Genomic DNA, 120,426 nt, shown 5'->3' with positions numbered 1-120,426 from the left:
GCAATATTCATTTTTAACATATTTGTCGAAATTTATTCTTGGCTTTTTTAGGTCAGTTTTTATAACTATCCCAAATGTGCTTAAAAAGAATTTATGTTCTCTTGTTATCAAGTGCTTTCTTTTGTCCGATCCCATAGGTCAAGCTTTTAAATTGTTAATCAAATGTTGTATATGCTTGCTATTTATTTTTTGTATCCAGAATCTTCATTTCTAAAAACACGTGCTAGAATCTTTTCACTATGATAGGGGATTTGTTGGTTTCCCCGGCGTGTTTCACGTGCATTTGGGCCACGTATGCCTCCCATCCGTGTGTTCGTGTGCCCAGATCCAAGATCAAGTTGGCCTCTGGCCCTTGCTTTGTCTCTGCAGTGGGTGGTTCTCTTGCTTTTTGTAATTTTTTTGCTTTTTTAAATGAATGCCGGGCATTGTGGTGGGGGGGGGTGTGGAGATCTCTGCTCCCCTGTTGCTGTGCGTGGGGCTTGGAGGCTGGAGGTTGGTCTCTGCAAGACCGGTTGGGAGGGGACAGGGCTGGCATTTCCTGTTGCTCTGGTTACGGTCTGGCCGTGGCCTCGCTCCATGCCTCAGGTGGGCTGCTCACTGTTCCCGCCGTGACTTTCTCCCTGTGCTGATGCTCGGCTTGTTCCTCGATGCTGCTTGGGCTGGTGGTCGAGGGCCCTGCATCCTTGGGTGGAGGGGCTGGGACCTTGTCAGGGCTGCTGCGCCTCCCCCTGGAGTAGGAGCCTAGAACACATGCCTGTTCCCTTCCCACTGGGGAAGGGAGCTGTCAGGAGCTGGAGGTCTCACTTGTGCTCTGGGAGCAACAGGTTTTGTTGCCCTTCCCTTGGCGCAGTTTAAGGTTTCGTTCCTCAGAAGTTTCTGGAATGATGGGGCTTCCCCGTGTTTCCCACAATGGCAGCCACTATGCTCCTCCAGACCTTCGCTACCCAGGGAGTCTCTCTGCCCAGCCCTAAGCCTTCTCCTGAGCCCCCCGCAGAGGGCTGCGTCCCAGATGACCCCACACCCGGTGATTTAAAGCAACACCCACTGTCACCTCGCAGCTCTGTCCAGTCCAGAGGGACGGAACTGTCTGCGACTCCGTTCAGGTTTCCCAAGGCCAGAATCAAAGCGTGGGACGGTGGGCCTCTTCCCCGGGGCGCTCAGGGCACAGTCTGTTCCAGGCTCACGGGGGTCGGCAGAAGTCAGCGTCCGGTGGTTTGAGGCCCGGGGCCCCTGATTCCTGGCTTGCTCTCAGCCGAGGTTTCTCTCGGCTCTTCACACGGGGTGGCTTGGGGTCCTCCTTGTGTTTCCACTTCTCCACCCCCGGTCAGAGGCAGATGTCCTGCCGATGTTCTCCCATGAGTCTCACCATACTGTCTGTCTATTTGCAGGTGTTCTTAGCAAGTCTTGGCAAAGGCTAAGGATCCGGCTGGGACCGGGTGGCTCAGTCTGCATATTCCAGCTCCTTTCTACCTCCAGACCGCCTGGAAGCAGGAGCTGAGCCTCCGCCCCACGGTAAGTTCTCAGCAGGAGAGCAGAGCTTTGCCAGTCCTCAAGCCCCGGGCACCCCACCAATAGGATAATTCTTGTAAAGGTGACCTGGGGAGCAGCAATCTACTTTGGAAGCAGGGCACCCTCTCTGAGCTCCCCCTTAGAGCTTAGGGCTGAAGCTGGAGGTCCATGCAGTACAGGGCAGCCCCAAGGAAAGCGTCCCTAAAACAGCCGAGGACCCGCTTGCTGACCGTGAATTTGGGGGATGCCATCGTATCAGGGGATCATCTAGGATTTGGTTTAGGGGAAGGTTTGCTAGGAGGAGAGGGATCCCCTGCTTTAGGGTATGAGAGACAGGAGCAAGGGAAGGGATCCCCGCGACTCTCTGAGGATGCCCCCCCCCGCCCCGCCCCATTTCTCTACACTCAGGTGCATTCACTGTCCCTCTGTCCTGCCCACCTCCCCACCCCGGTCCCCACTGCCCTGCACTCCACTTGTGAGACGTAGACCCTCCTCGTATAGTCAAGGCATAGAAGTTGTTTTCTTAACCTAAGAGTATTTCATTTTTCCTTCTCATGTTAAAGACGAAAGAAAATGCGCGTGAGAGCGGTGTTCAGAGCCGCCCAGCTCTCTAGAGGCCGAGCCAGCTCTAGCGCCCAGGGCTCCCGTCCGCCAGGCGGCGGCTTCCTCCCGTGCGCCTCGGGTCATCGCTAAAACCCGCCCCTTCCCACCTTTCACCCCTTCAGACCCTCCCACGGATTTCCTCTCCTCCAGGGGAAGGACTCTGATAGGCGGTCATGGAGAGAAAACCCAGTAAGATGATATATTTTTATGAAATATTGAAATATTGAACAGTGAGCATATGTCGATTGTCTTAAAAAAAAAATTAGTTAAATGCCACGGTTTCGAAACGGAGCCTACCATGCGAAGGTCACTGTTGTTAACATTGTGTGTGTTTTGTGCAGAATTTTTTTCTTTATATGTTTTTACAAAAACCCACTCCACAGGCTGAAATTGGATGTACACAAACAGGAAAGAGAGTAGAGTGTCCCGTCTGACCAGGGTGTTGGACCCACGCTGTTGGGTCTGCCTTCCTGTCCTCATCTCCCCGGGGGCGCCAGGACAAAGTACTACAGACTGGGGCTGGCTTGAAGCTCAGGGTGGGATCTGTCTCAGCTCAGGTTGGGGTGGGGCTGGTTCCTTCTGAGGCTGTGCTGGAGCACCTGCTCCGGGCCTCTCCCCTGCTTCTGGGGGCTTGCCAGCAGTCCTTGGCATTCCTTCCTTCCATCTTCCCTCATGTTCTCCCTGTGCCCAGTTCCCCCTTTTCACAAGCATGCCAGTCCCACTGGGTTGGGACACGCTCCATCATCATCTGCAAAGACTCTCTCTCTAAATTAGGTCACATTCGGAGACACCGAGGGCTAGGATCCCCAGCATATCTTCTTGGGGGACAGAATTCAACTCAGAACACGTCTCTGCCAGGAGGAGCTCTCTAGTAACCCAGAGTGGTTCAGTCACTTGAAGTTGTGATGAAGACCAATCAGTCTCTCTTTGGCTGGCTGCTGGTGGTCTAGTGCACAGCTCACTCTCCCGTCCAGTTCTGAGCTTCTCCTGCTCCCCGCTGCGGGGCTGCAGGTCTTCATTCCCAGATGGAAGGCCTGTGATCGCTTCTGTCTCTGCTCTTCCTTAACCCTTCCTTCTCCTCATCGCACTGCTTCTTTCTCCACCAGGGGCGGGGTAGGAGGAGGGGAAAGTAGCACAGATGTCTCCTTGCTTGGTTCTTTTGGTAGCTTCACTTGCCTAGCTGGCTGCCCTCTGTCATGCCGGAGGCCACCTGATGGCCTTTTGGGGTTGCAGAGCATGTGATACCGGCCCGGGCTGTCTGGCAGACCTCGGTGCCCAGCCCCAGCTCCTGGCTCAGTGGTCCTTCTTCTCTGTGTCCTTGCTGTAGAGTTCACGCCCACCTACCTTCCCACCCTCCAGGTGCCACCAGGAACTCTCGCATCCTGGTTCCAACACATGCAGGCTGTGCAGGGGGCTCCCGGTCCTTCCCCCTCTCCTCACCTGGTCACCGTGGTGGCCCTTGCTGTCCTCTAACTTCTGAGTTCCTTGGTTGCAAGGCTCACTCTCGTTGCTGGGCTCCTGCGTGCACAAAGCTGTCCTCGGAGAGCTCGTGCCCTCATCTGCTGAACCACCATGTGCCCCAGAGTTCTGCAGCTGGGCACACATCCAGCCCATGGGGGGCGAGTTTACCCCGCTACTTTTTGCAGCCTCCCTCTGGTTCTCTTGTAACCACTCCCCTTGGCATGGGAAGGAAGCAAAACCCCGCGTACACCTTCAGTAGACACCTCTCCTTCTGCCATTCCTTCTCCAAAGGGAGGTGTCTGTCAGGTTGTGTCTAGCAGCTCCTCTGGAGAATTTGGGGTGTTCTGGAATTTAGCTAAAACTCCAGGGACCTGGGAAAATCCCATCCATCTACCTGATACCCATCTATGAATCGCGTGCTTATGGATTACGTATCCTCCTTTTTTTTTCGTTCCCCCACTTACTGGTCTAGCCAGAAGCGATTTCCATGTCTGATAATTTCTTGTATGATAGTTTAAATTGATTCGTAGCATGGCATGCTTGAATTGTATCAAACTTGACTGACTAATGTCTTATTTTTAAAAATGGAGGTCCTCTCCAATTAAAACCAAAACACCCTCAGAATTCTTTATGGAGTTTCTATAACTCTAGAGTTTTAGTGTCTCTGCAGACTTCTCGGACCCAACTCCCGTGTGTCTCTGTCCCGAGTAGGAACATACGTAAGATCAACCTCATGTGTGTTCAGGAGAGAGATAGGTGTGGGGTCCGGTTGACGCTTCCAGCCACAGTAAATTTGCTCCTGAACCTTCATGTTCCTGTTTCCTGCAAAATGAGGAAAGGAGGAGGAGGGCTCAGGAGAAGCCATCAGATCTTGTCCCATATTTGGTAAGTGGCAGAGCCAGACCGGGACTGCTTCCCGGGCAGAAGTCAGCGCAGATGAGCCAGGGCGGTTGTGGTGAGCAGTGACAGCGGACAGACCACCGGTGCGGGAGGAGGAGGAGCGCACGGAGCCCCACAGGTCCGGGGAGGGGCCGCAGGGCCGCGGCTCCTCGCCCCCCCCCACCCCCCCCCCCCCGACCTGCCCTAGCTGAATTCCGTTAAATGGACTCTGCCTTCAGGAACCCGTTTTTATATTTTCCTGGGAGTGGTCCTCAATGCCTGCCAGGGGCAGGCCTGGTGACGAGCTTTGGGTTAGACGCTTAGTAGACGACAAATGTTTTAAAAATAACGTTTCTATACGAAGCGCCTGTTAGTCATAGAAAAAGTTAGGAAATTCATCTAAGGACAAAGAAAGTATTTTATAAAGTGGTCGTGACCCAACGGCCCAGAGCTAACCACTAGCTGTTTTGTCTTACATCGTTTCAGAGATTGTTCTGCGTGAGCATGTGTGTGCGCATGTGTCTGTGTGTGTGGGAGCCAGTAGTTTCCGGCCACCTTTTTTTTTTTTTCAGTGATGAGTATGCTGTCGCTTAAATAGTTTTCCATGATTTTATTTTCGTAAGTTACATAGTGGGTTCATTTCCCTTGGGAGGTGGTGTGTTTACTCATCCTCCGTTGGTTGTTATTTTCTCTTTTATTTCGGAGTTTTAACAAAATATACTAAATATCTTGGCACCTAACTCTTTGCCTAAACTCGTGACTGTTTCTTCAGAATAACTTTTTATGAATTAATTTCTGGGGAACGAGGGGAAAGGGGCTAGTAAATGGCACACTGATGGCTGAAACACAGATACATTTGTGGATCGAGTAGAAAAGTCGAGAGTGGACCCTCACAAGGTGGGGTCCCCCATCACACGCCAAGGCGAGGGCGTTGTGTGGTGGCGGGGTCCTTGGGGGGGAAGCCTGTCCTCCCCCTGTGCCTGCAGCGAGCTTGGCCTCTCACGTGCTCTCCTCTCCCCACCCCGTCTCTGCTTCCACAGGTGTCTGCTTTTCCCGGCCCATCAGGGAAGGACCATGTACCAGGTGAGCAGGGCATGTCTTTTATTTATTTGTTTTAGATTTATTTATTTGATAGAGTGAGAGCACGAGCAGGAGGAAGGGCAGAGGGAGAGGGAGAAGCAGACTCCCTGCTGAGTGGGGAGCCTGACATGGGGCTCGATCCCACGACCCTGAGATCACGACCTGAGCTGGAATCAGGAGTCAGAGGCTTAACTGACCGTGCCAACCCCCAGGTGCCCCGTGGCATTTCTTTATACTCTACTCTGCTTTACTGGGTGGGTTCGGGGATGCTTCTAAGAATGCATCCAGTAAAAACAATGCAAACAGGACCCAGGGTCACTGAAGATGGGAAATGTGTGGAAGGAGGTGGCCCTGGGAAAGGCCGGGCGGATAGAGTTAGGAGCTGCCCTATAAACTTGTGTTGACGTTGCTGGCACTTGGAAAAGACAGATTCCATCCAACGTATGACTTGTGTTGTCTGCTTGGGACTGGCATGTCAACTTCTTAGAGGAAATAAAGCTGTTTTCGGTACTGAGGAGTTCACATGACGGGCCTTGGCATGAGCAGGCTGGGTCCTCAGTAATGACAACACTGCGGCAGACGCACCGGCAAATCTTCGGCGACTTTTTCCCCAACGAAACAGTGGGTCTTACATCAGTGTGGAAATCCGTGATGGCAGTTGCTTAAGGAATCAAAATTCGCACTTCTACGTAAACGGCCTTGTGCTGTCAGACTGACCCCGGGGAGACACCGCATTGCGCAGAGGCAGGAACGAGGCCTGTGTTCTGCCAATTCTTTCTCATAGTAAGTTTTGACACAGATGGAGAGTGAACAGCTCAGTTTCAGTCTTTGGCAGGAGCGTGGAGGGAAGATGGTCAGAGCACTCCTGGCCTTTTCTCCGGGGGTCCGAGGTTCCTCTTTTCATGACTTAGACCTCATGCATCTGCCCTTGGCCCCCCTTTCTTACGGGGTCACTGTGATCTTCAGATGTCAGTGACCGTGTCTGCTCCCAGCCTGTCTGTGTTCTCAAATTAGTCATGACAGGTCCCTCTCTTTACCTCGGGTGCAGGAACTTGTGAACAGGAAGTGTGCTGGCCAGAATGCACGTTTCAAGGGCCCGAAACCCAGCTAGAACTAGTCTAGAACTAGGTAATACCTAGACCATGGGCAGAGCAGGTGTGCAGCTGGGACTCAGAGACCGTCCCATCAAGGAACGCAGGTGTCGCCTGGAGTCTTTCTTGCCTCTGCGTCTGTGACTTCCTTCTCATACACCAGCATCATCCGTGAGGCCGGAAGTAGGCATGGCCCACCCCCCACCCCCGGGAGTTCTGCCAGAAATAGGGACCGAGTCCCCTCACAGAGCCAGTTTGCGTGGTCTTTGGGAGAGACTCAGACTGGCCCAGCTTAGCCCATGTCTAGGGCCGAGAGGCTGGGTCAGCGGTGGGGTGCCCCCAGGAGCACCACCTGCTCGGCGTGGGCACAAAGGGAGCCTGCTAGCCCAAGAGGGAACTGAGGCCTCGTGGACGAGGATACAATGCAGGATGGTTAACTACAGAGCCTTGGCCATAGAGTAGATCTTCAGATCTTATTCATCTTTCGTAACAAACACTGAACCCTTAACCAGCACCTCCCCGTTTCCCTGCCCCTCCCAGCCCCTGGTACCCTCCATGCTACTCTCTAGTTCTAGGAATTTGACCATTCTAGAGCCCTCATTAAAGTAGGATCGTGCAGTGTCTGTCCTCCTGTGTCTGGCCTATTTCGTTCCGCATAATGTCCTCCAGGTTCATCCGTGTTGTCCAAAATGAAGGGATGTCCTTCTCTCTCATGGCCAATATTCCGTAGTATGTGTACACCCTATGGTTCATTCATCCGCTGATGGACACTTAGGCGGTTTCCATCTCTAAGCTACTGTGAACGATGCTGCAGGAGTCATGAGAATGCAGGTATCTCCTTGAGACCCACATTCCATAAGATCACATCCTCTTCGAGCACAGAAACATTCACTTCTTCCTTCCTGATTTGGATGCCTTTTATTTCTTTTTCTTGTCCGATTGCTCTGGCCAGACTTCTAATACTGGGTTGAACAGGAGAGGTGAGAACGGGCCTCTTTGCCTTGTTCCAGGTCTTAGATGGAAAGCTTTCACCACTGAATGTGATATTAGCTGGGGGATTTTCATAAATGGCCTTTATTGTGTTGAGGTGAGTCCTTCCTATTCTTAGTTTGCTGAGAGCTTTTAATCATGAAGGATGTTGAAGTTTGCGAAATGCTTTTTTTGCAGCTGTTGAGCGGATTTTTTGATCTTTATTCTCTGTTCTGTGAATGTGGTGTCTCGATTGGATTTTCATGGGTTGAACCATCCTTGCATCCCAGGGATTAAATCCTACTTGGTCATGGTGTCTGATCCTTTTACTGGGCTGTTGAATTTGATGCGCTGATATTTTGGTGAGGGTTTTTACATCTATATTTATCAGGGTTATTGGCCTGTAGTTTTCTTTTTGTGTGAGGTCTTTAGTTTTGATATCAGAGTAATGCTGGCCTTGTAGAAGGAATTTGGAAGTATTCCCTCTTTTTCTGTTGTTTTTTTTTTTAAGAATTTAAGAATTTTAAATTTAATTTAATTTAAGAATTTTTTTTTAAGAATTTAAGAAGGATTGGTATTAATTATATTTTAAATTTTTGGCAGAATTCACTCATGAAGTCCTGGGCTTTTCTTTGTTAGGAGTGTTTTGGTTACTTCTTCATTCTTTTTATGTGTTTCTGGTATGGCCAGGCTTTCTGTATCTTCTTGATTTTTTTTTTTTTTTTAGAATTGTGTTAATTTTTTTTCTAGGTTGTCCTGTTTGTAGGCATAGAATTGTGTATCATAGTTTTTCAGGATCTTTTTATTTCTCTGGCATCAACTGTAATGTCTCCTCTTTCATTTCTGATTTTATTTATTCCAGTCTTCTCTTTTTTTTTTCTTAGTCTAGCCTAAGGGTTTGTCAACTTATCATTTCAAAAAACCAACTCTTAGTTTTATTTTGTTTCTTTTATTTTCTCTTCCCTATTTCATTTATTTCTTTTCTAATCTTTATTATTTCCTTCTGCCAATTGAGGGCTTAGTTCTTCTTTTTCTAGAGGTGCAAATTTAGATTGTTTATTTGAGATTTTTTTTCTCTTTTTTAAGGTAGGTGTTCATTTCTGCAAAATTCCCTCTTACTACTGCTTTTGCTGCATCCCTTAAGTTTTGGTCTGTTGTGTTTTCATCAGTCTTAAGATATTTTATAATTTCCTCTTTGATTTTTTGTGTGACCCAATGGTGTTTAAGAATGTGTTGTTTAATTTCCAATAATTTTGAATTTTTTCTATTACTGATTTCTATTTCATTTCATTGTGATTAGAAAAGATACTTGGGGGGCGCTTGGGTGGCTCAGTGGGTTAAAGCCTCTGCCTTCGGCTCAGGTCATGATCCCAGGGTCCTGGGATCGAGCCCCGCATCGGGCTCTCTGCTCAGCGGGGAGCCTGCTTCCTCCTCTCTCTCTGCCTGCTTCTCTGCCTATTTGTGATCTCCGTCTGTCAAATAAATAAATAAAATCTTAAAAAAAAAAGAAAGAAAAGATACTTGGAACAATTTTGGTCTTCTTAACTTTTTTAAGACTTGTTTTGTGATCTAGCCAGTGATCCATCCTGGAGAAAATTCTGTGTGCTCTTGACAAGAATGAGTAGTCTGTTGCTGCTGAGTAGAATGTTCTGTAGATATCTCTTAGAGCTACTTGGTCTATAGTGTTGTTCATGTCTGCTGTTTTCTTGTTGATGTTCTGTCTAGACGACCTACCCATTATTGAGAGTGGACTAGTTAAGCCCCTTACTAGTATTGTGATGCTTTCTGTTTCTCTCTTGTGATTTGTCAATGTTTGCTTTATATATTTAGGTCCTTTGATGTTGGGTGCATATGTATTTAAAATTGTTATAGCTTCCTGTGGCATGGACCCTTTTATAATCATAAAAGGACTTTCTTTGTTTCTTGTGACAGTATTTGACTTAAAGGCTATCTTGTCTGATACAAGTATAACCAGACCAGCTCTCTTTTGGTTACTACTGCGTGGCATGGGACATCTTTCTTCATCCCTTCACTCTTACCCAATATGTGTCCTGAAGTCTATAGTGGTCTCTTGCAGACGGCATATACTTGGGTCTTGTTTTTTTAACCCATTCAGCCACTCTATGTGTTTTAATTTGGGGAGTTGAGTTTATTTACATTTAAAGTGATTACTGGTAGGTAAGGATTTACTACTGCCACTTTGTTCATTGTCTTCTGTTCTGTAGTTTCTTTGGTCCCCTCTTCCTCTCTTGTCTTTATTGTGGTTTGAGAATTTCTTAGAGTGACATGTTTTGATTCTTTCTTCTTTGTTTTTGTGTATCTATTATAGGTTTTTTTGGTGTGGTTTCCATGAGGCTTGCACTGAATATTTTAGACTTTTAGCCGTCTCTTTTAGCCTCATAACAACTTAACTTCAATCACGTATGGCAACTCTACACTTTACTTCCTCACACATTCGTGCTTTGTGACTTATGTCAGATTTTACTTCCTTTTATATTGTGTTTCCATTAGTCAATCTGATTATAGTTATTCTTACGTTTTTGCCTTTTAACTTCCATATTTGTGTTAAACATGATTTACATGTGGTTGCCGTGTTACCACATTCAGTATAAAATAATTTATTGTTTTGGTCCTTAATTCATCCAGAGAGAGAAGATGAAGGAGAAGAGAAAAGACAACCCAAGCCCTCTTCTGCATGTGGGGAATCCTTTTGCCCTTTTCCTCTTGTTGCCACCTTAATTTTGACAATATCTCATGTCATTGATTGTAATTGTGCCCTAATTTTATTTACTCATTCTCTCCCAGTGATTCCCTACCTTTTTCTACATCCCATCATCTCTTGTAGCTCCGCTCCTTAAATACCGTGATGGGAGTCCCCATTGTCTTGTAGGAGAAAAACCCTTTGTCTTGTGATGTGTGTGCGCACGCGCTCTCTCTCTCTCTCACACACACAGACACACACACACACACACACAGATTCGACATTGACATTCCCAAATATTTGCAATTCCTACCAGATTTTTTTGTGATGCCTTGCTTTTGCTCGTGCCATGCCTCTTGTTAGGAAATACCCTTCAGGGGTAGCACATCAGGACGTGCTGTTGATCTTTCATGGTTCTGCACAAAGGCACCCTCCAGTGAAGCTTAACTTGACATCAGACATTTGACTGCTGTCTTTGTTCTGTCCTTAATATACTTCCATCATAGCCATATGGAAGTCTTACGTTTATCTCACTTCACCAGACTCCAGAAGCCGTCAGAGCAAGAATAATGCTGCGTTCAGCTTTCCACCCCAAGCACCAAGCAGAATGCCATTCACCTACCAAATCCTCTACAGATGCTCACGCACTGAATGAATGAATGCATGAATAGAGATCCAGAAGTGAGATGTTTTCTAATGAGCTTTTTCTTCTCTTCCACAAAATGTAGTACAGAGTTAGGGGCATGTTAAGTTCCCAAATCACTTAACATGGGGAAACCTGACATCAAAGGTGTTAACACCCATCACCGCTACACCTTTGCCGTGGTGCTCTGTGCCGAGCTTTCCAGATTAATCAGGAACGTGTTGTTCCAGGGGTCATTGTCATTCAGAGACGTGGCCGTGGGCTTCACCCGGAAGGAATGGCAGCAGTTGGACCCCACACAGAGGACGCTGTACCGGGATGTGATGCTGGAGAACTATAGCCACCTGGTCTCAGTGGGTGAGGCGAGCTTCCCGTGTTTCCCAATTCTATCCGAGCTCCTTTCTTTTCTCGCTTACGCAAAACTTCTCAAGGACTAAGCATGTTTGGCCTTGGGTTTCAGTTCAACAAGGCTCTGGCTCTCATCTCGCCCGCGTTATTTGTGAATTTACCTCCCAAGTGAGAAACCCATTCTTCAGCCGAGATGGAAGTGTTTGTTGAGCCCCCTGAACCTTCTGCCTCCTTAGATGGCCCACGTGGCTTGGCATGGATCCTCATAACCAGGATTATTTCTCCTCAACAGGGTATCAAGTCACCAAACCAGCTGTGATCTCCAGGTTGGAGCAAGGGCAGGAACCATGGATGGAGGAGGAAGAAATCCTCAGATGGAGCTTTCCAGGTGAGAAAGGATCAGCTTGCAAGGCGGGGTAGGGCGAGTGGACATCTGGTTGGTCACAGAGCCGAACTTCAGGTGGGTTTCAGGCTTCTTAAAAAGCCTTAGATCTTTGCAAGCAGTTGTGGAAGTCTTGGCCCGAGACCTTGAGTTGCCCCAAATGACTTCCGCTACCTGCACACACCCCATGACGATACAGGATCACACTCCTTTCCCTGGGTTTTCGAGAAAGACCTATTCTATTTTTATTCTTTTATTTTGACCCTACTGTCCCCATCTGAGACCTTGCTTGCTCAGTTCTTCTCTAGAATCTTCAGTCTGACCCTTTCTCCCGTGGTTGTGGAACAGATTTCCTCATGTTTTCAGGGATCTGTAGATTGCCCCTATTTTAAAATGACTTATTTTTCGCCACTCATTTTTATTTCGTTGTCTTTTCTTTTACTGCAAAATGCCTCAGAAACTTAATTTCTCCCTTTTATGTGACTTGAAATGACTCTTCTTTCAAAACTAGGTAACATGGCTCCATTTTGCTTAATGGGTCATAAATGAAACTCCTTTCTCCCTGTCCCAGTATAATCCCAAGGGGAGAAGAGTGTTTATCTTATTTGCCCTTATTTTGTGGGACACACATGGTGGTCACTGACTCTTCCTTCCCTCTTCCTTCTAGGACCTTTTATCCTTCCAGGGTCTTTTATCAAGCATTTGTTTCAGGGACGTTGTTATGAATCAGGGATGCACACCAGAATCACCTGGGGAGCTTTAAAAACACCCCCTGGCTGGGTCTCAACTCGGAACACCCTGATGTAGGCAGGGCGGAAGATCAGTAGGCATTGATTTTGTCCGTTAGGAGTTCGGCGGTGGGACTCGAGGAACTGCAACATTTCTAAACAAACCAAGGAGCTCCTTGGCTGCTCTGGGTCTGGGTGTGAGAGGTGAACCAGCGGGTACAGTTTGTGGTTTAAAATGTAAACGAAGCTAAAAGCAAATGAGGATACAAGCGCGGGATGCAGAATCCCACATTTAAGCACCTCCGCCTGGTTGCCACAGGGACGGGGATGCCAACATGCCCCCTTTCTCTCATTCCCTTTTACTTGCGTGTCCTCACCTTCTTCCCAGTTGACTGTGTCAAACTCATTAATAGCAAAGCTGCATATATTTACTGTCCACAGTAAATCCCTCTTTCCAGTATCCCACTTTTTCCTTTCAAAAGCCAAGGGATACGGCGCCTGGGTGGCTCATCGGTCAGGCATCTGACTCTTGATTTCAGCTTGGGTTGTGAGATCGAGCCCCGTGTGGGGCCCTGTGCTTGGCACAGAGTCTGCTTGGGACTCTCTCTCCCTCTCCCTCGGGCCCTCCCACTCAGGCTCACTTTAAGATAAGTAAATCTTAAAAAGAAAAAAAAAAAGCCAAGAGACTAGGATGTGTTTGTAGTAGGTTTATGATTGTGATGATTGAATCTCGGCAATGAGGTGTGAAACCACAAAGTTAATCTTCCTCCCAAGTGTTTGTGAAATCATTTAGTTCTGTGACGTGACCCTGGAAAGATTAATGAGTTTGTGTCATTATTTTTTTCCCCTAGAAGAAATTTTGCAAGTTGGCCACCCAGTAGGAAGACCACAGGAACACCAAGACCAGCTTCTGAGGCACGTTGCATTCCTAGACAAGCAAGAAGCGATAAAGAAAGGGCGCCACGAGTGTAACCCGATTGAAAAGACAGTCTGTCGGGACACTAACCTTGCTCCTTCAAAACAGCAGGTCCATACATGTGACTCGTGTGGAAGGAGGCTACCGTGCAATGTAGACGTGAGCCCCAACGCCTACCTTGCAAGAAGACGATTTGAGTGTGATGGACAGGGGAACCTGTTTCTCTACTCCAAGCTCGAAACACCCCCTTCTGGAGGGCGGCCACGTGAGTGTGACCAGTGTCGGAAAGCCCTCCGCAGGGACCAGACCCAGAGTGCCCACTGGGGAGCTGGCGGTGCCGAGAGAGCCCACAGGTGCCCGCGTTGTGGGAAAGGCTTCTCCTACGAATCAGAACTCAGGACACACCTGGATGTGCATGGGGGTGAGCAGCCCCCTGCCCATGGGGCCCAGGGGCTAGGCTGCAGGGTTAGCCGGGGAGGTCACCCCAGAGAGAAACCCGGGGGGGATGGCAGTGGCAGGACGATGCCATCACAGAAGACGAGCCTGTCATTGCCCGCCGCGGCTCTTGCAGGAGGGAAACCGTACAAGTGCTCCGAGTGCGAGAAGACCTTCTCCCACAAGTCCCGCCTCATCGAGCACCACCGGTCCCACACCGGGGAGAAGCCCTACGGCTGCAAAGAGTGCGGGAAGTCGTTCTCGCGCAAGTCGTGCCTCATCATCCACTTCCGGACCCACACCGGGGAGAAGCCCTACGGCTGCGGCGAGTGTGGGAAAGCCTTCTTCCAGAAGTCCCACCTCATCCTGCACCAGAGGACTCACACGGGCGAGAAGCCCTACAAGTGCAGCGAGTGTGGGAAAGCCTTCTCGCAGAACTCCTGCCTCATCATACACAAGCGAACTCACATGGGCAAGAAGCCCTACGAGTGCTCCGAGTGTGGGAAGACCTTCTCCCAGAAGGCCAACCTCATCCGCCACCACAGAATCCACACCCGGGAGAAGCTGTACGGGTGAGGGGAGAGTGGGGGCTTCAGCTCCCGAGTCCCGGCGTGTCGGTGGCGGTCGCACCTCTGGAGGTTGTGAGTGTGGGAAACCCTTCAGCAGGAAGTCCAGTGCTGCGGGTGTGCGGAGATGCGAACCCAGGGGAGACTGGACCAGTCGGGAGAATCAGGAAGGGCCTGTCTCTTTAAACCAATGAATGATGCTCTAGAGTGATATATTTTTACAGGGTATATACCTCATTATAAAGTCTATCTGCGTTAACTGTGGCTATAGGGCTTTGAAATCTGTGACTAAATTAAATCATTAAGACAACAGGTCTAATAAACATCAGAGCAATCCCAGGGGGCACGTGGTGGGGGGGTCTCGTTCCTGAGGACGCAGCCTAGAAAGAATCCGATTTATTTTTAAGCCACGTCGGTAATTGACTGTAAGGGTGAGCTTGTCAGGCAGACACACCGGAGTGTATGGAATGACCTGTACCAGGACGTCCCCCACGAAATCATGCCCCTTTGTCTCTGTGACGCACTCCGTACCCAGAGCAGCAGGAGCTTCTTAGACCAGGACTCCAGACCCCAGACCAACATCCCATCCCATTTTTTGTTTGCTCGCTGGATCTGAACACCAGCCATTTGCTGACCTCTCCTGACGATCTCTCCGCCGACTGGTTCATAATCAGGTTTCGTATCGTGTAAGGTTAGAACTCCCTTTCCTGGCAAAACGGTGGGCCACCTGAGGCGAAAGCCATTCCACCATAAGTGACCAGAAATGATGGCGGGTAACAGATAAGGTTCTTTGAAATGCATAGCTGGGCTGGCAAGAAGACCAGCGGAGTGTCCAGGTGTCTGCAAGGCAAGCGGAGCCGAGAGCCAAAGCTGCCGTTGGGGGGCGGAAGCTGGAGCTGTCCCGAGGGTTTAACTTCGTTTACCCCAAAGCTCGGGTGTTCAAGACCCAAGGAGGATACAAGGCCCTGGGGCACACGAGGTGAAGAGTGGGTCCTGAAGTAACTTACAGAGTCAGAAATTTCAGAAGTTTGTACACGCAGGGGAAGGGGGTGGGCTAGCGAAAACTCCCCCTTGCTCCAGAACCTTGTCTGCCTCTTCTTTGGGCTCTGATGGGGAAAGGTTTACCCCGATGATTCAGGAGCTCTGACCAGCATCCTGCGTGAGTCAGAATTTGGAATTCCTCTTATTACTGTCCCAGCCTTAAAACTAACCAGTCAATAGAGAAATTTGCCCCGTTTTGAAACATGACAGAAGCAAACAACATACATTTTGGAGGGAAACACCCTCAACCCACATCTGTCAGCGTTTTGACATACAAAACCCCACATGACTTCATAATCCCCAGCTACAAAACACGAAGAACCAAGCTACAGCGAGATGGTTAACAGACACTTAAAATAAGGTCCAGTATTTTAGGGTCATAGAAACACAAAATTCTAGAAAAATAACTACCTTCACAAATGACCGAAAGCAAAGACTTAAAACCACGTGAAAGCAAGGCACAAAGCCAGAGAGCTGGTCTCTGGACAGGGGAGCTCACAGAGTGTCTAGAAATGAGAAATACGGGCTTTGCAACGTGAACACCAAAATGTTGAGTGGAAAGCCCAGCGGGAGGCAATACTCAGCTCCAGAGAAAGGGAACAGAGTCGAGCAAAGCAGATTCCTAGGAGCCCATCTACAGAGAAGCATCTAGATTAAAACGCTACAAGCAAGAAGGAGTTCCTAAGAGGCAGACTACAGGAAGATGAGAAAACATGGCTCGGATTTGACAAGATGTGAGCTCACAGGCTCAGGCAGCCTGTGCCCAGGCGGGTGAACAGTAAATTCGCATCTTAGACACCTACCTGTACCTGTCGACAGCCGGCTAAACTGCTCCGCGGTATCACAGCTCCGGACCCGAAACATCTGGCCAAGCGGTCTGCGGGGACCCGACACTGATGCTGGCCCCCGGATCGCAGCCGCAAAGCCACCAGCAAATGTGAGGTCCCCGCATGCCTGCCTCCCACATCCTTGCGAGCTGCAGACTCCCCTGCTCGCCAGCGCTTGTCTGCCTTATGCGCCCCTTAGCCAAGACCCCCGTGGCTCTTACCTAAACCCAGCCTCTCTGCTTTGAATGGACCAGTGTGGTCCCAGCCTATGGGCCCTAATAAAGTTGCGTGCCCCGGGTCCAGTCTCTTTCTGCTTTCTGCCTTGATGTCCCCGTGTGGCCCCTCCAGGCCTGCTGTGTACTTCTTGCCCCGCCCCCAGGGCCCCGTGAATAATAAATGTCTCTGTTTCCCGTTCCCCTGTGGCCTGCCGTTGAACCCACCGACCACCAGTGCTTCTCTTAACAAGTGTCAGTTCAACAAAGTCCTAACAACTGGCCCCAGGAACAGGCTGGGAGGGTCCTCGGGGAATGACTTTTCCTGCTCGTGGCTGGCTAACTGGCTCTGCCGGGTGGGCCGGTCTGTCTGGGGTCCCGAGCTTGCTGGCCTCAGCCGGGCACTGCTTTGCCCCGAGGCTGCTGATCATGCAGAGTCCTTCCCATCCCAAAGGGCAAGCTGGGAAAGAAGCAACCGGAGTCCTCCTGGACCTGGGAGGCCTGAGGCGGGGGCGGGTTTGAGATGCTGTGGGTCTGTCTTCCACCTGTTGATGCCCCAACAAGTTCCCCCAGCGGGTGCTGGGCTTCGAGTGAGCGAGCTTCCCCACTGGGAGCACCTGCCTGACCGAGGCTCTGAGGACCTGTTGCCTGGGGTAATGGCCAGGACAGGAGTGTGGGCTACGAGAGAGGGGCTCCGTGTGGCTTTAGAGGACAGAGAGACTCCCCTTCCCCACCAGCTGTGCTCCCAGGTGGCCCCGGGACACCTAGTCTTGCCTGGTGCCATAGGGGCCCTTGCGCTCAGGGGCCTGTGTGCCCTCTGTTGCTGTACACCTCGGCCCTCGACCCTGTGGGTTATTGTGGATCCCACCCCGAGCACATGGTGGCAAGGGATCTAGTGGCCTGATGCCAATGGTCCAAGCGCCCCCTAAGCGCCCCCTGCAAGGCCCAAGCAAGTTAGCAAGCTCCTCGCTAAAGTCAAAACCCACAGATGTGGCCCTGGGCTGGGCAGCTTGCAGGGCGCCGACACGCCAGGCCTGGGGGTCCTCCCGGGACCTCTCACTGTCACGTTGCTGCAAGTTCCTCATATCCTGGGGAGGCTGACGGGGACACCCCGGAGAGGGAAGGGGCCATGGGGGGACAGCCACTGCAGACCTTTCCAGTAAGAGTCTGTAAGGTCAGATCGGTGAGGGATGGTGGAGAATCCGAAACTGGAAAGTGTTGCATGTCTGAAAGCTGCTAAGAGAGTAAATCTTCAACGTTCTCATTGCAAGGGGGAAAATGCAGGGAATGTGAGATGATGTTAACTGCGCTTGTGATCATGTTACGCTATACGCATCTATCAAATTGTGCTGCACAACTGAGATTACTGTCATTACGTATCACTGATATCGCCAACATCAATAAATAAAGGAAAAAAGAACCCATAACTCGAAACTTGATGCGTCTCGAGACTCGCCATATTCTAAAGGACCTTGTGCAGCAGAAGGGGTTCGGACAGCTCCCGGCTGCTCGGTGGTGCACACTCAGTGGGGCGCCCCTCCTCTAAGCCCAGCCCCGGAGCCAAGCCAAACCAGACCCATGCACAACCACAGACGGCTGCGCACCGGCCCTTCAGGATACAAGATCTTCTCCTACCTGGTGGTTTCAGGGGGCAGGGGTGGGGGTTGCCTCTGGTGCCTGGAGCCAGAACTCCTGTGTGCATTGGAACATCCCGTTCTCCTCCTAGCACCAGCCTGAGGGAGACACGGAAGGTGAGAAAGCAGGTGGCGTGGGTGGGCGGATAGCCAGCCAGACAGAGACACCATCACGAGCCCATCTGAAGCAGTTGGAAGCCCTGTGTGGCCTCATATATTCCCTTCTTCCCGAGCTCCGAGGCAGCCCCTATAGGTGGGCCATTTCCCCAGCCTCCCAGACTTCCAGTGTCTGAATGGGACTCTAGGGGAGGGAGAGTGTTTCTCGGAAGAGTTCCCTCCCGCACGATCTGGACCTCTGGCCCTGGTACAATCAGGTCTGCCGAGTTTTCTGGATGCAGTTAGGACACCAAGTTACAAGCCCGCTGCTCCCGAGGCTCCTTGCATCGATTGGTAAGTTGGGCCCCAGAATTGGCCAGCTGAGGTTTTCAGCCAGTTCTGACACTCTGACAACAGACCCCAGAGGAGGACTCCATTGGACAGATTCTTGCCCTTGGTAGGACTCCAGAGCATTGCCCCTGGGCCTGTAGTCCGTATGTGAGACCCCCAGAGAACCCCAGGAGCTCGTCCATGGTTTGATCCTCCCATCACATATTTATTAAGAACCACCAAGTTCACGGATCGGGAACTAGAAGGACAGGGTCTGAGGTCTGGCTTTAGGGAGCTCACCGTGTAGCTGCGTGGGGGGCGTGGGTAGGTGAGCGGGAGGTGAAGCACATGCTGACATTCTATTTTGGCATCGCAGCTGCTGTCCTTGAGAGGAGGAAGGCATGTTCATAGGTGGAAGGAGAGGAAGAAAGTGTACTAGGGGTATAAAGCAGCACGAGCAAAGTCACGGCAATCCCGAAGTCTTGCCTTACCTGGCGAACAGTTGAACCAGCTGTGGTTTACTTTATAGATGGCAAAGTGCACAGACCTGATGTAAGCATCTTGATGGGGATTTGTACACATGTATGCCCACGTCATGACCAACCAGGTCAGAATACGGAACTCCTCCGGTGCCTGTGCCAACCCAGACCCTTCTCCCAGGTAACCCCTGTTACGGTATCAGCCACCGCTGATGAGTCTGTTGTTGGCCTTATGAGCAGGGAGGCATTTGGTGTGTACTCGCTGAGTCTCGCCTCTCGTATTCAGTGTCATGTCTGTGTCTGCCAACAGGAACACGTGACTCTTATTGTTGTGTACAATTCTGTCACGTCAATATGGCACAAAGTTGTTGGTGTCTATTTTTCTTTCTTTTCTTAAGAGGAGGAGAGAGAGTGGGGCGGGGGGAGGGCAGAGGCAGAAGGAGGGAGAGAATCTTCAGTGAACTCCACGCCCAGCACGGAGCCCAGTGTGGGGCTTGAACTCGCGATGCTGAGATCATGATCTGAGCCGAGATCAAGTGTCAGATGCTTCACTGACTGAGCCACCCAAGTGCCCCATCTTTGTGTCTATTCCATGTTCATGAACACTTGGCTTGTTTTCGTTTTTTGTCTATTATCAATAACGCAGCTGTAAACCTCATGCGCATGCACTCATTTCTCTTCAGTAGATACTGTGTGGCCAGATGTCAGAGCTGCTGTTCTCAGCCAGCGCTGACCTCGCCCCTTGGGTGATGTTTGGCCACATCTGGTGACAGTTTGGGGCATCTCAAGTGTGGGGGAGCAGTGGTGTGTTCCTGGCATCTACTGGGTAGAGACAAGGGCTGTGGAACATCCCACAGTGCATGGCCACCAGCAGGAACTGTTCAGCTTGAAATGTCCATGGATGCCAAAGAACCAGCTTGCGGTCTGGTTTTGGAGTCCTCATATACTGTACACCGTGTTTCCATCCAGCCCATCCTGGGGAGCCACAGATGGCTCTGGAGCAGTGAGGTTCCCCTCAATGAAGGAGATTTCAGGACAGACACCCCCTGGCTCGCACCGTTAGTTGATGTCAGCCTGGTGGACCGTCCCTGGTGTCCTGCCGCTGACTGCCCGCTGCAGGGCGCCCTGCACATCCCGATTCCGCAGCGTGTAGATGGCGGGGTAGAGCAGCGGCGTGAGGCTGATGTAGATGAGCGAGACCAGCTTGTCCTCCTCGAGGTCACGGCTGCTCAGGGGTCTGGCGTACATGGCCGTGGCACAGCCATAGTGGAGCACGGCCACCGTGAGGTGTGACGCCACCGTGTTGAAGGCCTTGCGGCGGCCTGCAGGCCCCCCCACGCCCAGGATGACCACCAGCACCCTGGTGTAGGACAGCAGGATCAGGGCCAGGGGCAGCACCAGCAGCAGCAGGCAAGCCGCCAGCAGGACCCGCTCCTGCAGCTGGCGGTTGCCGCACGCCAGCACCAACACTGCCGGGAGGTCACAGAAGACGTGGTTGATGAGGCCACCCCGGCAGAAGGGCAGCTGGAAAATGGCTGTGGTGAGCCCCAAGGCCAGGATAGAGCCCCCAGCACAGCAGGAGGCGAGGAGGCACCAGCAGAGTCCCGTGGTCATGAGCTGAGGGTAGGAGAGGGGGCGGCAGATGGCCAGGTAGCGGTCCAGGGCCATGGCAGCCAGCAGCAGGCACTCGGAGCCTCCCAGCGCCACAAAGAGGCCCATCTGGGCAGCGCAGGTGGCTCGGGCCACCGCCTGGCCCCCCGGCGGCAGCAGGAAGCCGGCGAGCATGCGCGGGGTCAGCACCAGCGTGTAGGCCACCTCCACAGCGGACAGTGCCCCCAGAAAGAAGTACATGGGGGTGTGCAGGGCAGGCTCCACGATGGCCAGGCCCAGGATGAGCAGGTTTCCCGCCAGCGTGGCCAGATAGAGCGGCAGGAGGAAGGTGAAGAGCAGCAGTCGCAGCCCCTGGGGCCACCCGGAGAAACCCAGGATCACAAACTCCTGAGCCGCAGTCCAGTTGGATTCTGGCCAAGGGCTCATGTCGGGACCTGCAGGGGGACAGGCGAGCGGGCCGGAGAGGAGGGTCGCGGGGACGCATCCCTCCCAGAAAACACACGGACGGCCCCCACGTCCCTTCCACCGGTGACACCGGGCTTCGTCCCCAAGCTGGCACTTCCTGCCCCTTGCTGCCCTCAGCCCAGCGTCCCCCAGGAATCCAGATGTCTGGAGCCACCGTCCGCTCTTCCACTGGCCTCCGTGTCCTGGGAACCCAGGGGTCTCTGCACAGGTCCCGTACCTGACAGGCCAGCCTTATAGGGAGGAAGGTGGGGATGGGGGACAGTGGCCTGAGGGGTCCGATTTCTTTCTTTTTTTTTTTTTTTAAGATTTATTTATTTATTTATTTGTCAGAGAGAGAGAGAGAGAGAGAGAGAGCGAGCGCACAGGCAGACAGAATGGCAGGCAGAGGCAGAGGGAGAAGCAGGCTCCCTGCTGAGCAAGGAGCCCGATGTGGGTCTCGATCCCAGGACGCTGGGATCATGACCTGAGCCGAAGGCAGCTGCTTAACCAACTGAGCCACCCAGGCGTCCCAGGGGTCCGATTTCTGAAGGGATGCGCTCTTTTCCGAGCAGCTGGTTCTGGGGTATGGACATGGTCGCTCCTGGGACAAAGCCCGGGGTGAGGGGCTGGAGCAGCACCAGAGTCTCCTGTCCCCAGAGGCTCATCCTACCACCCGCACGCGCCCATCCCGGGGAGGTCACACCCCAGGCTCTCCGAGGACAGACCGCACACCCTCCTGTTCTCACCTGCCCTGGCCATTGCCTTTCGTCTTATTTATGTCTTCTGGCCCTCCCCTTAGGGGGACTCAGGACACCCCCCATGGTCATCCCCGTCCATTCTGACTCCATCCCGGGGAAGACGCGCACCTGCTCCGTGTTACGGCGGACAGCAGCCTTCGTGAGCGGAATCGCCCGTGCCCACGGCCCCAGCTCTGATGTGCAGCCCGAGCCCCCGCAGACCCTCTCCCTTCTCTGAGCCGAAGACCATCAGTAATACTGCCCACACCCCCCGCCTGCACTTCCAACGCAACCTGTCCTGAACTACTCACTGCGTCATTTCTCGAGGAAACTTCCTCGACCTTATGTGAAAGGCTCAGTTCGGAAGTCAGAAGTCACTGCGGTTGGGCACCCCTCCCCACCCCCGCAGGACAGCTGGGCAGGAGCTCCTCTGTTCTCTCCCCTCTCAGGCTTCCTCTCCCCCAGGGATCACAGCGGACCCCTGCCGGCCCTCCTGCCTGTAGCACCGCCCACCTGAAGGACCCTCCAAAGACAGATGACAATTCCTCGCTTAACTTTCCCTTCTTTGCCCTTCCGTGCGACTTCCGACTTTGTCTCACGGACACCACGGGCTCCGTGTGGAGTGCATGACACGCCTGTCCTGAGCAGACCTGTCCCTGCACACGGGGGCCTGGTGGGGGGGGGGCTTCCTGGAACACCCTGCGGTCCCCACATTACTTACAGGGAAGAGCTGGGCTGACGTCACACGTGACACGTGGGTGAGGACCCCTGTCTCCCAGGTGTCACCCTCTTGTCCCACAGTTGTCATGGCAACTGCGCTAAACTCAGGCTCCTGGATTGGAAAGTCCGAGTCGTGTCTGCTGATTGCTGAATTACTGGGAGCGAGGGAATTCAAAAATGTCTGTGTCCCGGTCTGCGGGCCTGCCGTCCCCTTCCTTCAGTCGACTAAGAGGCATATTCTGCTTCTCACCTTTCTCTTCCTACACCCCCATCCTTAAAACTGCGCCCCTCAGAAGCCTCACGCAAGCTCACCGGAGGAGCCTCAGCTGGCCGGAACAAACGGCTGCGGCCCGGTCCTCACTGCGAAACCACACGGTGGCCGTCCCTCAGGCGCCCTCAGGCCCCTGTGGACCACCGGCCCGGGCCTCCCTCCCACCCGACCCCCTCCTGCTGCTCCTTCCTGTTTCACCGCTGCTCCCTCTCCTCATGGGTGCCTCAAGGTAGGTGGCAGACCAGTGTCACCCGGCCTCTCCGGCCCGAGGTCAAGCCCCCGAAGCCTGCAAGTACCCAGCCTCGGTTTCTCTTCCCCAAACCCTCCCCGAACCTCTTCCACCAAGACCTTCTGGAAAGTTTCCCAGGGACACTGACAGGGCCTCCAACTTCCCTTTGTTGGCAACAGTCCCATATTCCCTCCCAACACCGAGGGGCATGGGTGGGGGGGTGGCGCTGAACCACAGTGACAACCCCGCTGTGACAGTCACTGCCACACGTCCAGCCCTAACGGTGTGCTCTAAATGCACCCCATGCACGGTAATACTGGGTCTTTGCGAGGCTGCTGGGAGGCAGACATGTCACCATCACTGTTAATTCACAGATGGGGAAGCTGAGACTTAGGGCAGTCACACAGCATCTCCCTTAGTTAGAGGTCCCCAGGTTGGTCTGATTTTGAAGTCTGAGCTCTTCTCTGTGTCTGCCTTGTCTGTGGGTCCCTCCCCAGCCAGGTGTGGGGGAAAGAGAAAGGGGCCTGGAGGAGGGAGAAAGAAGCAGATTCTGAGGGGGAGAAACAGAACAAGGCACATGACGAGGGACAGGAAGAGGCGGCTGCTGAGGGCAGTGGCGACTGCTGAGGGCAGCAGCCGGCAGAGCAGGAGGGAAGCTACGCGGCCTTTGGAAGACCATCCCCACCACAAGAGGTTCATCAGGCTCTGGGCTAACAGAGACCCAGAGAGAGACGGAGACAGGGAGAAAGAGAAAGACAGAAAGGGACAGAGACAGAGATGAGACACAGAGAGCGGAGGAGAGTCTTCTATGTCCCCCAGGCTTCTGGACCTGAGACACCCCAGCCCACCACCACGGGATTTCTGCTCCACTGCAAACAGGGGTTTAAAGCTGGCGAATTCCAGCAGGGGCTTTGCTCTTAGTCCCTGGCACCCACACCCCATCTTCCATGGCATCCCTGGAGAAAAAAGACCAAAATTTGAAAACTCATTCATTCAAGCCAGACTCCGGGTCACCAGACCCCAAACTGCTGCTTGAATTAAAGCCTCAGCATTTCAGGGGCACCTGGGTGGCTCAGTGGGTTAAAGCCTCTGCCTTCGGCTCAGGTCACGATCCCAGGGTCCTGGGATCGAGCCCCACATCTGGCTCTCTGCTCAGCAGAGGGCCTGCTTCCTCCTTTCTCTCTGCCTGCCTCTCTGCCTACTTGTGATCTCTGTCTGTCAAATAAATCAATAAAATCTTAAAAAAAAAAAAAAAAGCCTCAGCATTTCAGCTGGCCGGGCACCTTGCTCACTGAACTACCCCAGAGGGAGAGCGGGATATGCCCAGCAGGGGAGATCTAGTCCGGGCTGAGCGGGGGACCCAGATCCTGGTGGAAAAAGGGCAAGTTCTGGCCATCGCAACATGGAACCCACGGGCCTTGTTGGTCCCCCCCCCTCCCCCCGTCTCCTGCCCATGCCTTCCCCACAAGTCACGCCGCAGCCTGCACGTGCCACCGTCTCCCGCCTCTCCCTGACCAAGCACACCTTCTCCACATCGGAGTGTCCTTCCCCACCTGGAAAGCTACTCACTCCACACAGCCCAGGTCAAGCAACAGTTCCTCTGTGGACACAAATCATAAAGTAGCAGCGGACTACAGGAGGACTCTGCAGAAAACGGGGCGAGGCCTGGCTGCCCCACATGGTTCCCCCTCTTCTCCCATGATCTCCGCCTCTGTTCCCGGGGTCGCTCGCAGTAAGCGAAGAGGGACTTAATAGGTTTCCCAGGGCCCACTTAGGGGTCTGGCTTCATCCAAAGCCCCAGGGTCTCGTTAGTGATCTTGGCCCCACGGCATTGCAGTCTCAGAAGGCTGGTGGCTGAGGGATGAGCGGGGAGGATGACTTGGGAAATCTGAACTGGGGTGTCCTGGGAGAGTCGGAAACTTCTGGGCCAGGGGGACGGAGGCCACCACCTCCCTGCAGTGATGGAGGGAGTGCAGCGGGAGCTGGGGGTAAACTGGGATGGAGAACATGCCTGCTCGCTCCACATTGCCCCGAAGTTTGAACTAAGGGGTGGTCAGCAGCCTGGATCTCAGAATGGGGTGGCTGGTGGCGGGGGTGGGGGTGGGCACCTTCACCATCACCGCCACCGTCACCGGAAAATACCCCAAGGTGCAGAGCCACGAAACTCAGCATGACTTCTCACGTCTCACTGCCCCGTTGCAGAGACGACCACAGACCTGCGGAAATGGACGGTTCTGTAGCGCACTGTTCCCATTTCCATTGAATTACACCTCATTTTCCAATTGCTCCGTCATCTTCTTAACCATTTTAGGCATTCATTTTGTTTCCTTTTTAAAATAGAAATTCAAAGGGTGTAGAACCTTGCCTCTAAATCAGAGGAAAGAGCCTTTATCAGACCCGCTTCTCCTCATAGAGATGGTCTGAGTACACGTGGGATAGCGTGCACAGGTGTGGGTTGTTTGCTATTTAAAAAAAAAAAAAAGATTTGTTTATTTAATTTAGAGAGAGAGCACTCGAGTAGGGTGGGACAAGGGAGGATGGAGGGAGAGAGAGAATCTCCAAGCAGACTCTTGGCGGAGCACAGAGTCTGACACGGGGCTCGATCCCAAGGACCCTGAGATGGTGACCTGAGTGGAAACCAAGGGTCAGACACTTAACTGACGGAGCCACCCAGGTGCCACTAGATGCCGTCACCTATTGAACAAGTCCGTGCTGAAGGACATTCAGAGGGTTTCTGATCTTTGGCCGTTACTACCAATACCGAAATAAATATCCTTCCTCATCTACATGGTATTTGGCAAGTGTGCAATTAGGGTCAACGGGTTTGTGCTTTTTCTTTTCTCTCTTTAAGATTTATTTACTTGAGAGAGAGCCCACAAGCAGGGGGAGGAGCAGAGGGACAAGCGGGCTCCCCGCTGAGTGGGGAGCCTGGTGCGGGACTGGATTCCAGGACCCTGGGATCATGACATGAGCCAAAGGCAAATGCTTAACGACTGAGCCACCCAGACGCCTTGGGTTTTAAATCATATTTAAAACCATTTTATTTTTATTTGTTTTTAAAGATTTTATTTATTTATTTGACACACAGAGAGAGATCACATGTAGGCAGAGAGGCAGGCAGAGAGAGAGGGGGAAGCAAGCTCCCTGCTGAGCAGAGAGCCTGATGCGGGAATCGATCCCAGGACCCTGAGACCATGAGCCGAGCCGAAGGTAGAGGCTTAACCCACTGAGCCACCCAGGCACCCCTAAAACCATTTTAAATTGTCTTAGTTATTTTGTTAGTTATTCACATGTTACTTTCCGTCTTTATTATAGCACTAACGGCTCCTGTCTGGAATATATGAAAACACCAGCTCGTCCTCCACCTTGACCAACGCGATGCTGTTGGACTGTCCTCGATTTGGTAGAAATGTGCTGTCTCAGCATAATTATAATTTGCACTTCTCTGTGAGTGAAGTTGACCTCCTTTTCCTACTTTAAAAGACATTTCTATTTTTTGCACTGTTCACTCGTGTCCCTTTCCTTCCCCATTTTTTCTATTTGCCTGTGGCTCTTAGCTTCTTATTGATTACAAGCCATTCTAATATACATATTAAAGGAATTCAACTTGTCTGTAGGAGGAATTACAAATCTTTTTCCTGGCTCGCTATGTGTCTTCTGATGTTGTTTATGGTGGGTTTTGCCGCGGAGAATTGCTTGATTTCAATGTAGTCAGATACATCGACATTTTCTTTTGTAGCTTCTGGGATGCACATCACGCTCGAAACACTCTTGAAATAAAAATTATGTCTCCACCCTTTCTTCTCAAACATTTGTGGTTTGATTCTTTTTTAACAATTAAGTGCTTAATCGACATGCAATTTACCCCGTAAGATGTGGAGTAGGAATCCAATGTTATTTTTACCAGATTTTGGTCATCATTTTAAAAATAAGCATTACAGGGGCGCCTGGGTGGCTCAGTGAGTTAAAGCCTCCGCCTTCGGCTCGGGTCATGGTCTCAGGGTCCTGGGATCGAGCCCCGCATCGGGCTCTCCGCTCAGCAGGGAGCCTGCTTCCCTTCCTCTCTCTCTGCCTGCTTCTCTGCCTACTTGTGATCTCTGTCTGTCAAATAAATAAATAAAAATCTTTAAAAAAAAATAAGCAGTACAACTGACAAGTGATAGACTTACAGAAAATGTGGTAGGCTACCCAGAATAATGAATGATACAACTGAATTTTCACAAAGTGAAAAAACAGAACATTGCCAGAATTCCAGAGACCCTCCTCATTCCCTGCCCCACTGTTCTCTTCCCTCTTCCCTAAGGGAAAATAACGTGTTTTGTTTTTTTTTTTAGCTTTAGCACCTTATATAATTTGTTTGTGAACCCTAAAATACGTATTCTTTTGTATTTGGTGTCAAAGAAAAACGCAAAGCCATATAGTTAACCATTAGCATGCTGTTTGTGTACAGTGGAGATCGAAACCATGGACTGAGTCCTAAATAAGCAAAAGAAGGGGGAGGAAGGGGGAGATTTAAATTTTAAAAAAGAGGGAAAGGGAAAAGTAAACACTGCAGATAGCCTGGGGACGGTGAATCTTGTTTGAACATTTTGAACAGGGCTAGTAACTAGCAAGGGGGTCAGAACAATCTGTCTTAATGCAGGCTGATGAACAGTATCAGAGAAAACAATTTCACTTGTTTGTAGGTTCACCAGGAAACCTGACAGATCAGCTATGGAGAATAACAAACGATCTCTGTAATGTGTGACCTGTCATTTAAAAAAATTACCTGGAATGCATAGAAGCAAGAAAACGTGACCCATAATGAAGTGAAAAATCAATCAGAACCAATCCAGGAACGACAGAGATGACAGATTTAGTAGACAAGGACACTGGGAGGGTTATCACAACTGTATTCCATATGTTCTGGAAGCTAGAAGAAAGATTGGTCACGCCAAGGAGAGACGGGGAGTATTTAAAAGGGGGACAGTCAAACTTCTTCTAGAGGAGAAAACAGCTGGGTCCAAATGAAACATAAACCATGTGGCGACAATGCAGGAGAGATTGGTGACCTTGAAGACACCGCAATGGAAACTAACCAAAATTAAATAAAGACAAGAAGAAAAAGAATCAGCAAGTTGTGGGACAAAGTCAAGCAATGTAATAAATGTGTGATTGGAATCTAAAAAGGAGAAAAGTAGAGGAAGGTGCAGAAAAATATTTGAAGAAATAGTGACCCCTGAAATCCCAAATTTAATGAAAACCACCAAATCCATAAACCCAAGAAGCTCCACAAACTCTGAGCACAAGAAACATGAAGAAAACAATGAAACAGCTTAAAATCAAGGGCAAAAAGAAAATTTTAAAAAATCTAAATTAAAAAAAGATGCATTCTATACAGAGGAATAAATGTAAGAGTAATCGCCAACTTCTTGTCAGCAAGCCTGAGGACAGTGGAGGAATAGCTATAAAGAACCAAAAAGGAAAAAAAAAATATCTGTACCTAGTGAAAATATCTTTCAAGAAAGGAGACATTTAAAAATTTCTGGATGTACAAAAGCTGAAAAAATTCATCAAGCCGTGAATCTTCCACAATGCGTGGCAATTGATGTTGGCGAAAATATCTATAGGGCCGGAGGAGACCTCGTTTGATTGAATGTACAAAGCCTGAGAAGACAGAAGGCATTTAGAGTCTGTGGTAATTAACTGCCTTCTTTATCAGCAGGTACTTTTGGAAAGCTATTCCAACCTCTCGTGTGTTATCACTAGCATCGACTGTGAGCCTCATTTGCTCTTTTGAACTTGATCTTTGAAAATGTTCTCACCCATGGTTGTTTCTTGATATCTGTCGAGGCTTTTCTTCAATCACGTCAAGCTTGGCATTGGCTTCTCAAACAAATGAACAACCTTCGAGGTATCAGTAACAGATGTCGACTCACTGAGAGACAAGGAAAACCACTCAGAGTCACTTGCTTTGTTTTGAAATTGACTATTGATGTTGTTCTCAATGTCCTTGACTCGTCTTCTCACCTACAGGCCAGACATCTCAGAATACTTTTATCTTCTCTGTACACATTTTTCCCCCCAGCTGTCTCCCTCACGATTTAATTGACTCACCATTAGGTAGATAGCTTTCCTTGCTTGGCTAATAAATGGGTCACTCAGAAACTCAGTTTCATTTCAGCTTCATCTTTAAAAAGGACATATTTATTTGAAACAGAGAGTTCAGGAGGAGGGGCAGAGGGAGAGGGAAAGAGAGAATCCTGAAGCAGACTCCCCACTGAGCTCGGAGCCCGACTTGGGGTTTGATCCTATGACCTGAGTGGAAATTAAGAGTCGGATGCTTATCTGGCTGAGACACCCAGGCATTCCAAACCTCGTTTTTACTTTTGTGAAGAAATTCTGATGCGATGAGATCATCTCTTGTAAGCTTTCTAATGTTTCTGACTGTTGCTCTCCTGCGAGCTGGAAAGATGATGATAAGTGTTAGCCTGGTAATGTCAATGTCTATTGTACTCTCTAGCACAGTTATGGTTTGCTATGGTGAACACAATGCTTTGCCATCTAAATCAGTAACAAAATAATCTTACTCCACCAGGTCTTAAAAGTATAGTATTTGAAGTCACTTTTCCTCTTTTACAGAATGGATATACACCATCTCTGTTGCAACTGATGTTCTTTGTTGCACCTGGTTGAGTCTGCCATTGTGGTGCCAATGGAGCCATATGGGAGTGAGGGATCATGGTTACGTTCCAGTAACACTTTATTTACGGACATTGAAATTTGCACTTGGTAGAATTTTCATGTGTCATGAAATATTATTTTTCTTTTGATTTTTTTCAACCATTTAAAAACATAAAGGCATTCTTAGGTCAGGAGCGGAAGAAAACCATGTGGTAGGCTGGGTTTGTTGAATGGCCCATGGTTTTCCAACCACTGGGTTAAAGAGAAAATTACAGTGCCAAGTTCCTATGTTAGAAAGAAGATCTCGAATCAAACCCAGCTTCCACCTTAAGACACTGGAAAAAGAATACGGAATTAAATACAAACTAGGAACAAGAAAGGATCAGAATAAATAAAGATCAGAACAAAAATCACCAAAAATGGGAAAACTAAAACAATAGAGAAGATGAATAAAACCACAATTGTGGAGGGTGGGAGAGCAAGAAGATTGATAAGTCTCCAGTGAGACTGATCAGGAAAAAAGGAAGAAATAAATTCCCAAAATCAGGTAAAATGTGGAGGCAACAGAGCCATAGGCTCATCTCAATAGATGCAGGAAAAGCATTTGGCTAAAATCTGCATCTACCCCTGATAAAAATTTTCGGCAAACCAGAGAGTGAAAGGAACCTCCTCTGTTTAATGAATGGTAAACAAGCTCAAGTGAATTTGTGTCTTTTGAGTAATTTATGCAGTGTATCTGAATTTCTGGATCTACTGGCATAAAATCGTTCACATATTTAAGTATCTGTAGGATCTGTGGGCAGTGGTCATTTGTGCTTCTCTCTTTTTTCCTAATTAACCTGGCGAGGCTATTTTTATCAGTCTTCTCAAAGGATAAAGTTTTTTTTTAATTTTAATTTTTTTTCTTAGTTTTTATTTATTTTCTTTCTTTCTTTATTTTTTTTAAATTAAACAAACCCTTGTGTCGAGGGCTGACTTTCAATAGATCGCAGCGAGGGAGCTGCTCTGCTACGTACAAAACCCTGATCAAAGGATCAAGTTTTAATTCATCAACTTTCTCCTCTATTTTTTTCTCTGTTCTATTATTCTTTGTTATATATTCTATTTGATTGATTTCTCCTCATGTATTCGTTCATTTCTTCTTCTTCCTTGTGGTGAATCTGAGTCGCTTTCCAGTATGATGAGGAGGAAGTGGATGCCATTAGACCTTTGTTCTTTCCCAAGGTAGACATTTATTGCTCTTCCCCTCTAAACACTGTTTCAACCATGTCCCACAAAATTTTATACATTGTTTGTTAAAATTGTTTCATTTGACTCAAAATACTTATTTCCTTTTTGATTTCTTCTTCTCTTTTTTTTAAAAATTTATTTATTTATTTGACAGAGATCACAAGTAGGCAGAGAGGCAGGCAGAGAGAGAGGAGGAAGCAGGCTCCCCACTGAGCCCGATGTGGGGCTCGATCCCAGGACCCTGGGACCATGATCTGAGCCGAAGGCAGAGGCTTAACCCACTGAGCCACCCAGGTGCCCCTTGATTTCTTCTTTGACCAGTTTTTCCCCAGGTATTTCAAGGCTCTGTTGTTAGGTGTAAGTATGTTTATAATTGTAGGCATTCCTGATGGATTAATCCTTTTATCATTGTAAAATATTCTTCTTCACCTCTACTAACAATTTTTTGTCACAAAACCCTATTTGTTTGCTATCGGTCTAGTCACTCCACTTATCTTTTATTATTGTTTGCGTGGTACATCTTTTTTCATTCTTTCAAGCAATTCTTGTCTTTCCATCTAAAGTGATAATCTTCGGACGCCTGGGTGACTCAGTTGGTTAAGGGTCTGCCTTCGGCTCAGGTTGTGATCCCAGAGTCCTGGGATCGAGTCCCACATTGGGCTCCCTGCTCAGCGAGGATCCTGCTTCTCCCAGTGAGGTCCCTCCACCCCCCTCCACATTCCCCCAGTCATGTTTTCTTTCACTCTGCTCTCTCAAATAAAATATTAAAAAAAAATAAAGTGATAATCTTGTAGATGGCATACAGTCGGATCATTCTTTTAAAAGATTCATTCATCTGAAAGTGAGTGAGTGAGCAGGGGGAGGGGCAGAGGGGTAGGGAGACAAAGAATCTTAAGCAGGCTCCTCGCCCACATGGAGCCCAACATGGAGCTCGATCTCGTGACCCTGAGATCATAACCTATGCCTAAATCAAGAGTCGGACTCTTAACTGACTGAGCCACCCAGGCACCCCTGGATCATTTTTAATCCATTCTGCCAGTCTCCACCTTGTGATCAGAGGGTTTAATCTATTTATATTTAGAGTAATTACTGATAAGGAGGAGACTTAGTTCTAGAGTTTTCCTGTTTGCTTTCTGTATACCTTGTCTTTTTTATTCCTTTATTTCTCCATTGCCCTCTTTTGTATTAATAGATGTTTTCCAGTGTACCATTTTAATTCTCTTGTTGCCTTTACTACATATTTTTGGGGTTTACCTTTTTTTTTTTTAAGATTTATTTATTTTGAGAGAGGGAGGGAGGGTGAGTGAGCACAAGCAGGAGGAGGGGGGAGGGGCAGACGGAGAGGGAGAAGCAGACTCCCCACTGAGCGGAGAGCCCAGTGTGGGGCTCCTGGGATCAGGAGCTGAGCCAAAGGCAGATGCTTGACTGACTGAACCACCCAGGTGCCTCAAGATAAATGTCCTCTTAATCCCCTTTACCTATTTCCTACTCTCCTACCCATGTCTCCTCTGGCAACCACCAGTTTGTTTTCTGTTATTTAAGAGTCTGGTTTTGTCATTTTTCATTGCTTGTTCATTTGTTTTGTTTCTTAAATTCCACATATGAGTGAAATCATAGGGTGTTTGCTTTCCTCTGACTTATTTCACTTAGCATTATGCCCTCTAGGTCCACCCATGTTGCCAGATTCAAGATCCATGAAATCCTGCCATTTGCGATCTTGCCATTTGCAAGATTTCATCATCTTTATTCATTCATCTGAAGATGGACACTTGAGTGTCCATATCTTGGCTATTGTAAATAATGTTGCAATAAACAGAAGTGTGCATATATCTTTTCAAATTAGTGTTTTCATATTCTTTGGACAAATACTTAGTAGTGGGAATACTGGATCATATATTTCTGTTCTTAAGTTTTTGAGGAATCTTCATACTCTTTTCCACAGTGGCTGCACCAATTTGTATTTCCACCAATAATACATGAGGGTTCCTTTTTCTCTGCATTCTCACCAATGCTTGTTATTTCTTGTCTTCTGATTTAACATCTTATTTTTTTCTTTTAGATTTTATTTTACTTGTGTGAGAGAGAGAGAGAGAGAGAACGAACACAAGCAGGGGAGGCAGAGGGAGAAGCAGGCTCCCCACTAAGCAGGGCTGGATCCCAGGACCTTGGGATCATGACCTGAGCCAAAGGCAGATGCTTAACCAACTGAGCCACCCAGGCATCCCCTGATTTAACATCTTAATTTAAAACAATCTAGCTTGGATTAATACCAACCTAACTTAAATAGTATATAAAAACACTCCTCCAATATACCTGTTTTTTCTCTCCCCATGTTTGTATGTGCTATTATCATCATACAAATTATATCTCATAAACCCATCGACATAGATTTTATAATTTACTTGAACATATTTAAAATAGCTTCTTTGAAGTCTTTGTCTAGTAACTCCAACATCTGGGATTTCTCACGGCCAGTATTTATTGACTGCTTTTTTATGTGTATAGGCCACACTTTCCTGTTTCTTTGCATGTCTCTCTCTTTTACATAAAACTGGCTATTTTTTTTAAGTTTTTTTTTTTAAAGATTTTATTTATTTTTTTGTCAGAGAGAGTGAGCACAGGCAGACAGAGAGGCAGGCAGAGGCAGAGGGAGAAGCAGGCTCCCCGCTGAACAAGGAACCTGACGTGGGACTCGATCCCAGGACTCTGGGATCATGACCTGAGCCAAAGGCAGCCGCTTAACCAACTGAGCCACCCAGGCGTCCCCAAGCTGGCTATTTTAAATAACTGTGGCAATGGGATTGCCTTCCCCCTCCTCTGAGTTTTGGCTCTTTGTGGTTGTGTTATTTGGTGATTTTCTTTGACTAATTCTGTAAAGTCTGTATTGTATGAAGCATTTGCTCAGTTATCCTAGTTTTCAGCTAATGATTGTACAGAGCTTTCCATACATGCCTTAAACTGGTAAGTCTTCCAGGCTTTGTCAAGGGGCCCCTTGTGTGTTGGGGCTACCCTCATTCTGCACTAGCCTTTACTTTCTGCTTGCTCAGAGGCTCAAGGCCAAGCAGATGTGAGACTAACGCTGTCCATGGTACTTCCTGAGCGTGTGCATGGCCTCCTAGGCAAGGGGCAGTTAAGTCAGAGCTTCTCTTCCTCCAAGTTTTCCTTTGAAGTTCTTGGCCAGCCTCTTGTTTGCCTCAACTGGTATCATCGCCCCAGAGAGCTACAATGTGATTAAAAGGCCACTAATTGGTTTTGACAAATGCTCCGGGAATAGGGCTTTACTCCCACAGTGAGCTCGCAATCAGGGGAAATAAAGATGGTTCCTGTAGATGAGGCTTTTCTGGGGTGCTGCCACACAGGCCGAGTTTTGACAGTTCCCTGGGGATGGAGCTTCTGGGGAGTTTCAGCCCATCTGGTCCCTCCAGTGGCGGCTAGGCTGCTGCTTTTCACTGCTCCTGTGTTTCAGAGCCAGGCAGTTTTCAAGGTGACCCCAGAGATGGGGAGAGGGGCATGGAAATAGGGCAAATTCAAATGCCCGAAGTTCATTGTTCTTATATTCAGCCATTTTTCTTGAATAAAGTCTCTGCAAATCGTTGCAAGCCTTTAATCAATTTCCAAAGTTCTGGAAAAGTTGATTATGACCATTATGTTCATCAATGTTTTGTTGTTTTTACGGAACAGAAGATTTTCAGAGGTCCTTATTCCTCCATTATGGAAGTGCCTGTCCCCTCAGATTTACTCTTGATTCAATAAATGGAAAAAAATAATGAAGTGCGATATTTTACTTTTGCAAAAATATTGGCCAAAAAGTGTTTAAGGTTTCTGAATCCAGAGCTGACAAGGATGAGAGGAAACAGGCTTTCTCACACAGTTGGTGTGAGTGTAACTCGCTGGAAAGGAAATTTGGTACTTGTCCCTATAAATTGGAATTTCAAAAAATTTCATGTTTTCCTGTGGAGTCCCTTGTGTCAGAGAGATTCTGTCAGGTTCAAGAGGGAGCACCATCCTCCCAGGTGAGAGCAGGAGGGGATTGGCTGAAAGGATGAGGATGGGGAGCTCCCCCAAAACAGAGGCACATTGTGCCAAGCAGCTGACCCCCAGAAGCCTTAACACAGGCAGGAACGGGGAAAGAGGGAGAGAGAGGAAGTGGGACCAAACATTCTTTCCTAGTGTGGTAGGGAGAAAGCAGGAGACGTTTTTCACAGGACAAGAAGGATACACAGACTTTAAGGTGTGTGAACAGACGGTTTGCTGCACGATCTTTGTGTGCCTTCGAGAGCCAGACAACAGAGGAGTCGTAAACAACTTTAGCCAATAGTTTGAACCTGTGATCAATAAATGCCAAGCCTTCGATGACAAATTCGTTTAGAACACCTTTTCATAAGCCCACTCCTGACCAAAAGGGACACCCTAAGAGGATGGGAGTCCCCTTTTGTGGGAGGCGCTACTGTTGTTCTCATGTTACAGCTAAGGAAATAGAGATCCCCTGCTTCCCCTTCCTCTTGAAAGCATGCACACATGGGCACACACACACAGCTCATGGCCAGAAACTCATGGCTGAGCTTTTTCTACCTAATTAAGTCACCATTTCCACACTTGTCTTAGGATGGTGATTCATTCTAATACCTTAAAATCTTTGCATCTGTGTTTTTGAGAGATACATTGTTCCTTTCTCAAAATTTACCTTTCAGGTTTTGCAACAAGGCTATTCTGGTTTCCTAACACACATTTTCTATTCTCTAGAGACATTTATGTAAGATTGTCATCAATATTTTTCTAAAGCATTAAGGAGGATTTGCTGGTGAGCTGAGTCTGTAGACTTTTTGATGGGAGGATTGTAAACTATAGATTCCATATCTTGTGTTAGTTTTAATAAGCTGTGTTTTCTAGAAAGTTATCTGTTTTAACCAGATTTTCTAACTTACTGGCATAGGATGCTCATAATATCTTCTGTGAGCTCTGTAATGATGTCTCACGCTTTCCCATCCTAATGGCTGAGGGGAGGAGAACAGAGATGGCATTCCAGGCAGTGGAAAAGCATGAGCAAAGCCCTGGCAGAGACTGAACCAGCAGCTGGATGCACCTGTCTGGAGATTTGAGGCACAGGCCCCAAGGATATAGAAGGTCCCGATATCACATCCTGTTGGTCCTGGATAGGAATTTGTTAGTAGAAGCAGCTGCCATCTGACTGGATGGTTCCATCGGCCTGGGGGTCCCAGAGACAAACCAAAGAGTAAACTAAGTCACACTGTGGCTTGAAAACAGGGCACAGCAACCACCTGCCAGGCTCCCCCTGCGCCAGTAGGGTGTCATTTCTTGCTGGTTGATATCTCCATCAGGTATGCTTACTTGGGTCCTTGGTGCAGCTGCTCCTCCACCAGCTCTGCACCCCGAGCCCTGCCTGAGCCCAGTTTTTTGTTTTGCTTTTTTAAGTAGGCTCTGTGTCCAGCATGGAGGCCAATGTGGGGCTTGAACTCAAAACTCTGAGATCAAGACCTGAGCTGAGATCAAGAGTCAGATGCTTAACTGACTGAGCCACCCAGGTGCCCCTGAGCCCAGTTTACAACTGCAGTCTGGTCCATCCATCTGGCCTTATGCCAGGCCCACTCTATCAGCATGGTCCTAACCTCTCTGGCTTCAGCTCAGCTCCCTACCCCCTTTCTTGATGCCCCCATATCCACCTGGCTTCCCCATCTGCTAAAGGCAGATGTCATTGTGGGCCAGCTCCTCTGGCTCGGATCAAGCAGGGACCTATACAGACAATGGCCAGGACCCTCACAGGCTGGAGTACAGCTGGCCATGCCCATGTTGCCATATGGCCCAGACACACCCACAGTCACCAGAACACAGAACCAAAGAGGAATATGTCATCATGTTAACCTTGAGACATAACTGAAAAGTGCTTCTTTGCCTCTGAAAGGAGGTAGAGGCCCCCCACTATGAATGACCCATTTCTTTCACCAACTCATCAAAGTGTGTTTTAACTGTCAATTTCAGCATTAGGACAATAGGACTTCAATGCTTTTAAACAGTCCAATGTGATCACCCTTCTAGGCAATATTGAAGTGGGAGCTTACGGCTGGAGCTCCAGTGAGGTGGTGGTGGTGGGGGTCCCTCCAGACAGCACTCAGTGGACTCAACTACATCTATTCTTATCGACAAAATGTTTTTGAGAACTAACACAAGCCACACTCTCTGGTAAGCATCGCGCACTATCTTGCTACAGGGGCTTGTAAGTTATGTAGAAGAAATTATTTTTAGTTGGCCAGATGTTGGGGACTGGCCCTGAAAGGAAAGCGCACAGCTGACTGTAAGAAAGGACTTTATTTCTAAATGGAGCTGGGGTCTGGTGAGGGTACATGTCTGTGCCCTGCCAGTGCCCTGGTGCCCACCCCCAGAACCAACAGCTGCTGATGAGCCTCAAGTGGGTCTTGGGGGTGGGCTGTTGGATCTGAGGGAGGCCCCACGTCTCCCTTTGGGGCAGGCCCCCTTTAAGAAGACTGGGGCAGATGGCCTATAGCCGTGGAGGTTTCCCACAGAGCCGCAGGCCAGCCTCTGGGACTTTGGGGCTCATACCCCAGGAGGACAGCCGGAGTGAGTCACTTGATCTGCTGTTGCCCATGTCCCTCTGTCTCTTGCAGCTTGAGAACCTGGTGAAGGAGAACAGGTTGGGCTCCAGGAGGGGCTGTCTGGTGCTAGCTGGAAAGGGGGCTGCTCCCCGCTCCTCTGTGCAGTGGCAGCTCCTGAAGAGGCACTTAGGTCCATGGGGCAGAGGGGAAGTTCTCCATGTCCCACAGCAAGTCCCCTCCAGCCTGGGCTCCTTATCTCTCCACCCTCTTCCCTGTCCACCCTTTGACCAGGAGGGTCAAACCAGTCCACTCCCACTACCACCATTTTGTTCCCTTTTTTTTTTTTTTTTAATCTCGGCCCCTTGTCTATTCTGTCCCACATTCTCCTTATTCTTGACCTTCGTCTGTCATGTTGTATCTGTTTCTGTCCCTAAGGGCCCTTCCCTTTATCTGTCTCTCCCTTGCTCTGTGTCCCTCTGACTTCTCTTGCCATCTGCCCCGCCCCTCCTCTCTGTCATCTTCCCCTCCCCAAACCCCAGCGAGAGAGGGTTGCAACCTTGGAGAAGGCCCTGCAGGCTGTCCTGGGCTTTGGCATCCGGGATGGGAGCAGCTGTGGCGCCGGGAATGGGGTCGACAGGGAGCAGCAGCAGCATCAAGACCACAGGGCGCCACATGGCCGGGCAGGCAAGGCAGCTGGCAAGGCGGCGAGGGCTGGGTGGTCAGAGGCCCTGCCCTTTGTCCAGGCACTGCCTCCTATTCCACCAACACCCCCATTTGACCCCTTCTGTCCCCTCCCCCTTCCAGGTGCTAGGCCCACCACCCCCGAGGCACGGCCCTGAAGCCCCAGCCTCAATAACTGCTCACGGGCCCATAGGCCTGACCATCTTCCCGCTGCTCTCCTGTCCGCCCACAGCCCTGTCACTGGCCTTCCGCTCACCAAGGGCTATTAGTTCCAGACGGTTCTCTCCTGAGCTGTTCCTAGAGCTTTGGACTCCTCCTGCAACGGGAGCCACGCCCCGTCCGAAGCTACTCCCCACTCTGACCACGCCCCCAGGACATCGCCACGCCCCACTTATTGTTACACTCGACCCTTCACACAAAGATCACGCCTCCACGGCAGCCATGCCCCACCCACTGTTACGCACTACCCAAGACCTACTATGGCCACTCCCCCAAGACATAACCACGCCCATGCCCATTAGCCACGCCCCCTAGAGTCAAGACAAGCCTCCGCCCCCTGGCCACGCCCCAGGCCAGAGCCACGCCTCTACTTGAAGAGCAAGGGCCCTGCGAGCCCTGGTGTTTGGGGGCTCTCCTCTGTTCCACTCTCGAAGCCCACCCAAATGACTTGGGGCGCCCTTTCCCGCACTGTGGCCTGGAAAGTCTATCCAGGCAGCATGCCGGGCACCCAGGGGAATCGCTGTCTGCCCACTGTCCCAACGCTGTGACTTTATTTTGTCCAAGTTTTCAGTTTAGCCAGAAGGGTAAATCGGGTTCCTGTTATTTCAGTGACCGAAAATGGAAGATCAGAAATTATTCTTTGGAGTGACTGCCTCTTTAAAGAAACTTGCAAAACTTTATCTGCAATAGCCTTACATTTCACTTGATGAGGTCTTTTCTGTTTGGAGCCCTGGTTTTTTGAGGTCATTTTGTTTTTTTCCAAGTATGTGAAATTAAGTACTCTCCCCACCAAGCAGTTTCTCCTCTGCACTGCTGGAGCCTCCCCCACTTCAGAGACTCCTGTTACCTTGCAGGAACCTCCACTTCTACCTTTTTCCCTTGCACATTTTTTCTTGCCACACAGTATCTCCCAGCCCATCAGTCACCCGCTCATCTGAACTCCTGAATCTTTACTGTTCATACTCAACATTTCACCTCTTTTTCACTTATTCCTACCTCACATTAGCAATACACTCTCAGTTCTTTGAGGATGTTTGTTTCGCCATGGTGGTTCAGGCTGTTCGTGGTGGTCCGGTTTTCCTGAGCTGCTTTTTTTCCAGGAGTTCCTGGAATCTTGTCCACAGGAAAAGCTGTAGGGGCCTGGTCAGCCAGAGGGAGCCCTTTGGTTGTAAACTTAGATTGACCCCGCCCCTCCCAGAGGAACTTACTTGCAAACCCCGGATATAGGGGCGGGCCAGGCTGGATGGAGACATCTAATCAGTGGGGCGCGCGTATATTTACTGTGGTGAATTGAAATTCAATTGGTCGCCCGTATTGCCAACTGAGCACGACTGTGCAGTTTTCCCTGTGTGTTGCAATCTCATTGGCCACCTGCGTGTGGGCCGGGCTCAACCACCTCTATAAAGTTTAGTCTGTGAGGCTGGGTGGGGGGAGTAGTAGTCGGAGTAATAGTCGTTGGGAGCAGCGCCAATGCGAGCGGTGTCATCTGTCGTTAGGGTCGTAGTCGTTAGCATAGTAGTCCGGGATCGGCGTCGTCGTCGCCTCTTCGTAAGAGATGGCCCCGACTAGTCGGTTTGATTTTTGATGCTTGGTGCGAAATAAAGCTTTGGTTGACTTTCGCTTTGCATCAGTCTCATTCCTTTGATCACGGACCCTAACAAAGCCACTCACACTCCTGTTTCCCAGTGAGGGTTTATGAAGAACCTGTGTACCCCAAAGCTGGGAAACCTGGTGTGGATTTCCTTTGTCCACCCACCAGACAACCATGCTACAAAAGGATTCCCTTTCCTTGTTTTTAACCACTAAAACCCGCCAATTTTCTTCTGTTGCTGTGAAAGCTGAGCTTTGGGTGGTATGGGGTGGGGGAGGGCTGAACACCTGCCTGTGTGTTCCATCTACTCCCTAGTCCTGTCAGGCTTGTGGGTAGTCCGGTGGTCATGAGCTAAGTACTTGGTTTCCTCTTCCATGGTCATCAAGTCGGCTGACTGTGTGGAGAAAATAATACGGTTGTGGAGCTGTGCTCGGCAGATGCCGGGATATTTGCACCTGTTTCTTTGCCGTCTCCAGAGGCTACATGTTCCTCCACTGAGACCACCGTCCTGCTTCCCCTGGAGGATCCTGGAACGTTATTTTCACTCCATACTCTGCTCGCAAGTCAACAATTCAACTAGTTCCCCAGTCTAACAGGTACTATAGCAATCTGATTTCTTAAATAGGAAAGGGAAACTTTTTTGTCATGATTATGACGGTGGTAATCTTTGTGGCCTTTGTATAATTTAATTTGGGTAATACTGTAACGTTCTTGTAAAATGGGGCACACATTTCCCCTCTTTAAAGGGCTTAGCTGGACGGATCAGAGAACTGGGCACAATTTGGGATGGAGTAAGGAGCACGGGGTGAGGTTCTGCCTTTAAGTACAAGTGGTCTCATATCCATGTCTTTGGCATAGTTGAGACTTGAGGATAAAAATCTGAAAAGTTAACTGACCCCAAGTTGAGCAGTAGTAGATATGGGGATGGAGGGGGCAATCCCATGATGAACGAGGCAGGCTCTGTCTGGGATGAAAGGGAGGCCATGGCCATGCTTGACCACATGCTTCTCGGTTAAGCCCAGCGGACTGAAGGAGCAAACAGGCAGCTGGCAGCCAGGAGAGCACAGCGCCAAGCCCCAGCTCCTGGATCACTGCCCTTTTAGCCAGTATACACTTCAAGTGTTGATTAGTATGAGGTAGGGGAAATCAAGTCAAGTGCACACTGCCCATTCCATCCCACGCTGAAACATCCTCCTTGCTGGGCCGCTGAGCTCAGCCAACCCTCTTCCCTCCCCAACCCACCAAGCACTCTTACTTTTCATGTCACAGAGTTTTCACACACATCTGTGCCGGTAACAACTAAGTGGAAAGCATCTGAGTACAACTTCCCACCAAATCAAAGTCACCGTTATATGGATTTACGTCCCAGCAAGGTCATCTCTAGGACGGTAATGCAGAAGACGCATCCCAAATTCAGAATGTGAAGAATTATTTGAGAAAATTATGAAATGTTTACGCACGTTCGTTCTTTATTGGAAGAGGTGGTTCAGACCCATTTATATATGCAAAAGGGTAGGATGACAAAATATGTAATGGACCTGGCACCTTTTCAAATATTTTACTCAAAATATACTTTATATTAAGCTTTAAGGTCACAGTGTAGGAAATCTCTGTAGTTGCCATTAAAACTACTCTAAAGAATATTTCCTGCACAGAATGATGCAGGATTTTAACACAATATACATGCAGAGAAAGACACATATCTTAAGTGCAGAGAACACTCAGATATTCAGCACCCAGGCTTAGAAACAGTATTACTAGCACCAGATAAATTCCGTTTTCAGTCTTGCCCAAGGCCAGCCGCTGTCCTGATTCCTAACCGCATAAAGCTTTTCTGCTCGTATGCTTTACAGATGGTCACACAGTGTGTGTGCCTCTGTGTCTGGTTTCCGTCATTCAGCTCTGTGAACCCAAGCTACCACTGCAAATACTTATGGTTCACTCGTCAGAAAGTCTTCTGCAGTGAAATATGCCCCTAGGTTCATTCATTCTACTGCATGCCTGCCTTCAGAGAATTCTGGTTTGTGCAGTTTAATGCAATAAGTATTTGAGTATGTCCTTTGGTTGACATAAACGCGCCTATCTGCCAGGTTCGGGTTAAAAGGGTATACGCATGTTCGAAGTGCCAGCTTTCCAAAATGGTCATACTAGTTGGCAACACCTCAAGCAGGGTAGGATTCCTGTTGCTTACCTCCTTGCCAAAACCTGATTCTTTTTCATGCTTTTCGTTTTAACCATCTCAGTGGGGGGCTGGTGTTCTAATTTTGCATTTCCCTGACTACTAATAAAAATAACATACCTTTTCGTGTTTACTGGCCATCTGGATATTCTCTTTCGTTAAGTGGATGTCCCAATCTCTTGCCCATTTTTCTATTTTTTTCTTGCTGATTTGTATTCTTTTTCAATTTTAGATCCAGGGCTGGAAAGTGTGGCCTTTGGGCCAAATCCAGACTGTTGCCTGTGTTTGTGAATAAAGTTTTATTGAGACAGACATGTTCACAGAGACTGTCTAGCCCACAGAGCCCCACGTGTTTACCAAGTGGCGCCTTCCAAAAACCATCACCACCCCCTCCTCTACACTCAATTCTGCTGTCACATACATAAGCTGCAAGTATTTTCTCCCCTGTTTCTTGCCTATTTGCTTTCTTAATGGGGGTCCTTTTAATAAACATAAGTTTCAGAAAGTTAATATCTCCAAATTAACTGGCTTTTTATAGTTTAGTGACTTAGGGGTCTTATGAAAAATTTTCTCATTATAAGGTTACATACAGTCTGCTAAGTTCTCTTCTTAAAGCTTTATGATTTTACATTTCATACTGAGATCTGTAATCCATTCTAACACACTTTTCTACTTTCTATTAAATTATTAAATTTAACTGGCAAAGCATTTATTAGAAAGAATATCCTCTCCCCACTGCATTATCATCTTCAGCAAAAACCAAGTGACTATATTACATAGGGGTGTTTCTGGAATCTTTCTTCTGTCCCAATGGTCAATTTGTTTATCTCTGCACCAATTATAATAATTTCAGTGGCTTTATGACAGCTCTTCTTTGATACCTGGTAATATAAGTTCTTTCACACTGCCTATTCCAGAAGACAGCCTTGACTATTATTGGCCTTCTGAATTTTCATTTGAATTTGAGTTTGTTCAATTTCAATTAAAGAACTTAGTAGGACTTTTAAGATTGCACTGAATATATGAAATTAATTTGGGGGAAAACTGAGATCTTTTAAAAACTGTCCTGGAATCCATGAACTAGATATGGCCCTCTCAAGTTTCGTGATTTTTTTTTTTTTTTCCTAGAAACAGTTCTTGAAAATATGGTGTTAGGTAATTTTCCCTCGAGGCACTTGAGGAATTTTGATGCTATTTTAAGTAGTATTGCTTTTTAAGTTTTTCATTTTTTATGTTCACTGCTGGTATATTAAAAACCTATTTCTGCATAATGAGCTTAATATGCAGGGAGCTTGCTAAACTTAGTCATTCATTTCAATTATCTGTGCATTCCTCAGAACTTTCAAAGTACAATTGCAGATAAAAGTTTTACTTCCTTCTAATCCTTATGCTCTTTAATTATTTTTCTTCCCTTATTCTTCTAGCTACGTCCTTCTGCAGAATACTGAATACAATTACTAACAGTGGATAGCCTTTTTTTTTTTTTTTCATCCTGGAGACAACTTTCAATATTTCGGTATTAGGTATGCTGGTGGTTGTAGTTTTAGATACTTTTCATCCAAGTAGGGAAGTTCCCTTCAAATCCATAGCTTATGGAGAACATTAACGGATGCTGATTGTACCAAAAGACTTTTCTGCATTCTAGATTACTTGTTTCTGTGATGCAGTCCAGTGACTAATTTTTGATTAAATGACCCCTGCATTCCTTGGCCCAGTGAACTGGGTTGTGTGACCACTATAAAGAGGTTACTCACAATTGGAATGGAATTATCATGATTGGTTTAGACGAATCAGGATCCACTCTCTGTGTCTTGTGAAGAAACGGTGAACAAACTCTTCCAGCAAGGAATTGGGGGGAAAAGGACACTGAGTTAATCAACTAAAACGCTGCTAGAAACCTGTATTTGTTCCAAAATACTGGGAATGAGGGGCAGTGCACAAAATGCCATAGTATTCATGTCAAACAAAAGAAGAGATGACGTATCTGAATTACGTAATATCAGCACACTGCGCTCTCTAACCTAACAATTAGACAAGCAGAGTGGCACGAGAGCTGTGTGTATTCTACAGATAGACTGTGTGGATGCCCTCTTTTACTGACACAGAATTAACTTCAAATCATCTATGTGTAGTTTATGAAAAGAGTGTCTTAAAATCCTTTTTGCTCAAATGTAGTTGAAAATGCTACAAAAGCCACCAGCTTAGCCTTTATAGATGGGGCATTTGCTAAAAATCCATTTGTCAATGCCTCCCAACAAACAGAAAAGCATTTAAATACCTGGTACGTAGCAAACGTCTCACCAACAACACATATCCTGTGTTAGTACATTTTGCCACCTTAATACTCAAAATACTGCATTTTCCAGATAATTCAAATCCCAATTTGCATAGAATTACTATTGGACTGCATTTGTAAAACATGATAGAACTGCCATATATATGTTTAATGTTACCGTCCTCATTATAAACTCCTGGTGATTCCAAAACTTCATTTGATATAATGGTTTATTCAGAGCTGATAGCTTCTGATAGCTTTCCTATAAGCACTGGAATTTATGTCAGAAATATGGCTTTTAGTATAACAATTTCCAAGACAATATGTTTTCCCACATTCGTCCCTCTGACAGATCTCGCCTTGGTATGATTCCCTGATATGTAAATACAATTCAAATTCCAAAATAAATATTAAATATGCACCAAGTTTCACTCCTGTATAAATTATCTCATGCCCAACGGGTTGCAGTATTTTGCTGAAGGCTTTGCTGCTTCTTTCATTCCCAGGGATCCTTCTCTGTGAGAAATCAGGTGGAAATAAATTTAATTCCTAAATGGCTTTCCCCATTCAGAAACATGAACTCTTAGACAGTGACCTCTGACTCCCTATTACATTTCGGTCTACTCAGAGGGTTCTGACTTCAAAGGAGATTCTCCACGTCCAGTACATTCACATTCCCTCTCCTATGAATCCTCTGATGGCTATTGAAGGCTGACCTGTGGTGGAATTTTTTCCCACACTCGTTACATTCGTAGGGTTTCTCTCCTGAATGAGTCCTATAGTGTACAGTGAGGTATGACTTCTGAGAAAAGACTTTTCCACATTCATTACATTCGTAGGGCTTCTCTCCTGAATGGCTTCTATAGTGAACGGTGAGGTTTGACATCCGAGAGAAGACTTTCCCACATTTACTACATTCATAGGGCTTCTCTCCTGAATGGATCCGGTGGTGGATGGTGAGATAGGATTTCTGAGAGAAGAACTTCCCACACTCGTAACACTCATAGGGCTTCTCTCCTGTGTGCACTCTTTGATGTCTAAAGAGGGATGAGTTATGGGAGAAGGTTTTCCCACATTCACTGCATCCATAGGGCTTCTCTTCAGAATGACTCCTGTAATGGATAGTGTAGTATGATAATTCAGAGAACAATTTTCCACAGATGTTACATTCATAGGATTTCTCCCCTTTCGGGAGTGACTGGTGCCCACTGAAGGCCGAACTGTCAAGAAAGATTTTCCCACATTCATTACATTCATAGGGCTTATCTCCTAAAGGAGCCGTAGGATGGTCGGTGACATAGGAGAACTGAGAGAGTTTTCCGCATTCACTACATTCGTGGGGTTTCTCATCTGTGTGTACTTTCCGATGCCTAATGAAGGCTGAATTTAAATTGAAGGTTTTCCCACACTCGTTACATTCATAGGGTTTCTCTTCTAAGTGACTTCTATAATGTATAGTGAGGTACGACACCCGAGAGAAGAACTTCCCACACTCACTGCACTGATAGGGTTTCTCTCCCGTGTGGGTCCTCTGATGTGTAATGAGGGTAGATTTTCGGTAGTAGGATTTCCCACATTCATTACATTTGTAAAGTTTCTCTCCCGTATGCGTTCTCTGGTGGTCACTGAGGGCAGACTTGCGTGAAAAGGATTTTCCACATTCATTACAGGGATAGGGTCTCTCTCCTGAATGATTCCTCTGGTGTAGGGTGAGATGGGTCTTCTGGCAGAAGGTTTTCCCACACTCATTACATTCATAGGGCTTCTCACCTGAATGAGTTCTCAGGTGCTGGGTGAGATGTAACTTCTGACAAAAGGTTTTCCCACATTCGTTACATTTATAGGGCTTCTCCTCTAAGTGGGATCTCCGATGGACGGTGAGGGTCCCCTTTTGGCTGAAGGATTTCCCACATACATTACATTCGTAGGGTTTCTCTCCTGTGTGGGCCCTCTGATGGATGATTAACTTTGACTTTTTACAGAAGGATTTCCCACACTCGCTGCATTCAAAAGGCTTCAATTCCATCTGTGATCTCTGGTATACATTAAAATTTGACATCTGGATGAAGTCTGACCCAGAGTCATTCCACTCGTAGGGCTTTTCCCCCATATAAGCTCTCTTATGAGCAAGAAAAACAGCATCATTGTCTAAGGCTTCCATGCATTCATTATATTCAAAGGGTTTCTCCAAAATATTAATTTTCTCAAGAATACTCTCTTCATTTTGAGAATAGCCTTCCCCATTTTGATTACATTCATAGGGTTTCCCTCCGTGGTACATCTTCCCACATTCACTACACTCATCAGGTTTCTTTCTCGCATAGCTTCCATCACTAATAATTAATTCTGAAGTAGATTCTAAATTCTTTCCACAGGAGACACACGTATGAGCTGTTACGTTTGAAGGAACAAGGCTTGTTTCCACATTACATGTTTTATCAAATGCATTCTCTCTCTCTTCAACCGGGGTTTTGCTGTTGATAGAAATAGCTTGCCTTGAATGTTCATCTTCACGTCCTGGGATTCTCTCTATCGGGTCATCCGCCTTCCAGACTTCTTCTAAAAAGGAATAAAATTAAACAAACTTTGTGAATCTGAACACACCGGGTATCAAATGGGAGTGGTACTCAGGAGCCCTACTGAGGAACTGACTCTGGCTTTATAGCCAATCTCCGCAAATAAAAATAATCACAAGCGTATAGTCTTCATTTCCCTTTGATGTGTCATATAAGACAGACAGACAGACACACACACACAGGAGTAGGGTGGGGGTAGGCACAGGGAAGGGATGAGTGTGGGACAGGACCCAGTACTAGAGAAAGAAGGGAGAGTAAATTCACACCAAACACAAGTACCTTTGTTACCTCCCAAATATGTTCAAAACTTTGGTAGAAAAGGTGAAAAAAACCCAAGAAATGATGAACAGAGGCACTGTGACTGGAAAAGCACTAGGTTAAGGAGGACTCGTGAGCACAGCGGTCGGGTGGGAGAACAAGAGCAATCACTGCATGAACATTTAAAGAAAACATCCAAGTACGGATTTCACTGGGAGTAAGAGATCACAATTTATATTAAATTGTAAGACAGTGCTGCACACAAAGATTACCATAACGACATCCTCACTAGCCCAGACGCTTCCAAAATCTTTGCCTTTCTATTCTGCACGTAAACCAAATAAACATTCTAAAAATCCCAATCTCCTCATCTTTAGAGACATCTTCACCACCAGGGCTCCAACTCCCCAGCCCTGGTTCACATTCACCTGGAGGGAGAGTTCCAGGCACCTCAATATCCAAAAGAAGTGTAAGATGGGACCAGATGGCAAGAGACCAAGCCACGAACATCGGCTCTTGGAAGTGTTCCGACAGTTACTGAACCCTAGCTGCATTTGGGTGTACAACAGAGCGTGGCGGCTGAAAGCGTAGAGATGAGGCTACCTCGATTCAAATCCACTTCTAACACGCTGCTGGCCAGGTCTTGAGCAAGTTACTGAACTGTGATGCAGCTTCGCACGGCTACAATGTGCCCAGATCACTGGGAAAAGACCAACTTAGTGCATGCAAATCGCTCAGAACAGTATATGATATGAAACAACGGTTCATCGGTTTTCTTTCAATCTGCCGACTTAAATTTCACAAAACCAGTCATGTCCCTGACGTAACACTGATGGGAGTCCTGAAAACAAACAAGAGTTCCCGTATGTTCAGGTTTCATTTAGTTTTAGTAGAAAACCTTAAAGGTCAGATTTCAAAAACTGCCCCTGCAGTATTGACTTCTTATTTATTTCTATGCTTCTTACACATTTCGGGGGTCCTGGGATCAAGCCCCGCCTAGGGCTCTCTGCTCAGCAGGGAGCCTGCTTCCCCCTCTCTCTGCCTGCCTCTCTGCCTACTTGTGATTTCTCTCTCTGTCAAATACATAAACAAATAAAATCTTAAAAAATAAATAAATAAAGCTCTTCTTCTTTTAATTCTTAAAATAGCTTTAACACAAAGTTGTAAATAACATGTAAGTGCTCTGTGTGAAAGCGAAATCCAAACTAGTCCATGCAGCTATGTTCTCCTTTCCTAACTAAACCGTGTGCCTGTCGGGAGTGTGGAAACATTTCCTAGTTTTCCTGGAATCTCTCTGTGGTTAGAAACTAAAGTAGTCCCTAATCTGATCAAATGGGGTGCTTTCACCTGTTTTATCAAATCTATAGTTGAGGATAAATTATGTCTCAATGGATATACATAATAAAGGTCTTTCTTCCCTAGGTCCTCAGTCCATGAAAAATCTACAGAATGCCTTCTACACATTACATATCAAAACAGAACGAAAAGATCCTTCCCCTTTGGAGGATTACAATTCAGGTAGAGAAAGAGGCTGAAGTACCAAATATATAATCATATCTAACTTTCGTGGTAACTGTGGAACGGGTATCAAGAGAAGGGAGAAACAAGTGTGGTGAGCCAGTAATTATGGAAAGCGTAAATAAGAGGTGAACTTTTAAGGACAAGGCTCCAGAATATAGTTAATATCAATGAACTGTATGTCTAAAAATGTTAAAATGGTAAATTCTGTTATGTGTTTCTGTTTTTTTGAGCCCTGGTATTTCTCTTGGGGTAGGTTTTTTAAAAAATGTTTACTTATTTCTAAAATTCAGTCACCATACCGTGTTATATTAGTTTCAGGCATATATCGTTATCTTTTTATAACTACAATTTTAAGAGGAAGGAAGGAAAACATTTAATTTGGGTAAGAGAAGCACACACAAAGAAGAGCTAGGACAGTCTGGAGATCTAGACCAAACGGAATTTAACAAGAGTCTGGGGAAATGGGACATGAATTTTGACAGGCGCCATGACACACCATACTGAACGGGACCCGAGGAGAGGAGAACGTAACATCTATTTCAGAAGAAACACAATAGTTATGGGCTCATCTGTCAGCCTCGTGTTAAATCAACTGGATGTCTCCGATGAACAGACTTTGCAATTTCCAAATAGGTTTCACTGTAATCCAGGTATGAGAAAGTATCTTTTAGGCTGATGTCAGACGAAATGAAGACTATACAGGAAAATTTAAAGCATTTCACAGGAGATAAGAAACAGGAACCAGGGGAGAGAAGACCAGTCTGATGTATTAAACAACAGAAGTGGGGAGGACGTGCAGGGTGGTTTGGAGAAGTCTGCAGCCGACTGTCAGCCATTCTGAGGAAGAAGGGACTGGAGTCCCCTTTGGCACCGGCCTCTGTCAGGTAAGAGTCCACAGGTTACAGGCATTAAACATCAATTTGGAAGAGGAGCATATATACAAAGAAAAAGGCCTGAAAGTCGAGACAAGATAAACCTTTTTAAGGGACACAAAGAAAACAAAAGAATGGAAAACAGGCTCTTTTCCTCCCCAGCTGCTCGAAGCTGGGCCGTCATCATGAACAACGTGGTAATTATCCTGACCAGGAGGTTCACAAGCAAGCAACCACGTCAGAGGAAAGAAATGATCCCTGACGGTCTTCACCCCAAGAAGGCTCTGGTAGTTCGGGAACAACTAGCTACAACCTACAAGACCACACCAGATGTCACCTTCGTATTTGAATTCGGAACCATTTTTGGCGGGAGCAACAAAAGTGGTTTGGCATGATTTAGGATTCCTTGGATCATGCAGGAAAAAAAAAAAAAAGAACCCAAACACAGACTCACAAGAGGTGGCCTGTTTGAGAAGAAAAAGACCTCCAGGAGACAGTGAAAGGAGCGCCGGAGCAGAATGAAGAAAAGTCAGGGGGATGCCAAAAGCCAGTGCTGGTGCTGGCGACAGTGAGCGGGAGACCGGACAACAGGAGTAGAGATTCTGCAGTGACTATCAGCGGTGGTTGTGCAGGTTTTTCATGAGGATTAATAAACTAAGAACTTTAAAAAAAAATTATTTTTGCGAGAGAGAGAACATGAGCGCGTAAGTTGGGGGGAAGGGTCAGAGGGAGAAGCAGACTCCCCATGGAGCAGGGAGCCCTGGGATCATGACCTGAGCGGAAGGCAGACGCTTAACCGGCTGAGCCACCCAGATGCCCCGAGAAGCTCTATTTTAAAGATTTTGGGTTTTGGTTTTTTTTTTAAGTTTGTTGTTTTTTCTTTTTTAAATTTATTTGACAGACAGAGACCACAAGCAGGCAGAGAGGCAGGCGGAGAGAGAGGGGGAAGCAGGCCCTCCGCCGAGTGGAGAGCCCAATGCAGGGTTTGATCCCAGGACCCCGACCTGAGCCGAAGACAGAGGTTTTGTTTTTTTTTTTAAAGATTTTATTTATTTATTTGACAGAGAGGTCACAAGCAGGCAGAGAGGCAGGCAGAGAGAGAGGGGGAAGCAGGCTCCCTACTGAGCAGAAAACCTGATGTGGGCCTTGATCCCAGGACTCTGAGACCATGACCTGAGCCGAATGCAAAGGCTTAACCCACTGAGCCACCCAGGCACCCCGAAGCTTGATTTTAAAATAACTTTTTCCCTCTCTTCCGCAAACCTTCCTCACTGCCCCTCTTAGCCTGTGGTCTCAGGAATCCGGCACCACCCGGAAAACAATTAACTAGGCTGGCAGCATCCACACAATTCCTGCCGAACTGGCCAGATCCTGGCTTTCCCTAGAAACCCCCTTCCTTGCCATTTGTGAAGGCCACAGCCCGCGGTGGCCTCCTTTGCCCGGCAAAGCAACAAAACTCTTGTTGCTCTGTACCCCGAGCTGTCTGAGTTGTGTTTGGGCTCTGAAGCACAGCGGTCAGTATCCCACAGTATCACGTGGTGACCAATTTCAGGCTTGTGCTCATTGCTGCCAAGCGGAGCACAGATGCACTGACTGGAGGTGGCAGCCCGGCCTCACCCGCTCAGGGAGGGGGCAGATTTTGGTGTCTGACTACACAAAGGAAGGGGTGAAACAGGCAGGAGACCAGCCCGAAGCACTTCATGGCAAGGAAGGAAGGAAAACGGAAGACAGAAAGAACGAACGGGAAAGTCTCAAGTTCATTTTTCTCTGAGACTTCCAAATGCCTGCAAAGAAAGGAATTCTGTGGGTGCCTAGGTGGCTCAGTGGGTTAAGCCACTGCCTTTGGCTCAGGTCGTGATCTCAGGGTCCTGGGATCGAGTCCCGCATCGGGCTCTCTGCTTCGGCAGGGAGCCTGCTTCCCCCTCTCTCTCTCTGCCTGCCTCTCTGCCTACTAATGCTGTCTGTCAAATAAATTAAAAAAAAAAAAATATATATATATATAAAAAGAAAGGAATTCTGTGCTATGGGGGGCAGGTGAGCTCCTGGGGACACAGTAAGAGGAAGTGACCGGAGCCTCAGCACCGGCCTTCGTGGATAACGCCCGCAAGTGTAAACCAAATGTCAAATCCGAAAAGCAGCATGCATGCGGCGCTGGAGGGAGCATGCTGTCTACGGCCTCGAGGTGTGGCCGGGGCACCAGTGGCTCGGGGCTGCCCTCAGTCCCTCCCGAAGCAGGGCGACCATGTCCTAACCTACCTGGCTGACTCTGACATGGCACTTCGCCATCGGCTACCCACGGCTCCTCTCCCTGCTCCAACTTGAGGATCACTTTGGGCTTGATGCTGTCGTAGCCTGTGAGGGAGACACGGAGGCAGACTTGGACCGGCTGCTCCGCTCTCAGATCTCTGAGTCCAAGGTGCTGCCTCAGAGGCTGCAGGGTAAAACGTGGCTGGTTTTGCACCTTCACAAAATCCGAACGTTTCGATGGAGAGGCCGACATATGAATACCCAGCCTGGTGCCCGAGGGGAGTTAGATGGTCCTACCACTTGTTTCTTCAAACTTGAGGAAAAATCACGACATGGGCAGTCCCTCCACTCCCCCCCGCCCCCGAGGCAGTGACCCACAAAGCAAGCTCTCCTCACCCACGGAGACGAGATGGCTGTAGTTCTCTAGCATCACATCCCGGTACGTGGTCTTCTCATCGGGCTCCAGCTGCTGCCACTCCTCCTGGGTGAAGTCCACGGCCACGTCCCTGAATGACACTGGCCCCTGCAATGGCACCAGATCGGACGGAACTGGTCAGGCGGAGGAGGCGTGCGGGCTCAGGAGCTTATCGAGCTCACAGAGAAAGTAAACTGGGAACACTGAAAACCTGACCGGGTGTTACAGGCTACCGAACAAAATCAAACCCGAGGGGAAACACACGGCCTTTGGGTTCTTTCGCATGCTCCCTAAAATAACCAAACCCTGAAACCAGAAAACCAACTGAGGTCCTGTGTTGCAACGGAACCGAGTTCCGGGGTATGTGAGATGAGTAAGACACCACTCCTGCTCTCAGAAAGCTTCCAGCCCGGCAGGGCAACACCACGGAAATTAACACGCACTCTGTCTCTCAGCCTCCACCCCACCGCGGCTTGGGGGCGCCCATGGCGCTCAGTCCCTGGTCTCTGTCTTCCCGTTCAGCTATTTCATCTTGGACTTTTACCTACAGTGAACCACATGACTAAGGGTTCTACCTCCTCCAAGTTTTCAGCCAAACACTGTATCTCAAACATCTCACTCTCGCAGCAATAACTTGCACTGATGGACGCCCAAGAGGTCAGAGCACCCGCACGGAGAGCAGTTTAACAGACTCTGAATCTTATGTCACCAGGTTAGGCTTCACAGATGCAGCTGGTAGGCCACAGGATTAAGGGGGAGAGAGGATGCAGAGGTCTGAAAAAGACACTGTCCGTGGAAGAAAAAGGCAAGCTACAGGATGAGGAAAGTATCTACCAATCATGTCTCTGGTAAAAGCCTCATACCAGAATACAGAGAGAGCTCTTCAAACCCAACCACAGAAACCAACATGATTCAAAATGGGCCAAGGACTGGAACAGACATTTCTCAAAGACGACACACGTGTCCAAGGAGCACGTGGGAAGAGGATCAACGTCACCAGCCATTAGGGAAATCAAATCAAAGCCATAGTGAGTCACCACCTCCCGTCCCTTAGCATGGCTACTACCAAAATGCCTGGAAATAACACGTGTTGGAGAAATCAGAACCCTCGTGCACTGTCGCTGGAATGCAAACTGCGGCAGCCACTGCAGCCAGAACTCCTCAAAAATTAAAAATAAATTTGGCATTAATTTCCCATATTTCCCATCCAGCAAGTCCACTTTTGGGGACACACTTAAAAGAACTGAGAGTAGGGTCTTAGAGAGGAATTTATGCACCCACGCTCATAGCTACATCATTCCCAATAGTGAAAATGCAAAAGTAACCCAAGTGTCCATCGACAGATAAGGAAACAAGCAGAATGCAGGCCACACGTACAATGGGAGCAATATTCAGCCTTAAAAAGAAGATCCTGGCATCTGTTCCAACATGGATGGACTCTGAAGACACGAACCTCAGCAAAACCAACCAGTGACAAAAAGACGAACACAGGATGAGTTAGGTGCTGAGAACAGTCACAATCAGAGCGACAGAGAGGACAACACTTGCAGGGGCAGGGGGAGGGGAGGCATTACTCTGTAATGGGGACAGAGCTTCGGTTTTACAAGATGAGAAGTGTTCTTGAGACGGATGGTGGTGGTGGTTGCACAACCACGTGAACGTACTTAATGCCCGTGAGCTATACGTTTTAAAAGTTAAAATGATAAATTCCATGTTATGTGTAATTTATCACAACAAGAAAAAACTGAAGTGGTGTCTACTTCCATTTCCCTAATCCAGTAACTTCTAGAGCTCTGCAGTCATCCCCTCTGTAAAGAAAAAAGTGAAATGGGATCATTAGTTAAGTATATTCACACTAGCTAGCAGGAATTCCTCTCTCAAAAACTGAAATTTAAAAAAATCAAGAATCATCAGCTAATTGAGAAAAACGGTGTAAATTAAAGATAAGCATCACGGTGAGCAGCTAAACTATGACAGAATCAATTTCATAAAGGAAACAACTTCTACTGATTTGTATTTTTCAATACATTTAGCAGGAACGCTGTTTCCAAAAAATGAGAACATTCTCCCAAAACTAGCCAGCAGAGATTACTTAGAAATTAAAGATCAAATTGTTGAATTTTTTTAAAAACCCCCCAAGTAAGAGGCTTTAGTAACAAATGGGACACAGAACATACAACTTAGGAACCGTCTCCGATAACGAGAAATTGAAATGATGAAATAAAGTTTGAGATACAAAAGCCAGATTGGACAGATTCCATTTTCAGAAAGAGAAAACAAGAAGGACGAACACAAAGAATCAAAGGCAGAACAAAAAATGATACATGGGCTGAAGAATCACATAAGCCTTCATGTCACAAGGGGCCATTCAATTTGCAAACAAGAATACTGGGGGGGAAATACAGATCTAGAAATTTCCCAATAAAATGCCCCACACCAAAAAAATGGAAGAAAAAAAAAGCCTAAAAAGTTACAGGTGAGGGGCGCCTGGGTGGCTCAGTGGGTTAAAGCCTCTGCCTTTGGCTCAGGTCAGGATCCCAGGGTCCTGGGATCGAGCCCCACATGGGGCTCTCTGCTTAGCAGGGAGGCTGCTTCCTCCTCTCTCTCTCTCTGCCTGCCTCTCTGCCTACTTGTGATCCCTGTCTGTCAAATAAATAAATAAAATCTTTAAAAAAAAAAAAAGTTACAGGTGGGGGAAAAAACACCACTGACCCTGGAACCTGCTGCCAGTCTACTTCTCACCTGAGAAAAACCCTTGGACAACTGTCCACGGCTTGTGAAAGAAAAAGAATTTCGAACCCAGAACTGTACACCAAACCAAGCTATTATTTCAGCTCCAGACATTAGATTCTTGCAGGAAAGTGTTCAAGATATCCTCTGCTGGAAGCAAGTGAGAGGGCCACCCCAGAGGGCCACGGGGATGCCAGAGTCCCCTGAAACAGCAACAAGGTGGGGTCTCCGATGCCATTGCTGCGAGCAGTGGTGCTCGGGACTACCGACACGCAACTCCTGTTTCAGAAGAGAAGTGCTCAGCAGACGCATCCCATCACCCTGTTTACAAAACGTATCAACACAGGATTTTCTACCCATGACGTAGGTGCCACAGCCGAGATTGCCCGAGACTGCAGGAGTTGGTCTGACAGAGAATCCAGAGCAGGACACTGTAGTCAATCCGGGCCAAGTGAGCTGATGAACTGGCATGGAGAGTCACAACTCTCTGGGTTCAGTGAGTCCACAAGGCAAGGAGAGGAGGTGTCAGAAGACTGACCAAGCGATCAGTACGATGGCTCGATACCACTTGTATCAACACCAACATCCAAAATGAGATGTTAGCAAACAGAATCCAACACCAGAATGAAAAAAATAATATATGATCTGTAAGTGGTGCTTATTCCAAGAATACAGACTCGTTCAATCTTTGGAAATCCATTAATGTAATAGGCTTTTCTAAAACAGCTAAGAAAACACTTTTATCGGCGCTAAGATGCTGAAAAATATTTGAAATACATACCTGATTTTAAAAACCCTCAAGAAAATAGGAGTGGATACTTCACTAGCATGAATGTGTGCATTTGCACACACTCTAATACCCTAATACACAGAGTATGGGTGACACATGTATAAAATGAATCACGGGCAAGAACACATGTGCGTTTTAAGTTATACAGATGCAGCTGCACAGACACAGGCATGTTTACGCAGTCCTCTCAGTTCTCAAGTCAGGGCTTTACTTAATGGACAAACACGAGAGGCAATCCCAGTAAGATCAGGAACGAGGCAAAATGTTCACTACCTCCAGCTGGAGAAAACTAGCGAATCAACAGAGTAAATCTATTTATATTTACAAGGGATATGCTATACCCCAAAACTCAAGAGAATCAACAAAACCAACTCAATGAAAGAACAGTGTTACATAAAATCAGGACATACAAAGCAACAGCCCTGGGGGAGCCTGGCTGGCTCAGTTGAAAGAATGTGCAACTCTTTTTTTTTTTTTTTTTTTAAGATTTTATTTATCTGTCTGACAGAGATCACAAGTAGGCAGAGAGACAGGCAGTGAGAGACGAAGGGAAGCAGGCTCCCTGCCGAGCAGAGAGCCCGATGCGGGGCTCGATCCCAGGATCCTGGGATCATGACCTGAGCCGAAGGCAGAGGCTTTAACCCACTGAGCCACCCAGGCACCCCAAGAACGTGCTACTCTTGATCCTAGGGTCGTGAGTTTGAGCCCCACGTTGGGTGTAGACTTAAATAAACTTACAAAAAAGAAAGGAAGAAAGAAAGAAAAAGAAAATTATTTTTAAAAAACTCAAACAAACCCAACAGCCCTTGTTACATTAACAGACCAAGAAGATATAATTCAAGCATATACACAGTTTATGGAGTAACAGAAAAGATAAAACGGTTAACAAGAAATGTACAAAATCTATACTAGGAAAAGTTTAAAACACTCCTGAAAAGCATGGAAGCGTCCCTGAACAAAAGGAATGATGCTCTTTGTTCCTGGATGGGTCAACTCAGGAACACTAAGATTATTATAAATCGGTCTGCCCTCGATTACTTAACAGATATGTGATCCTGACAAAAATACCAAAAGCTTTCTTCCTGGAACTATGTGAGCGGGCACTAAAGTTCATATGAGGGTGGAAAAAATCAAGAACTAGGAAAATCTCAAAAAAAAAAAAAAAAAAAGCTGTTTAGGGGGCCTAATCCCTACCAGATTTAAAACACAACCTTTATGATTAAAAGGGTTTGGTGTCAGCATACGGACGGAGATAGGTCAGTGGAATAGAGCACAAAGCCTAGAAATAGACTTGTATGATTACATGACACATCATGAGGGCCTGTGATATTATAATACAATACAACAATCCACTGATTTTTAATGAACAGTGTTAGAGGAACTATAGTCATTTGGGCATGGATGAAACTACATCCATACTCCACACCATGAACGAAAAAAGTCCAACTGGATCAGTGATCTAAATATAAAATATTAAACCACACAGAAAAAAAAAATGGGTGAATTTCCCTATAACCCAAATGTGGGGAAAGGTTTCTAACTATGATTCAAAATACAGGCAGGCATTAGGACTGCTTTCAGCAAAGACAGACAAGAATCAGATTTACCCTGCCTCCTGAAAGGACACCAAAAAAGAGAATATACAAAGCAGTGGCTTTTTTTTTTTTTTAAGATTTTATTTATTTATTTGACAGACAAAGATCACAAGTAGGCAGAGAGGCAGGCAGAGAGAGAGAGGGAAGCAGGCTCCCTGCTGAGCAGGGGGCCCGATGTGGGGCTCAATCCCAGGACCCTGAGATCATGACCTGAACCGAAGGCAGAGGCTTTAACCACTGAGCCACCCAGGTGCCCCCAAAGCAGTGGCTTTTAAGACATGGATCTTGAAGCAATAAAGGGCAGCAACGAAGGACAGGAATCAGAGACAGGATATCAGCCAGGGAAGGCCTCTGGTTACTCCCTGAGAGTTTCCAGCCCTGGAGCAGGGAGGGAGAACCGAGAGGAGGTAAGGAGGGTTGACAAACTGGGGGAAACATGCAGGGAAGGACGAGCCACCACAGAAAATCACACGTCTACTGAAATGGGCCTAGAACTGACCCAGATGTTACAAGTGGCACTGAAATTAAAACAGTTTATTATCACATCCCTTATGTTCAAAACATTTGAGTAGGAACAGGGAAGACATTTAAGAAGACTCCAACTGAACGTCTACAGATAAATACTACAATGTCTGAGAAAGTTACACCCGACCAGATTAACACAGTGAACACAGAGGACAGCAACAGAAGCTTATATAAAATGAAACACACGGAGAAAAAGGAATTGAAAGAGAACAAAGAGTATCAGTGAGTTGTGGGACAACGTCAAGCTGCGTAACACACAGGTAAAAGGAGTCGCTGAAGGACAGATGGAGGGAGCTGGGGGGAATGTTTGAAAGAATACGGTCAGAAATTTCCCAAAGTTGATGAAAATCACAAATACACAGATCCAAGAAGGTCAACGATCCACCAAGCACAGAGACAGAAGGAAAGCAATACCAAGACAGAGCATGACCAAATTGCTCAAAACCAGGGATAAAGAGAAAAGTTCAAAAGCATCTAGAAGAAAAACCAAAAACCACAGGACAAACATAGGAATGAGGGAGAGGGTGACATCACATTTCTCTTGGGAACAATGGAAGTGGGAAGACAGTAGGGGAACACATCTGAAGTACAAGAGAAAACCCAGCAAAGCTCCCCTGAAATTATAAGATTTTTAAAAAAGATTTTATTTATTTATTTGACAGACAGAGATCACAAGTAGGCAGAGAAGCAGGCAGAGAGAGAGGAAGGGAAGCAGGCTCCCTACTGAGCAAAGAGCCCGATGCGGGGCTCGATCCCAGGATCCTGGGATCATGACCTGAGCCGAAGGCAGAGGCTTTAACCCACTGAGCCATGCAGGCACCCCGCTCCCCTGAAATTAAAGCTAAGGCAAAAATAAAGGACTTTTCTGACATACAAGAGCTGAAGGATTCAGCAGCAGCTTGAAGTGTCCCAAAATCCAGAAAGAACTTATCAAACTCAACACCCCAAAACCAAATAATCCAGTCAAGAAATGGGCAGAGGACATGAACAGACACTTTCCCAAAGACAAACCTAGGGCCAAATGCATGTGCCTTATGTGCAAAGATGCGCAAAGTCACACTCATCATGAGGGAAACACAAATCAAAACCACAGTGAGATCCCACCACACAGCTGTCTCAATGGCTAAACTCAACGACACAAGAAGCAACAGGGGTTGGCGAGGATGCGGAGAAAGGGGAACCTCGTGCGCTGCTGGGGGGAATGCAAGCTGGTGCAGCCGCTCTGGAAAACAGTATGGCAGTTCCTCAGAAAGTTGAAAATACAAACACCCTACAATCCAGCAATGACACTCTAGGTTAGGTATTTACCCAAAGGATACAAAAATACAGACTCGAAGGAGAACCTTCGATGTTTATGGAACCCCGATGTTTAGAGCAGCATTATCCACAAGAGCCAAAACTACAGCGAGAGCCCAAATGTCCACCGACTGAGGAACAAAGACGATGTGGTGTATATACACAATGGATTACTACTCAGCCATCAAAAAGAATGACATCTTACCATTTGCAACGACCTGGATAGAACTAGAGAGTATTATGCTAAGCAAAGTAAATCAGTCAGAAAACGACAAATTTCATACGATTTCACTCACATGATTCACAAATATGGGATTTAAGAAACAAGACAGATGGACATATGGGAAGGAACAAAAGAGGAGAGGGGAATCAAACCATAAGAGAACACAGTGAGGGGTGATGGAGGGAGGTGGGTGGGGGATGGGCTAGATGGGGGATGGGCATTAAGGAGGGTACTTGAGATGAGCACCAGATGTCCTATGTAAGTGATGATTCACTGACTTCTACTCTTGAAACCAATATTGCACTATACATTCACTAATTAAAATTTAAATAAAAAATTGAAAAAGAAAAAAAAAACTAGAAGTGTTGAAGGAAGTCCTTCAGGCAGAAGGAAAGTAACAGCAGATAAAAATCTGTATCTACAAAAAGAAATGAAGAGTACCAGAAACAGTATCTATGTTATTTTCTTATTCCTTAAAAAATAACTATTTACTTAAAAATCACTAGTCCTGTGGGCTTGATTCTACCTGTAAGAGTAAAATGACACAACAGTGTGATGACCCAGCAGGGAGAAATGGAAGTGACAAACTGCCTACATTCTAAGCAATAAATGGTACCTTACCTGAAGATAAACTGTGATGAATTAAAGCTGCATACTATGAACTCCAAAGCAATCACAAATAACAGTGTTAGAGCTAACAGCCCCACACAAGACGTAAAATAGAATCATAAAAAATACACAATCGAAAGGAAGACAAAAGCAGGAAAAAGAAACAAAGTCAACGGTAGATGTCCGATGGATCTGACTGTAATTAGGTCACCGCTCATCTTTACAGAAACATTCAGGAGAGGGGTGAGGACAAAACCGGGATGCTGAGAATTGAAATGGGAATGAGAGTGAGAATATATTTACTAAAGAATACTTTGCTGGGGCACCGGGGTGGCTCAGTGGATTAAAGCCTCTGCCTTCGGCTCAGGTCATGATCCCAGGATCCTGGGATCGAGCCCCACATAGGGCTCTCTGCTCAGTGGGGAGCCTGCACGCCCCCCCCCCCCCGGGCCTACTTGTGATCTCTGTCAAATAAATAAATAAAATCTTTTAAAAAAAAAAAAGAATACTTTGCTTTATTACTTACTGCACAACCCAAAGGAACAGTAACAGAAGCATCTGAAGGATGGGCAGGCCATTCCCTCAGCCTTAGCTTTTATCCCTGCATCAAACAGTAACAATGAAAACAGGTCTTCTTGGATCACTGCATTTTGCTGCCTGGAAAAATTATACCCAGCAGGCCCTCGGTTTAGATAAGCAACATGCATAAGCCGTACGTTGCAATGATTTAATGGTTGTTATTAGAAAAGCTACCCTTAACTACATCAATTCCCACAAAGACGTTTTCTCAAATCCCAGGAAATCTTGAAAACCCACAAGTAACGAAACAGTCAATTCATATCATGTAACGGGCGGTACTCTTCTTTTCCGAGACTTTCAGGAACATCAGTCATGTGTGTAGCTCTACCCTCACAGCCCCGAGGTAACCTACTATCTGCACACATGAACTCAGAAAAAGACTCTGGGTGCTGATATGACCCCCTAATAATTGTACTTTACAGGATAATGTCTCTTATTTCCACATTCCTGTTTTAAAATCTGAATCCAGGGGTGCCTGGTTAAGCCTCTGCCTTCAGCTCGTGTCATGGTCTCAGGGTCCTGGGATTGAGCCCCGCATCGGGCTCTCTGCTCAGCAGGGAGCCTACTTCCCCCTTTCTCTCTGCCTACTTGTGATCTCTCTCCCTCTGTCAAATAAATAAAATCTGAATCCATATAAGCCTTCTGAAATGCATTACAAAGCCAAGCAAGGGAACATATACAAAGACAGGAAAACTCACCTGGGATTCATTCATTCTCCGCTGCTCTTGGAAAAGCATACAGACCGTTAAGGGCTGACCTAGGGAAGCAGAAGAAATAATAGAAATCACGGGTAATGCAGCTTGCCAAGGTGGGAACATCCTGTGTGAGAACCACCAAAGAAAGCTCCTACCCTGTGAACACTCAGAAGGGTCTAAAAATGTGAGAAAAGGAGAAACATCAGAGTAGAGCTGTTGTCACTCCCACATATCAGGAGGTGATTAGCAGGTTTCTCTCATTGGTTAATATAAACATCCACTAATTTTTCAAATAGATTGCCTTCATTAAATTAATGTTGAAAAGAAAACCCTCTTATTAACACTGTTCATGCATTTTCTTTGTGATTCTTCAAACTGCTTAAAATCACAGTATCCACAGGAACAGAAAACACAAGCTCTCTAAAATGCGATTAACATGCATCAACGCATACTTTTGTCTTTAAATGAGATCACTTAACTCCGTTATCGCTGCACTTAAGAATCTTTTGCTAAAAAAACCGTTAACACAGAGGACAGAACCCCGGCCCAGGAGCTGAGTCCTGCGAGCAAGCCCACCCACAGACGCCATCACCCTGAACAAGCCCCCTCCCTTCTCAGGCCCAGTCTCCTCCTGTCAACTCCTCCACGCACGCTGGTCCTGCCCTACACCGGGGGATGCCCCAGGGCACAACCCAGCGGGGTCAGCACACGCTCCTGCGCGCTTACAGACGCGACTGGAAGCTGGACAGGGAACCGGGGGAGCAAGGGATGGGGGGCAGGGGAAGGCGGGAACCCCCTGCGCCCCCGGGAAACCTGAGTCCCACGAGTCCCCAGCCCCGGGGGAGCGCCCATCCCTCCAGGTCCAGCCTCTCGCGCTCTCTCGCCGCCCCGCTGCCCGCAAGACCTACCCCGCTGGGACACGCCGAGCTGCCCCGAGGCTCCCGAGGACTCCGGGGCGGGGGCTGCTCCTCCTCCGCCTCCCGGGGCCGCCGTTCCCGGGGACAAACTCACTTCAGGCCGACGACCTTCCCGGGGCCCGAATCGGTCTCCAGGGGCCTCCTCGTCCCGCGGGCACAGACCGGCGGAGCCCGGGCCTCGCCGCCCTGCGCTGTCGCCGCCGCCACCGCCCGGCCCCTCCGGCCCAGCCCGCGGGCTCCGGGGCTCGAGCTCAAGGGTCCCCGCTCGAGCCTCCGTCCGGCCTGCGCGGAGCCGCGCCCGCACAGCCCTGTGCCCGCCGGATGCCGGCCCGACCGGACAGCGTGCAGCCCCGCAGGCCCCGGGACCCTTGCCCGCCGGAGGCCAAAGCCTGGGAACCACGGCGAGCGGTGACCTGGGCTCGGGCAGGAAACGAGAGCAGCGCGCCGGCACTACGCGTGCGTGAACACGCACACAGGCCGAGCTGCACATGCGCAGGACGACGGCGGCGGTGCGCCTGCTGGAGCCCACTCGGGAGCCCGACAAATACCCGACCTCTGTTTCCCGTGAGTCCAAGCGCCCACATGTTAGGGGACGTCTCGAAAGTCTCCACCCTGTCTGGTGGTTAAGAGGCGCTACGCTGAGAATTGACCTCCGGGACCAGGGTCCGGATTTCCCACTTGCCTTTGCTCCTGTTGGGGATCAAGGAAAGGTGTCACCTCGAGTAGTGGGCTGTGTTTGCGTCCTGGATCCCTGGTCCTTTGCTTGCCCTGAGATCTACCGGGTTGGCACTGAGATTCCCCACGAGCAGGAGAGGACAAGGAAAGGGTGTATAGTATGCATGTCACTGAAATATTACAAGTTTCACTAAAACACTGGTCTACAATTAATATCCAGTCATGACATTAGATATTATCATCCATGGGCACATGGTTTCTCCAAGGAAGGGGAAGGAAATAGAAAACTTAGCTTGTCCAGATTATACAACGAAAGCATGAAAACTGTAGAATGATCAGAAATCACACACAAACCAACCAAACAAACCCAGATACCTGAGATCTTGCGCATCAAAGAGAATTATGTGTATGTCAGCTTAAAATGTCATTTTCCAAAAATGGGACCATAAAGACGATGCTTTATCAGTATTTTTTGGTGAGATGATGTAATCCTTTTCTTAGCCAATTGCTTCTTTTTTTTTTTTAAGTGGGCGTCCTAATTTTTTTTTTAAAAGATTTTATTTGTTTATCTATTTGTCAGAGAGAGGGAGCACGCACAAGCAGGCAGAGAGGCAGGCAGAGGCAGAGAGAGAAGCAGGCTCCCCGCTGAGCCTGGAGCCGGATGCGGGACTCGATCCCAGCACTCTGGGATCATGACCTGAGCCGAAGGCAGCAGCTTAACCCACTGAGCCACCCAGCTGTCCCAGCCAATTGCTTCTTAACCAGTAGCAGGTGGTGAGGATTAAAAGTAAAATCTCCTGCCATCCAAGAAATCCTCTCCGCAACTATAGAAATAAGGACAACCATTCTATTGGTTTTGGTTTTTTTTTTTTTTAAGATTTATTTTAGAGAGAAAGAGAGAGCAGGGGGAGGGGCAGAGGGAGAGGTAGAGAGTGAATCCCCAGCCGAGGCTGTGCAGAGTGTGGAGCCCCATGCAGGACTCGATCCCATAACCCTGAGATCAGGACCTGAGCTGAAAACAAGAGTCCCCCCACTTTAACTGACTGAGCCACCCAGGCGCCCTTGTTCTATTATTAAATAACCATTAAACTAGACTGTGTTGCACGTCACAGGCGAACTGCTAACAAGACTGCAAGGAGAAAAATGAACCTCGCCTTTTCAATCAGCTCAGCAGATACAATCCATTACATAGAAGTTCTCCGGCGAAACAATACACCTGTTTCAGGGTCACAGGACTTGCCAGTGGCATTTGCTATAAGTTTTTTCATTGTTCATTCTAAATTCACCTTGTCGTCTTGGTGCCCATCCATGCCAGTTGTCTCTGTCCAAAGGAAAAAGAAAACTACTTACCTGTTTCTGACAAACAGGTCGTTACAGCTCAGAGCTAGGTGCTAGGGCTCACCCTTAACTCTCCTGGTGACAGAGAGACACTACCTTCCTTGAGGTTTACATTTCAAACAGATGGCTCCCAGGCCCTTAAGAACAACCTTCCCCTGTTATAATGCTAGCAAGAAAATTATCTAGCTTCTAGGAGGTTTAGATACATACAAAATCAACAGAGGAAGTTTTCTCCAGGTAACACTCTTTCCAAAGGTAATAGTACCGATTCCTGCTAATGACGGGCACATAACCCATTCCTGATTTCTCTCGCTGAGCTGTTGCATCAAACTAATCCCGCACAAAAGGCATGCTTCTCCGGAAGCTGCTCTGTCCACCATGCATGCAGCTGTGTAGCCCAGAAGTCCTGCCCAACTCTTGCTGCTAGTAAGTGTGGTCTGTGCCTGAATTCCCACCAACGGACTTCTCACCAACAAAATGCTGGAATTCATGAGAGGTGACCACACTTCCCCTGGGCCTGAGCCTGGAAGACCTCCAGGCACATTTCTTCTGTGTTCTTTTCCATTTTGGGCAGGTAAAGGAAGGAAGCTGTGCTGAGCACCTTGGGGAAGACAGGCAGAGCCCCCTCCTACCCCCCGCCACGATCCACTGTGTCCTGGTCTCCAGCCCTTGCCTCCCCCACAGGCACTGACCTGCTCAGCTGAAGACTGTGACACCCTCCCGCCTCTCTGTCCACTCTGGTTCTCTGCCTGTGAACTCTGGCTGTAGTGCCCCCCTTCCCCTCACCACCCAACTCTGTCCCTGCAACTCAAAGACATCCTGGGCGCCCCCAGGACCCCTGCCACATACCTAAGCCTGGATAACTCTCTGGGCAGTGAACTGGATGCTCTTGGGGCTCACTCCTCTCTCCAAATGGCTAAAACCTGTCATTTCATATATTCATATATTTCCCCCTCCTAGAAACTTCTTTAAGCGGGGAGGGCAAATCTGAACCCTGTGGATTCTGACTGGGCCAGAAGTACCAGATCTGTACCTTTTAAAAATATATATTATTTATTTATTTATTTGATAGAGAAAGAGCACAAGCGGGGGGGGGGGCAGCAGAGGGAGAGGGAGAAGCAGACTCCCCGCTGAGCAGGGAGCCTAATGCGGGGCTCGATCCTAGAACCCCGGGATCAAGACCTGAGCCAAAGGCAGACATTTAACCGACTGAGCTACCCAGGTGCCCCAGATCTATAATGTGGCTTCATTAAGATCTCTTCATTTATAAGTATTTAAAATATAAAGCTTTCTCTTTTTGTATTTGTATTTGTATCAAATAACAAATATTTCCCCCAATTTGTCATTGACCTTTTTAACTTAATGTTTTACTTTTATTTTCTGCCATATGAACATAATGTTTTTAAAGATGTTTATTTATTTATTCATGAGAGACAGAGAGAGAGAGAGAGAGAGGCAGAGGCAAAAGGAGAAGCAGGCTCCCTGCTAAGCAGGGAGCCCTGATGTGGAACTCGATCCCAGGACTCTGGGACTATGATCTGAGCCAAAGGCAGATGCTTAACCATCTGAGCCCCCCAGATGACCCTTGACATTATTTCTTGTGTTTAAATCGCTCACTTTCTCTTCCTACTTTTCTTCTGTTTTGACACCGCACTTGAAGAAGCCTTTCCGGCCCTTAATTTTCTAAGTAATTGCCTGTGTTGTCTCCTGGTTTCTCTTTAACGCATCAATTTTATTAACACGACTGACAGCCATCCTCAAGATTTGTGAATCATTCTTCTCTTAAAGTCTTTCAACCATTTTTGCCCCCAAACTAGCACATTCATGGTGACCAGGAAATGTCAGAGGCTAAGAAAGCTCAAGTTTCTAATCTGTATGAAAGAACTGGTTCTTCTTTGAAGCCTCCGGACATGTCTTGCTTTAATGGAAGGGGCAGCGGAAGTGTCAGGAAAGTGACTGTCAGATCTGAATTCCCTCTTACGCAAAATAAATACCGGTTGGATGGGTTTGCAGGGAAGCTGCAACAAAGTAAGACAACCCAGGGGACTTAACAACAGAAATGCATTGTCTCCAAGTTCTGGAGGCTGGGAGTCCGAGATCCAGGTGTGGGCAGACCTAGTTCCTCTTGAGCACGGCAGGGGAGGGTCGGTCCTATCCTCTCTCCTTGGCTTGTAGATGACAGTCTCCTCTCTGTGTATCATCACATTCTCTTCTCTCTACCTGGGAGTCTCTGTGTCCAAATTTTCCTTTTTTTTTTTTTTTCCTAAAGAGTTATAAATTTATTTTAGAGAGAGAGTGCCTGTGCAAGGGGCGGGCAGAGGGGGAGAGAGGGAGAGAGAAGCAGACTCCCTGCTGAGTGCCGTGCCTAGCTCGGGGCTCATGACCTTGAGATCACGACCTCTACCCTAAGGGCCTCATTTTACCTTGATTTCCTCCTTAAAGACCCACCACCAAAAAAAAAAAAAAAAAAAAAATCACATTCTGAGGTACTGGGGGTTAGGACTTCAACATATGAATGAGAGGGGCGGAGGGGGGTGGGACGGAACCACACAATTCAACCCCTAGCCTTTGTGTCCCTGGTCTTGTCCCATTTGCTTCCTCACTGTCTTGGTTATGATAACATGGGCAGAACCCTTATAGATCATCTTATCTAAGTATTTTATTTTATTTATTTATTTTTAAAGATTTTATTTATTTATTTGACAGACGGAGATCACAAGTAGGCAGAGAAGCAGGCAGAGAGAGAGGAGGAAGCAGGCTCCCCGCTGAGCAGAGAGCCCGATGTGGGGCTTGATCCCAGTACCCAGGGACCATGACCTGAGCCGAAGGCAGAGGCTTTAACCCACTGAGCCACCCAGGCACCCCTACGTATTTTATTTTATAGGTTGAAGAGATGGGGCCCTGAAGGCGGGAGGATTTGCCCAAGGGCACGTGCTCGTTTGTAACAAAACCATTACTTTCCCATTCTCACCCCCCCCATCTTTTAGACAAGCATATTATAACAACTGGTTTATGTTCTCCAGATTGTCCACCAACAGGAGTCTGAGCAGATGGAGAAGGGGACATAGTGAATAGGACAGAGGACTTGAATCAGAGCAGCCGAGGTGAATCCTGGGGTCTTGCTTCAGTCTTTTGTGCGTCACATCCCTTGTTCTAAAAAACAAATCCTAGGGGTGCCTGGGTGGCTCAGTGTGTTAAAGCCTCTGCCTTCAGCTCAGGTTGCGATCCCAGGGTCCTGGGATTGAGCCCTGCATCGGGCTCTCTGCTCGGCAGGGAGCCTGCTTCCCTCTCTCTCTCTCTCTCTGCCTGCCTCTCTGCCTACTTGTGATCTCTGTCTGTCAAATAAAGAAATACAATCCTTAAAAATAAATAAATTAATAAAAAACAAATCCCAGACTTCTGTTTTGTTATGGGAGGGCCCAATCAGGTCTGATGGCTGAAAGCGTCAGGAATGGAAATCTGAATGCAAATGGGCTTCCTAGAGATTGAACTTCTGCAGCCATGAGTCACGTGTCCTTCACGGGGCAGTGTGGGACCCACGGGAGGTCCAGGACCCAGGGATGCTGTGCGGGAACCCCCAGGCCGTCTGCAGACTCTCTGAGACCTCATCCAAGTGTGAAGGTTAACAATTGCAAACAAAGGTCACAGCTGGTCCCTGCACCTTGGATCAACTACTTTTTTAAAATTTCAGTTTTATTGAGGTGTAACTGACCTATAAAACAGTAAGATTTAAGGTGTACATCATTGCGAGTGATATATGGAGCCACAGGGAAGGGATTCTAACCATCTAGTTAATTAACACATCCATGACCTCACTTACTGACCTTTTTGGGGGGTGAGAACATGTCAGTTCTACTCCCCTGGCAAATTTCATTTATATGCTGTGTTGTGTGCAGTTACTGTGTCTGATAGGAGATCTGTAGACTTCATTCACCTTCTCATTGAAAAGCTTTCTTCTTTTTACCAGCCTCTCCCTAGTTCCTCCACCTTCCCCACCCCTGGCAACCTCCTTTTTTTCTTTTTTTAACCTTCTGTTTCTCTGAGTTTGACTTTTTTTTTTTTTTTTAAGATTTCCCATATAAATGTTACCACGCAGTATTTGTCTTTCTGTGTCAGGCTTATTTCATTTCACATAATGCCCTCGAGGTCCATCCATGTTGTCACAAATGACAGGATTTCCCTCTTTCTCACCTTTTACAAATACCAATCTACAGCTCCCTGTGTATGCACCTTACATCTTCTTTATGCACGCCTCCGTTGATGGACTCCTGGGTTGTTTTCCTATCTTGGCTATTGTGAGTAATGCTGCAATGAACACAGGAGAGTAGATATCTCTTTAATATCCTGTTTTCATTTCCTTTGGTTGTATACCCAGCAGTAGGAGTGCCAGATTATAGGGTACTTCTGTTTTTTGGGTTTGTTCGTTTGGTTTTTTAAAATCTTTGGAGAAACCTCCATATTGTTTTCTGGGTGAACTGGTTTGACTTTATTTATGCTTGGACTGGGCTCCTTAGCTATACATAAGTGATCGAAATACAAAATAAAACTTGAGGCACATCCCGAATTACAGATGTGCTTCTCATCCAAGTTCAAACAATGGATCGAAAGCGAGGCTTAGCCAAAATGTGGACACAACCCAGGCATCCATCAACAGATGGATGGATAAACTAAAAATGGTATGTATGTATTACTATGTTATTATATGATTATGAAAGGAATATGTAAAAATGCAAACACACACACAGAGAATGGACATTATTCATCTTTAAAAAGGAAGGAATTCTGTCGCACACTATAACACGGATGAGCGTTGAAGACATTTTGCTGAATGAAATAAATCAGACACATGCATAAAATACTGCATGATTCTACTGATAGGAGGTATCTGAAATAGCCAAATCTCTAGAGACAGAAAGTAGAATGGTGGTTGCCCGGGGCTGGGGGAGGGGAGAATGGGGAGATATCCTTCAGTGGCCGTGGAGTTTCAGTTTCAGGGAAAACGAGAAAGTTCTGGAGAAGGATGGTGCTGATGGCAGCACAGAGACCCAAATGTGCATACTGCCACCAAATCATACCCTCAAAAGTGGTTAAAATGGTAACTTTTCTGTCCTGTTATTTTAACACAGAAAGAAAGAGCGAGCAACATTCAGGTGCACAGGTGAGAAGCAGGGGTAGGAGGTAGGAGGTTGGGAAGAAGCTGCCTCTGACGTTAATGGACAGCCGGCCCGTATTTCTGTGACGGCGTCTGTGCTACCATATGCTTCCCACCTTCTTGGTTAAACAGATTCTGCCCTGAATGGGAGATTTTTCCATTTAGCCTTTTTGTGCATGTGACGTTTTGTTCATAGGATACACAAGTGGTCGTGAAGCTTCTGGGTCGAGGGTGATACACGTGCTTTTAAAAATTTCATACGTGGACTAGAGCTGATTCATTGCAATCAAGGGGCAGATTTTGGGTGGTCTGGGGACTTCTGAAATTGTAGACACCGTCTGAAGTGCGTGAGAACACAGGTACAGTGATCTACGGGTTCAGGCTCCCAAAACGTCTCTTGGGCTCAGAGATGCCTGAGAGGAGAGCATGAGAGCTCCCCCACCACCGAACCCCACCCCAACACAATGTCAGTAAAACACGGAGCGGAAGAACTCTGCCAAATCAGGTGACTTAAACTAACTTTTAATTCCAACAAGTCCATGTACCTGGAACCTTCTTGACATACTTATTTCCGTCTTGTAAGTTCTTACGTTTCTGCTCATCCCAAATTCCCTTGTTTCTTTCCTCCTTCTCCCACCAGACTGTGCCCTGAATTAGGAATAGAAGGATGGAGAGAGCCCAATATGTGCCAAGAGCAGAGAGAGCCAGGCATCTGCTGGAGAGGAGTAGAGCGATCCAGACCCCTCAAGGACAGTTTTGGAGGATGGTCCGAGGCTGGGTCGGCGGCAGGAAACAGCCTTCACCTCGAGATCTAAAACTGGACATCAGTCTGGCAGTTACGTGTTTCCCTTCAAACTGGTTGCCAGGCTGGAATGACCTGTGACATCAGAGGCTTCTGACCTTCCTGATTGGAAGGACCAGACTCCGTGGTGCTTGGCAGCGGAGGTGGACAACAGCATCTTCACAGACCTTTGCTCCACTCCTGGCTTTGTCCCGGCTTGGAGAAGGGATCACGGGCTTGTGTTCAGCCAGAATCTAGAAGAGGAGTTTGCGCAGAACAGGGTCTAAGTTTTCTGGAAGGGCAGAAAGAGCTTGGGAGAAATCATGGCCCATCGTCAACCGTGTTCCCAGTCCGAGGACCAGAGTCCCCAGCCTAGCTCCTCAGGGTACCCCTTCAATGTGGTGGATGAAGAAATCCCGGGACCATCAGGTGAGAAAGCAGGAAGGGGAAGGGACTCGAGACGCTTGGCTAGTAAGGAGGAATGGGTACAAGTCAGGAAGGAGTGTCTGAGTAGGGTGTGTGTGACAGGAGAGATCCAGAAAGCCGGGAATTGGGGAAAGAAAGTACAGGAGTCAGGGACAAAACTATAACCATGGAAGGAAGACCCAGGAAGCAAGGAAAGAGGGTTAGGAGGTGAGATCCGAAGATGAGATAAAGGAAGAGAGGAAATTATGCCATTATTCCCATGGGAGAAGTTATCGACAATGAAGTTTTGAGGATGGGGGTGGTGAAAGAGTGCCAAAGATGAATGGGGACAGAAGTGTATCAACAAAGGAGAAAGATGGAAACATGGTTTGGGAGATGTCAATTGTCAGTAAGGCTGGAGAGAACGAAGGGGAAGTTTGGGTTTTTTGGAGGGGGAGAAGGGGTGGCTGAATTCCAAAGACAAAAGCCTTATACTGTAGCCTGGTTTCTTCACTCAGCCCCCTGGGTAGACCCCTGCCCCCTGCCTGAGTCCCCCACAAGGAAGAGGGGAAGGGACGACGAGTCCGATGAGGAGACAGCCCCTGGCGCTGGGGACATCTGGGTCGTGGAGACACTGTGTGGCCTCAAGATGAAATTGAAGAGACAACGGGTGTCTTCAGTGCTCCCTGAACACCACGAGGTTTTCAACAGGTTGCTTGGTAAGAAAAGCCCCTCCAACCCTCTTCCCTTTTCTCTTTAAACTCAAGAAACTTCCAATGCCTACGTTTTTCCAGTGGAAAAGAATTCTCTGAAGGTTGGTGAGCTCTCCATCCTTGGAGGACTCCATAATGATCCCTCACTGGGGACACATAAACAGGACAGAGGATTAGGCGAGATTTGGAGAAAAGTCTGTACTGGGGATGAGAAAGCTTGGTTTCAGTTACACTCCTGAGATGTCTTAGTTCTTATGGGCCTTTTGGTTTTTTTTTTTTTTTTAAGATTTTATTTATTTATTTGACAGAGAGAGATACAAGCAGGCAGAAGAAGACGGGGGGGGGGGGCGGGAAGCAGGCTTCCCGCTGAGCAGAGAGCCCGATGTGGGGCTCGATCCCAGGACCCTGGGATCATGACCTGAGCCGAAGGCAGAGGCTTTAACCCATCGAGCCACCCAGCTGCCCCTTATTGGCCTTTTGACTCTAAATGTCTTTGGCTGTGTGTGTGGAGTGGGGTGGGGGGGTGTGTGGGAATGACATGCCATCTTTATACCCTAATGTCACTGGGATGAGAAAATGACAGTGGCATGTCCATGCATGATGAGACAGCATCCCCCTTGACTTCCCATCCGATCTTACAGGTGTGCTCTCTCTCAGCCTCCCCACAACGGGAGCCACCAACTTTTCCCGGCCAGTGACTGGTCTTTGCTCCCCTCTGCCCATCAGCCTCACCATTGGCCACATCCTGAAACTTCCCCAGGGGAGGCATCGTTCTCCTCTTTGCCTGGAAGGCTCCCACAGTAACCCCGTTCTGCTTGCCAACCTGACCTATGCCCTCTTTTCACAGAGGATCCTGTCATTCAAAGATTTCTGGCCTGGGACAAAAATCTGAGAGTATCCGACAAGGTATCATTGTTCTCCACTCAGATGTGTTCTTGCTCCAACATTTGTCCTGGGGCAGGGTGATGCCCCCCAAACCCTGTCTCCAACCTCATCCTGCCAACACTTCCCGTTGGGGACCTCGTGGTTTCCTGCAGATCCTCTGGGACCTGAGTCCCAGGCGTGCCCCCTGGCTGTTGCCACCTTAAGTCCCTTCTCTTCTCAGCTCTTGGGTGGGGCTCCCTTCGGCTCCAGCTTCTCAAAGACCCTCCAGAGGTCGGCTGTCCTGAAGACGAGCCCTCAAACCAGCACAGCTTGCTATCCTGGGAGCACCATAAACTCTTTCCTTGATTTCTTTGGTTTGCAACCAACCTTTGGACACCAAATAAGCAAATTCACCCAGCCCGTCGAAGCGGGAGCACCTGCTCCAGCCTCCTGTCCCCGCCCCACACTGGTCTTCCCTGCCCAGGATGTGACCTTTCTCTGACACTGTGTCTCCTCTTTCCGCCAGTATCTCCTGTCTATGGTCATAGCTTACTTCAGCCGTGCTGGCCTCTTCTCCTGGCAGTACCAGCGAATCCACTTCTTTATAGCCCTGTGAGTATTTTTGTCTCATCCCTCGGTAGCATTCGCTACCTGGGAGGATGGAGGGGAGGAGTGGGACCCTAACCTTTCATCGACATTTTTTTTAAACCTGTTTGTAACTGCTTATTAAACTATTTTTTTAAAAAACTGTTGACCCCATGTATAAAAACGATAGGATTATAGTATAGTGTTTTTTAGACTGTTCTTTGTAAACACAAACATCCCTAACATCGGCTAGGAGAAGCGAACAGAAGACCCTTCTAAGAGGACAGAAGGAAGGAACGGACACGGCCCTGCCCTAAGCAAATAGACTAGCAAAGCAGCCGGTCCTGATCCTCCGTCTGTCTCCTTCCCATGGCGACACCAAGCGTTAATCGTTTTCCTCCCCCGCATTCCCAGCACAAATGCCTCAATTCAGGCCCCCAAGACATAGCACAGATCTGTTGTGAATGCTCCCGCGGGTGTTTCTTACAAGGCCGTCCCCAACCCTGTGGGCGCTATGTGCATGAAGTCCTTCAAAGCTCCGGTCTCCTCCTTCACTCTCCAGGGCTAGTGGCGTTCTGGGTCAAGGCCAGGCTTCCGAGCTTGTATCCAACCCGTTCGTCTTCCTCCAACTTGTTCATCCCCTTGGCATTTCATCCTTCCAAGTACCCTTCCCTTTGTTCCTATACTGCGTTTTCTGTCTAGGTAATTTTGCACATATACCTGAAGAAAATGGTTTGTCCTCAAGGTCAACTTCAACTCCCAAATCTTCAGATGCTCCCCCCTTCCCCGCCCCGCCGACCTCCCTGACTTCTGCACCGCAGTAACACTTCTGTTAAAATTCGAGTGTCATGGATATTTTGGACTATGGTTATTTCCTATCCACTCACCGCTCCACCCCTCTGTCCCCTTCCCCAATCCCATTAGACTCGATGCCTGCAGGACTTGTCAAGATATTACCACACTCTCAAAGACACTGCGCACAATTCCTTCTGTTTCGCATAGGTTTCAGTTATGTTGGGTCTAGGAGGTGATCAGTATTGCACTTGAACATGAGAAAAAGCATCATTTATTCTTTCAACAAATACATGTAAAGTGCACCTTATGGGCCAAGGACATGAGGCAATGGGGAGAGAGATTCAAGAAGCGCATGTTGAATTAATGCACCCACATGAACCCAGTCCCGTATTAGTCATTTGGTAGGAAAGTCATGATTACAGAATAGAACAGGGTCAGCTCCTGCTCATGGGAGATGTATATGGCCTTGCTCTACGGGGAGACAGGTTTGTGCACAAACAAGCTGAAGGGAAGGGGTTGGTGTGGGGTTGGGGACCCCCCACCCCCACCCCGGCAGGACATGCCCTCAGGCTTCCCGTTGAGTTCCCTCTTCATCCTCAAGCTGGGAGAAGTCTCCGCCCAGCCATGCCTTCTTGATGACTGAGTGGCACTCTGTGACACTGGGTAATGAGCAGCCTGTGTCCTTTCTGGGAAGCTGAGCTCAGACTGGGGGGGGGGGGCGGCATCCTTCCTGTCCTGCTCCTGACCAGCAGCCTGATGTGTCTCTCCAGCTACCTGGCCAATGATATGGAAGAGGATAACCAGGCCCCCAAACAGGCCATCTTTTCATTCCTCTATGGGAAGAACCGGTCCCAGCGTCCCTTGTTCCACAAACTGAGATTCCAATTCATACGATCCATGGACTGGAGGACCAGGGTGTCCCGAGAAGAGTGTGAAGAGGTGGGTGGGCTGGAGGGATTTGGGGTGCGGGGGCCCCACGGGAGAGATTGGGGAACAGGGAGGGACATGGGGATTCGGGACCAGAAGAATTAAGAGTCTGGACAATAGGAGGGAGCAGGTCGGGGGGTGCGGGGGTAGGGCCCATCTGGAAGTTGTGTTCTCATGGGGCCGCTTGTCTTCCAGATCCAGGCTTTTGATCCAGAGCTGTGGGTGTGGGGGCGAGATCGCTGCACTCTCATGCCCTAGGTCTCTCAGGGCCATGGAGGCCTGAGGTCATCGGCCTGAAGGAAGGTAGGTCTCTGTCCTCATGGGTCCAGGCACAGTGATTTCTTGTGTAATGAGGAGATCTGAGGGATCTAGTTGCTGGGCCACGCTCATCTCCCTAGCCCCACACGTCAGCCTTCCACACGCTATGAGGTGGAAGCCGTACACGCACTCGGGTCCCAGCCACGAGCTGACAACCCCGCAGAGCCATGACTCAGGGAGATGTGTGGGAGGCCAGACCTCAGGAAAACCAGTTTGTCACAGAGGCATGGACGTGGCTGAAATAATTCCATTGAAACCAATTGGGCCCAGATGATAGCTTTGAGGAAATGTTGACTTTCTGTGAAAAGGGAGCAAGTTTCCAATTTTTTCCCCTACATTGTGTTTTGACTTTCTCTTTCATGGCTCAGAGATATGAATTCTGGGGATTTCTTTTCAACAAAGTAAATGTCTAACAATAGGACATTGGATGGAACAGTCTACCTATCCAATAATAAAAGATAAATTAGGACTAGCTGTGTTTTCATCCAGATTTGCTTGCGAGCACATTGCTGATGGCCAGATGGCATCTCTGAGTCCTTCGTGTCCCCTGCCCATTTCTGGACCAGTCTCCCATCTTGTTCCATTACATCTTTCCCCTCAGGTTCACAGTCAAGGAGATTGTCAGAATGAGTGAACTTTCAGAAATACTAGTTTCGGGGCACCTGGGTGGCCCAGTGGGTTAAAGCCTCTGCCTTCAGCTCAGGTCATGATCCCAGGGTCCTGGGATCGAGACCCGCATCGGGCTCTCTGCTCAGCAGGGAGCCTGCTTCTCCGTCTCTCTCTGCCTGCCTCTCTGCCTACTTGTGATCTGTCTGTCAAATAAATAAATAAAATCTTAAAAAAAAAAAGAAATACTAGTTTCAGCATAGCTTACTGTGATCAGCACATAGTTATTGATTTGGGCAGAGGATTAAATAAAGATTTCGTTTAAATCGTGTGAACTAGTTCTCAGTCCATTCAGGCTCCCACAACGAAGTACTACATGGCTTTGAGCAACAGACATTTATTTCTCACGGTTTGGAGGCTGGAAGTTTGAGAGCAGGGTGCCAGACCCTTTTCTGGGTTGCAGACTAAGTGGGTTCTGAGTTAGGTCACTGGGGTCTCTTTTATCAGAGCACTACTCCCATTCTTGAGGGCCCCACCTATGACCCAATCATCCCAAAGACTTCATCTCCTAGTACCATCACCTTGTGGTTTGGGATCTCAGTGTACTAATATGAGGGAGCGGGGGAGACATACATTCAGACCATGAAGCATTGACCAAATTTAGGACTAGGTGTTATGGTTAAACATTAGGATCTAGGGTTAGAATGGGGGATTATGTGGTCTCATGGTTCATGATGTTGATGTTTGTGGTATGGTTATTCATTTAGACTTTAAGTAGCATAAAAGGACCAAGGTGAGTTTCGGGTCTAAAGCAACATTCTCTCAAGTTTGTTTGTTTCTTTTGTTGTTGTTGTTTTGTTTTTGTTTTATTTTTAAAGATTTTAATTATTTTCAGAGACAGAGAGAGAACACAAGCAGGGGAGTAGCAGGCAGAGGGAGAAGCAGGCTCCTCATTTGAGCAAGGAGCCTGATGTGGGACTCAATCCCAGGTACCTGAGCTGAAGCAGACACTCATCCGACTGAGCCACCCAGGCGACCCTCAAGTTTGATTTACTCCCTGAGCAGATCACCTAGAGTCCTGGCTATCAAGCAGATAACTGGGTCTGACCTTAGGCACATGAAGAAATTTTTGGAGTCAGGGTCACCAAAGTCCAAGAGTCATGACTGAAAAATGAATTGGGGTTTAGAATGAAGGATTGGAGATAAAGTTGGATGTACCAATTAGTCTAAACTCCGGTTAGAACTGACCAAGATGTCTGGAAAGTTGCCTCCTTGCGATCTGACTTCCTCTCTTTCTCTCAATTGCAGATCCCTGAGCCCAGGGGAGACACAGGTTTTCAGCAGGAAGTCAATCCAGACACTAACGACAGGCACGAGGAAGGAAGAGAGGAGTCTCTTGCGCAGATAATCTAGAAGAACCCAGGACCTTCTAGAATTAGCTGAATGGAGTTCTCATTTTGTACTCCGAGGAGCTGGGAGTACCTGTAGGAGTCCAGAGAAGGAAAATAAGAAACCAGGCTTTTTTTCAGGTTCTACCCCTTCCTGGGGTGGCACCAAATATTTCAGATTTTTTAAACTCAAATATCCTTTGAGGTAGGAGTTGGAGATCCTGTTTTTTATGCATTGGGACACAGACGAGGAGGAGATTACTTGAAAAATATAAAATGAGAGACAAAGGATTGTAATAGCCTAATATTATGCCATGAATTTCATTGGTATATTTTGAAAATGTTGCCCTTAGAATTATTTTATTTATTTTTATATTTGATATTTATGTATTTATTTTTAAAAGTTCTGAAATAGTCATAGTTTTCAAAACATGTTGTTCCTACAAAGTTTTGTGATGAGATTACACCTGTAGGTAAAATTTTGTTGACAAATTCAGGATAGGTTTTTGTGTTTTTATTATAGTTACATATCAATTACACTTATAACCAGGTAGGTGGTTCCCTCAAGTTGTTATTACTGTAAATGTTTATTTGACATTTAGTCTTCATTATTAAATTGTGAGAATCAGTTGTAATTTTTTTACTTGCCTTGATGACACGTTTGTAAGTTGTTTTATGTTATTTTAGGTTATTCAAGAGGACACTGCAATGTGTCTCTTGAGGAAACATAATAAAGATAAAAGTCTTTATCTTCGTGGTGTTTGTGGTCACCCCAATTGGTCTTACCTATTCACTGTCCAATGATACCGTTTCTTAATGGGGTTGTGATCAATCAGCCACACTTCTTACCTTTGAAAAATAAGTGTAAGTTATTTTTTTAAAGAGGATGCGGGCTTTTTATTTTATTTTATTTTTTAAGATTTTATTTATTTATTTGACAGACAGAGATCACAAGTAGGCAGAAAGGCAGGCAGAGAGAGAGGAGGAAGCAGGCTCCCTGCCGAGCAGAGAGCCCGATGTGGGACTCGATCCCAGGACCTTGGGATCATGACCTGAGCTGAAAGCAGAGGCTTTAACCCACTGAGCCACCCAGGTTCCCACTGAGCCACCCAGGTTCCCGGATGCGGGCTTTTTAAAAAGAGATCACAAGTAGGCAGAGAGGCAGGCGGGGGCGGGGGGAAGCAGGCTCCCTGAGGAGCAGAGAACCTGATGCGGGGCTTGATCCCAGGACCCTGAGATCATGACCTGAGCTGAAGGCAGACGCTTAACCCACTGAGCCACCCAGGCGCTCCAAGTGTAAGTTACTTTTCATGTTGAAAAAAAAAAAAGAAAACCCTGAGCTTGTGTCTTAAAGCAAGAAACAAGGCAAAGATACTAAGGGAGGAAAAGGGGAAGAAGGAAGATAGTGCTATGGGGACCTAGATAATCTGAAATTCACAATGAAGGCAAGGTGACCCAGTGAGATTATGTATTCCAGGCGATGATCCATGGCAAGCAGACCCACAGGTGCAAGGGAGCACCCTTCTTTGGTAGAAGGAAAATCTACAGTGTGGGATGAAATAGAACAACTGGAAAGAAATGAGGGTTTGGGAGAACTTTCTGAGAAACACAGTAAGATAGGAGGAGCTAAAGCTGTCAAGAGGCATGGAGAAGAAAGAGTTAATGGCAGGAATCCTGAATATTGGAGGAAACCATCGTGGGAGATGGTAGCACCAGAGAATACTGGGGCTGTCCCAAATACCAAGCTTCAGTGTCCTTGGGAAGCATCCCATAGATGTCTTGGCACATAGATGCATATCACCCGTCAGGAAGCTCACCTGAGCTTGGTGACCAGTTTTTATTGGGGTTTCATTATACAAGAGTGATTAATTCAATCATTGGCTATATATTGAACTCGGTCTCCAACTCTCTTCCTTCCCCCAGAGATTGGGCTGATATCAAGTGGTTCAAAGTCCCACCCCTGTTGGGGTTCCTGGTATGGCTGGCCCTATCCTGACTCATCTCATTAGCACAAACTCAGGTTTGGTTCAAGGGGCCCAGTGTGAGTAACAAACACTCCTATCACTCAGGAAATTCCAAAGATTTAGAGGTTCTCTCCCAGGAACCAGGGAGAGGTATCTGAAAAATTCTTTATACAACACATTGGCTATGGTAGGAGACTGACAAAACTCAGGTAGTGAGGGAAGGTAACACTTTTGGGACAGCTCTATCACAGGAGATATTGGAAAAATTGAACAAATAAGGATCGAAATAATGGGGTGCTCATGGGGATTTGGAATAGCTTGGGCGATGTGAGAAATTTAGGAGATGAGCACAGCTCTCTATATAGGAACAATGAGCAACTGAGTAAAGAGAAACCGAAGGAAAAATTGTGTGTGTGTGTGTGTGTGTGTGTGTGTGTGTGTGTGTGTGTTGGGGTTGGGGTGCAGTCCTGATAAAAGAGATAAACTGCTAAGCATGGAACAATTTCAGAAAGTGAAACCACCAAGGTCAGAAGAGCCACAGGGACATCAGCATCTAATTACAGCAGCTCTAGGAGAGGGATGGCACTCAGAATTGGGACACAGTTGATGGACTGAGAACAGCAGAGACTAGATTCTGCAGACATGGAAACAAAGAGGAGAAACAGTATGACAGCTTGGAAACAGATATAACTTATGAGACACCTAGGACTTAAAATGTGTATTTAAGAAGCTTTAGGTCTCTGCAGGGTAGCAGGTAAAGGCAGATTAGGAAACAGCTCAAATGAGGAAAGACCTGAATGAAAAGACACAAGAAACAGGACGATGGATGCAAACAATAAAGCAGTAACAGACAGGCGAGAAAGCAAACGGTCAGGTGACTGATGACAGGTGACTGATGACAGGTGAGAACTGGGAACAACGGAGCAGAACATTGTGGTTTCAGCCTGGACATCTAGAGAAACTGAGATCAGGACTGATCCAGTTGAAGAGAAGGGGGATCCAAGGCTGCTGAGAAGGGGGTGAAGCTTAAGAGACTTGGAGGATAAAGAGAGGGACCAGCTGAGAAAGTGGGAGAGGCTAGAGGCCACTGAAGGCTGAGAAGGAATATAATTCCAGGGAGGTGGTTCGGAAATGTGAGCTGATGGCAGAAGGATGTGTGGCTCCCAGAGGGACGAAAGAGCACAGAAGAGTCAGAGCAGCCAAGCTTCTGGAACCAGAAAGCATCCAGGGCTATAGGTGGCCGGGGAGTGGAGGTCAGGAGACAGCAACAGCGAAGTTTAGCCACACATTAGAGGAGCAGCGGGCTTTTCTGGAGAAGCAGGAGTGATGGAAGAACTCCAATGCCTGGAGATGGAAAAGTAGGAGAGTGACAGGATCAAGGGTCTGATGTGGCTCAGTCAGTGAAGCGGCTGCCTTCGGCTCAGGTCATGATCTCAGGGTCCTGGGATCGAGCCCCGCATCGGCTCTCCGCTCAGCGGGGAGCCTGCTTCCCCCCCCCCCTCCGCCTGCTTCTCTGCATACTTGTTGATCTGTCTCTCCCTGTCAAATAAATAAGACTGAGTGACAAACAAGGAGGAGCTGCTTTGTGAAGGGGAAACACGGAGAAAACTAGAAAGAAGTAGGAGCAGTGACTCAAGAAGAGTCCCGTGGGCAACTTAGGGGCACCTGTCTCAGTAGCTACTCCCATTCTCTCAGCTTCTCCCTCAACAGGCAGCCACATACCCTCTACCGCTACTCTCAACCCAGATAAGGCGTTATTGTCTTTTCCTTTTCAGTTTTCTCCTTTCCTTTCCTTCCCTTCCCTTTTGCTTCCCTTTCCCTACCTTTCCCTCCCCTCTTCTGGCCTTTTTTGTTTTTAAGTGTGGCTTTTTCGAGACGTCCCCTAACTTGTGGGCGCTTGGACTCACGGGAAACAGAGGTCGGGTATTTGTCGGGCTCCCGAGTGGGCTCCAGCAGGCGCACCGCCGCCGTCGTCCTGCGCATGTGCAGCTCGACCTGTGTGCGTGTTCGCGCACGCGTAGTGCCGCCGCGCAGCTCTCGCTTCCTGTCCGAGCTCAGGTCACCGCTCGCCGTGGTTCCCAGGCTTCGGCCTCCGGCGGGCGAGCGTCCCAGAGCTTGAGGGGCTGCACGCCGTCCAGCCGGGCCGGCACCCAGCGAGCGTGGGGCTGTGCGGGCGCGGGTCCGCGCGGAGGTTCGAGCGGGGACCCCCGAGCGCGAGCCCCGGAGCCCGCGGGCTGGGCCGGCGGGGCCGGGCGGTGGCGGTGGCGGTGGCGGCGGCGACGGCGACGGCGCAGGGCGGCGAGGCCCGGGCCCGGCCCGTCTGCTCCCGCGGGACGGCGAGGCCCCTGGAGACGAATCGGGCCCCGGGAGGGTCGTCGGCCCGAAGTGAGTTTGTCCTGTAGGCCCAGAGCCGACTCACCGGGAACGGCGGCCCCGGGAGGCGGGGAGGAGCAGCCCCCGCCCCGGAGTCCTCGGGAACATCGGGGCAGCTCGGCGTGTCCCGACGGGGTAGGTTGTGCGTTTGTGGGTCTTGTGGGCGGCTGGACCTGGAGGGATGGGCGCTCCCCAGGTACTCGGGACTCGTGGGACTCACGTTTCCTGGGGGCGCAGGGAGTTCCCCTCTGCCTTCCACCCCGACACCCCTTGTTTCCCCGGTTCTCTGTCCAGTTCCAGACGGGTCTGTAAGTGCGCAGGAGCGTGTGCTGACCCCGCTGGGTTGTGCCTTGGGGCATCCCCCAGTGTAGGGCAGGACCAGTGTGCCAGGAGGAGTTGACGGGAGAAGATTGGGCCTGAGAAGAGAGGGGGCTTGTCCCACGTCGATGGGGTCCGGGGTGGGGGGCTTGCTCGCAGGACTCAGCTCTCGGACCTGGGTTCTGTCCTTGTTACATTTAAATCAAAATGAGTTTCTTAATAAAAGACCCTTTTGAGCGGCACTTTGCATTTTGTACAAATGATTTGAAGACAGCCAGGCCCGAGCACATCTTTTCCTCAGAGCACCCTCTTCTGTTCTTAAGTAGTTAAAAGGGGTGGTGAGAAGATAGAGGAGTGTAACAGACTTTGTTTTATGTGACATTTAATGATGGAGGATTATTTCAATAGGATTCAGGTTCTTTAGTTAAGGAACAACATACCAATTAGGTGGGAGTTACAAACAGGTGGGGAGTTACAGACAGGTGGGTGCGCCCTCATTCTTTTGGTCATTTCTGAAGATTTAAAGGGACAGCGTCACAGTTTATTTCATGGAGCTTTCTAGGAGAGTACTCCCCCCACTTCCTCGGTGGTCCAGATCTCACTTCGTTTCACTGCTTGTCTTGTCTTTCCCCAGGTCTGCCTCCGCTTTCACTGTCTTTCCTGTTTTTCCAAGATCGGCAGAAAATGAGTAAATCTTTGGTGAGTATTTCTGTGTATGTGTTTATTCCCCACTTGCACTTAGAGTAGACCTTAGGAGGTGAGTAGTTCAGACTTTAAAGTAGGAATGGGGAGATAAAAACAAAAAAGGGGGGGCGCCTGGGTGGCTCAGTGGGTTAAAGCCTCTGCCTTCGGCTCAGGTCATGATCTCAGCGTCCTGGGATCGAGCCCCGCATCGGGCTCTCTGCTCAGCGGGGAGCCTGCTTCCTCCTCTCTCTCTGCCTGCCTCTCTGCCTACTTGTGATCTCTGTCAAATAAATAAATAAAATCTTTAAAAAACAAAAAACAAAAAAGGTGTGGGCGGACAAAGAGTGGAGTGGTAGTGGGGCACCAAGCACGTCTGTCACGTTCATCTGTGTGGACAGCACGATCCTTCAGAGCCCTTAAAGCCAGAGTTCAGTTGACATTCGTTGCAAAAAGTGACAAATACCATTCAGTACTTGACTTACACTGACCTGCCAAAAAACAGTTTTGTTTTCTCCCGTGTCTTGTGATTTCTTTGGCCGGGTTGTTGTAATGGTGAACAGGCTTCCTGAGTGGCCATCCTCAAGCCGTGGCCATTGGTATCTCACTTGTGCCTCCTGGAGGCAAGGTATACTGTCCAGGGAGCACCCAGTGCATATAATTTCTCTGGTAACTAAAACATCGCCCCATAAATTCATCGTTTTTACTGCTCTAGTCAAGGGGAGGATGAGGGAGCTCTGGAGGAATGGCCTTTCCACCCTCCAGTGAGTCTTGCTAACTAGTTCTCTCTGATCATCTGTCTGGTTTGCATCTCAGACTGGGCGGTGACACCTCTGGGAGAGATTGCTGATTTCCCACTCACGTTGTATCTGAAACGGCATTTCCGGGTCTGCCCCTGTCCCTCTGGAACCTGACCCGGTAAAGGTTAAGCTGGGAGCCAGTCCTTGTGTTGGACCACTTGCCACCTTTCCTGTCTGCAGAGGCGGTCTGTTGGCATCTCTGACGAGTTTCTCCTGTCTCTTTGTGACTGCTTCCTCTGCCCTCTTCATGTGTTGTCATGTCCCCCCACCCGCTGACTTTTACACCTGGCAGACCTCCCCCTCACATCCCCTGAACCACTGGCTCTGTCTGTTCTCCCACGTGGACCAGATGCCGAGGCTTCCGGGGAGGGTGTCTCAAGTCACCTTAATAGACCCAGTAGATTCAAAAGTAATTATTTGCAGCCCCCCGACCTATGCCTTCTGCTCTCCTTCCCCGTCCTCTCTCGGTTCCATTGTCTAGCCTGTCACTCTGTCCCAAACAATGGGATTCATTCTCCTCTCTGTCTGCATCCTGTGTTACATTTGCATGTTCCTGTTGTTGTGTTCTAAGTGGCTTCTGTCCTTTCCCCTTCGTCTCCTCTATGCTGCCATTAAAAAAGTTCATTCTTTTCATCTGTGGACCATTATAGAAACTTCCTTTCTGTGCTCCTTTCCTCCACGGGCTCAAGTGTATTTTCCACGTTGAGCATTTCTCCAAAACTATGAATCACATAATTTTGTCCCCATGTGGAAAAAGCACTTCAGAGGCTCCCTGAGTGGCAGGAAAGGCAGGGCTGAGGTGGGCGGGGGCAGTCAAGGGGCCCGGCTTGTTCGTGAGACAACAGGCAGAGAAGGAACGCGGCCGGGGGTGTTCTAGCTGATCATAAGCCCCTACTGCGTTGGTGGGGTTGGGTTGGTTCTTTTCTGACCCCCCACCACTCAAGAGAATATTAAGTCGTTTATTGATTACACATGATAATGGGTGTTATACAAGCTTTAATCCGTCTATAGTTTTATCTGATACCATTATTCAGTTTAGATATATTACCTAGGATGTGCCAACAATCATATTAATAACCAAGCAAACTCCAGGACTTTGCTTGGGTAACCCTTTTAATGTGAACTCCAGGTCACAACACACTGTCAGTTCAACTCCACCAAGGTTTGGGGAGACCGCGGCTTCTGTGCCCAAGCAGGTCGCAAATAAATTTCGAATGGAACCTGGCATCATCCTGAAGAAATTTGAACTTCAAACTGTTGGGGTAGTGTACCAAGATGGCTTCAGAGTAGACTGACTTCACACAGCACATTTAAGAAAAAAAATACATTTATTCAGGGTCATGGTCAGACTATTACATTTAGCAGCATGGATGCAAAAAAAAAAATATTACGTTAAAATCCTTTGTTGGAATGCTTTACACTTTCCAAAGAGCAGAAATTAAAGTAACCCATTATACAGTTAGTCACAAATACAGTCCTGGAGTTGTTTGCCCATACACATGAGTATCATCTAACATATCTTCTTCGTAGTGGTGGCCCTGCCACCACTGTGCTTGGCTGAGTTCAGGAATCAGTTGTAACCTGTAGCTTCCTTGTTTCTCTGGCTCTCCTCTCCTGGTAAGCTTCGTTTACTGGCAGTAATTAAAACCTTCTGCTGGGGCACCTGGGTGGCTTAGTGTGTTAAGCCTCTGCCTTCGGCTCAGGTCATGATCTCAGGGTCCTGGGATCGAGCCCCACATCAGGCTCTCTGGTCAGAAGGGAGCCTGCTTCCCCCTCTCACTCTGCCTACCTACTTGTGATCTCTCTCTGTCAAATAAGTAAATAAAATCTTAAAGGAAAAACAAACAAAAATCTGCCACTGCGGTAGCTACTGCTGCTACTGGAACCACCATAGCCACCTTGGTTTCGTGGTTTGGCAAAGTATTGGCCTCCACCTCTGGGGCCAGAGCTTCTGCCTCCCAAATTTCCTCCTTTCTTGGGTCCAGAATTTGAGGATTGATTGTTGAAGTTGCCAAAATCATTATAGCTTCCACCACCTCCAGAGTTGCTTCCATTGTTACCAAATCTGGTCTAGCTATCCCCATTGCCACCCTGTCTACCACCACCTTGGCCGCCACCAAACCCACCTTGACCACCGAAGTTTCCTCCACAACCGTAGCTGTCATTCCCCCCCAAACCACCTCCCTGACCACCAGCAAAGTTTCCAGAACCACTTGGACCTCTTTGGCTGGCTGAAGCACTAGCCATCTCTTGCATTACATAGGCCTTTCCTTACTCCCCAGTTGTGGCTGTTCACGGTGTGGTATTTTTGAATGACAGTCTTGTCTGCAGAGTTCTGGTCATCAACTGTTACAAAAGCAAAACCCCTCTTTTTGCCACTGCCTCGGTCAGTGGTGATCTCCATCACTTCGCTTTTCCCATACTGTTCAAAATAATGTCTTAGATAATGATCTTCGGTGTCGTCTTTAATGCCACCAACAAAAATCTTTTTCCCAGTTACGTGGGCACCAGGTCTTTGAGAATCATCTCTTGAGACAGCCCTCTGGTTCCACAACTCTTCTGTCCACCTTGGGCGGCGTTGCGTTCATGGCTGCCTCCACCTTCTCCCCGGGGGAGTATGCGACAAACCCAGAGCCTCTGGGGTGCTTGGTGTTGGGATCTGTCATCACCACACAGTTCCCAGTGCTCAGAGTGGCTCCTCAGACTCTCATTGGTTGTTTCAAGGCTCAGACCTCCAATGAAGAGCTTCCGCAACCGTTCAGGCTCTTTGAGAGACTGTGACTTAGACATGACGGCGGTGGGAGGGAAACTTGAACAATGCTTACTCGGCGGCTCCCATGGGCAGAAAGGACTTGGGTTTGTTCTGAACCACAAGTGAGTTTTAAGTATATTTTCACGTTTGGATGCTTTCTTTTGTTTTGTTTTGTTTGTGGCTTTTATCTTAATCACATTTTTTACTCAAATTGACTTTCCTGACAGTTGATTTTTTGGGGCAGTCAAAAGGGATTATATAATCTGTGATGGGAGATATGAGTGGATGTGTATATGGAATACACATGGTATGTGTGTATATACACCCACACATCCAGAGTCTCTGTGAAAGTTGTATTCCTACCTGTAGTCCAGTGACTGATGGTTCCTTTTTTAAAAAATTTTTAAAAATTAATATACAGTGGGGCGCCTGGGTGGCTCAGTGGGTTAAAGCCTCTGCCTTCGGTTCAGGTCATGATCCCAGGGTCCTGGGATCGAGCCCCGCATGGGGCTCTCTGCTCCATGGGGAGCCTGCTTTCTCCTCTCTCTCTCTCTGCCTGCCTCTCTGCCTACTTGTGATCTCTGTCTGTCAAATAAATAAATAAAATTTAAAAAAATTAATATACGATGTATTGTTTCAGGGGTACAGGTCTGTGATTCATCAGTCTTACACAATTCACAGCGCTCACATACCCTCCCCAGTGTGCATCCCCCAGCCCCTCCACTCCAGCAACCGTCAGTTTGTTTCCTGAGATTAAGAGTCTCTTATGGCTTCTCTCTCTGGTTTCGTCTTGTTTCATCTTTCCCTCCTTTTCCCTATGATCTTCTGTCTTTTTTCTCAAATTCCTCATATCAATGAGATCATGTGATAATTGTCTTTCTCTAATTGACGTATTTTGCCTAGAATAATACCCTCTAGTTCCATCCCTGTCATTGCAAACGGCAAGATTTCTTTTTTTTAAGGCCGCATAGTACTCCATTGTAGATATATACCACATTTGCTTTATCCATTCATCTGTCAGTGGGCTTCTAGGTTCTTTCCACAGATTGGCTGTTGTGGACATTGCTGCTATAAACATTTGGGTACACATGCCCCTTTGGATCACTAAATTTCTGTCTTTGGAGTAAATACCCAGTAGAGCGATTGCTGGATCGTAGAGTAGCTCTATTTTCAACTTTTTGAGGAACCTCCATACTGTTTTCTAAAGTGGCTGCACCAGTTTGCATTCCCATCAACAGTGTAGGAGGATTCCCCTTCTCCGTGTCCTCGCCAACACCTGTCGTTTCCTGACTTGTTCATTTTAGCCATCCTGACTGGTGTGAGGTGGTATCTCACTGTGGTTTTGATTTGTGTTTCTCTGATGGCGAGTGATGTTGAGCACTTTTTCATGTGTCTGTTGGCCATCTGGATGTTTTCTTTGCAGAAATGTGTGCTCATGTCTTCTACCCATTTCTTGATTGGATTATTTGTTCTTTGGGTGTTGAGTTTGATAAGTTCTTTAGGGATTTTAGATACTAGCCATTTATCTGTCATTTGTGAATATCTTCTCCTGTTCTGTGGATTGTCTTTGGGTTTTTTTTTTCTTTTTTTGTCTTTGGTTTTGTTGACTGTTTCCTTTGCTATGCAAAAGCTTTTGATTTTGATGAAGTCCCAATAGTTCATTTTTGCCCATGCTTTCCTTGTCTTTGATGATGTTTCTTGGAAGAAGTTGCTGAGGCTGAGGTGGAAGAGGTTGCTGCCTGTGATTTCCTCAAGGATTTTGATGGATTCCTGCCTCACTTTGAGGTCTTTCATCCATTTTCAGTCTATTTTTGTGTGTGGTGTAAGGAAATGGCCCAGTTTCATTCTTCCACATGTGGCTGTCCAATTTTCCCAACACCATTTGTTGAAGAGACTGTCTTTTTTCCATTGGACATTCTTTCCTGCTTTGTTGAAGATTAATTGACCATAGAGTTGAGGGTCCATTTCTGGGCTCTCTATTCTGTTCCATTGATCTATGTGTCCGTTTTTGTGCCAGGACCATACTGTCTCGATGATTGAAACTTTGTAATAGAGCTTGAAGCCCAGAATTGTGATGCCACCAGTTTTGGTTTTCTTTCTCAACATTCCTCTGGCTATTTGGGGCCTTTCCTGGTTCCATATAAATTTTAGGATTATTTGTTCCATTTCTTTGAAAAAAATGGATGGTATTTTGATGGGGATTGCATTAAATGTGTGGATTGCTTTAGGTAGCATAGGCATTTTCACAATATTTGTTATTCCAATCCATGAGCATGGAACGTTTTTCCATTTCTTTGTGTCTTCCTCAGTTTCTTTCATGAGTACTTCATAGTTTTCTGAGTACTGATTCTTTGCCTCTTTGGTTAGGTTTATTCCTAGGAACATTATGGTTTTGGGTACAATTGTAAATGGGATCGACTCCTTAATTTCTCTTTCTTCTGTCTTGGTGTTGGTGTATAGAAATGTAACTGTTTTCTGTGCATTGATTTTATATCCTGACACTTCACTGAATTCCTGTATGAGTTCTAGGAGTTTGGGGTGGAGTCTTTGGGTTTTCCACATAAAGTAGTATCACATCATCTGCAGAGAGTGAGAGTTTGACTTCTTCTTTGCCAGTTCGGATGCCTTTTATTTCTTTTTGTTGTCTGATTGGTGAGGATAGGACTTCTAGTACTATGCTGGATAGCAGTGGTGATAGTGGACAGCCCTGCCGTGTTCCTGACCCTAGGGGAAAAGCTCTCAGTTTTTCCCCATTGAGAATGATATTTGCTGCGGGTTTTTCATAGATGGCTTTGATGGTACTGAGGTATGTACTCTCTATCCCTACACTTTGAAGAGTTTTGGTCAAGAAAGGATGCTGTACTTTGACAAGTGCATTTTCTGGATCTGTTGAGAGTTTCATATAGTTCTTGTTATTTCTTTTATTAAAGTATTGTATCACACTGATTGATTTGCAGATGTTGAACCAACCTTGCAGCCCAGGAATAAATCCCACTTGGTTGTGAATAATCCTTTTAATGTACTGTTGGATCCTATTGGCTAGTATTTTGGTGAGAATTTTTGCATCCATGTTTATCAGGGATGTTGGTCTGTAATTCTCTTTTTTGATGGAGTCTTTGTCTTGTTTTGGGATCAAAGTAATGCTGGCATCATAAAATGGGTTTGGAAGTTTTCCTTCCATTTCTGTTTTTTGGAAGTTTCAGGAGAATAGGTGTTATTTCTTCTTTAAATGCTTGGTGAACTTCCCCTGGGAAGCCATCTGGCCCTGGGCTCTCATTCGTTGGGAGATTTTTGATGACTGCTTCAATTTCCTTATGATTGTGGGTCTGCTCAGATTTTCTACTTTTTCTTAGTTTGGTTTTGGTAGTTTCTGCGTTTCTAGGAATGCATCCGTTTCTTCCAGATTGTTTCATTTGCTGGTATATAGTTGCTCATAGTATCTCCTTATAATTGTTTGTATTTTTTTCGGTGTTGGTTGTGATCTCTCCTCTTTCATTCATGATTTTAATAATTTGGGTGCTTTCTCTTTTCTTTTTGATAAGTCTGGCCGGGGGTTTATCAATCTTACTGATTCTTTCAAAGAACCAGCTTCTAGTTTCGTTGATCTGTTCTACTGTTCTTTTGGTTTCTATTTCATTGATTTCTGCTCTTATCTATACTGTAATTTCCCTTCTGCTGGGTTTAGGCTTTCTTTGCTGTTCTTTCTTCAGCTCCTTTAAGTGTAGGGTTAGGTTGTGTACTTGAGACCTTTCTTGTTTCTTGAGAAAGACTTGTATGACTATGTACTTTCCTCTCAGGACCACCTTTTCTGCATTCCAAAGATTTTGAACAGTTGTGTTTTCATTTTCATTTGTTTCCTTGAATTTTTTAAATTCTTTGATTTCCTGGTTGACCCATTCATTCTTTATTATGATGCTCTTTTTAGCCTCCATATATTTGAGTTCTTTCCAACTTTCCTCTTGTGGTTGAGTTCTAGTTTCAAAGCATTGTGGTCTGAAAATATGCAAGGAATGATCCCAAGCTTTTGGTACCAGTTGAGACCTGATTTGTGACCCAGGATGTGATCTGTTCTGGAGAATGTTCCACGTGCAGTAGAGAAGAATGTGTATTCTGTTGCTTTGGGATGGAATGTTCTGAATATATGTGTGATGTCCCTCTGGTCCAGTGTGTCATTTAAACCCTTTATTTCCTTGTTGATCTTTCCTTAGATGATCTGTCCGTTTCAGTGAGGGGGGTGTTAAAGTCCCCTACTCTTGTTTTATTATTGTCGATGTGTTTCTTTGATTTTGTTATTAATTGGCTTATTTATGTTAGGGGCATAGATATTTAAAATTGTTAGATATTCTTGTTGGACAGGCCCTTAATTTAAGTATGATATAATGTCCTTCCTCATCTCTTATTATAGACTTTAAAATTAAATTTGTCTGATATAAGGATTGCCACCCCAGTTTTCTTTTGATGTCCATTAGCATGGTAAATTGTTTTCCACCCTCTCACTCTGAATCTGGAGGTGTCTTTGGGTCTAAAATGAGTCTCTTGCAGACATCATTATCAATAGGTCTGTTTTTTTTTTTTTTTAACCATTCTGATAACCTGTGTCTTTTGATTGGGACATTTAGCCCATTTACATTCAAGGTAACTATTGAAAGATATGAATTTATTACCATTGTATTGCTTGTAAGGTGACTGTTACTGTATATTGTCTCTGTTCCTTTCTGGTCTATGTTACTTTTAGGCTCTCTCTTTGCTTAGAGGACTCCTTTCAATATTTCCTGTAGGGCTGGTTTGGTGTTTGCAAATTCTTTTAGTTTTGGTTGTCCTGGAAGCTTTTTATCTCTTCTATTTTCAGTGACAGCCTATCTGGATATAATATTCTTGGCTGCATATTTTTCTCGTTTAGTGCTCTGAATATATCATGCCAGTCCTTTCTGGCCTGCCAGGTCTCTGTGGATAGGTCTGCTGCCAATGTAATATTTCTACTGTAATATTGTATGTTACAGACCTCTTGTCCCAAGCTGCTTTAAGGATTTTCTCTTTGTCTCTGAGACTTTTAAGTTTTAGTATTAGATGACGGGGTGTTGACCTATTTTTACTGATTTTGAGAGGGATTCTCTGTGCCTCCTGGATTTTGATGCCTGTTTCCTTCTGCCAGTTAGGGAAATTCTTTGCTATAATTGGCTCCAGTATACCTTCCGTCCCTCTCTTTGTTCTTCTTCTGGGATCCTAATTGTTCTAATACTGTTTTGTTTTATGGTATCGCTTATCTCTGGAATTCTCCCCTCCTGATCCAGTAGTAGTTTATCTCTCTTTTTCTCAGCTTCCTTATTCTCCATCATTTGGTCTTCTGTATTACTAATTCGCTCTTCTGCCTTTTTTATCCTAGCAGCTGAAGCCTCCATTTTTTATCACATCTCATTAATAGCTTTCTGATTTTTGACTTGGTTACATTTTATTTTTCCAGAAAGGGATTCTCTAGTGTCTTCTGTGCTTTTTTGAGGCCCAACTAGTATCTTTGTAATCATCATTCTGAACTCTAGTTCCAACATCTTACTAATGTCTATGGTGATTGGCTCCCTGGCATTCAGTATTGGCTCCTGGTTTTTGTTTTTTTTTTTTTTGAGGTGAGTTTTTCCATTTTGTCATTTTGTCCAGGGAAGTATAGATGAACAAGAGAACAAAATGCTACAAGGTTAACAATGACCCCAGAAAAATATACACTAAACAAATCAGAAATGACCCAAAACTGGGGTCAGGGTGGGGAGGGGGAGGGAAAAAAAAAAAAGAACAATATGATCAGGCTGGTGAACAGAATACAGCCACACACTGGAGTTTGGGTGTATTTTGGTCTGTTAGAAGAAACTGCCTCCCAAAATTTGAAAGAAAGAAAAACTTACGTATATACAAAAATAAGGGTAAATATGATGAAGGGATGGAATTTTTGAAAAGGAATTGATAAGTTGGTTAAAAAGAAAAAAACAATTTAAAAAAAGAGAGGATTGTGATCTTGCGGGAGACTAAAATAAAGCTATTCATTAGATTTAGCGTATATTTTGGTCTGTTAGAAGAAACTGTATCGGGGCACCTGGGTGGCTCAGTGGGTTAAAGCCTCTGCCTTCGGCTTAGGTCATGGTCTCAGGGTCCTGGGATCGAGCCCACGTCAGGCTCTCTGCTCAGCAGGGAGGCTCTAAAAAAAGAAAAACTTATGTCTATATCAAAAAAAGAAAGTCTAAGTACAGTTAAGGGGTAGAATATCACTGTAAAAAAGAAAATTGAAAAAGATTTTTAAAAAGGAATTGATAAGATACTGGTTAAAATAAGAAACAAGAAAAATTTAAAAAAAATAGAAACAGAGAAAAGTAAAGAAAATTTTAAAAATTAACTTTGAAAGACTAAGAAACCCTGGGGAAAGAAGGCATGGATTCTGTGTGGTGTGTTCCCCTAGCGCTGGAGTTTTGCAGTTCTCATTGATTGGGAACTTGGTCTTGGCTGGATGTTCTTGCCGATCTCCGGCGGGAGGGGCCTATTGCGGTGATTCTCAAATGTCTTTGCCTGAGATGGAACTGCACTGCCATTGCCAGGGGCCAGATTAAGTCATCTGCTTGGGTTTGCTCTTCATAACTTTTGTTCCCTGAACGCTTGCCGTACAGCTTTGGAGGACAAGAGTGAAAATGGCAGCCTCCCAATCTCCGGCCCAGGAGGAGCGGAGAGCTTGAGCCTGGGGGGGACCCCCATCCTCAGTGCGCCTGCAGAGGAAAGCAGTCCATTACTCCTGTCCTCCTGGTTTCTGGCCACACTCCATGCTTACCCGGCCTGTGACCGAGCATTTCTGTCTCTGGCACATGACCCCATTTGGAGTCTCCAATCCCAGCAGGTTCCTGCAGCATGCTCCTGCACTGCTCCTCCTGGTGGAGGAAGGGGTGGGGTCTCCCCAGATCTGCCACTTGTTGGGTCCCTGCTTGAAGAGTAGTGGCCAGAATGTGCTGCAGATCGCGGTTTATGGTAACCCTGAGCCAAGAGTCCACTCCTCTGCTCTGACTTTCCAGACGGTTTCCCGGCTCTGATACCGGGAAGCTCTGCCACACTTAGTACCCCCCAGTCTCTGTGACCCCGAGGGTCCTGAAACCACACTGTCCCAGCCAGGGTTCCACCCCCCGCTTAGCCAGTGGAGCGATGTCCCTCAGTGGAGCAGACGCTTAAAAGTTCTGATTTTGTGCCCCACTGTTCTGCTGGGAGCCGGCCCCTCCCCACCATGGTCTATCTTCCCATATATTGCCTCGGATTCACATCTCTGCACATCCTGCCTTCCAGAAAGTGGGTCACTTTTCTGTTTATAGAATTGCTGCTATTCTTTTCTTCAATCTCCTGTTAAGTTTGTACGTGTTCAGAATGATTTGACAACTATCCAGCTGAATTCCTGGGACCAGACAAAATTTAGATCTCCTACTCCTGCGCCATCTTGTTCCCCATAGCACTATCTTCCTTCTTCCCCCTTTTCTCCCTCAATATCTTTGCCTTGTTTCTTGCTTGAAGACGCAAGCTCAGGGTTCACTTTGTCTTCTTTTTTTTCCTACATGAAAAATAACTTACACTTGGGGCCCCTGGGTGGCTCAGTGGGTTAAGCCTCTGCCTTCGGCTCAGGTCATGATCTCAGGGTCCTGGGATCGAGCCCCGCGTCTTCAGTTGTCATGGTCTCTGCGTAACCCGCTTTCCACACCCTCTTCTAGGTAACTGTTGCCGTCGCTAAACAGCGTGAGCTCTGGATTCTTCATGGCTTGATCCCTGATCTGGACAGCTTGTGTAGGCTTCATCGGTTACCTCAGAGCAGTCATGGTCTGGTTCCCCCTCTTCCATGCAGTGAAAGGTTGCTGGGTTATAATGTCCTTACTATTTCGAGGGTGACCCGTAGTTTTTTGCAGAGGAGCCCTTGGTATTGTGCTAGCCAAGGTTTGTTTTCATGTGTCTTCATGAGGGCGCAACTTCATGAGGGACCTTGACATTAAATTCTTGCCCCAGAGTGTGCTTGCCTGCCTCCTTAATAAGTAGGACTGTGGCTGTTAGTGCCCTGAGGCACAGTGGCCATCCTGCCATGGAGTCCAGTTTCTTTGACGGATACACGACTGGCCATTGCCAGGGCCCAGCAGTCCGGGTGAGTACCCAGAGCGCTATCTTTTCTTTTTTATGTAGGGGCCCGATTTGGGGCTAGTCCAGGTGGGTTATCTTCAGCCCATCTTGAAGAGAAGGCGAGCCTCAACTCTGGCAGGCTGCTCAGTTGGGCCTGGTCATGGAAGAGTCTCCATTCTTCTTCCCTCGGCGTGGTAATTGCTAGTACCAGAGAGGTGGTCGGTGGTGGAGAAAGGTTGATAATACATCATGGAACGGCTGGATTGGACTGTTCTGTCTTTACTGTGCCTCTCGGGTTCCCGTGTCTCTCGTAGCAGCATTTGGAGGGCACTTGTGCCTGGCCTGGGGTGCACCTGACTGCTGGTCCTGGAAAAAGTGGATCCTCTGGGCCTAAGACACTGGGGAGACTGATGGTGGTGGAGTGTCTGGAACTGTGTCGGATCAGGTGTGGACGGCCTTGGGGATGCATACCGAGGGGGCAGGATCGGTTTATCCTCAAGATCTCCAGCTAGGATCTTTGGAGGCTGGGGCTTCTGTTGGTCTTTTTGGGCCTTTTGGGTGACGTGATTTAAGACTCTGGCCTATCCCTGCCTATTGCAAGCAGATCACACCCAGAGGGTAGAGTCTGGGCAATTCCTAGCTGGGAGTCAATGTACGAAAACTGGTCGGGGTGTCCTGGCTCTCCTATTACAACTCGCCACACCCAACGAACCTTAGGACACCCAGTATCCCTTCTGAAGTCCATCCGACATTAAAGCTGTGCCATTCTAACTCACATTGTGTTTTTAATTTGCCAGGATGCATCTTACTCGATACTCCTCTGAAAACCCCTTCTTGAAATGTTGATCATACAGTCTAGGACCATAGGTTTACCCTGCCCTGATCCCATAGTGATGTCCCCATGTGCGGTGGCACAGAGACAAAGGGTGGGTGTCCCTCCAGAGGAGAGACCAGTCAGATGCCCACCTGTTTGCCCTCCCGGAGGAGACTTGGGTGCCTCTTAGCCGTACCAAGTCCTTATTAACCCCGGACTAGTGCCCCGAAGGGCTCACCATAGAGCCTATGAGGTCACCACGGAAACAGGTTGGGTCCTACTCAGACTCTGTAATCTCAAGACCGTGGAGCCACAGAATCAGTCCACCTGACAAGCCAGGTCAAACCGCACATTTACTCCCCCATTCGCACCAAAGTTATTACAGTTCCTTCCGTCTTGGGAGGCCCTGACCTGTGGAATTCCTTTTGGAAATTCCTTTCTGATCCCCCTTCCGGGAGGTTTCTGACCTGCGGGACCTGCCCCCAGGAGGCCCTACCTGTGAGACGTCTGAGAGGTCTCTGGGAGGTGATCCGTCTCCCCTTCCACCCTGACGGATGGGCCAGACTGGTGCTGGAGCCCCAGGCCTTACTGGAATCTGACGTCGGGACCAGGTCCTCACCTGCCAAGTCTCCTTGAGTCTGGTGGGAACAGCGGAGCAGGGCCTGTCCGAGGCGACTGGGTGGGAGACTGCCAAAGTTTTCGAAGGGCAGACCTTCTCCATTATGACCCCTCATTTTTGTCACTGCCCCACCGTTGCCCTCACACCAGTGGCAGCAATGGGCCAGCGCGGTTGGGTTTCCCAGTCAGGGAACCAAATGTTGTGGAACCTGGACTGGATATTGGCCAAAGAGCCATGCAGCACTCAGAGACCTTGGAGGATCAGAGGTTTATGTAACCCTGGCGGGCTCAGAGGACAGTAATCTGCCAAGGTCTGAGTCCCAAACACAAACAAAGGGGGTAGTTTATACATTTTTACTTCCGTATCTGTGGCACTGTTACGGCCGCGGCCAGTGGGGGCGGGGGGGGGACCGGAATGGCCCTGGGGCCGGGACTGGGATCCGCCGCTGGATTGGTTGGCCACCTCAGAACACAGATTTCCCTTATCACTTTTAATGTGTAGACTTACTTTTTAAAAAAATATATTTATTTATTTGAGAGAGAGGGAGCTCGAGAAGGGGGGAGGTCAGAGAGGGAAGCAGAGTCTCTGCTGAGCAGGGAACCCGATGTGGGACTCGATCCTGGAACTCCAGGTTCATGACCTGAGCTGAAGGCAGACGCTTAACTAACCAAGCCACCAGGTGCCCTGCGTAGACTTATTTTTGAGAGCAGTGTAAGTTTATAGAATAATTAAGTGGTTAGTACAGAGGTGCTGTCAACCCCTCCTAGTCTCTGTTCCTCCTGTTGTAAACGTCTTAGGTCCATGTGGTTCGTTGTTTCGATGGATGGTCAGTAGTGATAGGTGATTATGTGAAGCCTGTAGTTGATGTTAGAGGTCTCGCCTTGTGTTGTGTCGTTCAGGCCTTGACATCTGGATAGTGCACGTGTCTGCTGTGACAGTATCATATGGACCACGTTTACTGCCCTGAAAGTTCCCTGGGCACCACCTGTTCATCCCTCCCTCCCCCAGTCCCTGACAACCACCCGTCTTTGCACTGTGTGTATAGTTTTGGCCTTCCCAGAATGCCCATGAACAACATGGGCCTGATCTCTGGGTTCACTTATATGTGGATTTTCTTCAGTAAGTACAGACTGGCACCATAAAGGTATTTTCCTAACATTCCGCACACCCCCACCTCCTGCTTTACTGTATTGTAACAATACAACTTATCATACACATAACATACAGAACATGTGTTAATCAACGGCATGTAAGGCTTCTGGTCAGCAGGATACTGTAAGTTTGGGGGTGGTTCATAAGTTTTATGCGGACTTTCAGCTGTGAGGGTCAATGTCCCTAACACCCACATTGTTCAAGGGAATCACATAGCCTGTAGCTTTTTCAGTTCCGGTTTTTGTGTGAAGTGCCTGCTCATGCCAGGCTTTCTGTCACAATGCTGTTTTGTTTCGGTTTTCTTAATTGACTTACAAAATAGTCTTTTTTTTTTTTAAGATTTTATTTATTTATTTGACAGAGATCACAAGTAGGCAGGCAGGCAGAGAGTGGGGGGGGGGGGGAGGCAGGCTTCCCGCTGAGCAGAGAGCCCGAAGTGGGGCTCAATCCCAGGACCCTGGGATCATGACCCGAGCCGAAGGCAGAGGCTTTTTTTTTTTTTTTTTTAAATAAATATATAATGTATTTTTATCCCCAGGGGCGAAGGCAGAGGCTTTAACCCACTGAGCCACCCGGGCGCCCCAACTTACAAAATAGTTTTAAACCTTTATATGTGTTTCCTGTTTGGATCACGTCAGTAAACATTTTCTTCCAGGCTTCTTAATATTTTTACTTTATTTTCCAGCATTACCATTTCATTCTTTTTTTGTCTTTTTGAAGATTTCATTTATTTATTTGACAGAGACAGTAAGAGAGGGAACACAAGCAGGGGGAAGCTAGAGAGGGAGAAGCAGACTCTGCTGAGCAGGAGCCCGATGCAGAGCTCGATCCCAGGAGCCTGGGATCATGACCTGAGCTGAAGGCAGACGCTTAACCGACTGAGCCACCCAGGCGCCCCTACCACTTCATTCTTTAATGTTTTCATTTTGACCAGTTGAATACTGCACATTTTTAAGATTTCTCAGAATGAGCACGATTGTGTGGGTCGGAGTCCTCAGCCAGTGCCGGAGCCACAGTCTCGCTCATGGGCCTCGGGTGGGGGCAAGTGGGTGGAGTTCACGGTCTCGGGCTTCCCTCTCGTTTCTGCGCTTCTGTTTTCCTCTGCTGGCTCTGGGGGATGGTCATGGTTGCTCTCCTTGGGTGGGCCACATTGTGGCGTTCTGACTTCGCAGCTCTGGAGGCCTTGGATGTCTGAGAATGTGCTTTCTCCTGCGAGTTCCGGAGGACTCTGGCTCGGTGGGGCCTGTGGACTGCGGGCTTCGGGCCCCAGTGGGGTGTGTTTGGGACCCCGGAGGTGGCTGTGGCACACAGAGCCCTTTGTTAGAGTCCCTTTGCACATGACTTTTTGTCTACACCCCTCCGAGGGCCTTGCCGCCTCTCAGCATTTACTGCCTCGATGCAACAGCTGGGGAGAGAATGACATGGTCTGCATCCTAAGCCCTCAGACAGTGGCACAGGCAGAGGTGCTCACATAGTATTCTCGCTCACGCGTCCAGTGGTCTGGCTTGTGTGAAAATGCGTAGCCGGCTCGGAGTTCTTGACTCTGAAGTGGTCTCTGAAACATTGTACTGAGTGCTCTTTTAACACATCAAGGGTTGTTCCCTTTTGAAACTCACCTAAAATCCTTAAATATCTGCAGTTCTGGCTAGTTTCTTAATTTGTTAACCAGGTTTTATGAAACCCATTTTCTTCAAGTTTCAAAAGCTTCTGAAGCTGCTTTCTTAAAGTCAGAGAAAGAACAATATGGTTTTCTCCTCTCTCTGCATGTAATCATGGACTTGGGCAAGCTACTCAGACCCATCAGGAAAGAGAGAATCAGTTTGGAGCATTCACAATAATGCTGGTTGTAAGCATGTACTTCATGTGCATTACAAACAACAAAAACTATCATTTTTTTTCCTTAATATGTATTTTTCTTAATAAGGCAAAAATGCAAGCATTAAAAATTCCCTGCAAATTGTACGTTTTGTGAAATTAGAGATGGCAAAACCAGAAGTTAAGATGTACATTGTTCTACTTAGCTTTAGAACTAAACTACTTCCTGTTTCCATCCCTTGCTCTCTTGGTTTTGGTAATGACTTTTAACACATGAACTTGTGGGCGCCGGTCTTCATCAGGGTGGCTGCAGTCTTGGCTGGAGATGTCTGAGTGGAGGATGGATACAGCTTCTGGAAGACCTGCTCGCTGTTGCTCCCCTAGGCCGTCTGCTCACAGGCCAGGCCGGGGAAGTTCTGCACACACTGGTCTGGATTGGGTATTAACCACTTTTAATACCACTCTGTGCCCCGGAGCACAGTGCTCAGTGCTCTGAGCCCAGCACCTTTACCCTTCCCAGGCCAGCAAAGCATGGTCCCCAGACGTCCCCACACCTGGAGCTTGGGAGAATAACAGGGTCAGGTGACTAGGCATCTCGGAGAATCTTGCCAGTGGGATGCATCCTGCACTCTTTGATTGTTCCACATGAAAAAACATAGCTTTTCGGTCAACGTCTGGAGTTTGTGTTCTTCTCACATGGCCCCTGAGTATGACACAGCCTTTCCCTTCACTGCTGTCCACACCACTCTTTACTCCGTGTTTTGTCGGAAACCCTGGGGCCTTTTTCTTTTTCTTTCTTTCTTTTTTCTTTTAATTAACATATAATGTAGTATTTGCCCCAGGGGTACAGGTCTGTGGATCATTAGGCTTACACATTTCATAGCACTCACCATAGCACATACCCTCCCCAGTGTCCATAACCCAGCCACACTGTCCCTACCCCCACACCCCTCAGCAACCCTCAGTTTGTTTCGTGAGATTAAGAATCTCTTTTATGGTTTGTCTCCAGCCCGATCCCATCTTGTTTTACTTTTTCCTTCCTTACCCTCACAACTCCCCACCCTGCCTCTCAAATTCCTTATATCAGAGAGATCATATGATAATTGTCTTTCTCTGCTAAGCGTCATACCCTCTAGTTCCATCCACATCGTTGCAAAATGCAAGATTTGGTTTCTTTTGATGGCTGCATAGTATTCGTGTGTGTGTGTGTGTGTGTGTGTGTGTGTGTGTATGTGTGTATGTGTATAGACACTCCATATCTTCTTTATCCGTTCATCTGTTGATGGACATCTAGGTTCTTTCCATAGTTTGGCTATTGTGGACATTGCTGCTATAAACATTTGGGTGCATGTGCCCCTTCGGATCACTACATTTGTATCCTTAGAGTAAATACCCAGTAGTGCAATTGGTGGGTCGTAGGGTAGCTCTGTTTTCAACTTTTTGAGGAACCTCCATATTGTTCTCCAGAGTAGTTGCACCAGCTTGCATTCCCACCAACAGTGTAAGAGGTTTCCCCTTTCTCCGCATCCTCGCCAACACATGTCATTTCCTGACTTTTTCATTTTGGCCATTCTGACCGATGTGAGGTGGTATCTCACTGTGGTTTTGATTTGTATTTCCCTGATGCCAAGTGATGTTGAGCACTTTTTCATGTGTCTTTTGGCCATCTGGATGTCTTCTTTGCTGAAATGTTTGTTCATGTCCTCTGCCCATTTCTTGATTGGGTTTTTTGTTCTTTGCGTGTTGAGTTGGATAAGTTCTTTACAGATTTTGGATACTAGCCCTTTATCTGGTATGTCATTTGCAAATATCTTCTTCCATTCTGTGGATTGTCTTTGGTTTTGTTGACTGTTTCCTTTGCTGTGCAGAAGCTTTTTGTATTGATGAAGTCCCAATAGTTCATTTTTGCCCATGCTTCCCTTGCCTTTGGATGTTTCTAGGAAGAAGTTGCTGCAGCTAAGGTTGAAGAGGTTGCTGCCTGTGTTTTTTTTGTTTGTTTGTTTGCTTGTTTTTTTAAAGATTCTATCTATTCATTTCACAGACAGAGAGATCACAAGTGGATGAGAGGCAGGCAGAGAGAGAGGGAGAAGCAAGCTCCCCGCTGAGCAGAGAGCCCGATGTGGGGCTCGATCTCAGGACCCTGAGATCATGACCCGAGCTGAAGGCAGAGGCTTAACCCACTGAGCCACCCAGGCGCCCCAACCTGTGTTTTCCTCAAGGATTTTGATGGATTCCTTTCTCACATTGAGGTCTTTCATCCATTTTCAGTCTATTTTTGTGTGTGGTGTAAGGAAATAGTCCAGTTTCATTCTTCCGCATGTGGCTGTCCAGTTTTCCCAACACCATTTCTTGAAGAGCCTATCTTTTTTCCACTGGACATTCTTTCCTGCTTTGTTGAAGATCAGTTGACCATAGAGTTGAGGGTCCATTTCTGGGCTCTCTATTCTGTTCCATTGATCTTTGTGTCTGTTTTTGTGCCAATACCATACTGTCTTGATGATGACAGCTTTGTAATAGAGCTTGAAGTCTGGAATTGATGATGCCACCAACTTTGGTTTCCTTCAATCCTTGCTTCAATTTCCTTGCTGGTTATGGGTCTGTTCAGGTTCTCTATTTCTTCCTGGTTCAGTTTTGGTAGTTTATATGCCTCTAGGAATGCATCCATTTCTTCCAGATTGTCAAATTTGCTGGCATATAGTTGTTCATAATATGTTCTTATACTTGTTTGCATTTCTGTGGTGTTGGTTGTGATCTCTGCTTTTTCATTCATGATTTTATTAATTTGAGTCCTTTCTCTTCTTTTTGATAAGTCTGGCCAGGGGGGTTTCAGTCTTATTAATTCTTTCAAAGAACCAGCTCCTGCTTTCGTTGATTTGTTACACTGTTCTTTTGGTTTCTATTTCATTGATTTCTGCTCTGATCTTTGTTGTAATTTCTCTTCTCCTGCTGGGTTTAGGCTTTCTTTACTCTTCTTTCTCTAGCTCCTTTAGGTGTAGGGTTAGGTTGTGTACTTGATACCTTTCTTGTTTCTTGAGAAAGGCTTGTATTGGTATATACTTTCCTCTTATACCGCCTTTGCTGTGTCCCAAAGATTTTGAACAGTTATGTTTTCATTTTCATTTGTTTCCTTGAATTTTTAAAATTCTTCTTTGATTTCCTGGTCGACCCATTCACTCTTTAGTAGGATGCTCCTTAGCCTCCATTTATTTGAGTTCTTTCCAACTTGCTGCTTGTGATTGAGTTCTAGTTTCAGAGCATTGTGGTCTGAAAATACGCAGGGAATGATCCCAAGCTTTTGGTACCAGTTGAGACCTGATTTGTGACCCAGGATGTGATCTGTTCTGGAAAATGTTCCATGTGCAGTAGAGAAGAATGTATATTCTGTTGCTCTGGGATGGAATGTTCTGAATATATGTGTGATGTCTCTCTGGTCCAGTTTGTCATTTAAAGCCTTTATTTCCTTGTTGATCTTTTGCTTAGACGATCTGTCTGTTTCAGTGAGAGGGGTGTTAAAGTCCCTTACTATTATTTTATTACTGTCGATGTGTTTCTTTGATTTTGTTATTAATTGGTTTATATGATTGGCTGCTCCCATGTTCGGGGCATAGATATTTAAAATTTTTAGATCTTCTTGTGGGACAGACCCTTTAAGTATGATATAGTGTCTTTCCTCATTTCTTAATACAGTCTTTGGCTTAGAATCTAACTTATCTGATATAAGGATTGCCACTCCAGCTTTCTTTTTAGCATGGTAAATTGTTCTCCACCCCCTCACTTTAAATCTGGAAGTGTCTTTGGGTTTAAAATGAGTTTCTTGTAGACAGCATATCAATGGGTCTTAATTTTTCTTAATCATTCTGAGACCCTGTGTCTTTTGATTGGGACCTTTAGCCCATTTACATTAATATACATTCTGTACTATTGAAAGATACGAATTTAGTGCCATTGTTTGGCCTGTAGGGTGACTGTTACTGTATATTGTCTCTGTTCCCTTCTGTTCTATGTTACTTTTAGACTCTCTCTTTGCTTAGAGGACCCCTTTCAATATTTCCCGTAGGGCTGGTTTGGTGTTTGCAAATTCATTTAGTTTTTGTTTGTCCTGGGAGCTTTTTATCTCTCCTTCTATTTTCAGTGACAGCCTAGCTGGTTAAAGTATTCTTGGCTGCATATTTTTCTCGTTTAGTGCTCTGACTATATCATGCTAGCCCTTTCTGGCCTGCCAGGTCTCTGTGGATAGGTCTGCTGTCAGTCTACTACTTCTACCATTATATGTTACAAACCTCTTGTCCTGAGCTGCTTTCAGGATTTTCTCTTTGTCACTGAGACTTGTAAGTTTTACTATTAGATGACGGGGTGTGGACCTGTTTTTATTGATTTTGAGGAGTATTATCTGTGCCTCCTGGATTTGGATGTTTGTTCCCTTCGCCGTATTAGGGAAGTTCTCTACTATAATTTGCTCCAATATACCTTCTTCTCCTCTCTTTCTTTTTCTTGTGGGATCCCAATTACTCTAATACTGTTTCGTCTTATGGTATCAGTTATCTCTTGAATTCTCCCCTTGTGGTCCAGTAGTTGTTTGTCTCTCTTTTTCTCAGCTTCTTTATTCTCCATCATTTGGTTTTCTATATCACTAATTCTGTCTTCCGCCTCATTTATCCTAGAAGTAAGAGCCTCTATTTTTTTTTTAAGACATTTTTGTTTATTTATTTGACAGAGACAGTGAGAGAGGGAACGCAAGTAGGGGATAAGGCAAAGGGAGAAGCAGGCCTCCCTCTAAGCAGGGAGTCGGACGCGAGGCTCGAGCCCAGGACCCCAGGATTATGACCCAAGCTGAAGGCAGACGCCTAACGACTGAGCCACCCAGGCACCCCAAGAGCCTCTATTTTTTATTGCACCTCATTAATAGCTTTTTTTATTTCAACTTGGTTAGATTTTAGTTCTTTTATTTCTCCAGAAAGGGATTCTCTAACATCTTCCATGCTTTTTTCGAGCCCAGCTAGCACCTTGATAATCGTCATTTTGAACTCTAGTTCTGACATATTACTAATGTCTGTATTGATTAGGTCCCTAGCAGTCGGTAGTGCCTCTTGTTCTTTTTATTGTGGTGAGTTTTTCCCACCTTGTCATTTTGTCCAGATAAGAATAGATGAATGAGACAACAAAATACTTAAAGGGTGGCAACAACCCCAGAAAAATATATGCTAACCAAATCAGAAAAGACCTAAAATTGGAGAAGAAAGGGGTACAAAATAAAGAAATTAAAAATGAAGAATATATATATATATGAATTGCGAATTGAACAGAGCCACACACTTGATTTTGGGTGTATTCTTGTCTCTTAGAAGAAAATACCTCCCAAAATTTTAAGGAAAGTCATGATGAGGGGATGGAATATGCCTAGAAGGATGAAAATTTAAAAAGATTCTTAAAAAGGAATTGATAAAAATTTAGTTGAAAAAAGGGAAAAAAAGAGGAAAGAATGTGATCAGGCTGGAGACTAAAACGAAGCCATAGGCTAGATTTAGGGAATGTTTTGATCTGTTAGAAGAAATTGTATCCCAAAATTTTAAAGATTTTTATTTATTCATGGACAGAGAGAGATCACAAGTAGGCAGAGAAGCAGGCAGGGGGGGGGGGGGGGAAGCAGGCTCTCTGCTGAGCAGAGAGCCTGATGCGGGACTTGATCCCAGGACCCTGGGATCATGACCTGAGCTGAAGGCAGAGGCTTAACCCACTGAGCCACCCAGGCATCCCGTATCCCAAAATTTTAAAGAAAAAAAAAAACCTATATGTATACAAAAAATAAGGTTAAATACAATGAAAGGATAAAATATGACCATCACAATGAAATTTGAAAAGATTTCTTCAAAAGGTATTGGTAAGGGGCGCCTGGATGGCTCAGTGGGTTGAGCCTCTGCCTTCGGCTCAGGTCATGATCTCAGGGTCGTGGGATCGAGCCCCGCATCAGGCTCTCTGCTCGGCGGGAAGCCTGCTTCCCCTCCTCTCTCTGCCTGCCTCTCTGCCTACTTGTGATCTCTGTCTGTCAAATGAATAAAATCTTAAAAAAAAAAAAAAAAAGGTATTGGTAAGATAAAATAGTTAAAAACCATTAAATAGGAAAGAGGAAAAATTTTAATAATAGAATAAGACAAAAATAAAATTAAGAAATTTTAACTTTGAAAGACTAATGGATCATGGGAAAAAAGCCATGAATTCTATGTGTTGCTTTCCCCTAGATTTGGAGTTCTGCAGTTCTTTTTTTTTTTTTTTTCTTTAAGATCTTTTATTTATTTATTTAGACAGAGATCACAAGTAGGCAGAGAGGCAGGCAGGGTGTAGGGAAGCAGTCTCCCTACTGAGCGGAGAGCCCAATGTAGGGCTCGATCCCAGGGCCCTGAGATCATGACCTGAGCTGAAGCCAGAGGCTTTAATCCACTGAGACACCCAGGCACCCACTTCTGCAATTTTTTTTTTTTTAAGATTTTATTTATTTGTTTGGCAGAGAGATCACCAGTAGGCAGAGAGGCAGGCGGAGAGAGAGGAAGGGAAGCAGGCTCCCTGCTGAGCAGAGAGCCCAATGCGGGGCTCGATCCCAGGACCCTGGGATCATGACCTGAGCCGAAGGCAGAGGCTTTAACCCACTGAGCCTCCCAGGTGCCCCCAGTTCCTCAATTCTTGATCGGTGAACGTGGTCTTGGCTGGATATCCTTGCTGATCTTCTGGGGACAGGGCCTGTTGCCGTGATTCTCAAATGTCTTTGCCCGAGACAGAATTGCACCTCCCTTGCCAGGGGCTGGGCTAAGTAATCTGCTCGGGTTCACTCTTGGTAGCTTTTGTTCCCTGAACACTTTCCATACCACTTTGGAGGACGGGAGTGAAGATGGCGGCCTCCCAATCTCCAGCCCCGTAGTTGCCAAGAGCTCGGAGCCCCACTCCTCAGTGCGTTCTCAGAGAAAAGCAGTCAATCTCTCCTGTCTCCCTGGTGTCTGGCCACACTCTTAGCTCACCTGGCCCATGAGCGAGCATTTCTATCTCGAGCATTTCTGTCCAAACGGGGTCTTTGGAGTCTCCAAACCCAGCAGATCCCTGCTATGCACTCCCGCGCTGCTCCTCCCGGAGGAAGAAGGCGGGTGTCTCCCCAGATGTACCACTTGTGGGGTCCCTGCTTGAAGAGTAGTGCCCGACTGTGCGTTGGATCACAGTTTAAGCCCAACTGAGAGCTCACTGCTCAGCTCCGTCTCTGCAGCCGGCTTCCCTGCTCTGATACCTGGCAGCTCTGCCATCCTCAGACACCCCTGGTCTTTCTGCGACCCTGAGGGTCCTGATACCACACTGTCCCCGCAAGGGCTCCACCCCCACTTAGCCTCTGGAGTGATGTCCCTCAGTGGAGCAGCCTTCTGAAAGTTCCGATTTTGTGCTCCGCTGCTCTCTCACTTGCTGGGAGCTGACCCCTCCCCCCGCGGTCTATCTCCCCATCGCTTTGGATTCACTTTTCCGCACATCCTGCCTTCTAGAAAGTGGTCGATTTTCTCTTCCTAGAATTGCAGTTCTTCTCCTCTTCTATCTATCTCCTTTTCTATCTACTTGTATGTGTTCAGAATTGTTTGATAACTATCGAGCTGATCTGGGACCTGATGATATTTCAGTCTCCTACTCCTTTGCCATCTTGCTTCCTCTCCCTCCAGGACCTTTTTCTTAACACAAGAACACTTTTATAATCCTTCTTGGTAATTGCATGAACTTGATAGCTGCATTACCTTTAGTTGCTTAAATTTCTGTCTTATTGCTTTCTGTCCTTATTTGGAAAGAGTTGATAAGGGAGAGTTATCAGTAATATAACATATCAGTAATATGTAGGTGTCATTGAGAAGTGTGTATTATGTTCTGAGGACTTGGCTAAGTGCTTTCCATGGATTAGCCCGTTTGGTGCTGGTATTACATGATGTGATAGGCACCACTCTTACCTTTATTTTAGAGGTCGCGATACAGCGGGACAGTTGTAATGGCTGGTGTATTTGAGTGGGACAGTTGATTCAGAAGATCTGTGTTTAAAAGTCTGGTTTGGGCAGTCTCTGGGTCTGTTGCGAGCTGTGTGCCCCTCTTCGGGACCTTGCTCCTGCTCTCCTGGAATGCGGGTGGGAGGAAGCGGGTTCTGAGTTCCCCAGCGGGAATTAGGGATGGCCAAACCCCATCGTTACTGACAGTTCATGTGGCAGCCGTGTCAGACCCAGGTAGGCTTACCCTGCAGTAAAGCATACGATTGGGCTGTCCGTTGCCGGACTTTCTTGTGGCGTTGGCAGTTGTGGCCAGTATCGCTTCTGTAAGCTGTAGTAGGAACAGGTGTGAACAGAGATAGCGGTGGAATTTTGGTGGAATTGGATCTGGGACGTGTCTGGAGTTCAGGAGAGAAGTCGGGGTGGCTGGTTTGGACATGCTGACGTGTAGATGGGAATTAAAGCCAGGCGGTCTGGTGAGATCACAGCAGGGTGCAGACAGCAGAGTAAGGGACCAAGAACAGAGCCCTGGGCCCTCTAACTTGAGGATGACTTGGAGAACAGGGGAGCCAGCAAAGGAGATAGAAGGAGCAGTGGGAGAGGTGAGAGGAGAACCGACATTGGTAATGTTCTGGAAGCAAAAAGGAAAAAAGTGCATCCTGCGTTTGTTGGAGTGCTCCTCAGTGCAGTTTTCCTCAGGGCGGCAGCTGCATTTGCTGGTCTGTGTCCCCAGCAGCCAGGATTGTTCCTAGCTCATAGTGCAGGATGGTATTTTCTTTTTTTGTGTATGCTAAATGAACTCATCCTGGCATATTTTTGCTATGTTTATTTTCTTTCCACAATAAGGAAGGTATACCATGTTCATAGATAACTTGACCAGTGAACTTGGTAAGCTCTTGACCTCGTCCGCCTTCACCTCATCCAGTTCCGATCTGGTGCCGTTACAGGGGCCAGTGTCATTCAGGGACGTGGCGGTGGACTTCACCCAGGAGGAGTGGCAGCAGCTGGAGCCTGAGCAGAAGACCACATACCGGGATGTGATGCTGGAGAACTACAGCCATCTCGTCTCCGTGGGTGAGGAGAGCCCGCTTTCTCGTTTGCTAAGATACATGGGATTTCCCTCAAATATTACTGACTCTAACTTGGAGTTTGACGGGACAAACGTGAGTGGTCTGTTTCGGGCAGCAGGCAGGGCATTTTGGTCTTCACCTCCCCAGTGAAAGGTTCTGATTGTGGTGCTGGTCGTGAGGCAGCGCTGTCCTCGGACGACAGAGACCCAGCAGCCCAGCAGTCAGGCTCAAGTTCTCTTTCGTTTCTGTTAACAGGCTGTCACATTATCAAACCGGAAATTATCATCAAGTTGGAGCAAGGAGAAGAGCCATGGATAGTAGAAGGAGAATTCCTACCACAGAGTTACCCAGGTGTGTTAGTGCAGGCAGTGCGGAGACTGGTAACTTGGAATTGTTTTTCCCGGGAATTGTTAACGGTCCCGAACCTGTAGACGTGACTACAGACAGTCACCTGTGTGCTCCAGCTACCCGAGTCCCTCTCCCAATGCCTTCTTCCTTCCCCCACGAGAACCTGTGTTTGCAGAACGTTGCCATGCTTGCCTCTTCCCAGAGCCCCTGCCCAGTCGCTTCCTTCTTCCCCAGCTGTGGCGTCGTGCTCGCTCCCAGGGCGTTTCCAGCCACCCTGTTACCATGGGTTCCTGCAGTTCTTAGGCCTTCATAAGCCTGTTGTCGAAAAGTGACTGATGTGACTCTTCGGTTCTTGCCACCTTCCTTTCTTCTTCCTCTTTTCTGTGAAATGGCTCAGACTGGTTTCTGACCCCGGTTTCACGTCTCCCTTTTCTGAGGTCAGATTCCAAACCCTCACCTGTGCCTGAGCGGGTGTGTTCGGTTCACCTGTGGCCTGTGTGCTGCTCGTCCTTCCCGAGAGCCGGTGCTTCTTACGTCTGGTGACAGCAGCGTCTGGGTCTCCTGCCTGCCCCAGACACTCGTGTCCATGTTGTGTCTCACTCCCTGTTCTGTCCCAGTGGTTGGCCAGCATCCTGTCCCGTCAGGCGCTCAGTGCGTGTGGTGCACGGGAGTGAGTTCCATTCCCTCCACCCTCCAGAAGATGTCCCCGACGGGTCTGCTTCCACCTGTGGTGCGTTCTGGTTCCTGAGTTCCTCCTAGGGCTGCTCCTGCCTCTGTCCTTAGGGCTGTTGTTTGCCTGTTTGTTTATGCTTTACCGTCCCTGTCCTCCTGTCCAGCCTCTCCTGGGGTAGCTGCCCCACACCCCCTTGCACCTGCAAGACGGGTTCCTCGACGTTTCCAGTCGATCTTATCACTGGGCGCCCAGGAGGAGCCTTTGGTGAGCCCCTGCTGCTTCCCGAGGGGGCACGATTTCCTCCTCTTCCCCGTGCTGCCTGGAGAATGAATGTTCTGTGCTTTCCCACAACCCTTGCTACACTCCACGGGGGTCCTTGCGCCTAAGTGTCTTCTGTTAGTGTGGTTGTCGTCCCTGTCGCTTCACCTCAGAGGGGCCTGCTCCGTTTGTCTGATGACACGTTCTTCCAGTCCTGGCTCAGTTTGCCCACCCCTCCTTGGAGTTTTTCCTTCTGGCTCTTACCGTTATCTCAGTCTGCTCCTTCTCTCAGAGTGGACTCTACCTCATGGCCACACCTTGAAAAAAGTTAGGTTTGATCAAGTAATCTGTTATTTGGTAGGATATATATTTTGTTTGTGCTTTTTTCTTTCTTTTAAGATTTTATTTATTTATTTGAGAGCGAGTGCATGAGCAGTGGGGAGGGGAAGAGGGAGAGGGAGAAGCAGGCTCCCCGCTGAGCGGAAAGCCCAATGTTGGGCTCAGTCCCAGGACCCTGAGATCATGACCTGAGCCCAAGGCAGAGGCTTAACCCACGGAGCCACCCAGGCGCCCTTGAGCTTCTTTCTTCCCCAGATCAGTGTGTAACGTGTTCTCCCTTGCCTTGGTATGTACCATGTAGTGTGCACTCGAGTATCTGAGGAGCCAGGTAGGTGACAGAACTTTCTTGTCCATCTATTGAGAAATAATTTATAAGCAGTTCTGAATACGCATGGCCTGGGTCACATCCCCATTTATATCGCAGGTGCCTGAAACATACCCATAGGATTCAGATTAAGAGCAAATCTCTGATTCCTGTTCAGGGGCTCAAAGGAAATAGGGAATAGAGTCACACTTTCTAGGAGATAGGATTTGTTTAAGAAGAGTATCGCATGGTGTAATTTAAAACTCCACATTCATGTGGACTGTCGATGGTCCAGTGCATGGCTGAACCAGTGGGCTAAAGTCATTGTGGGGGGGGGTAATTATTTTCAGCTTTCAGGGGAGATGGAGCTGATTGAAATGAGAAAGGATTTAAGAAGTTTTTGTTTTTGTTTTTGTTTTGAGAACACAGAGACTCCCTGAGAGGTGTTTTGTTTTTTTTTTAAAGATTTTATTTATTTATCTGACAGACAGGGATCACAAGTAGGCAGAGAGGCAGGCAGAGAGAGAGAGGGGAAAGCAGGCTCCCTGCTGAGCAGAGAGCCCGATGTGGGGCTCGATCCCAGGACCTGGGGGCCATGACCGGAGCTGAAGGCAGAGCCTTTAACCCACTGAGCCACCCAGGCACACCCCCCCACCGAGAAGTTTTGAGTAGGTCGGGGCTGGAGGTCAGGTGAACTGTATGAAGCAGTAAGAGCAGAGACTTGGGTTCGAACGTGAGCTGGGTGTTGTTGGCACCCCAGTGATCTCAGAAGCAGCCCCTGGTGCCCGACATGGGAATCCGTGTCTCCCAGCTTGCTGCAAAGCGGGGTGGCGCTGAGTGCCGGTCCCCTCCTCACACCCAGCCCCCCTTGGGTGTATCAGATGACACACTTTGCCCAACAAATAGCTTGGTTTTCCTGGAGCAGAAATTATTTGCAGACCAGTATAATCCCAGTTTGGAATCATACTGTGAATCCAGGTGGAAAGTATTCTTTGTCAGATGTTTCCCCCCATTTTATCTGTCTTGTCTTGGCAGCGGACTCAGGGAAGCTGTAGTTTTGGGAGGGCAGGGTCAGTATAGTTTCATTTGATGTGGATGACAGCAACTGCAGTCGTCTGGTTCATCTAAAAACTTGTAAGATAAGTAAAATTAATGAGCAGCTTGGGAAATCTGATTTTTAAGGTTTGTAAATGAAAGTGAAACCAGATGAAACTCAGGAGTGGTAAAGTCTGTTCTCAGAATTCGGGGACTGTGCTATGTAAGGAAATCGCCAGGAGACAAAATGGGAAAACTAGTTGCTGCGTTACATGTGTTTTGTGCCAGATGCTGGTCTGAGTGCTTTATGAATTTATGCCACCTACAAAGACCCTAGAACGTAAGTACCATTGTCTCCGCATCACCTGTGGGTCATCCTGAGCTTAGGGCAACATAAGGACTCCCCAGGTCACCCAGCCAGAGCGCATGCTGTATTGTCCAAATGGAAACAGAGAGTTCCGTGGTCCGACTGAGTTCAGGTTAAATCCTAACATCACAGAGGGTTTATGACATCTTATACTTCAGAAGGGCTGGCACGCTCTGGTCTGTTTTATCCTTCATGTTGGACATGAGCTCCTGGGGCTCTCCTTCCATATGACACAGAACCACAGGGAGTGAGAGCCCTGGCCTCACGGGTGCTCCTCTAAATAGAAGGAGGTTTGGGTGCAAGCAGATTTGCTGTGCAGAATCTGGACAGAATGGTTTGGAAGGATCTGGGCCGGGGAGAATGCTGCCACGAGAATCTCGGTGAAAGGTGATGGTGCCCGAGACCATCCGTCTCTCCCGCTTGCTGTGCAGTGGCGTGGTGCAAAGCACCGGTCCCCTCCCACCCACGCCTGATGCCTCCGGGGTGCCTGTCCACCCCTTCTCGCCCGGCTCTGCTCCTTGGGGCCCTTCATTCACCCCGTCTGGTGTGAGTCCTTCCGTGTCTGCCTATCCGCTGCGCATCTGTTCCTCCACCGTCCTTTGTCTTCCCATCATTTCTGTGTTTTTATATCTCACCATCTATGCCCAGTTGGAACAAAATCTTATAAAGTAGCAAAGATCAAAGGTGCTTGTGTTTTTCCCCTTTCCTCACCTCAGAGGTGTGTCTGTGTGTGTGTGTATGTGCGCATGCTTGTGTGTGTTTATTTCAAACCATAACTGTAGGGGAAAGAAGTACACTGGTAATTTTTTTCATCCGTCCATGCAGCTAGCATCTACGCTAAAATGAAACGCTTGCATGTAAGCCACCTTCCGTATCTTACATGGGAAGAGATATAAAATTTTGTTCATTTTGCCCTTTTTTTAGGAGAAGTCTGGGAAGCTGACGTTCTGGGAGAGCGTGTCCAGGAAAATGAAGACAAACATTCAAGGCAAGCCGTCTCCAACAACAACAAAACCCTGATTGAAGAGAGAGGTAATGTTCTTGGTAAGACTTTTAATGTGGAAACAAATCCCATTCCTTCAAGAAAAATGTCCTATAAATGTGACTCGTGTGAAAAGAGTTTGAAATCTATTTCAGAATATATTAGTAGTGATGGCAGCTATGCAAGAATGAAGCCTGATGAATGTAGTGCGTGTGGGAAACCACTTCCCCAGATTAAACTTGAGAAAACTCATCCAGGAGATGAATCTTACGAATTTAATCAAAATGGGGACACTTATAGTCTAAATGAAGAAAGTATTTATCATAACATTAATATTTTGGAGAAACCCTTTGAATATATTGAATGCCAGAAAGCCTTTCAGAAGGATACAGTTTTTGTTGGTCACATGGAGGAGAAGCCCTATAAGTGGAATGAATCTGAAATAGCCTTTCTGCAAATGTCCAACCTCCGCGTACACGAGAGGTCTCACATGGAGCTGAAGCCCTATGAATGCAGCGCTTGCGGGAAATCCTTCTGTAAGAAGTCAAAGTTCATCATCCATCAGAGGACTCACACAGGAGAGAAACCTTATGAATGTAATCAGTGTGGGAAATCCTTCTGCCAGAAGGGGACCCTCACTGTCCATCAGCGCACACACACCGGGGAGAAGCCCTACGAATGTAACGAATGTGGGAAAACCTTCTACCAGAAGTTACACCTCATTCAACATCAGAGAACTCACTCAGGAGAGAAGCCCTATGAATGTAGTTACTGTGGAAAATCCTTCTGCCAGAAGACACACCTCACACAACACCAGAGAACACATTCAGGAGAGAGACCCTATGTTTGTCATGACTGTGGAAAAACTTTCTCCCAGAAGTCTGCACTTAACGACCATCAGAAAATCCACACGGGCGTGAAACTCTACAAGTGTAATGAGTGTGGGAAGTGCTTCTGCCGCAAGTCTACGCTCACCACGCATCAGAGGACCCACACTGGAGAGAAGCCCTATGAATGTAACGAGTGCGGGAAATTCTTTTCGCGGTTGTCCTATCTCACTGTACACTACAGGACTCATTCAGGAGAGAAGCCCTATGAATGTAACGAGTGTGGGAAAACTTTCTACCTGAACTCGGCCCTCATGAGACATCAGCGAGTGCACACCGGAGAGAAACCGTACGAATGTACCGAGTGTGGAAAACTCTTCTCTCAGCTGTCGTACCTCACTATACACCACAGAACCCATTCAGGAGTGAAACCCTACGAATGTAACGAGTGCGGGAAGACCTTTTACCAGAACTCAGCCCTTTGCCGACATCGGAGGATACATAAAGGAGAGAAGCCCTACGAGTGTTACATATGTGGAAAGTTTTTCTCTCAGATGTCATACCTCACCATACACCATCGAATTCATTCAGGAGAGAAGCCCTATGAATGTAATGAGTGTGGGAAAACCTTCTGCCAGAATTCAGCCCTTAATAGACATCAGAGGACACACACAGGAGAGAAAGCCTACGAATGTTATGAGTGTGGGAAGTTCTTCTCTCAGATGTCCTATCTCACCATCCACCACCGGATCCATTCGGGAGAGAAGCCCTTTGAATGTAATGAATGTGGAAAAGCCTTCTCTCGGATGTCCTACCTCACTGTACACTACAGGACTCATTCCGGAGAGAAGCCCTACGAATGTAATGAGTGTGGGAAGAAATTCTACCACAAATCAGCCTTCAATAGCCATCAGAGGATTCACAGGAGAGGGAATGTGAATGTACTGGACGTGGGGAGGCTTCTCTGAAGTCGAAGAACCTTTCAGTGTGGTGAGTGGGAGATGCCTGCTGACGTACGTCAGAGCTCACACGGGTGTTGTGCTCAATCAAGGCTTTGTGTTAGTCAGACTCGAGGCCTGAAAGTTCACAGGGTAGGAACCACAACTGTAACAAGACCACAGCACTTGTCGGATTCCAGACTCTACAGGGGTCAACATTCGTAAGCATTCAGAACGTGTATGCATTTCACCGTGGACTCAAACTGTTTTACACATCAGGGAATTCATACCAAGGGAAAAAATCTCTCTGTTTTAAAGAAGGCGGGAAACCTACTCCTTTGGAAATTATCTGTATTAAATGTAACGTTTCTGATGTAGTATCAAGCTTCTTGAAAACAAAAATACAGACGATAAAGATACTTGTGTAAATAGAAGCTGTGAAAGCAGTGACAGTGATCCAGACCACAGGTAGCAACCTCACACTCACACGGGAGCAGCTCCTGGGCATGTAGGCCTTAGGTTTCTGAGGGGTTTTCAGTCTGTGTGCTTGCTTTTTAGGGTGCTGCATTACAGGAAGTGTATGTTCAGTTTGAATCATGTTTGGAAAGCCACTCTATCCTTATTAGAATAATTTGGAAGACGCAGTAAGATTATCCATTTTAAGCTCCACCATGTTCGTATCCCAATCCCCTGAAACGGTCACCATGCTGACATCTGATAGTCTCAAGTACACTGCTTCTCGTACTCTTGCCTGGCGTTTTTAAGTGTCTTTGATCGCTGTTAATGAACAGTCTTCTGTAAAGAAGCCAGTGTTTTTGTAATATGTTCAGCTGTATCTGAGTCAGCAAGAGTTAGAAATTCACACATACAATAGAGAAGTGATAGATAACTTTAAGTTGTTAATGCCAGACAATTCCAGTAGTACGAAGCACGTGTAGTACTCATTGTACTCTATAGTTATATTTGCTCAAAATATTTAAGTACTTAAGATATTTCCATTTGTATCAGTTTTTTCCATCTGTTTTATTTGGATGCTTACGTAAGTGTGGAGAACATACATACTATGTAACTTAAGAATTTTCTGTATTTTTATTTGATAGGATAGTATTTTTAAATATTGTGCTCTATTCCTTCTGAATGAACTCTTCCTATGGGTTTGTGGCAGACGATGCTGAGTGACCCTGGTCACTCGTTACTGTTCAGTAGCGGAATTTGGGGCTCCATTTCTCCTCGTGGAATGGGGGGAAATCCTGACTAGTTTCAACAAATAATGATAATCCCTTTCTCATTGCCAGCAATTGGTTTAGAATGGTCATAGGACCCAGCTCTGTGCAGATAAACAAAGGCGATATCTGACAGGTTATTTCCAGAAAAGGTTCCCTCAAAGATTCCAGGAAAGAATCGTGCAGGGTGAAGCGTCTGTTGTGGACCGTCGCCTTTGCTGCATGTGATGCCTGGCTGTGTCCTTCAGCACTGAATTAGAGTCTGAGCATGGCAGAGCGGAAGGACGGGGAGATCCTGGGACCTGGACGATGGCAGAGCCCTGACCCGCCCAGCTGCACGGCTCCTTGGCCTCTGGACTGCTGCTTCTGTCGTAGATGAAATTTACTTTGGAGCCAGTTGGTTTAGGCTGCTGTGTTAGGGACAGCTGAAGATACAGAGCTATACCTTTGTAGGAATTACGCAGTTGAGGAGGACTTGAGGTAAATCGCCGATTTAGAAGTACTGATAGGGGTTGGTCTTATTTTCTGTAAATTTTGATGTAAATAGTTTGAGCACTACAAACCAACTTCAAACAATTAAATGTGTATGTTTCCTCAGATGGTTACATCATTGACAGAAGAACCCTTAGAGCCCAATAATGATGTCAGATACGCCTTTCTTTTTACAATGCATGACATTAAATCTTGTTTAGGTTGATTTATGTTATTCACGGATCATCACTCCGCTGCTGGTTCACAATATGTGGTGTGGAGGTAAGGACCTTTGCTTTCCAGTGGTCAGCCCGATAGCCTGTGTGTGAATGCCAGCCCTGCGCATGGAGGTGAAATGCCGTATTTTTCACGTATTGGATCATTCGTGACACCGGTTTTTGTTGCTCCGCACTCTCCCTCCATATTCTTTAGCAGACTGTGCGTTTGCTACATAACCGGGATGAAAAGGCTGGTAGATCGTATACATTGGTGTAGGAAAATATATTCATGGTTTATTTGTTGAAATGAAATCTACAAAGATTTCCCAGTTTGTCCTCATAGCTTAAATACACAGTATGCATTTTAAGTAAAATATTTAAAAAGTGGACGTGGTGTAACACATTCTTTCTCTCTCACGGAGCCATGCATGCAAGGGCCTGGTGGACAGAGCTGGTCCCCAGCTGCATCCCTGACGACGTAGTAACGGGCTTTATTCATCACGGCAAAGCTGTCGGTGTTTTCATGTCACATCTCTGTGTGGGCTCAGTGGCTGCTGCTGCTTTAATGACCGTTTTTCTTCTTCCCTAGAGGCACTTAAAATAATGGTTTGTCTTAAATTTCTAACTGTTCCTTGCAAGCATATAAGATACCCAGGCCTGAGTCTATGAGGCAGAGCACTAGAGGGACATCTGTGTCCGTCCCGCAGCGAGGACCAAACGTGGAATGGGGCAGAGCGGGAGTGCGTGTGCATCACACAGTGACCTCATGAACTCTGAGAGGCGTTTTCCAGGGCTGAGGGGAAGGAATACCCTTCTTGGCCAGTGGACACGTGAGATTCCCCCAGTTTTTTCTATTGAGTCAGTGAAGCAGCTTCAGATAGGTCAAACCAAAGACTGCTGTTAGCACCAGGACCCTATCCTCTCAGAGACCCCAGAGCCACTCTTCTGTGGCCGTGTGCCACCAGCCCCCACCCCCACCCCCACGACTACAGCCCAGAGAACAGCCCACTTTGTAGAGTGCCTGCAGATAGAACAAGCAAAGTCCTTTTCCTTCTCGTCACAGAGATAACTACATCACAGATAAATCGCTTTTCCCTTCCCTGAACTTAAAGCCTAGGATTCTTGTCAAACTGATGACCTAGCCTGGGCTTCTGACTCGAGCCCAACTGACAGAGCCCAACCCTGGGACTGCCATAGAAGAGCAGCTTGTGGGGCCAGGGGGCTGCAGTGGGGGGGGCTCCTGGGGGAGGTGTGAGCAGCCAGAGACTCCGGAGAGGCAGGTGCTGGGGAACCTGGGGCTTGGAATCTCCTCCACTCTCCTGCCCTGCACGGTCGTGTCCCCAGCACCTTCTGGCCCAGCACGGTGCCTTCGTGCAACAGCAGGTGCAGGCTCCATCCATCTGTGGGGGGCGGGGGGCGGGGGGCGCACAGCACACACCTGCCCGGAGCAGCCTCTTCTCATGCCACAGCCAAGTCCTTACAGTAAGTAGACACGGGTTTCTGGATGGAGGAGGACCCTTCAGTGATGAATTAACATGCGGGGAGGAGAGGATCCATCAGGAAGGGGGTTCCTCCTAGTCAGGGGTGGGCTTTCTCTTCTACCTGGGTCTACTGAAGCCATCCTGAGGAGCAGGAACTAGGGATTAGACCTTCCCCTGCTACCCGTACGTACTGTCCTTGATTTGCGAATCCACGTGAAAATTAATGCTGGGAAAGACAAACACAGAAGGAGTTACTGAGAGCACACCAGACGTCTCCACAACTGGCAACCTTAATGGGATGTAGAAATCCAGATTTCAGAATCGTCTTACAAGACATCCTTACAGAAAGGTATACTGGTTATATGAAGCAGGAAGAGTTACTCCAAAAGAGGTAGGGGACAGGGCGGGAACACAGCCATAAAACCAGTGGGCCGTGTGATGAGAGGAATGGTTGGCTGGGATGCCAGACCAATAAAAAAGAGAAGACGTGTGTGAAAAACGAAACACTGAGACCAGAACACCACAGACATCCTACCCATATCCTGGGGTTCTTAAGGTTAGGATGGGAAGAAAATTATGAATTAAAAACTTTTCCAGATTAAAAAAGGATGAAGTTAAAAGGGGCTTTTGTGATTCCAAGTGGAAAGGTACAGAAAAATCTGCTGTCTATAAAGCAAAATTATTTAACTTAAAGACCAATAATTAGAACACGTGAGGCTGTCCAGCAAAGTAGCAAGAAAGGGCAGTGCTTAGAATCCTCTGTCACCAAAAATATGCATGTTTGTAAACCAGTGAAGTACCCCTTACACTGACGACAGCAGCATGTACCGTCAGTGTGGAAATGGGTAAACTGACCTGGAGATACCTTTTAAAATTCATGTGTGTGCCTTGTGGAGCGGTACTGCCGATGTGCTTTTGTGTCCCAGAGACATTGTGTACGCACGTGGACGTGTGCACAGAGCAGTTCTGTCAGCACGACGTGTGGGACCGTCTAGGTCCAGGAAGAGGCGAGCGAAACGCAGATGAAGCAGCGGGGTGCTTGCTGTCCAGCAGGGCGGCGTGGAGCCTGTGTCCGCACGTAGCTCGTCTGATAAAGCATAAGGAAGAACTTCCAAAAATGGAATGAGATTTCATGAAACTAAATCCTTGTATCCATTACCAAGAACCCCCCCACACACACCCCTACACAGGCTCCAGGGGAACGGGCTCGCGGTCGTACACGCGTGAACGGCTGTCGATGGGAAGCACATGGAATCGGGGTTTGGAATGAAGAGAAGAACCGGGTCAAGAACGGTTTCCAGGCAGAAACCGGTACTGAAAATGTTTTGAACTGAGTGGTATGATCCACATGGTTCCCCAGGACTCCAGAAAAATTACACAAAAATTAAAGGGCAGAGAAATAAACATCCTCGCTGTTTTATGCTGTTCAGTTTTAGCTGGAGTTTTGGAGCCCAGGTACCTAAATGACGTCTCTATCCTTTTTGGCAGCTTTATCCCAAGCCAACTTCCTGTAAATGGTTGTAGCTGCTCCATTAGTTGGTCATTCTGTACTTTTAAAAAAATTATTTTTTAAAGAATGCTCAGACCCCAGCATGGGACTTGAGCTCACAACCCTGAGATCAAGAGGCACGTGCTTTACTGACTGAGCCAGCCAGGCACTCTGGTCACTGTGCTTTGAACCGTCCATCCTGGGACAGGGATTCACCCCCACCCCGGGGAGGACACGCGTGGCCCCACAGAACTCACCGAGTGAGCCAGCCTGCACTGCTCTGGGCACCGGTGCCCCCTTCCATCCAGTGCCAGCCGGCACCCCACGGCGTTTCTGACGTCCAAGCTTCGGCTAGCTGAGGTTAGGTCCATGGGGCATGAGTAGGGTGATGTGTCATCCTCTGAGTCACATTCTAAAAGAGGACTGTCTCCTTCACTGCCTCTTTCTCCCTCCTTCGGCTGTGAAAGAACCGTGGTGCCGAGCCAGCTTCTACCCTGAGAACAAGGACAACACTTGAGGGCTGGGCTTGGCCAATGGGCCCTGGGAGGGGCCAGCTGGGAGCACTTCAGGCTTTGTGGGCACAGCCTCTGCCACCGCTCAGCCCTGCCTCTAGTGTGAAAGCACCTGTCCCAATAAACCTGACATGGGACACAAATTTCAGTCTCATTGAATTTCATATGCTATAAAATATTTTTTTTAAATATTTTACTTATTTGACAGAGATCACAAGTAGGCAGAAAGGCAGGCAGAGAGAGAGAAGGGTGGGGGGGAAGCGGGCTCCCTGCTGAGCAGAGAGCCCGACGCAGGACTCGATCCCAGGACCCCGAGATCACGACCTGAGCCAAAGGCAGAGACCTAACCCACTGAGCCACCCAGGCGCCCGCTATAAAATATAAAATATTCTTGATCTTTTTAAAAAAACTACTTGCAAATGTGAGCCCATTTGTGGCTTATACGCCGTATGAAAGAGGCAGGTGCCAAATGTGGCCCACGATTGTCCCTTGCTGACTCCTTTCTAGGGGACAGAGAAGCAACTGGATAAAGGGGACCCTTTCCCTCTGGAGAACCACCTGGAAGGGGCTACCCTACCTCCCGGGGATTACCTGTTAGACTGGAATTGTACATGAGATAGCAATCTTCTATCCTGGCAGCCGGTCAGACGCTGATACAGAATTAGCCAGCAAAAAGTGAACTGCCATCATTTATTCTAAACTGCAGTGACTGTGTCCCTTTCAAACCTCATGCTCATGCTACAAGCCGACAGTACGTCGTGGGAAGAGAGAGGGCAGCCCACTCGAAACTTCTGTAACGTAACCAGAGATCTAGCAGAATCCACAGCAATCCTAACAAAAAATACTAGCACAGTTTACAAATTTTAAGTTCCTAAAAAAGTATGTAGTATTTTTATCTTTAGGAAAGTATGTGCTCAGATCTTGATTTCTAAATATTCTTCTCCACCAGATGGCACCAGGGCTGCTCAGGGGCGCTCACAGCACAAAACACTGGTCAGTGGGATGCGCTCAAGAACTGACAGGAGGTGTGGCAGAGGCAGGAAACGGAGGGTTCCGGGTTCCACCCCCCACCCCCACCCCGCCGCTGGTAGAAACAACTAATGAGCAGGTGACCTCAGCAGGACTCGGGACTGTAGTCCAAAACAGGGGAGGCGTGGTGAGGGAGGCACACCGTGCAGCCGCAGAGCTCCGGACTTTCACCTGACACCCCACACCCCACACACCTCAGATCAGCTGCCACGTGGTGACGGCCTGCGGTGCAGGCAAGTCCCTGGGCCGGGGCCGAGTGACAGACCTGCTCAGCTGCAGAGTGGGTGTCCCAGCTGGACCGCTTTCTGGAGGTGGGCTGTGCGGCTTCCCCTTGTCTCCTGGACTCCTGTCAGTCACACGTCTGTGCGGCTTCCCAGACAGCTTGTGCCACAAGCATGCAAAGACCCAGGTCCCGGCTGTAAGCCAGCAGGGGCCAGGAATGGCTGTCACGGTGAGCGGCAGACTGACACACCTGGGAAGGAGGAGGTTGAAAAGGAGAGCTGTGTGAGCATAAGCTTCTAGAAGCTTCCATGCGTGCCAGGAAATCACCTGTGCCTAGGGTGGGACACAGGCTTAGAGACATCTGTACACGCTCACCTCCAATGGGCCTCCAGGCTCCACAGAAACGATGTGAAGGCTCGGGCAGGACAGGAACCAGCTTGGCTAAGCGCTGAAGGTCTGCAGAGACTGGGGGAGTTATTTTTCCTCTTTTTCT

The 120,426-nt window shown here is 47.4% G+C and overlaps 5 protein-coding genes and 1 pseudogene across 8 annotated transcripts; 3 read left to right on the top strand and 3 right to left on the bottom strand.

The window, feature by feature from the left end:
- Nucleotides 1-1,425: 1,425 nt before the first annotated feature.
- On the top strand, nt 1,426-14,575 carry LOC308359562 (zinc finger protein 41-like). Of its 3 annotated transcripts, XM_080830679.1 has the most exons (6): nt 4,085-4,458; nt 5,493-5,535; nt 11,167-11,293; nt 11,577-11,672; nt 13,246-13,731; nt 13,882-14,575. In XM_080830679.1, the coding sequence occupies exons 1-6, from the start codon at nt 4,307-4,309 to the stop codon at nt 14,319-14,321; spliced, it is 1,344 nt and encodes a 447-aa protein (XP_080686805.1). In that variant the 5' UTR covers nt 4,085-4,306; the 3' UTR covers nt 14,322-14,575. The 3 variants fall into 3 exon arrangements, with proteins under 3 accessions (XP_080686806.1, XP_080686805.1, XP_080686804.1); XM_080830680.1 differs by lacking the exon at nt 4,085-4,458 and adding an exon at nt 1,426-1,512 and having other exon boundaries at nt 13,246-14,575; XM_080830678.1 differs by having other exon boundaries at nt 13,246-14,575.
- A 5,414-nt stretch (nt 14,576-19,989) lies between these two features.
- LOC308359394 (olfactory receptor 10AC1-like) lies at nt 19,990-61,298 on the bottom strand (the record flags this gene model as incomplete). The annotated part of the gene is given in 6 exon segments (XM_080830426.1): nt 19,990-20,975; nt 37,992-38,082; nt 38,084-38,097; nt 51,833-51,928; nt 52,220-52,346; nt 61,284-61,298. Coding segments are annotated over 6 exon segments (1,329 nt in total).
- RBAK (RB associated KRAB zinc finger) lies at nt 41,346-46,459 on the bottom strand (the record flags this gene model as incomplete). Its single annotated transcript, XM_080830407.1, has 2 exons — nt 41,346-42,353; nt 43,829-46,459. One exon carries the CDS (start codon nt 46,457-46,459, stop codon nt 44,990-44,992), a length of 1,470 nt encoding a protein of 489 aa, XP_080686533.1. The 3' UTR covers nt 41,346-42,353; nt 43,829-44,989.
- A 9,168-nt stretch (nt 61,299-70,466) lies between the features above and the next one.
- Nucleotides 70,467-74,690, top strand: LOC308359778 (speedy protein E4-like; the record flags this gene model as incomplete). The annotated part of the gene is made up of 6 exons (XM_080831093.1): nt 70,467-70,572; nt 71,067-71,267; nt 72,109-72,167; nt 72,652-72,737; nt 74,276-74,444; nt 74,628-74,690. The coding sequence occupies 6 exons, from the start codon at nt 70,467-70,469 to the stop codon at nt 74,688-74,690; spliced, it is 684 nt and encodes a 227-aa protein (XP_080687219.1).
- Nucleotides 74,691-81,079: 6,389 nt separating this feature from the next.
- ZNF12 (zinc finger protein 12) lies at nt 81,080-115,589 on the top strand. Its single transcript, XM_080830132.1, has 5 exons — nt 81,080-81,216; nt 82,034-82,098; nt 107,095-107,221; nt 107,473-107,568; nt 111,466-115,589. The coding sequence occupies exons 2-5, from the start codon at nt 82,084-82,086 to the stop codon at nt 113,316-113,318; spliced, it is 2,091 nt and encodes a 696-aa protein (XP_080686258.1). The 5' UTR covers nt 81,080-81,216; nt 82,034-82,083; the 3' UTR covers nt 113,319-115,589.
- LOC308359372 (heterogeneous nuclear ribonucleoprotein A1-like) lies at nt 84,690-85,670 on the bottom strand (annotated as a pseudogene). The gene has a single exon. The product of its transcript is annotated as a heterogeneous nuclear ribonucleoprotein A1-like (transcript).
- Nucleotides 115,590-120,426: the final 4,837 nt, after the last annotated feature.

The sequence above is a fragment of the Martes martes genome, assembly GCF_963455335.1.
Source record: "Martes martes genome assembly, chromosome: 18".
Lineage (NCBI taxonomy): Eukaryota > Metazoa > Chordata > Mammalia > Carnivora > Mustelidae > Martes > Martes martes.
Note: the sequence above shows the minus strand (reverse complement) of the source record. Positions and strands in the feature narration are given on the sequence as shown.

Bases quoted from the DNA above. Each gene is read 5' to 3' on its own strand.
- LOC308359562 (XM_080830678.1), top strand. From the start codon at position 4,307: ATGTGTGTTCAGGAGAGAGATAGGTGTGGGGTCCGGTTGACGCTTCCA. The intron at 5,536-11,166 runs GTGAGCAGGGCA...GTGTTGTTCCAG, and splicing joins AGGGAAGGACCATGTACCAG to GGGTCATTGTCATTCAGAGA. The intron at 11,294-11,576 runs GTGAGGCGAGCT...TCTCCTCAACAG, and splicing joins TAGCCACCTGGTCTCAGTGG to GGTATCAAGTCACCAAACCA.
- ZNF12 (XM_080830132.1), top strand. The intron at 107,222-107,472 runs GTGAGGAGAGCC...TTCTGTTAACAG, and splicing joins CAGCCATCTCGTCTCCGTGG to GCTGTCACATTATCAAACCG. The intron at 107,569-111,465 runs GTGTGTTAGTGC...CCCTTTTTTTAG, and splicing joins CCTACCACAGAGTTACCCAG to GAGAAGTCTGGGAAGCTGAC.